Source organism: Dysidea avara, chromosome 14 (genome assembly GCF_963678975.1).
Source record: "Dysidea avara chromosome 14, odDysAvar1.4, whole genome shotgun sequence".
Classification (NCBI taxonomy): Eukaryota; Metazoa; Porifera; class Demospongiae; order Dictyoceratida; family Dysideidae; genus Dysidea; species Dysidea avara.
The window spans coordinates 7,163,239-7,293,945 of NC_089285.1; the positions used below are offsets into that span (position 1 = coordinate 7,163,239).

Here is a 130,707-nt window from a genome sequence, read left to right on the forward strand (position 1 = left end):
AAAGTTTTTTATTGTCACGTTATCCCAAGATAGTAGCAGAGAATGAAAAGCAAACTGAAACAAGCTGGGAATGTTCCATATGCAAGGGGATAGAAGAAATCGGCGATAGTCTCACCGCAGTCAGGATGGTGACCAGGCGGTTGGTGACTAGAGCAACACCATTAGAAATATGCTATAAACGAAAGGTATGTGTTATATGAGCATGCTTACAATGATTTTACACGGAAAAAAGTGTAAGGCAAAGGAGGTAACTTCGTAGCTTGCTTCATGGATTTCCTTTAATAAGCTAGAACTCTACGTGCACTGAAGTGGAAGCTTTTAGTTGCTATGTTTTTTTGGTTTTTTTTACAACACATTAAAGCTGATCGCTTATTTGATCGCTTAGTTTTCTTAGTTGAAATTTCCCTATAGAAACTTTTTTTTTCACACTACCAAATATTTTGTGGCATCATCGTATTGGTAATGCCGAATTGCTTGCCATGTGGTATGCAAAGTATTTACAGCACAGAGTTACCTCCATTTACCTTATGGATATAATAGACAATTGCAGTAATTAAATAGTTGCTAGTACAGCTAGCAATTGCTATCATACAAGTACAGTATATACATACATACACAATATTTCATGTAATTGCTGTCACTCTAACTGTGTATGCCTGTCTTTTTCAGCCGTTTGCAGCGCTGTCCGATGGCAGTGCAGCATGATGTCCACGTGTCTTCAAATGTTGTGGGGTCTGCCCAGTGCTGAGGGAATAGCTGGAAAATCTTCTCCTTCAGCCTATTCAGCTCGACAATGGGAAGTGCAGGATGACTTCGACAACCCATGACTGTACACCTTGCCAAAATCCGATCACCAAAATATGATTTTGCTGCTAACCTCTGTGCAAGAGTGGACACTCTACTTTCGGTACAATATGTTCTGTATTTGTTTATGATTCTATCTGGGTGAACTAGTGGGATATGGTCTATTTCAGATGAAGGTAGGATTACTGATTTTGATAGTGGCCTAATTGGTATACATCTCTGTAGAAATTTCTTCATAATCTCTGTCAAAGATATTTCATCACTGGTAGATATGTTATGGTGGTCCTCATTACCTATAATCATAATGTACAATGGAAGTGCACTCCTCTATTTTTATGTGGATACATACCGGAATCTAGTGACACCATTGTCAAAGATGTTTCATTGCTGGTAGATACGTTATTGCTATGGTGGTCCTCATTACCTATAATCATAATGTACAATGGAAGTGCGCTCCTATATTTTTATGTGGATACATACCGGAATCTAGTGACACCATTGTCAAAGGTGTTTCATTGCTGGTAGATACGTTATTGCTATGGTGGTTCTCATTACCTATAATTACAATGTGCGATGACAATTATATTCCTATATATTTCAGTGGGTACATACTGGCATCTAGTGACATCATTTCCTCATATTCTTGCAGGTCATCGTATCGATCCCAACCATCATCCCCTTGCTGGTCATCATGTTGATCCCATCCATACAAATCATCAAAGTTTTGTAATTCATCCAGCACCCTTTCAGCTTCAGTGGATGTAATCTGATGACTTCTAGGGTCTGGTGTACTACAGGGTGGTACAAAAGGGAATGTATTAACATCCAAGAGTAACGACTGGCTAGGGGTAGCTTGCAATTGGCTGCTAGGATGGCTCATGGTGGTTAGTATTGATGACTGGGTGGTGACAGTTGGGGATGATGACTGAGTGCTGACCAGGATGGATGACTGAGAGGTGACGGCTTGTGGCTGGCTGATATTTGGGCTGGCTCATGGTAGTCAGTACTGATGGCAGGGAATTAACAGCAGCTGATGGTGCCTGAGTGGTGATAGCTGGGGATAGTGACTGATTCATGACAGCTGAGGATGGTGACTGAGAGATGACAACCAGGGCCGGTGGTTCTCCTTCCGTTACAAATAAGATGTGGCCTAATAAAATACAGTATGTGAGCGTGTTATATTAATGTCATGCATACCACTCTGTTTCTCTTTTTTTGACTGTTTTGTCTGCCTTTGTTTTTTCTATGTTTTAGATTTTGTTGTTTGTTGTTATGCTTTCTTCTGTTTAGCTTTTGTTGCTTGTGTTTTATTCTGTGCTTTAGCTTTTCTCTTTTTCTTTGCAGGAGTGATTTGTAGCATTGGTGGAGTCCAGTTACCACACACAAACTCATCCTCAAGAACCTCCATTTCAGCTTTAGTCCCTATTAAATTTTAATGCTGTTTGAACAATACTTGTGTATAAATGATATGCGTACTTACCTCCTGCAACACACATTCCTTCATATGTCCCAACCTTGCATTCCGCACCCATAGCTTTGCCAGAGCTAATATCAGCTGACTCAATGGTTGTGACACTCCCCTCTTCAGGCCAGAATATTAAATAGTGGCTGTAGTTCTCTGTTAATTCATTACAGTCCCATGCTGGCTGATTAAAACGGCTAAAAAACAACTAGCGGTTTTGTGGTTTGGTACAAATTGAATCATATGGGCAGGTACGATGTAGTTAACTTAACAAACTGTTTAAGCTTATAGGGTTTCTTTGTAAACCGCTAATTGTTTAAGCTCACCTGTGGCTTCATTAACGAGTGCCATAGCACGTCGCATACCGACAGGCCTTTCGCTATTCATCTTCATTCACTTTCGTTGCATGGTATCTAAGGCTATTAAGTGGCACGCAAACTATCCAATCGTTATTATGAATGATGCAATATTGTTATTACGCAACGGTGCGTAATTACGCATTGTAATTCTTATCGTTTTACCATCGTCCTTTATAAACGAAACGTAAACTTTTTAAAGTCACGTACTGTAGGTATAGCATTATATTTTTGTATCTTTACATCCTTGAAGTAGGTTGTTGCATATGTCCTTGAAGTAGGTTGTTGCATATGTCATATTTGGTAGTAGGATGTTAGTCTTCGATGTTATATCCAATAAAATCCACCAGACTGCAGTGTTTTCCATAATCAATGGGTGTAGTCTCACAAGGCGTTTCCACGTAACTCAGGCTTCCTGCTGCAACTGTCTGACTTTTATTCATTTTTGGAACCAGTCTCTGTGGTCACATGTAACTGAGGATTTTCAAGTATATATTAAGTTCTCATGGTTCAAATCAAATCGTTGCAGGTATCTTACAACGCAGCTAACTACATGGCTTTCTAGGCCCACAGAGTTGGGGGTAGCTAGTTATTTGTAGCTAAGTCACGTAACTAGTAATATAACGAGTTACTTTTTAGCTATATGTAATTATGCTTTAAAGTTGAACAATTTGAGCAAAAACCAAACTAAAATTCTGAAAATCATTTGAGCAGAAGAGAGAGAGATTCAACAATATTGTATAGCAATTCCTTAATAGCTATATATACATGATAGAACAACATTCAACTGTAAATCATGAATAGGTAGTTAGATGAACTAAAAGTAGTATTACTTGGAAGTTGTCAAGGTCATCAAGGAGGAGTTCTCCACTGCTATGATCAAAACTTCTTTGTCGTTGTTTTTTGGCTTGGAATGAAGGCTCTTCAATTGTGGCAGATAAAGTTTTTTGATGATTTCCAACAGCACGTAGCATAGCAACACATTATCGTGATTGGGTAAGTGGAGACGTGCAAATCAAGACACACGGTAGTGTATCGTGCGGCCCAAGAAGCCGGCGCGTAGCACCCGTGAGTATATTGACAGGAAGAAAGAAAACGCAATTTTCGCACCTCCGTAGCTCTGTGCTTCCTTGATGAAACAAGACAATTTTTGCTGTGGACATGCCCTCCAACTGCAGCACTCCACATTCCAAATTTGAGCGAAATCGCTTCGCGCGTTCCCGAGATATGCGACTTCAAAAATTGGCTCAGTTTCTTCGTTTTTTTTTTCTTCTTATTTTTCTTTTTCTTGTCGCACACTTACAAAAACTGCTATAAAACTCGAACGTCATATCCGATTGCCTTGAAATTTGGCACACAGAAGGGGGATATAAAGGCGCATCTTGGTACCAACTTTGGCTGGAATACGATAAACAGGCAAATAGTTATGAGCAATTATTCACGAAAAATAACACCAATATGTTGTCACGCCTACAGGGTAAACCGCGTATGGGAAGAAGCTGAAAATCGGTGGGTGAATAGGTTAACTATTGAACCTCAAACCTTTTGTGGTTTGAAAGAAATCGAGCTAAAAAACAGGAAGATACAACGAAAAAACCAACAGTGTGTAACAATTATGCAATCGAGATTAGCTAATAAAAAAAAACGACTGCTTGCCACGCCTACCAGATAAACCACTTGGGGTAATGCTTTGGTAATCGTTGTACAGATGATTAGGAGTAATCATCTTAGAAAGGCTAATCAATGGTGTAGAAGAATCAGACTTAAAGCCACGGAGTTATAACACGAAATCCAACTTGGTGCAGCAAGTGCGAGATCGAGATACTCTAATAGAGCAGTCATCCTAATAGAACAGTCACCCTGAAGAGAATTCAAGAATCAGCTAGAAATAAGAAACCTTGTAGAGAGTTCAGTTACAAAGAAACCACCATGTAGAGAATTCAGCTACATGTAGAGAGGTCAGCTAGAAGAAATTACCTTGTACATAGTTCAGCTACAAAGAAACCACCAAGTAGAGAGTTCAGCTGCAAAGAAATCACCCTGTAGAAAATTCAGCCACAAACAAATTGCCCTGTAGAAAGATCAGTTAGAAGAAGTTACCTTTTAGAGAGTTCAGCTACGAAACCATTCTGTAAAGAGCTCAGCTGCAAACAAATCACCTGTACAGAATTCAGCTACAAACAAATCACCCTGTAGAGAGATCAGCTAGAAGAAATTACTTTGTAGAGAGTTCAGCTACAAAGAAACCACCATGTAGAGAGTTCAGTTGCAAAGAAATCACCCTGTATAAAATTCTGCCACAAACAAATTGCCCTGTAGAAAGATCAGTTAGAAGAAGTTACCTTGTAGATAGTTCAGCTACAAATAGATCTCCCTGAGAAGAAATTACCTTTTAGAGAGTTCAGCTACAAAGAAACCACCCTGTAGAGAGATCAGCTAGAAGAAGTTACCTTGTAGATCGTTCAGCTACAAACAAATCACCCTGTAGAGAGATCAGCTAGAAGAAGTTACCTTGTAGAGAGTTCAGCTACAAAGAAACCACCCTGTAGAGAGATCAGCTAGAAGAAGTTACCTTGTAGATCGTTCAGCTACAAACCAATCACCCTGTAGAGAGATCAGCTAGAAGAAGTTACCTTGTAGAGAGTTCAGCTACACCATGTAGAGAGTTCAGCTGCAAAGAAATCGCCCTGTAGAAAATTCTGCCACAAACAAATTGCCCTGTAGAAAGATCAGTTAGAAGAAGTTACCTTGTAGAGAGTTCAGCTACAAAGAATCCATTTTGTAAAGAGCTCAGCTGCAAACAAATCACCTGTACAGAATTCAGCTATGAACAAATCACCCTGTAGAGAGATCAGCTAGAAGAAATTACCCTGTAGATAGTTCAGCTACAAACAAATCTCCCTGTAGAGAGATCAGCTAGAAGAAATTACCTTGTAGAGAGTTCAGCTACAAAGAAACCACCATGTAGAGAGTTCAGCTACAAAGAAACCACCATGTAGAGAGTTCAGCTGCAAAGAAATCACCCTGTAGAAAATTCTGCCAGAAACAAATTGCCCTGTAGAAAGATCAGTTAGAAGAAGTTACTTTGTAGAGAGTTCAGCTACAAAGAAACCATTTTGTAAAGAGCTCAGCTGCAAACAAATCACCTGTACAGAATTCAGCTACGAACAAATCACCCTGTAGAGAGATCAGCTAGAAGAAGTTACCTTGTAGATAGTTCAACTACAAACAAATTTCCCTGTAGAGAGATCAGCTTGAAGAAATTACCTTGTAGAGAGTTCAGCTGCAAAGAAATCACCACTGCCCAAATTTCAAGGCAATAGCTCTTTCCAATCTGAAGTTATCAATTGTCAAAGTTGGCAAATTGGATGTGTGCGGAAGGCCCCTTTTCGCAAATCCGGTCACATATGTATTGTATATATAATATGTACATATTTAAAGTACATCTACTTCATCTTTTCTTCTTCCTGTAGTAAAGAAAAAAACATAGGTTAAAAAAAGTCCCAAAGCTGGCCATAGGCCGGCTTTGGGGTATACAAATACAAAAAAAATGAAATCTAATCCAAAACAGCCAAGCTGTAAAAAAAGTGTGCGGCCCTCAGAAAGGCTATGGTGAAAAAAGATGTGAAATCCAAGGTGGCGGCCAAGAAATGGCCGTGATGGTAGGTTAATGGTAAAAATTTTAATAACGACAATTCAGGTGAATTTTTGTGCCACTTGGTCTTGGCAAAAAATTCACCTAAATTGCCATTATTAAAATTTTTACCATTAACCTACCATCACAGCCATTTCTTGGCCGCCACCTTGGATTTCACATCTTTTTTCACCGTAGCCTTTCTGAGGGCCGCACACTTTTTTTACAGCTTGACTGTTTTGGATTAGATAGTCACTTTACTAGATACGATCAGATAAAAATATGTAGTGGCAGGTCACAGCATTGCCTATAATTTCTTGGCATTACTGCTTTCAACTCGCATGGCAGAGTAGCAGCTGTGATAAAATCTGATCCTGTAAAACAAATCAACATTACAAAATAGATCCAGTATGTTCCATGTTGTCTTCTGGGTTAGCTTCCATGTTGTTTTCCTGATCAGCTTCTGTGTTGTTTTCCTGATTAGCTTCTGTGTTGTTTTCCTGATGTGCCATTCTACATTGTCCGTGTGTGTATAGTGTGTACATGTGTGGGGAGAGAAAGAGAACACAGGGAGCATTTGGTGCTGTGTTTGATATTTTACATGTGTGTGTAGTGAGTGTATAGGGGTTGAGAAGAGAGGGATGAGAAAGAGTTATCAATGTGAATAGAATTTGCTGACAGTGTCAATTGTCCACTGCACAGTTGGTACTATTTTAATACATTACTAATATATGTACAATCTTTTGTTTGAAAGATATAAGGACAAGGAACTTCCAAACCCCCTTGGGGTAAGTCATTAGAATACTGCCTAGACTCCACGAAAAGATGCTTATCAGATTTACCCTGTAATCATACGTATGTACCTACACATCATTGTACCGGTCCAATTTTCCTAGCAGTTATCATCAAAACCTTTGTGATAATTTAGAAGCACTAGCTTAGTATGCCAGCATGTTCAATCTGTAGATGTACTGTCATGAGCCGAGTGGTTCTAGCTATGGGTGTACTCTGCAGATTTGTTGACTTCAGACCATCATAGTAGTAGAACTGCCTATGCCACATTACGAAGGAAACACAATGTCCTGCAGTATTGATATTACAGACAGTAGTCCTTATTATAAACAGTAAATGACAAGTCACTGATTTTCTTTGAGACTAATTGACTCTATGCACCCATAGGTTTTAGTTAGTAGATGCACATAACAAAATTATGGAATCACTTACATGGATAAAACTGATCCCTACTACTTGCTGCACTGCTATTAGCATCAGTGTGATCATTGATGGTATACTGGACCTTTCTGGATGGCTTGCTGAACGACAGTAGCTCATGACATGACCTGAATGCTCTTTGTATTAGATGTAAAAGAAAAATTAATGTTGTATGATGGCCATTGGTTCACTGAATTCTTATTTGAGCAATATGATGATGTACACTGCTGCTGTAGGAGAATTTGCTGTGTAGTGTACTGCCTGCAGTAAGAGTGGCTTTCCTTCATCAAAGCTATTTATACAGATGGTCAATAAGGTTAGCTAGTATTGTAGAATCGAGAGTGATTCCATTCAACAGTACCAGGTACATTACATTTGCTACAGCTTTGCAACTGGGCAAGCTTTGTGGAATCAGTTAGAACAGCACTAGTATGCTCTGTACTCTTTATTGCTTGCCATAGATTGCTTATAGATTGCTTGCAAAGAAGAACTTTCAATTCAAGGAGTTGAATAACGCAATAAAAATTTACCATCATCTATGTTTGGAGATCTATGCAAAATCATCGATGTGTTTAGACTGGTGCTGTAACATTGACAAATCTATGTTCTAGATCAATGCTGGAACCTCCATTACAAAACATCAATCACATCGACTAAAAATCATCGATGTGATGGTTTTTATTGAACTGAAAATAAATTTTAAAAATTGCTTGATTTTTGTTACATTTGGTGTTCCATAGTTTGAAGTGTTCTTTTAAAGTGTTCTAAAGTTGGAAAGGTGACTATTTGGCTGTTCCACCATCTCATAGCTGATGGGCAAAATGAGTATAAATGACCAGTGTTTATTCTAGGGCTGTTAGGGGGGGACTCCCCCCCCCTAAAATCTCGAGACTCACCCCCTAAAATTGTGAGTGACTACTACATGATACTTAGGTTAAGCTTGTTTTTAAAATGGCACACCAAAAATGCTCTCAGTCAATCTCAGAGTGGTTAATATGTACAAATTTCCCAGGTTAAAAATTGCAAATACAACCTTAAAATGCTCTCAGATTCAGTATCAGTTTTTAAAAATCTGCTTGTGTACATATACAACTAACAAAATGTAGTGATGGATATTCAATATCCGAGAGCTTAAGTCTACCCAGATTTTTCTAACTAGCATGCTTAACTCTCAAAATTGTCCAATCTCAGAAAGTGTATTAGGTTTCACAGGAGCCTTCTGGTCACCTAAAAACTCCATTGTAGTATTCAGGGCGACTTGATTCAGGGTACTTAACAGTAAGTATGATGAAAAAAAATGATGGCAATAGCAAGTCTAGCGGAAAACAGAATCTGAATGACAAAAAAAGCAAAAAAAAAGTCACCTTTATTAGGGATCCTCAACCTTTATCTCGAGATGCTCCACTGCTGTTGCGGCTAATATCCATAGGAATCAGGCTCGTAGTGTAGTCAAGAACCTAAATAAAAGGAATGATACACAAGGCAGAAAATGCACTAACTGTCTTCCTCTTCACCCTTCCCCCAAGATACACTTACAGCTGACCAGCCACTGGAGTCCAAGCTAGATTCGGTATCCCTGTCCAGCACTAGTATGCTCTGTACTCTTTGTTGCTTGCCGTAGATTGCTTGCAAAGAAGTGGTATGCATACGTATAGTACTATAACAGGACACAGATGATCATTGTTCAAAGTATCAGTCACTGTATTACTACCTGCATGTCACTACTACTTGCATGTGAAGGTGTTATTGGAAAAGGTTCAATGTTACAAGATCTTGTGGTAGTATTACTGACTTCTTGTGGTAGTATAGACTATTGATTGCCGATCTCAGAAATAAATAGTTTGTTGGTTGGAATTAGCTACTTTGGCATGCATGCACAGTGATTAAAACTGAAAAAAGGCACATTTTTTCTCCAGGGCTCCCCATACATTTTAAAGGGAAAAATGGCATAATTGAATTAGGAAACCATCTAGCAATCTGGACTGTCTTGAAACTGCAGTTGCGTCTAGCTGCAAGTTTGTACATGTAATAAGAGTAACTTTAGTTCTTATCGGATCTCAGCAATCTCTATATGCTTTGTGGTGAGCAAATATGTTTCACCTACTGCACACTTCTCAATACAATGGTGTATACCCATAGGCAAGTGGCTATCTCAAGTAGGCAAAAACATCAACGTAAAAGTTTTAAGGGTAAACAACTAAAGTGGAGGTGACTAAAGGGAGGTGTCACAATGATGCAACAATACCTAAGGTGGAATTGTGCTTTCAATTACAGCATTTCTATGCCGACTTTGAAGTGGTTTATATTTTTGATGCCATCACAAAATTGCTGTGGAGCTGAAAATCGCTAGCCCAAGCGAAGTAACTATGCCCTTTAAAGTAACCACTAGTGACTACCTTCCACCGTACAGTACGTTTTGAGTTTTAAAGCATTCTGTATACATTATATGGCTTGGAGAGCATAACAAAACAACACAAAACAACACAATATTTAACATGCACGATAAAACTAAGATTTTCATGATGATCAGCATGTACACAAACCCCATAGTGATTTTCAGTGTCATTGGAGCTCGGATGATGGAGCAATCCTAAGTTAAACACGAATTGTTATTTTATGCCAGGGTTCTATTTGGGATATAATTATGGAGAATTTGTTGTGGTAGTATCAACTTTGTTGTTTATTTTATTTAAATTTTACAGTGTAAACAACAATGATGTACAGGCATGTCGATGTAGATAACTTGAGTTTGTTACACTGATGGAATACTGGCCAGTACCCAAACTACATTACTTACAAATTACACCTAACGTTACATAATTTGCAGTTACAGGTTGAAAATTACTTGACTGTAGTGATCAGGGCTAGAGAGGTTCAAAGTTCATGAAGGAGTTGTTTATACAGGAACCACAGGAGCATAGATAATGCAGTTTGTGAGAATCAGTGGGATTGAAATTGGCAGTGAAGTGTTTCCAAAGAATGATTTTATTTGATTTTTGATGGTAAAAGTTGATAAATTCATGTTAATGATTGGTAAAGAGTTCCATTGTGCCTAAGCATCTTGTTCCGCTGTTTGAAAATGATACATAGGAGTTGATATTAAAACTTGAGGTGGGGTTCTTGATGCTGTTAATAAAAAAACATAATGTTGAGTATATCTGGTTTGATCTTAGTAATGTCCTTCATAAGGTGAGGACGCCAGACTGGTGAGCAATACATGATTTGAGATCTTACTAGTGAGATGTACAGTTTGACTTTCACTGAGGATGAAATTGATTGGCTAAAAGGACAAAATCTCAATTCTAGATTATTGCTAATTAAAACTCCAAAATCCTTGTACGTCGGAAGTGAATTGATAGTGGTTCCATTTATTGTGTAAGATGTTGGAAATTTCTGGTTGAATGACAGGTAGCAACTTTTAGAAGGATGAAATGACAGGTGGGTTGTTGAGCTCCAATTGAACAGACAGTTGATATCACTTTGCAAGAGATCCATATCATTTTGTACTATTATATGTTTGAAACATTTGGTGTCACCAGCAAATAAATAGATATTACTGTAGAACACTGAATCTGGAATGTTATTCATGTATACAATAAATAAAAACGGGACCCAATATACTGCCTTGAGGTACTCCAGATTCCACTGGAAGTAAACTGGAATGGCATTGAACTTGTAATGACTTGGAGACACCTTTGCAGGCTGCATGGACCCAAGAAAAACATAGATCATGTTGCAAAGCCTCACTGCTTTTTCCCGTTGTGCTACACCTCTTGCTACAATTAATGCAAACATCAACTGACTTACTATAGACGGCTTCTGACACCGTCTGTTTCCGTTGGAGTCCTGTACATATTGATGAAGACATGGGTAGAATTAGTTTGGATAATGTGCACTCAAGTGTTTATCAACGTTGAGGGAGCTTCTGAAAAAGATAACAGCATAACAGCAACTATGAATGATGATGGCAACCATGTAAGGTACCGTTTTCACGCTAAATAACCACGGTACTACAGTCTTTTCGCTTAGCATGAATCTTCTCTACAATCCTGGTCACGCGATTTAAAAAACAAAAAAACTATCATTACAGGCCTAGAACAAGTAAATTTTGTTAAGCAGTGCTATTTTAACAACAAAACATACATTCAGATTTCACATTTGGCAAGGTGATATGATGATAGACTCCATAATGGGAATGCACATCAAAGAAAATGACTCTTAAGCTGCCATTAAAAGTATCATAAAACGCTTTACAAATCATACAGTTTTAATGCAAAATATGATGTGTAGAGAATATATTGTAACAACCTCTCAGTACAAACTCTTGTAAAACAGAAACCCTCACAAAACTCTATATTGAACGAATGCTAGTCGTGAATGTGTATACCACATACAAGTATTCACAACAGTTTAAGGCATTAATTCTCAAATTGTTAAATTCTATTTTTAGAGCAGTACCCACATACTGAAACCATTTGCTAATGGAAGCGCATGCTGTTATATATTCTTATCAGGTAATCTATTCACGAAGCAGCATTTTCTAAGTATTTTCATACTTGTACACCCCCACAATTTCCAGTAATTGTATCCACCCAGATTGCACTCATAATGCAGAAGTTCTGAAAACCTTTCCAGGATGCCTATTCTGCTAATGAAAAGCAAGTGACCCCAGGTAGCTACAGTATTATGAGTACAAGCAAGTCATCAGGTTTACAATATGACATTACAAACAGTTTTCTGTTATGGATACCAGTGTGTGATTCAAAACAAAATTTCAAAATAAGCAGTTTCAAGTGCCTCACTGCCTCCAGTTAGATGAAGTGCCTGTGAAACCGAATTACTCTGTACCTGTAAAATTTAATAATAGCAATGAGTAATGAACACTGTATATATATATATTATTTACAAATTTTACTGACCTGAGCAGCAAAGTTGATTCTCATCTTCGAGTAACTTGTTAATTTCAAGTGTTCAAGCTTCAGTTTTTGACCATTGACACACCTTTTACAATTGCAAGCATACAATTCTTCAATGAAATGCCAACTGATTAATTGGATTGTTATAGTAGCTTAAATTCGCAGACTCCGCTTTATAGACTTTATAGATCTCTTTAAAATTCCAGCAGTTCACACACACAGTGATTTTGAGGGTGACAACTAGCCCACAGTCAATAGACTAACACTGTCACATGTGTCACTAACATAGTCCTGGGTATCAACTCTTGTAAAGGACCTTGAGAGTTGATGTCTGGCTAGCTATGTTGAGCTGTTGCTGAATAAAGCAACTTTACATATGGTTTGATATCGTTCTCACAAATCTGTAAGCCATTTTACTGGTTATGGTTTCTAAATGATGCGTCACACTCTATGACTGCTGTTCTTCAAGGGGTGCACACTGCTCCCATCTTATACCCATGCACCCATTGACACACTGACTAAATGCTATGCAACTGCAGGTATGGCTACTATTTTAATCAATTACCAACATATCTAGAGCCACAAGAAGACCATACAAACTGAAACAGTGAGGTAAATAATGCATACATATGCTTGCAGCGTATATGACAGCAGACTTTAAACCTAGTCAGACTTTTGGTGATGTGAGGGCCTATAGCTAACAAAAAGGTAACTGCTTCACTGGTTTCCTTTATGGATTCCATCAGTAATATACAACAAATACATAAAAAAGAGTCCAGCTCAGATTATGATACCACTAGCACATGGTAGTTGGTAGTGTCGACCAATAGTACTACCAGCTGGGTATATGCTTGTAACCAGGTGGCAAGGTCTGTGATACCTCCTATGGCATGAGAATCTTTGGTATTGCTTGGTTTCTTAAGCTTGATGGGAACCTTCTCACCACTGTTTTTTTTTTTTTCTGTTTAGCCAGAGCCAGTAATTCTTGACAGCGATTCTCTTTTGTCACTCCAATGCATTTGAATATCACTGTGAGAGTAATATTTGGAACAGGGTCCATGCAGTCACTGCTATCCTTGGATTCATCATGCTGAGCACAATCATCCTGTGGTATTGATTCTTCAAAGTGCACAGTCTTCCAAGTGACGACAATAAATTATTGTTTTAGGGACACTCAATCTATTTTTAAATGCCACTATGTTAACCTTCTGAGGAACTAGACTGCAAAATTCTCCAATTCGGGACATCACTTTTTTTCGAAATGTCTCACCCTTGTAGTTAGTTACACATTATTTTGGCCATGAAATTTGTTTACATACCATTGTTTGCAAATATGAGCTCGAATGCGAGATGAGTATGTCTCTGACGTAAGCATTACCCTCCAGCATTGGCTTATAAACAGCATTTCTGGGGATAACAACACTATCTGGAACATTACAGCAACCAGTTCATTCTTGTCATCAACACTGATATGCCCTTTTGCCGATATTCCGATAACCGATATTAACAAGAATTTATGTACCGATAATTGAAACCGATCCGATATATAGAACATTTATCATACTTTGTTACTTCACACCACACTTGGTAAACAGTTACATAACTAAAAAGTTGAATAAAATAAAATAACTATATTATGGCTAAATATCTGGAAGGACAGTCTGTAAAGAATATGTAGTGATAATGTTAAGTCAAGTTCTTCTGAGAGATGTGGTAACATTCTATTTCTTTTTTCGTCATACAGGTCTCCAGCAGCTGAAAAAAGCCTTTCAGAGGGAACTGAAGTAGCGGGAGCACATAAGAAACGTTTAGCTAATATTGCTAAATTAGGAAATTCAGTTTTGTGCTGACCCCACCATTTATATGGATCTCCTGTTTTGTAGTCAATCACTGGGTCACTGAGATATTTTTCAAGCTCTGAGGTGGCACTAGAATCTGGTGTATCTTCACTGGAATCTGCAATTATTTCACTAAACACATCTAGAAGAACGGGGTTTTTTAAAGGACAAAGTCTTTTAGGGGCTGTAGAGTCTGGCAGGGGTTGCATGTCAACTGTTACAGAGGCCATTTTCTCAAGTAATTTTTCTTTAGTTGCTGCTTTAATTATATTTCCACCAAAGAATTTGTCTTTGAATCGAGGGTCCAACATTGTTGCTAGAGCTAGCTGTTCCTTTTCCTCAATGCCAGCAAAACGGGACTTAAGGGAGTGTAAAATTTGTCCTTTCATAGTGCGTACTCCACCATCATCTTCGTTCTTTTCCAAGGTTCTTGTCAAAACACGGATGTAAGGAATAACAATTGAAATACTGGCTAATTTTGCAGAGATGAAATGAGTCACTTCCTCAATAGGGCTTAGTATATCCACACACTTTTTAACTAAACCCAATTGATGTGCTGAAAGTTGTTGAATGCTGCCATTCTCTGCAGAATATGCGGCTAAAGTCATTTTTTGCTCTAATACGGATTGATACATGTATAATGTTGAATTCCACCGAGTGGCTACTTCCTGTTTTAATTTGTGCTGAGGGATACCAAGACTCTGTTGAATTCTAGTAAGGTTGTGTGAAGCAATTGATGAATGATGGAAGTGGCCAACAATGCTCTTGCAAACTGCAGTTATATCAGCAATAGCCCTCTGTGATAACAAGCCATCTTTTACAACAAGTTGTAATGAATGGGCAAAACAGCCGAAGTGGGGTAAGGATGCATCCTGCATCGCCTTGACCATATTACTTGCATTATCGCTGAGGACTAAGTGTACACGATCACGAGAAATATCCCACTTATCCAGCATTGTGCTAATACAGCTAGCAATGTACTCACCAGTATGAGCCATCTCAAGTGATTGAGCATGTAGAACTGCAGATTGCTTCTCAAATGAAGTATTTATCCAGTGGGCTGTCAGACTTAACAGCGATGTGTCATTCACAGAACAACTCCATATGTCTGTAGTGAAGCTAATACTCCCTTCGCTATTAATGAGCTTGCCAACTTCATCCTTCATCCCACTAAATATCTTGGGAATAATGGTGTCAGTGTAATACTTACGACTGGGGCAACTATATCGTGGTTCTAGCGCGTTGAGGACGCGTCTGAAACCTACGTCTTCTACGACAGATAAAGGGTGGCAATCAATAGCTACCATTTCGCCAACCCTCCTTGTAATCCTCTGTGCCTTTGGGTCGTTGATGTCCCACAGCTTAGTGCGCATCTCTGTCGCTTCTAGTGAAAGTTGCTGTAACGAGCGTTTTCGCGTTTCTTTGGGAGCTGGAGCAACTTTACTTGACTTCTTTTCCAAGTATTCTGTATGTAGCTCCACGTGCTTTGATGAAAGGTGATGAACCAGGTTAGTCGGGGTATATCCTTTGGTTGAAGAACCGCCCCTCGGGACCTTTGTACCGCAGTCATTACAAACGGCGAACTTAGTGTCTTCATCCTCGGTGAAATACTCCCAGATAACAGATCTTTTTTTCGCCATATTGCGTGCGACTTGAAAACTAATTAAGATCACGTGTTCATATTGGTATCGGTTATTAATATTACATACGATCCGATACCGATACCGATAGACTAAAAACTCACCGATATACGGTATAACTGATAGCCGATCCGATTATCGGTGCAACACTACTATATATATAATGAATGGACAAACCTGGTCTCTCATAGTGGCATTTAAAGGTGTTAGGACTAGCACTATTGATGGGTTTACTTCTTTTGTCCAGGTTAATTTGTCAAAAACCAGGGGAAGACAGGCATAGCACAGAGTTTTGCCAAACCCAGTAATATTCTGCAAATAAATAATAAATATGTTATCTACATCCACACGATACATCATATCACAACTGACAATATAGTACACGATTAACAATATGTTCATCAATTCACACCATTGATTCTGTCATTCCACAAAACAAATATATCAACTGTGGTTAATTAAGTAATCATGTGTGTGACTTCAAGTACGTATATAGCATATATACTGGCCTCGAGATACTACGTAATGATATTACCTTACATCTGACAATATAGTACACAATTAACAATATACAATATGATAATAATATGAGTAAGATGAACAAAATGACATATTTCAGTTATTTTAAAAAGTATCTTTTTTGGTGCTTTTTGACTCCTTATTTACTATTGGACCTATACTTCTCTAAGGTGGTGAGCTGGTGAGTGTTCTATTAGGATTTTGACAAAAAAAAATTAGCAATCTCTTTTATGTGCAACAGCATTGCTGCTCTGGTATGAACTTATTATACAGTGGTTAAAGTATAGTAGTGAAAAATAAAATAAAGAAACAAGAGTCAAAGAAGCCAGCATATTAAGCACAGAGACCTTTATTTGGACTCAATGGATGTGGTAGAAACTAAATCCATTTATGGATAGCTAACATGATAATAGGAGGTGCTGGTTAGGCATGGCCTATGAAATAACATAACCCAGAAACCAGCCTCAATTTTCCCTGACAACAATGAGGCTGTATCGGTTAGGTAAAACTATGCCTGACAGTGAAGTGTCAATTTGGCAGTAGCATGTGATGGCTTCCCTTCGTATTAATGGGGAACTCCACTTCTCACTGAGCAAATGGGCAAGATGTTTATAAGTGATGGTATCTGCTAATACAATGTAACTAGCTGTGCATGCCACAACAAAAAGCTAAACAAACTAGTATTTTTAATTTTTTTAAATTTAAAAATGAAGTAGGGATCTATGCAATAAAAAGTAGTGAAACGAAAGAGATGAATGATGGTGTAACAGCATAGCTCAGTGGGAAATTCCCTACTTCGACACATTATTATTAGTATTTTGTTCAATGCCAAAAGTAAGGACTTCCCATTGAGCTATGCTGTAATACCATCATTCATCTCTTGTTTCACTACTTTGTATTACATAGATCCCTATTTCATTTTTAAATTGACAATTTTTAAAAATACTCGTATAATGACATGCACAGTAGATTTACTAGCAAAATATTGTGTACTTTGTGCAGAAAGTATGAAACTTTACACATAGAAACACAGGAAAACAGCGTCAGGTAAACGCTACCGTTTGCGCGACCGTGACTCGCCGTCAACTCCATTGAAACGGGCACATACACGGAAACCATGCATTCGATTCGTGTTGTGACCGTTTGCGCCGTCGTGGGACTAATTAACAACGGGCTGTAGCGTTTCACTGGCCGTTTGCTCATCATTCTACGTTCGCTCTGATCCGTAACTGCGTCCGCTACTCTCCGTCATAGCGCGACGGTCTGTGCTCTCGCCTGCTGTTGGCCCCGCCCCTTATATCCCTATCCTGTATGGTGGACGAACGAAATCCTAGTTTTACAAAATTAATTAATTTTAATGCAGTGTGAAACGGATTAATAGCTGGCTAGACAGTATATCATTTGTCAACTTGACTGTAGAATCTTGTCAGCCACCTGTTGAGGTCCTATCCGTCAGTACTTAAAAGTATCAACTTGACTAGGAACAGATAGAATACATTTATTGACTGGTTAACACAAATGTAAATAAAGCTCACCATTTGTCAGCCACCTGTTGAGGTCCCATCTGGAAGTACTTCAAAGTGTCATCAACTTGACTAGGTATTAAAAGATAGAATACATTTATTGACTGGTTAATACAAATGTAAATAATGCTCACCATTTGTCAGCTGCCATTTGAGGTGTCTTCACTCACTATTTCATAGAGTCAACTTGAAGAGGCATTAACAGAAAGATCACATTCTAGTACAGAACAACCTAAAAAATGCAACTTTACATTTGTAGCTGTAGCCAAGAAGCACACAAAATGAAGATTTTAAAAAATCTCAACAAAAGGAAAAGTGTGCAAACATTTTTTTAGAAATGATTCATTGCAGCTAGCTTGAAGTTTAATCCTAAAGATTTATGTCAGCAGTCATAAGTTAACAGTTCAGAAGGTGCTCCCATTCTTCCTCTTCTTCAGAACCAGACTGGAGACTACCATACTCTTGACTCAAAGTTGGAATATCACAAGCACTGTAAAGAGTGATAACACAAAACACATTAAAACTAATGTGGCCTACTTGTCCTGGTTAGCAGAATGGGTACTTCTTTGGGAAGGAGTACCGCTTGCACTAGGGTACTGTTCGTTGGATCTTTAAGCAATGCTCATTTATATAAGTTTATTCAGGGTACAATTACCTCATAGTTGTGGGTACACTTATAGGGGATGATGCATTTGCCACATTCCTTGAATTTGGCAAAGCTCTCCTGATAGGTTGCTGCTGACATGCAGATCTAAACATACAAAATTTAATGCCCAATTCTCACCCGAGTAGTCCTGGAAGATGTTGGGGTTGTCTGGCAACCCCTCTTTATGGCCCATGATGGAGCACCAGGCACAGGTGGTAAGGAAGAGGGTGCTCCATTAATTCTTGGTTTAGCCATGAACTTGCCACTAACAAAATCGACAGTTTTTAACCGGCTGTCCAGTAGTGCTTTCAGTGACCGTAGAGCTGTGTGTGTATTACACTGGTCATGTCGTTTGAGACTGTTTGTGTTTGTGATGTAATATCTCATTCTGGCGACCGTGTGTATTACACTGGTCATGTCGTTTGAGACTGTTTGTGTTTGTGATGTAATATCTCATTCTGGTGACCGTGTGTATTATACTGGTCATGTCGTTTGAGACTGTTTGTGTTTGTGATGTAATATCTCATTCTGGCGACCGTGTGTATTACACTGGTCATGTCGTTTGAGACTGTTTGTGATGTAATATCTCATTCTGGCGACCGTGTGTATTATACTGGTCATGTCGTTTGAGACTGTTTGTGTTTGTGATGTAATATCTCATTCTGGCGACCGTGTGTATTATACTGGTCATGTCGTTTGAGACTGTTTGTGTTTGTGATGTAATATCTCATTCTGGCGACTGTGTGTATTACACTGGTCATGCCATTTGAGACTGTTTGTGGTTTGAGACTGTTTGTGTTTGTGATGTAAGATCTCATTCTGGCAACCGTGTGTATTATACTGGTCATGTCGTTTGAGACTGTTTGTGTTTGTGATGTAATATCTCATTCTGGCGACCGTGTGTATTATACTGGTCATGTCATTTGAGATTGTTTGTGTTTGTGATGTAAGATCTCATTCTGGTGACTGTGTGTATTATACTGGTCATGTCGTTTGAGAGTAGAAATTAGGACATGTGCATGTAGCAATAAAAAGTTTGCTACATCAAAATGTTTTACGTGAACCTTAACTGAGGGAAGAGGTCGCCAGGGTGACATTCTACACTTTTTATTACGGTGTAAAATTTAGTGAGTATAGACAGTGTAATTAAAGAGAACTTCTGGTCCCCTGCCGGGTTGCTGAATGAACTGTGCAATCAACTCTGATAGCCAATAGTTTTATAATTTTTGCCTTGTAAACACTTTGTTCTTTTGTAAAGACACACAACTTCATACACCAACTATGTTTGCCCCCACTTAATCATTTTTTAGGAGTTAATAGGGTCATATACACATAATAATTGTGCACAGCATAAACTCTACACTACAGTATTATTTATATTGCATATATATTTACAACATAACATGACCATGTGATTACATACTATGTATGTCACATTGCAGAGAACCGTTGAGCAAAACAGTGCGAGGCGTAAGCAAAGAAGAATAACTAAAAGACTAGCTGCAAAACCTTCACAGACAGCTGATCATGTTATACCCAAGCTTCAGTTAGGTTCAGTCCCTGAGGATAGACATGCGAACAATGTACAGACTCAGCTACTGGCAAATAAGAAGTTCAAGACCACAGACACAAAAGAGATTGATGGTATGATACTAAAAGGATTACAAGAAGATAAGTATAAACAGCGACTGAAAGCTGCTGAAAAAGATAGAGCGACTGAAAGCTGCTGAAAAAGATAGTTTTGATTTTGAAGCCTATAAAGAATGTTCTGATTTTGATTCAAGCAGTAAGGTCAAAGAAGAGGAAAGGGAACGCCATGATTATAGGGAAGTTGACAAGGCATATGCTGCATTAGTCAATGAATCTGCAAATAGTAGCAATTATGGTCCACCCCTGCTACTTCCTGCTGTAATACAGCCAATGGATAAAGTAAATGTTAAACTTAGCAGTGCTGACAGTGACGTCAAAGGTCTGGTACAGGTGCAGCAGTATATTAAAGAAGTAGTAGATGAAAGAGATGCTGCATTTCACACAGTGAGATTATTAAGAAATAAAGTGGAAGAGCTACATAGTGAGAAAAGAAAAGTTTACTATGAAATGAATAACAAAATTGATACAGTTCACAAGTTTTGGAGAAACCGCCTTGTGGAAGGGGATACAAGGTTGGGATTGTGTGTTAAACTGGCAGTGCAAAAAAAAGTATAAATTATTGTTGTACACCAGTTAAAACAAATAATGTTGTGTTAATAACAAAATTTAAGTCTCTGAATGCAGTCCAAAATTGACAGTAATATTCCCACTAGCACACCTATGCATTATCCTTTGAATGGACATGTAACAACAAGCGCTTTCAACTTCATTTAGTGTATTTGTCAATACAGCTGAAGCACCAAACCAATTGGCATTTGGATGACGTTGCTTCCACTTAATGTAGCAAAATAGGTGCTGCTCAACGGTTTCACCGTTACTATCATTTAATGTTACTGAGTGGTTAACAAAATGTTGGATTAACCCAACATTGTATTGGGTATAGTCAATATTTGCTAAACTGGAACCAGTACTTGGCCAATAGGCAACTATCACTCCTTGGTGATCATCTTTCTATCATACTGATGACAATTTCATCACCAATCACAGCCCTCTTGCACTCCTGATAAATAAATGGAAAAAACTTCACAGTTTTATTGGGGTATATTTGTTGGTAGATTATTTTCAGTCTTTCCTGATTCTCTTGTGACAACACCCGTTTGTGAAATGGAGGTACTGCTCGTATAGCTGAATTTTGCAAATAAAAATTAGTGCTGCCAAAATCATTGATGCTTCTTAACAGTCTCAAGTTTTCAACCTTGGCAGTCTCTTTTAGAAAGCCTTTAGTTTTGGCAGACATTTTCTGGTAGATTGGTAAGAAATCTTCTCTCATCTCTGTTGGCAGGTCAAGGCGTGCAATGGTTTGCTCGTGCAATACCTTTTTTAGTATTTGACTTTCAACAGCTTTGTTGTTGGTGTGATAGGCTCCTAAAACCCCATTAAACCTTTCAAAAGGGAAACACCAAAATCCATGGACAGGACCATAATCTAGTAAGCAATCCTTTAAGTGAAGATGAAGGTGGCAATTTGCAGTGCAACGTTCTTGGCCGTACAATGTTTCAAATTTCTTACAAAATGCTACTAGGTAATGATCTGCTGAGAGCACATCACTTTCAGAAATGATACGTGAAAAAAGAAGTGTGCAAGCACGTACAAATAGTAGCCAGCATCTTAGATGTTCTTCAGGAATGATCCCTTTCAATGCGACAGCAGAGTACACAGTTGTCCAAATTCGCCACTGGTCAGCTGTGAAACCACTGAAACCACTTCCAATTTTTGTTGGTAATCTTCCTGTGCCATGTGGACACTTGATTGTGTCAACAATCTCCTCAATTATCTTTAACTTTGAGTCATTAAGTATTCCTTCGTTTATCCAGACAGACAGTACATGTTTGGATGTACTGAGCATCAAATTGTGCATGGGATCTATTACCACAAATTTGATGGGATCAAAATATGTTAGCTCTAAGAGATAGGAGTACCGAAATCCATGTGATGATTCCATCTTTTGTAATTGACTCTTAATTTAAATTCTTTACAACTATCTCGGTGCTTGGATTCAGTGCGTGGCTCCCATGTTTCACGATTAAAGCCACCATAACTGGGCTTATCTGCAAAAGTGGCATCCTTGCTCAGAAATTCTTTGTAACATTTATTACAACCTAGTCTTGCATTGTGGCCAAGAAAACCACAAACTTTACGTGAAGCTGGTATATCTGCACAACACAGGCCCTAACATGCCTTTGTGTTACAGCGCACCACCTGGACATGGTAGCACAACACCTTTGTACAATTCCTGCAATTCTTCCACAAATGGTTTCAGATAAGTGTTAATATTTAACTTAGGCTCTTGTGGACCTGGTATAATAGATATCACTATCATATTTTCAAATTTATAACGAAGTTCACGTGGCAAATTAAGTATAACACAGTAAATCACTCCAACAGAATATGTTTTATGTGTAAAAGGCTGGAAAAAATCCATGTTCATTAGTAGCAAAAAATTACTTTTTTAGTGAAAAATATGGATAAGACTTCTAGGTATCAACTTGACATTTTCACCAACTAACTGACTCCTTTTAAGGAGTATTTCTCCACATGCACTTCGGTACTGCTGATACCTATGATTGGAAAACTCAACAAATTCACAGCACTTTGACCACTGTTGACCTGCTGCCCTAGTTTCTAAGCAGTCATCATATGAGTACAGCGAACTACACTTTGGGCATACTACATACTCTTTGTATTCCTCTGTAATACCAATCAAACTGAGAGCTGACTTGTAGGACAAAACTAAACCTTGCAGTACATCACTTGCTGTTCTTCCAATTGATGTAAATACCTTGCACAAGAAAGAAAATAAGGTATCCATAGCAGAATCAGAAATCCGATATATGAATTGCCACGATAGTAAGAATATTATGATTAGTCTAGCCCAAGGTGTCAAGGCTGTTGTGGATGCCCAAGGTGTCAAGGCTGTTGTGGATGGTGGTGAAAGTTCTACATCTTCAGCATAAACATCGGTCCAAAGTTCTTCTGATTGCTAAAAATATACGACACATAAACTACCATGAAATTTAATTATGTGACAAAATATAATATACAGTTACACCCAATTGGGGATAATTGCATGCTACTGTGTGCTAAGAAGGTTGAGATTTCTTTAACATCGAACAAAATAGTAGCTGCTAGCCAACGTACAACAATAAACTACTTTATATATATAGTCAAGCACAAAGCATACGGCTTGAATTGTACATATGACTCTTAGTCTGAGTCTAGCTGAAAGCATGCTGCATAATATTTGTAAAGTCTCTGGGTCACATGTGGCAATACACATGTACACTGTTAAATATTGCTTATAGAACATAATACTCGTATCATATTAGCAGGTATACAGTATGGAAAAGCAATAAAAGTAAACTTTACACTGTACATTGAATTTAAGAGGGGTATTTCCACCTTATGCAAAACAAGAAAGAACCAGATTCATGCTATGCTATGGTGAATGACCTAGACTTCCCTGTGCTTACCATATCCTCAACAAGTTCATCTTCTGAAACCACTAAGTGTGTATCCGCACTATCCATGACATGATCATCTCCAGTCGATTCTATTGATTTCAATATGCAATAAAGTGATTAAGTTTATAATGATTTAGTTTCATTTGGATATTACACAATATCTGATGCTGTGCCGATGGTACTTCTTAAACCCAAATTCTAAATACTACCTCCCCACATGCATAAAAGTTAACAATTGATCCACATATTTCATAATTGTGAAGACCTGCTGAAAGGAAACCTGACTTGTTTGCATAACCGTGCATAAATTGCACTTTTTAAATTAAGTAAACAGTGAAGCAAGACTTAAAACTGAAATATCTGATATACTTGAAGCATATGCCTCTTCATGAAGAGTATAGTTTCATTTCTGTATCATAACGCAAACATGAGTTTTGTGTTTATTTTATGTTGCAGTAAAACACAACTTTATTTATCTTTCTTTCTTGAAATATATGACTGATTAAACAGTACCTGCATTTTTTTCTAACGTACAAATTGCTCTTCTTTTCATCCATCACTACAAAAGTACAACCCAGATGAGGCTGAAACTTTAACAACCCATTGTTTTATCCCTCTAGAACACAAAAGGCATAAAATGAAGTATGAGCAATTACAAACAAGTTGCTTTTACCATCAGCAGGTCACAATTTATAAATTGCAGAAGGTGTAGAACAAACCTAACCGCCAGCATAGGCATCTTCTCAGTGTATTCTTACACATACATACTTTCCAGATAGAAACCATTGAATTTACTATTCTGAAATATTTTGGATGCCTGATGTGAAAAGTTAGATATATTATGTCACCCATCTATTTTTATTATAGCTTGCAATGATCACATGATTGTTGAAGTAATCAAATCACCACCTGACATTCAGCATTTTTATGTGGGGTACTGCTAAAGCTGGAACAGAATGGGGCATGCGCCAAGTTGAAATTTTGTTTTTGCATATTGTACACCGTTTCGTACTGTCACATAGTAACTAGAATTGTGGTAAAGTTAGTTTTCTTCCACTTGTAGGCATAATAGAAATTGCTTGCTCAAAGTTTCTATTTAATTCCCACTGCAAGAATGCATTTTGCAATCACCTATGCTGAAAAACAATAATTTAACCTGCTAACTATTATTTTGTAAGCATTGTAAACATATACTTCACAGCCATTAACATATACTCTCATAAATCCTTGGCAGACTTCAGAATACCATCCTCGTGATCACTGTTGGATACAACTATAGCATGAAAATACTACAGTAGTTTACCTTTTAGAATGATAAGGAAGTAATTCTACATTAGGATTAAACAGAATTCGATGGATTGGTAAGAACACAATATGCCATGTGGCTGCTATTAAATAGAACTTTGAAGAGTGCGATTCTAACATGCATATAAGTAGAAGGAAACTAACTCTAGCACAATTCTAGTCACTGTGTGGCAGTTAGAAATGGTGCAAAATCTGTTCAAAATGATTTTTTGACTAGGAGCTTGCTCCAATTGATGCTGTTCCATTCCGTTCCAGCCTTTAGCACTATATTCGTATATCTACATTACTGTCATAGTGTTTTAGTGTGTTATAACATGAAAATGCTAAAAATAACAATGCAATGCCAATCTATACTTCTATACTGCAGCTTTTCCCTAAGATGTTTAAAAGATTACTTTTCAGCAAGGGGGGCCATTACCCCCCTTAGAATTGCCAATGATTATAATCATACTTCAAATACATAATTATTGTTTAGCAAGTGTAATATGGTACATCAGACTGTACTGAAAAATGATTTGGGATAACTATTTCACCAGACAGGGGCGCGCAGGTCCAGCCTAAGGGGTATATAGAATTAACAAATTAACCCCAGGTAGTGAGATTTTCACTCAGAATTTTAAAACGAGTGTACATCCATGTGAACAACACATACTTAGCCTGCATGTGTTGCCTGTCAATTGCAGAGGGAAATAGTCAGGGATTGGTACAACATGTAAAAGAACCAAATATTCCCTGGTGGTGGAGCTTTTCCTCTTGCAAATGGTCTAATACTCTTGTAGCCCTATACTGAGGGTGGCCAAAGAGCTTATAGGCGCATTCAATTGTACATAATTATTGAGTTTTTAACTAATCTTACCTGGAAAGCCACAATCAAATATATCAGCCTCATCTGGAAGGTTAACATCATTGTCCTCAGGATTCCAAGTCTCTTCAATCCTTTCCTCGCCTTGTTCATCATCTTCTAATTCGTTTATCCACTCTTCACTTATCTGGCCACGCGTGCTACTCCAACATTGCAATTCAACATCGTAATACAATCGCCGATGACGATAATAAGTAGACTTAGGTAGCCTAATATCACAGTGAGGGCAGTATTTATAATAATCCTGCGAGTTGCTCCTACTCTTGTTCATTGTTGTGGCATAATGCACACACTGATTAGATAGAAACCTGCAACACACACTGTTTACTGTGTATGCATAATTGGGTTGTAATTTACACATGTATTAACACACTATTTTATGGTTATCTTGTAATAGGTAAACACAGTGAGCACTCTGCTTTACTGTCTTGGGGAAGAAGCCGACGATGTGCTGACCTCAACGAACATTACCCAAGAAAGTCGGAAGAAATTTGCAGACGTCATACAGAAATTTGACAAATTCTTTAAAGTCCGGAAGAATGTGATCTTCGAAAGGGCCCGGTTCAACCAACGCTCTCAAGGAGAATCAGAAACTGCAGAACAGTTCATTACTTCCTTGTACAGCCTAGCAGCAGACTGTGAATTTGGCGTGCTCAAAGAACAGCTGATCCGTGACCGAATTGTCGTTGGCATCCGAGATTCCTCACTCTCAGCAAAGCTGCAGATGGACTCAGAGCTTACCCTTGAAAAGGCAAAAGGATTGGTTCGGCAACAAGAAGTTGTGAGAGGACAACCTCTCACAACAGGCGATCCTGAGCAAACCAGATGGGGAAACTTCCGTCCAAGCTTTCACGTCACGGAAGCCACTCAAGCGACCCGCAAATAGTCGAAGCCTTCACCACCAAACACCCAGGCCGCAGCCAGTCAACCGTGGTCAAAAGTGCTCCTACTGTGGAAAAGGGCCTCACCCTAAGCAGTCTTGCCCAGCCAGGGACGTGATCTGTCACAAATGCAAGAAGAAGGGTCACTACAGCTCAGTTTGTCGCAGCAAAGCAGTTGCTACACTTTCCGAAGAATCACCAGTGGACAATAGCTTACCCTTGAAAAGGCAAAAGGATTGGTTCGGCAACAAGAAGCTGTGAGAGGACAACCTCTCACAACAGGCGATCCTGAGCAAACCAGATGGGGAAACTTCCGTCCAAGCTTTCACGTCACGGAAGCCACTCAAGCGACCCGCAAATAGTCGAAGCCTTCACCACCAAACACCCAGGCCGCAGCCAGTCAACCGTGGTCAAAAGTGCTCCTACTGTGGAAAAGGGCCTCACCCTAAGCAGTCTTGCCCAGCCAGGGACGTGATCTGTCACAAATGCAAGAAGAAGGGTCACTACAGCTCAGTTTGTCGCAGCAAAGCAGTTGCTACACTTTCCAAAGAATCACCAGTGGACAATGGTTTTCTAGACACTATCCATGAAACAAAGGGCACTTCATGGACTGCTCCTATCAAAATAAATGGCCAGGAGATAGTGTTTAAGCTTGATACTGGAGCCGAGGCTACTGCAGTGTCGATGAAGACATTCAAAACCCTCAAAAGCATTCAGCTACAGCAGTCAGCTAAAGTTTTGTGTGGACCAAACAACCAACCACTGAAAGTATTGGGCCAAGCATCTGTCCAACTCACCTACAATGGGAGATCCTGCAACCAGTCTATCTATGTGATAAAGGACTTGAAAAACAATTTGCTTGGACTACCAGCAATCACAGCCTTACAACTCCTCATTAAGGTTGATAGCATACAGCCCGGGAATGTTCAGCAGAGCTTTCCTAAACTATTTCAAGGTCTGGGTACCCTCAAAGGAGACTACCAGATCCAATTGAAGCCAGATGCTAAGCCTTATGCTCTCTACACTGCACGAAATGTTCCAATACCACTCCGTGGCAAAGTCAAACAGGAGTTGGAACGCATGGAGAAGTTAGGGTTATATCCAAAATGGACAAACCAACCCTTTGGTGTGCTGGAATGGTGGTGGTTCCCAAGAAATCTGGTGATGTCAGAATTTGTGTTGACTTGAAACCACTCAATGAAAGAGTGCTCAGAGAAACACATCCACTACCTGGAGTAGATGAGACACTGGCACAGCTAACAGGAGCTACTGTGATGAGTAAACTAGATGCCAACAGTGGATTCTGGCAGATACCACTGGCTAAGGAGTCCCGTGAGTTGACCACATTTATTACGCCATTCGGGCGATACTGTTTTAATAAATTACCATTTGGTATTTCAAGTGCTCCAGAACATTTTCAGAAAAGAATGAGCACCATCCTTGATGGTCTAGTAGGTGTCCTGTGCTTGATGGACGACATTCTCATCTTTGGGAAAGACCAGAAGGAACATGATGTTAGACTGACAACAGCCTTGGAAAGAATCCAAGCAGCTGGTGTGACACTCAACAAGGACAAGTGTGAGTTCAATAAAACCTCATTAACTTTCCTAGGTCACACTATTGATGGAAAAGGAATCTCTCCTGATCCTCAGAAAACAGCAGCAATCAACAAGATGGCTTCACCCAAGTCTACCTCTGAGCTAAGATGTTTCATGGGGATGGTCAATCAACTGGGAAAATTTTCTCCCCGAATTGCTGAGCTTTCAAAGCCAATGAGAGAACTACTCAGCAGCAAACGAGCCTGGAACTGGGGGCCAGCTCAAGAAGAATCATTTGTCAAGGTGAAAGCTGAACTAACCGCACACACAGTTTTGGCGTTGTATGACCCACAGGCAGATACAAAAATTTCTGCTGATGCCTCTTCTCATGGACTTGGTGCTGTACTGCTACAAAATCAAAAGAAAGAATGGCGACCAGTTGCCTATGCTTCTAGATCTATGTCAGAGACAGAAACTAGATATGCTCAGATTGAGAAAGAAGCTCTTGCTATCACATGGGCATGTGAGAAATTCTCTACCTACATCCTTGGAAAACATATCAGTATCGAGACTGATCACAAACCTCTAGTTCCACTATTGGGTCACAAACCTCTAGTTCCACTATTGGGAAACAAGCATCTTGACAACCTCCCACCAAGAGTGTTGAGATTCCGTTTGAGACTGATGCGATTCAGCTACTCAATTCAACATGTTCCAGGGAAACTTCTGTATACTGCTGACACACTCTCCAGAGCTCCACTGAGAGAAGAGTATGATACTCAAACCTTACAGAGACAATCTGAGGTAGAGTCATTCATTAACACCATTACTTCCCAATTGCCAGCTAGCCAACAGTGACTTCAAGTGTACCAGAAGGCTCAAGCAGCAGATCCAGTTTGCTCCAGAGTTATCACTTACTGCAAGTCAGGATGGCCAAAAAGCTGCAATGATCCTGAAGTAAAGCCCTACTGGACTGTCAAAGGCAACCTTACCCTTCACGATGAGCTATTACTATATGGAGGAAGAATAGTGGTTCCAAAGCAGTTACAAAAAGAAACCGTTCAGAAGATACACACTGGTCATCAAGGAATTGTGCGATGTCGTCTTAGAGCAGTTTCTTCAGTTTGGTGGCCAGGTATTTCAAAGCAACTAGAACACTTTGTACAACAATGTCCTGAATGTGTTAAGTTGACTCCCAACCCCAGGGAACTGCTGATGCCTACTCCTTTACCAAAACATCCTTGGGAAAAAGTAGCAACCGATTTGTTTCAGCTGAATAACTCAACCTACCTTTTAGTTGTGGACTACTTCTCAAGGTACCCTGAAGTGATAAAGCTCAATTCTACCACATCTAAAGCTGTGATCTCTAGTCTGAAAGCAATCTTTTCTCGCCATGGTGTTCCCCCAGTGCTAATAAGTGATAATGGGCCACAATTTGATTCCAGTGATATGAAAGAGTTTGCCAACACTTATGCTTTCCAACATATCACAAGCAGCCCTCGCTATCCACAGAGCAATGGTCTGGCAGAAAGAACAGTGAAGACAATGAAAGGTTTGCTAAAACATACTGCTGATCCATATATGGCATTGCTTAGTTACCGATCTACACCACTGCCATGGTGCAATTACAGTCCTGCAGAGCTGTTGATGGGAAGAAAAGTCAAGACTGACATACCCCAGACAGCCAGCCAATTAACTCCACAATGGCACTTCATACCTGACTTTCAACAAAAAGACAGGGACTTTAAAGACAAACAGAAAAGGAACTATGACCGCCAGACCAGCTGACACATTACCTGACAATTTATCAGTGTGGGTGAGAACTGGTAACAATCAAACAACAGGAGGGGTTGTGTCCAATGCTGGCACTCCAAGATCTTATGTTGTATCTACCCCTTCTGGACAAGTGCGTAGAAACAGACAGCACCTTAACCGTAGACTGAACACAGCAAATGACAATGCCAAAGACATTCCTGATGATTCCATTACATCAACATCGCCTCATACTACAGAGCCTCCAAGAAACAGAATCATGACTAGAACTCAGGAGGTCTAATGTCAGTACCTGTTTGAGTTCTAGTCATGATTCTGTTTCTTGGAGGCTCTGTAGTATTGACATTAGACCTCCTAACAGATTGACGTATGACTAAGCTCAGGAGGGAGATGTGGCATAATGCACACACTGATTAGATAGAAACCTGCAACACACACTGTTTACTGTGTATGCATAATTGGGTTGTAATTTACATTATTTATTAATGCTTTACAGCACAAGTGCTGAAGGTCTGTAGGACACCTGGTCCTACAGCCTGCTCAAAGACTTTAGCTACTTAGACTTTAACTACTTAAGGTGTGTTTGAAAAGTTGGAGAAAGGAGAAAAAATCCATGACTGGACCTAGGTGGCCTCGAACCTGCAGCCATCCGATTTACGCTCGAACGCTTACAGGAGTCTACCAGGTGGTCAGGATGTTTTCTCCTTGTTATTTTCATGTAATTATATCCATAGGAATTCTAGAGAGTAACTCATTATCTCTAAGTACCCGAAGTAGAACCAAACACATGTATTAACACACTATTTTATGGTTATCTTGTAATAGGTAAACACAGTTGTTTTTGTAATATACACACTAGCACTTTTGTAAACATGTATACTCGTATGTATTCTTGTTGTAGTATAAATAGAGTTACGTTGTACCCTGCATTCATTGCCGTTGTTATATTGCTATAAAGACTTTTAACTATAATATATTCCGTGACACTACAATTGTCGCAAACCAGCTGACAGAACGTCAGAGTAATGGTTTACGTTTCCGAGCACGTGAGCGCAATCACGGGTGCTTTATGGAAACCGCCTGGTAGTTTTCCGTTAGCGTCCGTTCAGCCCCCCCCAACACGGTTTTCCGTGGATACCGTATCTTCGACCGCGTTTTCCTGTGAAAAATATTGTCAAAGCTTGATTGTTCAGCAAATCTTTCCATCCTAATGCTTGTCCAAACTTGCTAAATAGAGTTAGGTGGCTTCCATTTTCTTCATACATTCTACCGGCTTCATCAGCTGCTGTCTGATGAGGTAGTCCAGAAGGATTTCTTCTATAGGTGTTCCTGTGTATACAACATTAAGTACCATTCCTTTGCATGGTCAACCCTAATCTTATCCCACATGCCATACTGGAATATGGTCTGAATAATAATAAATGCAATGTGTAGACATGTATATGAGCTTAATCCGTTTTTTGTGTGTTTTTGTTTGCAGCTGAACTCTTTACATGGTGGTTTCTTTGTAGCTGAACTCTCTACAGGGTGATCTTTTCATAGCTGAACTCTCTACAGGGTGATTTGTTTGCAGCTGAATTCTCTACATGATACATGGTGGTTTCTTTGTAGCTGAACTCTCTACAGGGTGATCTTTTCATAGCTGAACTCTCTACAGGGTGATTTGTTTGCAGCTGAATTCTCTACATGATTTCTTTGTAGCTGAACTCTCTATGAGGTACTTTTTTCTAGCTGATCTCTCTACAAGGTGACTTCTTCTCCTCTTCCTCGAAATAAATGGAGGTGCTATAAAATGTTGATTTGAAAAGAAAAAACTTATATATTAGTTGCCTGACCAACCAAGACAAGTGTATGTATCAAAAACTTACTAATTTGTCATTAGCAGCTTGATCTTCAGCTGGATAAAGCGAATCCTCCTGAAATTGTACCGTCACGGGTTGCTCACTGGCCCCAGTCACAAGTAACAGGCCAGGATAAACATTTTCTTCGTCCTCTGATTCACTATGACCGTGGCGGAAAAGGAGTGAAAGAATACTGTCACTGGCCATTACAAAATAAAGATGGATGAACGTGTGCCTTTGTTTCTATAAAAAGCTCACAGCTTACACTAGGCTTTATAAGGAAATTGCTATTTTAGGCTATTCTATAGGGTTTTCCCGTGCTACTGACATGTATACTATCGCTAAGCTTGCGTTCAGTGCTATAAAAAAAAAACTACGACATTTATGTCAACAAATACATTGCGTGCATATGCGGTGGGAATTTAAGGGTTAAAAGAGGTTATCTCTTTAAGATCAGTGATGTAAAGAATTTCTGTTTCTTCAGTACAATGGATAAAATGACAAATATGCCTGGAAGGGATAAAACACCTGAAAAGCCTATAATCATTACATAATTATTAATGTGAGGGTTGAATTAACAGACTGTGATGTTGCTAAACAGAGGAAACTGATGACAAAGCAAGTATCAGATAGTTATTGGAATGGATCTTGGAATGGATCTCCCAGTGCTATTAATATTCAAATGCTGCATTTGTCAAGTGGTCCCCATAAGACCACCAGTATTAATATCCAAATGCTACAGCTCTATAGTAGGCTGGGAGCATTGCATTGAGCAGTTGGCAGCTAGTCTGGGAAAACCTCTGTAGAGATGGGGAATTCAGTATAATAAAGTTAAATGCGTGGATGGTTTCATATCTGTAGTCAGAAACTACATAGTGGAAAGTGAAACTGGAACTCGTATATTTGTATTATGTTTATATAGTTATATTTGTAAAGTGAACAGTAGTGATATGTACACAAGTTATAGATTAATCATAATGACATTGTCCATCCACTTTTATTATAGTTGTATCTTTATTGTTGTGTTTATGCATTGTTTAAATTCCATAAATCTTTTCAACTCAATTCAATTGAAATGGCCTATAGGCACTGCAGATCTGAGGCACTGTATATTTAGCACAATGGTGACTGGACATGGTGGTGGAAGTTTGGGAGGGAGAGGTCAGGGCTTTGTCACAGGACTAACCAGCAGCTACGGCTCAATATAGAGGAAACTACAATTTAAAAAAAATATTACATGATATTGTTTTATAATGACACAATCTAAGAATATTACACCCACATTATGTACATGATTCATTGTGGATGATTTGTATAATTAAAAATAAAATTAGCATACTTGATTGTTAAATAGAACAGATGCAGGTGCATTACTGTACCCGTCGGAGTCATGAACCGGCTGCCATCCTATGGTCATTCGCGACCAAGGTACATGGTGATCTTTTGTTGAAAGCAAATCAGCAAATCCACAAAATGTTCAGCACATCCTCCATATATGGAAAGGATAAAATTCTTAAATTCATATACATACACAAGTTGAAACAAGCTAAATACTAGCCTTTATACAACATAGCTAGCTAGACATCAACTCTCAAGGTCACACTATTCAGTGTCCTTTACAAGAGTTGATATCCAGGACTATGTTAGTGACATATGTGACAGTGTTAGTCTATTGACTGTGGGCTAGTTGTCACCCTCAAAATCACTCTGTGTGTGAATGACTCTGGTTCACCATCAGAGTCAAAGACTTCCCAAGTTTTTTTTTGGGAATATATACTTTGGTATTGGTGTACTCCAAGAAGCAAATGGTGAAGTTGTGTGCAATTGTCTTATAGTATCATCACCTAGCCATTCTATATGGTAGTCTGTACAAACACTACCATGACTGATTTTAACAAGAAATTTGAGGGGATTTCTACACCTGAAAAATTCAGAAGAAGATTTAATGAACTTGTATTTGAAGAGCCAACCATACATGAACCACCACCTAGTCGATCATCTAGTGAGGAACAGCTTAGATCACTCCAACTACCTGCAAAGCAGCAGAAACTGTCTTCGAAAAAAGGAAAACCAGCAATGGAGCATGTCGTATTAATGCCAGCAACAAGAAGAAAAGAACCAATATCTGATGATGATGCAGAAGATTTTGATGAAGATGAAATGGATAGTAAAATAGATGATCATTATATAGGTAACAAAAAGAGTTCCTTATACAGTAAAGCCTAGTCTTACTCTGGTGCCTTTTGGGTGGCCAGGCAAATTTGACTTCATTAAACAGTCTACTGTACTTGGAACTGACAGTCTTTACTGTATTAGGATTCGACAGCATTCAGTGCAAAAACACTTTATACTCCTTGTGTACTCAGAATTACAATGTTCTCCTTGCAAAACGTTCACTTCCCCATTTATGGTATTCTGGAGTGCACTGTGGTGTTTAAAGAGTAATTAATAATAACAATTACAACTACAGGGGATCATATACACAATCGTTGTCAAACACTATAGCAACTGTTGTTATGACAACTCATTCAAGTTTGTTGGCACATCATTGTCCTGTAAAATTGAGTGTCACATAGCTACAGAACCTTCAATCTAACCCCTTACATCTACATAGGACTGGGTGTGGCTCACATCTTGCCAGTCCTAGATCAGCTTCTCGCACGTTAGATCAGCTTCTCGCACGTTAGATCAGCCACCACGCTCACTTTTAAACCATTGAAATTTATATTGCTACTATAGTTGTAGCCTTACCATACCTTATAAAGTGATGGATAATGCATGGAAAACGTCCTTTTAGCATTTAGTTGGTGTTTACCTATGGATAATTGCAGTATAGCGAACACGCCCATTTGTGATCGATTGATCTTGTCATTCAGTACTGTTGCTATGCATTTTCCAAATGCTTACAAACTGATTTAATAGATAAAACTTGAGAAGGATGTGCACAAATGCAAGAAAACTGTAATTTAAAAGCTAACAGCGAAGCTTCGAAAGTTCGAACATTATATTAGCAAACGTTTGATGGTAAATTTCAATATTCGTCTCAGCCGTAACTGTAATAAACACTAGTACAGTGCAGGCTAGCATTTCCATGGAACGAAAGTCAGAGTTCCTCAAGGAATTACAAGTCTTACCACACTTACTCAAAACCATAAGAAACAGTTGGTCCAACAGCAAGAGGAATCTTTGGGTAAGTAATATATTTATTTATCACTGAGCACTCATGCTGTTATTTTTTAGTGTAACGGGAAAAGTATTTCATGGAGTCATCTTGTGAACTTGTATCTGCAAGACACTGCATCACTAACTGGCCCTAGATTAGTGCCAAAGTTGAAATATGAACATGTGTAGCTAACATCATTTTCTAAAATGAGAGTAGATCTTGCAGCACAGGTACACATTTAAGTAAGAGTATTACGTGTACTTACACTATGACACAACACATTTATTCTATTATTTGAATGTATTTTATTTTGAAGGTCCACAGTGAACAAGTGGCAAATGGTATTGAGCGTGTTGGCGGAGACGAAGTTAAAGAGACTGTTAAGTTTGTCCGGATGATGGACAAATTTTTTGACTGTTTGAATGTTACAAACCTTACCTTTGTTTATTGCACTGGATTTCTGTTGTATGTATTGTCATTTATTTCTATATCGTCATTGTGTAGCTACACATCACTGTGCCATTGACACTGAAGAACTGCATTTAACTACCGGTAACCTCTAGTGGATACTGTGCTGTATATTGGCTATGCAGCTGAATAATATCCATCTTTGGTGTTGCCAATAAGGTAATGCTACAATACTACAATGATGTATAGCTCTCTCCTGTATGTTTTGCATGCATATATATATATACACATCACTGTACCATTGCCACACCAATGATGTACTGCACTTAGCTGCTGGTGGCCTCTAGTTATGATGCTGATGCCACTATTGTGTTATATTTGTAATTATTGTCCCATATTGTAAATTAATTTTGAAACATTCCACAAGTAGGACGTACTATCAGCGGACGCCCTACATTTTGTTACACATGCACATCACTAGAAGATTGTTTTGAATTGGAGGATGCTTTCCAAGGTGGTATCTAGGCGTGTGTTCTATTAGAGTTTTTGCAAAAAAAACAAAAAAAAAACATGTGGCGATCCCTATTATGAACCAACTGTCATAGTTCGTGATATTGGATTAATGCTCATTACAAGCGCATATGCCAAGCGCTATGTTAAACTGGTGCTGTTTGATCACGAATGCAAGCTGTTTTTCGATATCACGGAACAAACTGGTGGAATCAACTTCAACATATCTTTTCTCAGCGAGACTTCATACCTTTTTTCGATAACATGAAGGCTTTATTGCCCAAATGTCTGCTATGATGATGTACGACATATATTTGTGATGAGACTTGCATTTTCGAAGACAACGACTGTTGGTCACTGCTTCAGAGTAACAAGAAGAACCACACAATTATACTGACCTGATTGTATTTTTCAGAAGATAAATTTCCAAATTTCATTGTAGAAATTGAAAGTAATGAATTTATGAAGGTTAGAATAGCAGGTACAGCAGCTTATGGCATGCAGAACTTATTTGGTACCTCAACAGGTCCAGGAGAAAAGCCTATCTATCTATCTAACCATTAAGCTTTAAGGAAAGGAGAGGTAAACAACATGTTACTACTGTAGGTAAGGCTAATGATACTAGCTATTACTGCATTTGGTCTGAACTGTTAATTTACATAGTCAACAGAAGAGAGTTCGCGTTTTATTTATATTATGTACATGGTGATCTTTTGTTGAAAGCAAATCAGCAAATCCACAAAATGTTCAGCATGTCACACCTCTATGGATTAATAAGATCAAATAAAATTATTGTGTCCATATATGGAAAGGATAAATTTTTAACATTCATATACATACACAAGCTGAAACAAGCTAAATACTAGCCTTTATACAACATAGCTAGCCAGACATCAACTCTCAAGGTCACACAATTCAGTGTCCTTTACAAGAGTTGATATCCAGGACTACGTTAGTGACACATGTGACAGTGTTAGTCTATTGACTGTGGTGGACTAGTTGTCACCCTCAAAATCACTCTATGTGTGAATGGCTCTGATGGTGAACATTAGGAACCATAGTCAGTTATCTTGGGATTATATATGATCAGGTGACAACAGAAGAGAGGACATATACTCTACACATGTATTATACGTTAGCTGTATGCACGACTAGTAAACTATTACTCCTGAAAATATAATTACTGCAAGTGACTTCTACTATAAATGATTGCTCAGAGTTGTCCAGATGTACATACACACTTACAGCTCATTCTTTTATGGTCAGCTGAAGGAAGTAGGTTACAAACAGCGGCATCTTCGTCAAGTTTTAGTGTCAAAAAGTTCCTGTTTGCAAAGTCAGAGCTCCATGAGCACGTTAGAAGAGTTAACACGAAGAATGAGTTGGAACCAAACATAATAATAGGCTGTAAAATGTAATGCTAGGTGTATTGAGGACTTTGATTGTAAACTATGTATAAACATGCATAGTTTACACAGCTCCATAGTAATGCAAATAGTTACCACAGAAAACAATTTAAATACTTTAGACAACATTTGCTTTTCTTTTACTTTAGTTCAAATGGCAACTGGAAGCAGCCAAAAGATGGCTGTGACCACCACAACACTGTTATTATACCTACAATATAAAACCGCAAGAAAAGACATGACAATGAAGAAGTGTTTGTAAAATCCCAAACGAATTGCACTTACTATTAAGAAACACAGATGTATTCCTGAATAATCTGATTGCCATAGCAATTGTAGCTCACAAAAGAACTATATATCTGATAGCCACAAGCATAAGTTGTCTACACGCAAATGCTTTGCCACAATATTGATGATGGTATGGTTTCTTTCCTGTATGAGTTCTTATATGTGTTGTAGATTACAACTATTTGCAAAAGCTTCACTGTAACAACTTTGTGTACTCATCGTGACGAGCAAAGGCTTCATCAAGGAAAATAATGTTTTACTGTCGCGTTGCACTGAGTTAGCTATTTCAGTAAGTCCAGAGTGAGCTTTTCTTTCAATAGGATTACCATCAAGCAACTTTGATGTTTACTTCTTTGATAAAATTATTACTGAGGTCCAAATGATGTAGAGTTTTATTAGATAATAAAGATTTAATAATGCAGTCTGCATGGCTTTTGACCAAGTTACCAAATTTTAATAGTAGAGTTTGGAGACAGGTGTTGACAGTAAGAGCATCAGAAATCATATTCACAACTTCGTGATCAGCAATATTATTATGACTGAAGTTTAGCCACTGCAGTGATGTGTTTGTCTTCAACATGTGAGCAAGGTATGTCCATGTTGGTTGAGTGATGTAGATACGTTCAGCATTCAAGTTAGTCAAGTACATGCAACTCATGATATCATCAATACATTCGGTATGCTTAGGTAACGAATTCATCCATTTCTTTATACAAAATTGTAACAAATTCGATAATTTCATCCTTTGGTAATCATATCCAGTTATGTCCAAAAAAATCCCTCCATTATGACATATGACAATGCCATCACAACACAATCATTTATTTTTGTACTGTATACATACACCTGAACTGGTCCTTTGTTTTGTAAGACAACATCATAAAGAATTCTTCTTTCTTCAGTTGACATTATTCTCTGATACAGTTTATTGTTACCCTGATTACCTTTGTTACTAATGTAACCTCTGTTTACCTTGTTGCCCATGTTCTCTCTGTTACCTCTTTTGCCCTTATTATCTTCGTTTCCCATGTTACAAAGGTAATAAGGGTAATAGAGGTAACATTAGTAACATCGGTTAAAATGGTAATAGAGATTATATGTGTAAAACGGGTAACAGAGGTAACATGAGTAATGAAGGTAACAAAGGTGATAAGGAGTAACAAGAAGTAGTTTATTTTGTAATATTGTGTGTTCTATTAGAAATCATCAAAGATGTGTGCTCTATTAGAGCACTACAAAAGTAATTTAACCAAACAAATAACTGTTCTGTTAGAGTGTCTCAATCTTTTGTAAACTAATATATCTAGTAGATTTTAATGTAAAAACTGATTGATAATCAACCATATATATATATATATTTACGTACATGTCACCAGTAACCTGGAAATTGTACCGTAGACAGTTAGCCTTATTACACAGTATATGAATTGTTATTTGTTAATCATTGTTAGCAATTGTTAGGTTTTACCCATTGTAAGACTCTACTTATTGTTATCACTATTTTAGACTTGCCAGTTGTTACTTCCTACTATCTTAAACAGTTGGAACTTTGATTCATTCCAAGTCACTTTAGTCGGGCGCACGAGACTAGTATAATATAAGATCCAATCAACATTATTCACAGCAAATATTTAATGTTGATAGCAGCAAAGCATCCCTTTTGAATATCATAAGAATGACAGTAGTGATAGTGGTGACAGTAGTGACAGCTGTGACAGTAGTAACAGTAGTGACGGCAGCAGTCAGCAGTGACAGTAGTAACAGCAGCGACAGTAGTGACAGACGTGTCTGACATTTTAACATATGGCATAGCCAAAGCCCACATATTGAGGTTGACAATTTTGTGTCATTGGAGTACAATGGACACCGTACAGCTCCTGTTTTTAACTTCTCCTCATGTAGATCTATAACTATTAATAACTATTCTCAAAAGTGACACTGAATGTATATTAATATAGTATACAGGTATACATATCTTATAGGCTAGCTGACATACCTAGAAAATAATGTATTAATGTTACTTACTGTTATACCGTAACTCTATATAGTTTATACTTTATTCAAATATAGTACAAAAAGAATTATGTTTGTATAGCAGTATAATATTATGTAGCTATAGCTAATTTACAAGTTTTAGCAGCACTGCCTGAGGGGCAGGGATATAAACAAGGGATCTACAGAAATTAGATCTCTGTAAACAGCCAATCAAATTTGAATATTTCATCTTGCTATAGTGTAAGTGTAGATTAGAAATACTATCAGTGAGATGCTTGCTTTGCAAACTAGTGGTGAGCTTAACCAGCATGAATCCGAAGCACTAGAAAGTCTGTTACAGTTGCATTCCATTGTTTGCAAAGTTGTTGAGTATCTAGAGATATTTGAATGGTCTCAACCATCCCAAGCTAATCTGTCAGTAGTTTCCCATGGTACTGCTGGTTGTCCGAAGGTTTAATATTAGTTTTTCCCTGTTAAAAATGTTACCTGAAGATGACTTTGCTGCCATTTTGGGTGTTTCCATTAGGTCATAGTCTAGAGGACTGGTATGTATGACCGTGCACATAGAGGATAGTAGAGGATGATCATGGTGTAGAGTGTGGATATGTATGACTTGCATGCTAGTCAAGGGTCTGGCTAGTCATACCTTGGGGACTGGCGGTTTTAATTGGGGTAGTCACTGAGTCAGTTGTAACAGTCCCAAAAGGCTGGACAAGTTATATGTCTGACAGTATATAGTTGTTAGGATGTTATTCTGTGCTATCCTTTTACAGAGGTAATGACTCAACCAGTATGGACAAGTTTTAAGGAGCTGGAGGACCTAGAGCCGCACAGATTGGCTGAGAGGTTACCCAGTACCATAGCACACAACAGAGCTGACTCCACTGTTAAGAAGTACCGGGGAGCCTTCAGGAGGTGGAAAACCTGGGCAGGGCGGCATAAGCTACCGGCCATGCCAGTAAAGGAACACCACTTGGTGATATATCTACAGCACCTGGGGGACACGGTTGGCTCAAAATCAGCACAGTGGAGGAAGCAGTCAATGCCCTGGCTTGAATGCATTCAATAGCAGGCCTGGCCTCCCCTATTACAATCATTGTCAAGGCTACTCTAGAAGGTCTGCAAAGGAAGCTCGCTAAACCAGTCCAGAAGAAGGCACCAGTGACTGTGGAAATGCTAGGAAGAATGGTGGAGAATGCCAAAATGAGTGGTTCCTTGTCAGATTTGCGCCTAACCACTGCATGTTTGTTGGCATTTGCAGGTTTTCTGAGATTCAACGAGGTGATCCAGATTAGACCTTGCAAGCTAGCAGAGCAAAAGGATTACCTGGTACTACATTTGCAGTCTAGCAAACTGACCATCTCCAGGACTGGCAAACCAACCTGCCCAGTGGCCATGAATGAAGCCCACATGCACAGAACTGTAATGTCATGCATTGATGAGAGGTTCCTACTCCAGCCAATTTGTAGATCAAAAAACGGTGAGACCTTGCGGGAGTCTGGTGGAATTAGTGACAACTGCCTGAGAGATCTCTTTAAGAAGTTAAAGAAACTTGGATACAGCCCCAAAGATTTTAGTCTCTACAGTTTTCGAGCTGGAGGTGCGACCAAGGCTGCAAATGCTGGGGTGCCAGACCGTCTATTCAAAAGGTATGGTTGATGGAAGTTGGAAAATGAAGGATGGCTATGTGGAAGACACAATAGAGAAGCGGTTGTCGGTCACCAGGCATCTGGGCTTATAATGTAAAGTTCTTGTGCTTATTGATGCTATCTTTGTTACTCTAGTGTATGTTGGAAATCAATAGCAATAGCCCATGCTCGGTGGCACATAACCCAATGTATGTGTGTTGTGGGCGGTAAGGATAGTGATAGTATGGTACGGGAGGTGTATTTTCTGTTGTTTGAATGTAACGAATTAAACAGAAAATAAGCTCCCGCATGAATACTATCAGGGACACATTCAGGGTCACGTGAGCCTTTCTCACGTGACATAGGGTTATATAAGGTTAAGTGAGGTGTGGTAATTCATTCTACGCCATGCGTTTCGTACAAGTGGGAGCGGAAAGAAAAGAGTTAGAAAGCAGATTTATAGAGTTATATGGATCATTGTCACCTCATGTCTCATCTCCCCCCTGACCTGGTGCTGAGTGTGATTTAGTCTCGGACGATTGACAGTTTTTTGGGCTCTAAATTATCCCCACAGAGAACATATCCTATGAAAATTAAGATCCCATGGTAGTTAGTTGATCATGTGATACAGGTTCTCTGTAGATATTGCTTAGGCTTGTTATAGAATATTAAACATCTGAGTCCAAGGCTTACCTCCACAATATATTATAGACTGTCGTAACTATAAATAATGAACATTACAATAGTATTACATAATACAGTAGCTATTAGCATAACATTACACTTATGGTGATGAAAGAGATTGGGAGGATTAAAAACCAGTGCTGGTTGACATTTATATACTACAATATAAACTTCAACCATGCCATCAAACACACATGTACAGTGACTGCATTGATGTGAGAGTTTATGGAGTCACAGGTGGAGGATAGCTTGAACTCATGTATGAGTAAACCATTTTGAGAGGTAAGACACTGGATGATGCAAACAATGATTCGACACAGAAATCCCCTTGCGTGAGCTACCATCCTCAAATTACAACAGACATGAGCCAACCTATTATGAAAGTGGTCAGCAAGACACAAGCAAATGTTGCCGAAGTGAGCATTTATACTGCTTGGAATCTATGTAGTTAAGGGATTACTGTTCTTTATGGAGATGAAGTTGCGTATAAATTTTGCATAACGCTTGTCAAGTACTCTTTTTGCAACTTTTATTTTGAAGATGAAGAATGGAATTCAGAATGTGTCCACCTTTAGGTGAGTCCTGAGAAAAGCACTTAAATCTACCCCCACAATAATTTTATTTTACAGAATGTATTAATCAACATATTTTGCATGTGTGTTTGGGCAATGTATGGTCGAGGCAGGTGATAGGACACTAACCCAGTAATCAAAAGGTTCCAGGTTTGATGTGACTTTTTAGTACCAATGATATCTTAAATGGCAGTATTGCCCAGCCCTCTCTAATATAGTGTTTAAGTTTGACTGAATTCCTTCTTTATGATTAACAAAACTACAAAATTGATTTTATGCAGACCACCTGTTTCAACATGCCTTGCTTGCTTTCTCACAATGTGTTACTGTAAACAAGGATGATAGTGGCTACAGGAACGCAGAGCAATTTTACACTGTGTATTTCAGCCAGTACTTCTGAGGTAGTTGCACTCCGTGTGTGTCTTACTTTGAGTGGTATATATTCTCTGGACATCCAATTTTGTAAAGGTGACAGAAAAAAGTGTAATAAAATTAATATTCAGATAGGGGCTTCTAGAACCCCAAGAAGCCTGCCAGACCATAGTTCACCAGACCACAGTGAACTATAGGTCACCAGACCTTTTTAAACAGTTAACTGATGAAAGTTGTTCTGTTGGTCTATGTTTTAAACCCATGATTAACACATCCAGTACAAATAGCTCATAGAAGGAAGTGTTGCAAACTAATACAGAACATAGCCTTGCTTAAGTGGGGTGGGAAAGTGTTAATTAACATGCATATAGAACAGGTAGAATAAAGCTACAAAAATGCAGCAGACGGTACCAAGAGTAAATAATGACCTGCTCATTTTTGATGCAGTATATGGCAGTTGGATACTCTCTCTTCCATTATTTACTCTTGACGGTACTAAACATAGGACAGCAAGACATGGGAGCTTTGCTCTTTGTTGCACAAAGGAAGACACAGCAATGCAGATACTGCTAGTGATTTAGTGTCTGAGTCAATATAGATCTTGTTGGAAATTATACAACATGTACTGTTCATAATGTTTTTTTTTTTTGCTCAAAAAGCATAATGTTGTTCATTTTAAAAAAAAAGAAGCTCAAGACTGTTGAGCTTAAGAATGCTACTTTGTACAAATGATTCTCCTATAGCAATTTGCTGGTAATTGATAACAGTCCCTACAGAAATGCATCACATGCAGCAGTAGAGTGTTTTGGTGAATTTTTTTTTCAAAAAAAAAATTACTAAGTTACAAAAGTGTAGGAATGTACTTATACAAACTCATGCAGATAGTTTTTATGAACTTCCTTGCTATATAGTTGGCTGGCAAGCACATGGGATGGCAGAATATTCGACTTTACTTGCCTTCCCTTTGGCCTTTGCAGTGCTCCACAGGTGTTCATGAAACTCCTGGGCCCGGCAATGGCCTACCTACCGTGCAAGAAACTTTACCCCCATTGCTAAAGCCACAAAGCTGTTAAACTCGATTTATATATATCAACTGATGTTATCATCCCTGTAAAAACAAACAAGAAAATACATGACTGCCCAAGGGGGGTCAAGAGAACAATAAAGGTTTGGGCCATACTTCAGTTAACAGGTGTTTGCAGTTAACAAGCAGCCATAAGAGGATAATATACAGGTGTATAACTAAAACAATGGTGAATTCAAATAATGTTCCCCTACATGGAGTTCATTAGCTGTGAAGTACACAATACAAAGACACAATAAACTAATTAGACAAATGTGTTAATTAACAACTTCCCGAGTCTTGCCAGACAATTGTTCAGTAGCTAGTTCACTAGGTTGTTAGGAGTTGCCTGTTTCTGTGAAAGTAGTCCTCACAGACAACAGGACCAACAATACAGAAAACATACATAAGCAACCATGCAACAATAACACTGAGGCATGGAGAACAAGGTCCTTTACTGAGGAACCATGTTTGTTGAGCAGCTCAGCTACATCCATTTCAAACTGCACATGGCAACATATAATATCGAAATATTGTTATTACTGTACGTTTGCAATTGTTAACACTCATGTATACAAGTACTGTAATACAAAATGTACCACTCTGCGTGGGCAGTTCAAAGGCACTGCCAGTGCCATAATTTGTATATTGCACTGCTGCAGACCGCAGCGAGAGTGCATTATAACTTATAACGCACTGGTTGCGGTTTTTTAGACCACAACGAGTGCATTATAAGTTATAATGCACCGACCACAGTGCAATACACAGATATTGCACTGGCTGCGGTTTTGTGCAGCATAGCACAAGTGCCGGTGGCGAAGACCACTACGACACCTCACCTAATAGGTGGAAAGACACTACACAGATCACTCGAATTCTTTTATAGCCTGACATGTAAAGGTCGATTGTGGGCCATAACGTCACCAATACGTATAATGTTTACAAGCAGCCAATGGCGATCAAAAAAGCCAACGCGGGTGGCCACAACTCTAGTCTACATATATATAAACGTACTTATACACCTTACTAGTCTGGTGCCATCTTAGCCCAGATTAAACTGTAGTCCACTTCGACAATGACTCAATAAAACAAATATATTCTAAATAATACTAACCTTTACGTTTGATTGTGGTAACCAGTTTTGTCATGCCACCAGATTCGAGTTTAGCCAGTGTGAATAGTAAGAATTAGACTAGTATCGCTTAGTAGTTAGGTTTTGTTTACTTAAACCGTCTATTTAGCTGATTTTTTCGCTCGAGAGAATCACTATGGCGATTAGTCTGGTGCTTAGTCTATATGGGACACTGAGCACTACATGATGAGAGTCGAACAGCGAATGCAGGTTAGTGATATAACCCATAGCGTACTAGCTTTCAATATCTCAGGTGACTGCAGTACTGCAAGGGGAACGTCATCGCAACGTCTGGCTTGGTTACCCACAATCGATGTTAGAAACCTGGCCTTTATAAGTGTTACAGCTGTCTTTTGAGACTCTCCCCACCTATTAGGTGAGTGGTACATAACAGTTATACAACGTGCACTCGTGCTCTGCCTGTATAAACGCACTTGTCTTCGGGCCTAACGGCCCTCAGGCTCGTGCGTTTATATCAGGCAGAGCACTCGTGGCCGTTGTATAACTATATAATATAGTCCCGCGCAATCAGGACCACTTTGTACCATAGATAATATATACCTTACCCGGGATTGGAAACGGAGGCAATCAACACCTATCAACAAGTTCACTCAGCATTGTAGTATCGCGAGTTTAGTGTAACGTAATTCCGTAATTCAGTCCGTGTTTTATAAAATGGCGAATGCTGGAACTCGTAAAAGAACTCGTGCTAGAAAGAAGAGCTCGAAGCGGAAGAGCGGAGAATCCGATGGAAATGACGATGCTGGTTCGTTGTCATTATAGCTAACAATAAACAACCAGCGCTGGTAGCAAAATTTGGGCATTTTTACAGCTTAAACATTCAATCACTGATGTGCCTAGCCTGGCCTTGTTTGTGTGCAAGTTATGTTGATGTAGCCATTCATTAGCTATACCCATAGATAATATATACCTTACTATGCTATACCATACCTGTCTTTTTCTTTCAATGCAGGTCCCAAAGCAAAAGATGCTTTTGTGGAAGCACTCAGAAGCGTATTGAATGATGATTCATTTAAAATAATGTCCTCAGAAGCAATTGAAGCAAGAAAAGCGGCACAGATTCTGTTGGACTGGTGTCTTGATGCTGCCAACAATAACTGTTTTACAACATTTGTTTTGAAATTGTCAAGACCTGAAACAGGCAATGAGCTCTTGTAAAAAGAAATCATGCAATCGTGAGAAACTTTGGAGAAACTTTTTTCTGTTTCGCTTTTCAGAGAAATTTCGAGAGGACTGGGTAAATTTTTTGGACTCCGCTAATGTAGCTGCTACACCTATCCTGTATCAGCATTTAACTGATATTTTGTTCAGGGGATACATTGGTGATCATGTGACAGGGTGTACAGCTGAAACCAAGGTTGATCCAGCACCAGCTGTAACAAAACGCGAAGGCAATGCTCTTCGTTATGCTGCCGGCTATGTTTGTAGACATTTACGTAAGAAAATCGAACGCAGTAAACATGAGCTTAAGGAAGAGATGGTATTGTGCCTGATGACTTTAACAAAGGACACACCCGAAGAACATAGTGAATGTGGCAGTTCTGAAGAATGGACATTAGCACTAGATAGAGGTGGGCTATGGTATGTTAAAGAAACAACATTTATATTGTTTATTGCAATAGAAGAAGTGAGAGAATGCCTAAAAATGTTACTTGGTAGCAACCCAGCAGCTGGAAAAAAAGAGGAGATTGTTGAAAAAGTTATCTCCAGTGATGATGTTGAATTTTATTGGTTGATTTCCACTGCAGATTTCGAGATTGGTGAGAAGGAGGTACATAGTGCACTTCTTAAGGAAATAGTGCAGCTTTATGTGACTATCCGTGGATTTTCATATGCGAGCTTTTGGATGGAGAAATTTAAGCAGTCAGCAAAAAAGAGTACACAGCGGTCAAAAAGCTTACGTAGAGACTTGTATGATAGCAGCTTATAGTATATTATATTATTAACATTTGCAATGCTATGCATAACACAACTTTATTTTGTGATTACCCAAAATAACCCAGTTGGAATATTCTCAATTCTGCATTTTGGATTGTATCAATCCACCCTGTAAAAGGAATGATTTAGCTAAGCATCTGCACACACTGTGTCACTATACCTGAAGGAATGCCATTACACTGTTTCAGTCTACTGTGCAAAATATCCAAAGACCTGACTGGTGCATCAACAAAGGCAGAGACACTTGAAATGACAGTGGCAGAGACACCTTCAGCACTGACACATCTCTCAAAGGAATTGAAACCGGTAGCCTCTTAGGTTTAGGCTGCCAGTGTTTGTTACTATGAAGTCTAAGCTTTCTGTGACCTCTCCTATCATTCATCTGCAAAAAAATCCAGTGCAAACTATAGCTATATGCATAATAATAAAGCAACAGTTCTGAAAAGGAAATACTTGCATTCACTTGAAGATTCAAGGATTTCGCCTACATCAGTACAAGTCAGCAGCCTTGAAACTATCCTATTTTGTTTGTATACATATGAATTACAGGAAATACTTAAGAAAGAAAGTTAGTAGCCTTTAGAAAATGACCTGTAGGCCTCAAAACTTAATACCTCAAAATCACTTGTTTCGCAGTTGCGCTGCAATTTGATGGCATAAACGGTAAAACTAAGGGTTTTAAGTTGCATGATTTTGTCCGCTAATGTCTCAGCTTTCAAACAGTGTAGTTTACATCGAAAAATGTCGCTCCCACACTGCTCTACGAACCCCAAAAGTCGAGGGTACGACTAAAAAGTCATTTTTTTGCGTAAACCGCGTCAAACGCTATTTGTTCAAAATTTTGACGATTGTATGCAAGTAATACAACAGTATTGTTCTTACCACCACGGTAAATCCTCTTCATGTTCACAACTAGTAGCTTATCTACCCGTTCTTTTCCTTTCTTCCATCGGCGAGGTGAAACCTTACATATCAAAGCGAAAGTGTTAATTATTACAATGCTGACGGCTCGCGATTTTTGTATTGAAGTGTGTCCGGTTTCCAATCCCGGGTAAGGTATATATTATCTATGTTTGTACTGACAAAAGAAAAAGTGGTCTGGCTGCGCGTGACTAGGCTACCCGTATCAAAATTGCTCTCTATAACAAAATTATACTATAGATATACTAACCCCAGGTACCCGGGGTTAGTATATAAAGTGGTCTGACCATTCTGCTGACGAAGTGCGACTACATCCTCTGTCACTCGAACACCTCGCACTGCCTCGGGGTCACATCACTTCTGTTAGTGCCGCTGCAGAATAGAAAATATATCAAAAAGTTACAGGACAAAGGTCATACCAGTGCCACTGTGAAACAGACTTCACAACCACCGACTTCGCACCCATGCCCCTCACGTATTTAGTGCGCATGCGCATAACTGAAAGGTGCATTAATAAGAGTTGGTCCTGCAAGGGGGTGATCAACTATTGAGTGAAATGTATCTACGAGACACTGTCACGTAAGTCCACTGTGTATTTATTGTCCGTTTGAACATTCAATGCGTGGGAAATACTCTTTTCACAACGTGACTTTTTAAAAAGGCAGTTGCTATTCGCACGGTCACGTGCAAATATCACGGAGCTATTCGTAGGTGACCGTGCTAATAGCACAGAGCCTCGCTCAGAACTATTCGCACGGTTACTAAAAGAAGACAGATGCAGTTGGTAGAGTAACTCACCTAAAATCGGACGGGCTCCAAAATCGGACGTAATTACTCGAGCTACAGCAGGGATTTTTGAACAACTCATATGTCTTTAGATAGTTCAAGGCTGTGGGACTTTGGACACCAAGTATCAGCTTCCTCGGCTTCTTTGTCTGGTGGCAGCAGCCCTGCAAAGTCATTTCCGATTAATACGTATAATCGGAAAAAACAGTCGATTCACGGACACTCACCGTCTACATATCAGACTTGCATTCAATCAACAGTTTTCTACCTTAAAGTAGTAGAGTAACTCATCTACTTTCTAAATATCCCTGGTTTATTAAATCAAATCCTTTTAATCACGAATTACAAATCAAATCAAATGAGACGTCACTGGAGTAATAATCGCCCTATGAATTTAAGTATACGGAAGTAAACGGTGTTTGTAAAAGTATACGGTGAACATTTCCCGTATACGTATCTCAAACAACGTATACTTAATCAAGTTTCCGTATACTTAAATTTATGGTGCGATTATTACTCCAGTGACGTCTCATTTTATTTGATTTGTAATTCGTGATTAAAAGGATTTGATTTAATAAACCAGGGATATTTAGAAAGAAGATGAGTTACTCTACTACTTTAAGGTAGAAAACTGTTGATTGAATGCAAGTCTGATATGTAGACGGTGAGTGTCCGTGAATCGACTGTTTTTTCCGATTATACGTATTAATCGGAAATGACTTTGCAGGGCTGCTGCCACCAGACAAAGAAGCCAAGAAAGCTGATACTTGGTGCCCAAAGTCCCACAGCCTTGAACTATCTAAAGACATATGAGTTGTTCAAAAATCCCTGTTGTAGCTCGAGTAATTGCGTCCGATTTTGGAGCCCGTCCGATATTAGGTGAGTTCCTCTATGTGTGTACACAAAGATCCTTACTATGGCATACATCTTTGGGGTGTGTACATGTATGTGGGAAGTATAATGGATACGTCACCAAATTTGGTCGTGTGAGTCCAAGGATACACCATGTATTATGCACAAGTATTAATGTGTTTTCTCTGCTATGGACTGCTAACTGTGGGTTGTGTACTTACATATTATAGCCATCGTAATGAAATATGCAAGCATGTCTCTGTTAGACTCAACTGCATGGATGGTAAAATGTACGCAGTCGTGAAGTTCATAATCAGTTAGTCATAGTTTATAAACTGATATGGTAAATTAATAAGTAGAGATTTACAAAATAGCACACATTGTAAAGTAGCAGATTAGATCAAAAATAATCTAATAGGAGTCATGCAGTCCGAGTTGAAAACATAGCCAAATGCATCCTCGCATCCCTTATAGTTACAAAAGTACATTTCTCCAATCTCTTGGCCTCTTCCAAAGTAATGCTAATGCAAAAGTGATGCCATCCTACAGTAAACAGAAATTTATCATTAGCATACAAGCATAGACAAGGCTGAATTTTACCTTAATTCCATCACATGCATCACTTTCATTGTTTCTCCAGTAGAACAAGTAGCATCCTCTTGTTTAGTTATTGAACTATGGCTAGGGGGTCTACAACTCCGAGGAATCATGACAATGGACAGAATTTGAATCTAAAATTGGAAAATTTTCTGTGATATCTGACAAGCAAGAGTCAGCACCAGGGGATTAATTGTCAAATCACAATGTCAAGACAATTGAGCCTATAATGTGATAGTAAAAGTGACACACACACCAGGGGCGAATCCATGCAGACTTTTGGAAAGGGGGTCAAAATGGCATGCTACATTGTCTGGTTTGGTAAGGTAAGACTTCTGAAAAAAGGTCACAGCCTGCTGACAATAGCTGCCCACCCTACCATGCAACTATGCATTATCACTGCCTGAAAAAGAACATAAAAATCCTTAAGAAGCTCGCTACACACTGTTATACCACTATGACAGCTTTATTAGAGCGACTGCTCTATTAGAGTATCACAATCTTTGTATACTAATTTGGCCCCTCCCTGTATCCCCCACGGCCGTTCCGGCACCCTTAAATGCAGTCCGAAGGTTTTCCTCCATGTGCGCAAACAACATCTATTTCTCTATACCTCAAATCTTCATTGTATACCTTCGATGGTGCACGTTTTGCTGCTGAGTCTACTGCCGGATCTTGATCGATGTTGATTGTTGAACGTTTAATTGGATGAATTCCGTTGTTTCAAAGCTCTTTAAGATCATCGTAACTCTCAAACTCGTCTCCTATACAAAACATCTGGCATGTGACGAAAGAACACAGAGAAAGATCCAGAAAGAAAAATCCCGCTCAAGGCCATGTGTAGTTTTCGGAGATGAATGAACTGTGTACTATCCATAAAATAATGACATCACGTGACTGCTGTTGCTATTAGTACGTGACCATGCGAATAGCCACTCCGTTTTTTAAAGCTAAGAATGTTCTTTCTAATAAAATGGTTTTGTCTATGCCTACACCTACAGAGCTAGAAAAACAGAACCTACAGAACAAAGGATAGACTTACTAGAGGAGTAAATTACGAAAAGTGGACACCCTGTACTCAGCAATACCGGGGATTTCAGTTCCGTTTGAAAATAAGGACAGTTTGCGTGATGACATCATAGCATTTAAATATTTTACTACACGTTATTGTCATGTCATCAGAGCCTAATAGAAAAGTGCCCTATACAGCTGACTTAAGATGGAAAGTGGTGTACCAGAAGCTGGCACGAGATTCGACACTAAGAATAGCACATAATTTTACTATTTCGATTGGAACTGTTCATAATGTTTTAAAGTGCTTCACATTAACCGGAGAAGTTGCTGCTAAAGCTCAAGGTACACGCTAAGGATCTAGAAAGTTAAGTGTCAGGGAAGAATTGCTTGTGATAAGCCTGGTGTTGGAGAGACTGTCTATTTATTTGTAAGAAGTGTGCGGAGAAGTTTCAGCTCAGATTGGAGTTATGGTTTCAGTACCTACTGTGTTCCGATTACTGAAACAACATGGTCTGACTCGTAAGAAAATTAGACAGATCACCCTTCAAAGAAATATGCTGTATCGTGCTGAGTTCATGGCAGAGATATTACAATACAAAAAGGAGCAGTTAGTGTGGGTAGATGAGATGGGGGGCTAACAGAAGGGATGGTATCAGGAAAAATGGGTATGCAATCATAGGGGAAACTCCTGCAGTTCACAGATTGCTGAAATGAGGGCAGAGGATTACTGCTATAGCAGCATTAACAGTTGATGGTGTCCTTACAGTTCAATGTACTAACAACACTGTAAATGCAAACACATTTTATGATTTTGCAAGGAGTTATCTCATACCAAACATGCACCAGTATGATGGAATAGCACCCAACTCAGTTGTGGTGCTTGATAACTGTTCTATTCACCATGGAAGTGAAGTGGTGGATCTTTTTGAACAGGCAGGAATAATGGTTATATTCTTACCGCCATACAGTCCTGATTTTAATCCTATTGAAAGTGCCTTTAGTTTTGTGAAGAGTTATCTTAAGAAGCACGATGGTATTATTGCAGGTATGAGTGATGTCATTCCTTCGATCAAAGATGCTTTTGACAACATTACCAGTGAACTAGCTTAATCAAGGGTTAAAGATTGTGGATATTAATTTTAACATGTAAATTGTACAGCACACAAAGCTGTATACAGTACATCACATCTTTAAAATCAAATTTTGTATTACTTGTCACTGTAAAGTCAGTAGTATCATTTGGTATCACGGATGTCCTTGAGAATGCATTGCTGTAACTCGTCGTACTCAGCTTGAGTTAGCCCACCTTTTTCACGAATTCCTACACATTTCTCCAGGTGTTCAATGAGGGTTGTACGAATATAGAGTCATTTCACAGGGGAGACATGACTTGCATTTGAAGATGTATCACTACCACTCTTTCCACCATCTACTTTCTTGTAGCCCCTGAAAAAAGGAAAATCTGGTGGTTCATCTAAAGAACTGTGCTTTTTCATCTGGATCAAATTAGCCCAAGTGTGCAGCTTTTCTTCAAAATATTTCCCTCCATGCCTTTTCCTCAACTCATCCACAGTTTCTTGTGGTTTTGCCATTTTCTCTTGGTGTGCACTATAACCCTTGGAAGCCTTTGCTTCTTTACCAGTATCTGCAGATGATTCTGCAGAACGTTTCCGGGTACCCGTCTTACCATAGCACCACAAAACAATTTCTTTTCTTCCTTTGTGTTCCTGGTACATTTCTTTCAAGCATTCATTTGAACATAATCACCTTTGTTTTTCTTTAAACCCATGGCCTGGTTGAATTAACCGCAGTTCAATTTCACCTTCTGGAAATTTATCTGAAAATTGTTTGCATATATCTGTCTTCAGCGTTTGAACATCCCTATAAACATCCTTCTCTTCTAGCTTTTGAACTGTATACTCTGATTTCCTGGACGCATATATTATCTTCACAGTGTAAATATACTGTTCCGCATCCTTTGTTAATTCAGGATCATCAGGAATGTTTATCTGTTCCTGAAGAATACCCTACATGGTGACACACATCATAAACACCCGCTGGCGTCTTATTTTTATTCAACCTACTTCGTCAGATGGTAGTGGGTAGAAAACATTATAACCATTTACACCGATGATGTTGTTTTTCTCTCCATTACACTACAGACTTAACCGGCTTCCACTGCTGCTACCAGTTTTGTCAGAATGGTCAGAACAAGGCACGTAAGGGTTCAACATTTTAACCGCCGAGTGCACACAAAAAAAAGTATTTTGGAGGGAATGTTAAATTATGTCATCACGCAAAGCTGTGCTTATTTTCAAACGGAATTGAAATCCCAGGTAGAGTGTTTTCATCGCGTGAGCAAACTTACGTAATTTACCGGAAGGCGCCATGTTGGTGCACAGGACGTCATGGTTACCTCGTGGTGATTTACCCCGATGATTTACCAAGCAATGACTGAAGGTGCAGTGGCTTTATCGTCGTACGCAGAGGGTTTACCTGACAAGGCAAAGTCCCACTACCTCGATAGAATTTCCGTTATTAGTGGAATAGATCCTTTCTGTGGCACATTTGGAGAGCAAATGGACCACTTTCCTTCGGTAGACACCTGTGATTTGCTGTCCTATTTGGTTCTTATTACTAGCTATAGCAGTTTAGAGCGCGGAAGGGATTGGAGACATACAACCAGTTTGTGTCTGGACGGGTAAAGGAGGTTGTTGTTTGTAAGATTGATACAAAATTCGTTATAACTGGAAGGGTAAAGAAAATATCACGATATAACCAGATTTATAGTGCTACTTTTTCTGGTGTTTCACTCCCAACGATTGAGCGACACTCCACTGAAATGCTGGTTAATGGTTAATCATATAACAGGATGGTGAAGTGTGTTGTGCCCACTGCAACTGCATGGCAGGGCTCGGTGAAGTATGCACACATGTAGCTGCTGTGCTGTTTTACTTGGAAACACTAAGCAGAATTAAGGGGAGAAGAGCCTGTACTGAGAGTCAGTGCACTTGGGTAATGCCATCATTATTGAAATCTGCCCAGTACTTGCCAATTAAGGATCAAGATTTTACCTCATCCAGAGGTAAAAAACGCAAGCTTGACAATGCCATCGATGGGTATGATGTTCCCCAAGAAATATGTGTTTCAAAAGAAGGTACTAAAATCCACTACAGATGAATTGGCCTTTTTTGCCACATTAAGTGTTATTGAGCCTAAAGTAGGAGTGTTATCAGTAGTCTCTGAATATTCAGATGCATACTGTACATGCCAAAAACATCAGTGCCATCTTTTCCCCAGCCTATTACATCGCTTCACAAGCCAAAGTATGTTGAGCTTGAATATCATGATTTGCTTGATGTGTGTCAAAGTATTATTAACCATAACAGAAGAAATGGCCAAACAAGTTGAATTACAAACAAGACAACAAGCCAAGTCAAGCCTTTGGTACAAGTGTCGAGCTGGAAGAATAATTGCATCTAACATGAAAGCTGTGTGCCGCACTGATAGTACCAATCCATCTAAAAGTCTGGTCAAAAGAATTTGTTACCCTGATTTATTTGCTTTTACCAGCAAACAAACTTATTGGGGGCAAAAACATGAGAAGCTTGCTCGAGACGAATATTTTAAAGCCGTGAAGGGAAATCACCAAAGCCTTCAATTAAAGGAGAATGGTCTGTTTATTAATCCAAATTGGCCATATATCGGTGCTTCTCCTGATGGAATTGTTGAATGTGACTGTTGTAGCAAAGGTACAGTTGAGATCAAATACCTCTGTAGTCACTGGGAGGATAGTATTGAACAAGCAGCAATCAGTGATACACAGTTTTGTCTGATTAAGCAAGGTGATTTACTGCACCTTGATCACTCTCACGCTTACTATTATCAAATACAAGCACAGCTTTTTGTTTGTAATGTGCAATACAGTGGTTTCTATATATTCACCTTTGGCTGCTCTGAAAGAGAAACAAATATCCATATTGAACACATACAAAAAGATGAAGAATTATGGAAAGATTGCATCACAAGATCTGAACACTTTTTTGTCACATGCTTACTGCCAGAGGTATTAGGCCATTGGTATACACGCCCACTTGTTTCAAGCATGGATGAAGGCCAACCATCCTAGTGGCTGATGCTTATGATGAGAATGAGCCTCAAGTGAATGAAGAAACGTGCTGCTACTGTAATGGCCCAGATGAAGGTAAAATGATATGCTGCGACGATGAAGAATGTGCAATCCAATGGTTTCATGTAGACTGCTTGAAAATTACTTCTATCCCAAAGGGAAAGTGGTATTGTCCTGATTGCAGAAAAACTACTAAAGGAAAAGCACACAAGACATTTTAATCTTATGTATGGTTTTCATGTTTGTGTCATGACATGCACAGTTAATACCCTGTATATGATACAGAAGTAATGTTGCCATAATTTCTGTTTAATAATAAAGTGCAGAACGTATAACCAGAATGCAAGTCTATTGTACTTTTCAAAAAATGCATTATTATGTACAAAACACTGTTACTAATCAAATGGTACAACAGACATACACATATTATTTAATGCACAGTATGCCCGCACTATACGGTCAATGACAGGTGTCTCTTCCCTTACTCTTTTGCGCACAAAATCAATTGGAAGTGTACCTTGCAATATTTTGTACTTTTGACGAACACACCCAATAACTCATTCTGCGTGGATTCTTACGTTAGCAATCTTCCTGGTATCCTCTACTTCCACTGCTGATAGTTGCTTCTTACCCCCTGTGAAGGCAGGAATGTAAAGTTGTGCCTGCATCATAGCAACAGACTCAGCAATGTCAAAGCCTCGATCTGCCAATACTACATCACCGGGGAGTAATTTCCTTAAAATACTGCAATGCTCTGTTAGGTGTTTGTCACTGACTTGACCGCCCCAGGATTCTGATACAAATGAAACTGTGCCCTATGGTGTAATTCCCAGCAATACTTTAGCCGTATTGTGATGCTTATAGTTGGACCAAGTACTTGCACATGCTGACAAATTGGAAGGTCGATCTATAAATATCTCAAGACAGTCAAAAATTACTGCCACCTTTTTCCAAAATGATGCCTGATAACACATAAGCATGATTTTCTGTAGGGCATCTCTGTCTGGCCATATTATCAGATCTTGCAATCATATGTCCATCTGCTTCAACCATTTCATAAAATTCTTGATGCAGTAGCTGTCGAGATTCTAAAATTACAGGCTAGATATTCAAGGGGAGGATCGATACGAAGTTTCACCAAAACGAACTCCTGAAAAGGAGAAAGCTTTGTGATCCCATCAGCTGGCAATGTTTTGTGAACGTGCTGGAAGATGGCCTTCAAAATATCAAAATTTGCCAAGGCAGTATGACACCTTACAAAATCATCACTTGCTTCTGGCAGACATTCTTCTGTAAAAGCACCTTGTAGCTCTGAGTCGTCAATTGTTCAGTCAAAACTTTGATGGTGTTTTGGCTTTTTGCCAACTCTTCTAAATTCTTCACTTCACCTGACCACTCACAAAAGGTGGCCTCTCTTGGTTTCAAATACTGCTTAGCAGTTTCAATCTGCTCTGCTGCAATTAACATTACCTCTTCTGCAACAATTCTATCCATTTCGTTAGCAGTTACAGTGGGTAGCAGCTCTTCAATTTCTTGTTGAACAGCCCTTCTTTGGTCTCTTTCACTAGCCCTCTCCCATCGCACTACTGCCGTTCTGGAACACGACTCACTGCTGGTCATTCTTTCATAGCCGAGATTTAAAGTTGGTAGCCAATCTGGATTGGTTTGATCATACAGTGAAGCGGGCTTTCCAGACATGAAATACTTTTCGCAGATTCTGTACTTGTGCAGCGCGTGGACATCGATGTCTTTCCTAGACATAGCAGCCAAAAACCTGTCTCTCCACCTCATTCTCAATTCATAACCTTCCTCTCCTTCCTTATCATAAACAGCGGGTATTCTATAAAAGGAAATGCCTTCGTCACAGTCAGAACGATTAGAACATCCGACCACTACGCACAACATGTCTAGGAAAGACATCAATGTCGGTGCGCTGCATTATAATAACCTGCTATATGGTATTACAATCACATATTTACACGTGCTTTGAGGTTATGTTATGATGTTAACACTTGTCAGCAGGGATAATTTATGGTTTACCAAGTGGGTGGGCAAAATCAGTTAAAGGTTTCTTAACTGGTTATTGGCTAGACAATACCAGTTGGTACCAGTTTTTTGCATACCTGTTCACAGCACTAATTTTGTTAACAGATGACTATTGCATTGATTGTCATAGCAGTAGCTACAGTGTATTCAGGTTCAAAAAATACAATTTTAGCCAATGAGAAACCAATAATTCTTTTTAAATTTGAAAATGCCATTGCCACTGTCTGAAGATCTCGGGTGGAGAATTGTAATTTATTAATGCTTTACAGCACAAGTGCTGAAGGTCTGTAGGACACCTGGTCCTAATGTTGTATCAGTACAGACAATACAGTATCAGTGAAATAGCCAGCTTACTGGTTGTAAGCGAAAAGCCTGTTCATCGCATTCTAACTAGATTCCGGAGTTACATAGCAATGTCATGGACCTAAAGCGATGCTGGGTTCATTTGAGATGATCCTTGTTCAGTTCTTAATGGAGCATCCAGGTGCATACCTCAACGAGCTACAAACTGAGCTTTACCAACGTGTTGGTATACAGTATGCTACAACGTTGTGTCAAACTTTTTCCAGATATGGACTAACTAGAAAAGGTTACACCATGTTGTTATGAAGCATTCAGAAGAAGTCCGTGGCAAGTTTAAAGAAGAAATGGCTAGTGTGCATACTGACATGATAGTCTGGATTGACAAAACAGGAACGGATAGCAGAGGCTGTCATCGTCACTGCGGTTACCATGTGTGACCGGATCTGCAAAAACCAGACACAATCGTGCAAGCCTAAATTTACAGTATAAAGCATTGAATACATTGGGTGAAATACTTGTGTATTATTGAAAAAATTCCATAAATTTCTTGAATGCCTCTTTTTTTAGTGAAGGCAGGGACTAATAATAAAAACCTGGGTATCATCTTATTCGCCTGCTCAAGAGGAATTGGAAAATCTTTGTTTCGTTGCAGTAGACCCAAGGATACAAAGGTTATGAGCATTTGTTTACGTCATATCAAAGTGATTGTACGCGATCAATTTTTTTTTCACAATCCTTTGTGTACAGTAAAAAAAGGCAAGTAAAGGACAAATTTACCCAGTAATTGATTCTCCTATTCATGGTGAACACGATGTTGAAATTTTCAGCTCCATACCTCAATTCATTGGTAAGTTACAACCGTTTTTATAAGTTTCTGCAATTTATTTTCCCTATACTTGCTGTACAAAGCGATTTTTCTGCTATTGCTACTTTGTAGGGCTGTGACTCCGAAAGTTATCGGCATATGTGGCTGAAACTTTGCCAGAGGGTACACTTGGCTAAGTACATTATTAATATTTAATAAACAGGAATTCAAAGAATGCGCGATTGTGTCTGGGTTTTCGCAGATCCGGTCATGTATGCAGGGAACAACACCTGTTAATCACATTCTCAATGTGAGAGGGTAAACATTCATGTGGTACAGAACACAGTTGATGGTAACGCTTTCTATTTATTAAGCCATTTGATGGGACCAACCTCGATCAGTTGTTGTAATGGATAATGCAGTATCCGTCACATCAACAGAGTCATTAAGGCCATCTATCAAACTGGAGCGATTATCAGATTTCTACTACCTTACAGTCCTGACTTACAACTCCTGGAAGAAGTCTTTAACAAAGTTAAGTCATTTTTGAAGAGAAATGAAATAGTTTATGATTCTTCTGATACCCCAAGCCTAATTGTGACTGTAGCTTTCACCACAGTAACTACCAGAGATTGTATCAATTACATTAAACATGTTGAGTACAACTTTAACTGTAAAGAACACAAACATTTAGTAATATAGTGCACACATCTTACAGTACAACATTCGATTATCCAAACTAATTGGGGGGAAGGGTGTTCGGATAATCAACAGTACGTAAGATGGAGCATCCATACATTTATATACTGAGCTTTGCTCAACTACTCTAATAAAGCATACAGTTTTTGACAAAATACCCTAATTGAGCAGTCAGTTTGGTGTTCGGATAATCAAGAATTCAGATAATCAAGAGTTCGGATAATCGAGGTTCCACTGTATCACAAAATCATCATATGGTGGAGTTCACAAGTGGCACTAAAGCAATAACGCTCATTCTTGACAACAATTTGCTATATCTCCACATGGTCTCAATTTTAAGACATATTGAAAGCTAGTACTTAATTTTGCATATAAATAAACTATACATACAGGAATCTATCATTCGTAGAGAGTATAAAGCGTAGAACTGCTCTCTAACTAAGAAATCGGTGGTACTTAGTGGACCACAGAAGATGCGTTATCTCTCAATATCCTCAAGTTTTAGCTCCAATACTTCACTTGATGAAAGCATTCTATTACAAGAATCATTCTACGTATCAATAAGTGGAAGCGATTTACAAGTTAAAATATATGGCGTTTACAAGCAGATGAGAGCCTTGTTCTACCGTTCGCACCAAGCAAAGAAGCCATTGAATGGACATACAAGCGAAGAAGCTGATATACGGATACATAGAATTATTCAGACACTATTGCTTACCATTCCTATCTACAAAGAAAAGACTATGTTTGTAACAGGCTGTAAGGTGAGTTGAAACGAATAATAATTATTACTGGCACTTGTTCATGTTATCAAGGTTGTTAATTTGTTGTAAAGGGAGGGAGGTTGTTAATTTGTTGTAAAGGCCAGTTACATTCCACCTAAACTGTGTAACAGCAGCTGCTTGTTGTTTTCACTGGTTGTTTTACCACAAATTGCGTAGTATGTTATGTCATATGTATTTGCTATGACTTATCGCCACCTTAATTATCTAACTTCTCCATCTGCTTCATAATAGATACCCTGTGTATCACTCTGTAGTAATTACTCCTCATTCAAACATATTATGCATGAGCTCTAACTATTGAAATTTACTTTACGTGTCAATCTTTTGTCCTGGTGAGATACCAACTACGGAACTCACTCACTTCTGAGGTATTGAAGGTGCATTAGAAGTAGACTTCATGGATGTGGCAATTTAAACAGCCATTTCACTAACAGACTTAATCACTTTATCTGTTAATTCTGTTTTGGTACCTTTGGGTTTTCCCCAGCAGGAGGAGTATCCAAACTCTGGTGCCAGAGGAGATTGGACAAAGGGGTGGCACTCCAATATATCCGATCTTCGTCCTCAGTCAAACCATTTGACCAGGTCAGTATTGACTTTGACCTTTGACCAGAGGGGAAATACCGATTGACCTTTGACTTTGAAGAATTATCACTGCTGAAGGCCATCCGAGCTTAGCTAGGTTATGTAGAAAATAGGCATATTATAGTGATTCTAAAGTTTAATGACACTGTTTTACTATTCATACTGCTACATTTAGGACCTGTTACATGAGTTATCACTATAGTAACATAAAGAATAATTATTGGCTCAGTTAATGCAGCTGCATTCTCACCAGATTCTTTCTACCCTAGCTAATAATGAAATGATTACAGGCAGCTATCATGTTAATAGTTCAGGCGCTAGCTACTGTAGCTACGAAATAGAAGAGACACGAATTGAAGTCTGTTGGAATGAAGAGTTGCTGCAGTTTTGAAACAGAAGTGAAAGGAGTTATGTTTTATGAATGAAAAGATTATTTGAAACCGGAGGCAATGAATTCTGACATTACAAATTGTACAAGTCTTACTTGTCACCGTGGTGATTCCGTCATCACAGTGTTGTACAGTCACATCACTAGTAGAGTCACCAGCCTTCCATGACTGGTCTACGATATGATAATAGTATTGAATTCTGACATTACAAATTGTACAAGTCTTACTTGTCACCGTGGTGATTCCGTCATCACAATGTTGGACAGTCACATCACTAGTAGAGTCACCAGCCTTCCATGACTGGTCTACGACTATAGGAGAGTTATGATTGTGAATATTTATTGAAATGAATTATTATAATATATGTGTTTGATTTATTTAATAAAAGTGGCTAGTGCTAAATGTTCTTACAACTAGGTGATTATAATTAGTCCTTCTTGTTATCTTTATTGTTCTTTCTGAACTTTTTGTTTGGTGGACCTGATCCATCATTGGATCTTTCTCTCTTCCTTTTGCGAATCTCTTTGTTAACTTTCTCTCTGTGTTGATTAGCATCAGTTAGAGTGACCTTGATAGATTCCATTGGGTTGCTCACTTGCAGTTTGTCCAGTATTTCATTAATCTTTGTACAAATGATTTGATCAATTTGTTCGATCAGTTGTCTAAGGTGTTGTTCGAGGCTGTACAGTCACATCTCTAGTAGAGTCACCAGCCTTCCATTACTGGTCTACGATATGATAATAATATTGAATTCTGACAATGGTGACTCCGTCATCATAGTACTGGACAGTCACATCACTAGTACAGTCACCAGCCTTCCATGACTAGTCTACGATATGATAATAATATTGAATTCTGACATTACAAATTGTACAATGCTGCTTTTTTTTTTCGGGGATTCAGCTAATGTATACCATGATATAGCTTTTGCAGTGAAGCTTTGCTGCAACAACATAGGGTAAATAGCTTTTAAAAGTTTGTTGATATTTAGAGTTAGCTATATAGCATAGTATTTTTTTTTCGGGGATTCAGCTAATGTATACCATGATATAGCTTTTGCAGTGAAGCTTTGCTGCAACAACATAGGGTAAATAGCTTTTAAAAGTTTGTTGATATTTAGAGTTAGCTAGCATAGTTTTACATATTTAGCTACAGTACAGGGGTATGTGTCAGTTGTAGAACAAACACCAGCTGACTGCAGTTACAGCTAAAGTTTTTGCTGCAGAAATCTACATAATTTTATAGCTTTAGTTGATATGTAGCTAGCTAGCAATACTATTTAGCTGGAATATACACTACACTGTTGTCATTTCATAGGATGTGTGAGTGGACAAATAGTTTCCATAAAGGAGTCACGGTCATATAGGTACAGAGTAACCGATGTGTTAATCACAGTCAAGGCTGGTACTGTCCACCATCCAATTATTTGCCAGCTGTTGAAAAAGCACAAAATTAGTTTTGATGTTAGAATGTTATTGATCACACAATATGTTACATATAGTTTCATTGTCTATAGCTTTATATGCACAAAGGCTATTGCTGAAGTGATCAAACTATTACAAGTCAGCAATACCATAGCTACAGTACATAGTGCATGCAGACGATTACTTATGCACTGATGTAATATTTATTGACTTGCATTTTGGGTTTATTATTTGACTATATTGCTGTATAGAAAGCTCTCTGACAATGCAGCTACATGATTACCAGTATATGTAACATGACATATGCAATATGATAGTTCTATAAAAAAATATAGTTTTATTTGTAGTTCTAGCAATACAATAGTCACAAAGAGTCTAGAAAGTTTGCATGTAACCTTCCCTTGTTGTGGGTTTCTTGATTCTGCCACTATGCAATGTAGTTTGGCCCAAACTTAATTCATACTCGGACACCTTATCTAGGGGAACGTTTTCTGCAGTTTTCCCATGTAGTGTCCGTGTAGCTGACCCATGACACTAAGAATTCATACTGGTTTCTTTGTGGGTGAAACCTCTTTTGCAGCACCTTTTCTACTATGTATGGGTCATTATCATCATTATGGTCTTCATCATCCGAACATTCTACAGGAACATTCTCACTGTCAAGCTCTTCTAGTCGCTGATAAATGTCAGCTTCATCATGATATGGTAGATAGTTTGTCAGTGCTGTAACTTCTTTGCAATCAAACCTTACAACACTATTGTCATTATGAAATTACTTTTCTGTGCTAATACAAGTTATAAGTGTTTTGAGCCCACTTAACAATCCAGTATGCCCCTCCGGTGTATAAGACATGGCTCAGAAACTGACAAGGTATCTGTATGCTGGCAAGAATCAACTGGTGTAGACTCAGAAACAAAAGAGGTGCTTGTATGCAGCTTAACCACTGTAGAATCAGAACTGAATAGCCTGAGGTACCTGTATGCCTGTGAGAATCAACAACTGTAACTGCATGACTCAGAGTCACATTGCCAAGAGGTTTCCTCATGACCATTAGCTAAAGATGTACTTTATCATAGTCACTGATTTCTTTTTCTTCACAATATGTACCAGTATCTGACCCTGTTCTGTTATTCTTATCAAGGTGTAAGCAAATTATGTCATCAAATATATTCTGAAGAGATTTTGCCCCTTTGAAATCTTGCTCACGTGATATTAGATTGAAATTTTCATCTGGTATTGATAAACAATGACGTGGATAATTCCACTGTTTCACCTGCTTAAGGTGGCGGTAAGGCAATAAACCCACGCATATAATTAAAACATAATAACACTATTCAAGAGCAAAAGAGGAACGGTAATGCAACCCGGGCGATACCAAGGCTATTTAACTACTGGTACAAAGGATCTATGGCACAAACAAGGATTTTGTAGCATTTGAAAGGAATTATAAGCAATTATTGCAATGCCACTACGATCTGGTACTACTTCCAGCAACCCCATGCTATCGTGGCAAAACTTTTCACAACGATTGGGTACAACAGGCTAAACATAGCTAGGTATACTTACTGTAATACGTTTCTTCTCCAGGGAGTTACGGCAAATTTTGATCTTCAATGGCTGCATGCTTGGTCCTGGCAACGAAGTTTACTCTCTGGATACGTAGATCTTCTAAGGAGCCATTGCCCAAGCAGATCAGTAATTTTGAGTGCTTTCCGATCAGTATTTTTGAAAATTTTTACGGTGAAAGCTCAGCTTGTAAGGAAACCGCAAAGGGATACAGAGAAGAGGCACGCGACATTCACATGATATTATTGTTTTATTGTTCGATGTTGAATTCTAATAATAGTGCAGTGATTTAGAAAATCATTGTTACTTGTTGAGTGTGAAGCATGGTTTCTTTTCAGTAACAAGTGTTTGTCGAGGAAAAAGCTGGAACAAACTTCCTTCTTAGTGGCAAGATCTAACATCAAAGTTGACTCGGCTCTAGCTGGACACTATCTCCACTAGGCCATAGGGGTCATCAGCTACTGGGATCTACCGCTAATCCATCTGGTGATGCAACCATCCAGTTTTTCTGTGAAGATAATTAAAGGTAAGCATACACATATTATTGAACTACACTATTGCTTTCCATGTCTCCGTATAACCATACCTCAACATCTATATGAAAACCTGTCTTCTCCACAGATGCATTTGGGTGACACTTGGTTCTCAGCTGCTCTTCGCTTGACAATGTCACCAAAACAGGAAGCAGTCACACATCCTCAATGCTGCAAGACCCATTCTCCTGATTGGTCATCTCCCTGGTCTACTGTAGCAGCAATGATCTCCTCTCTTCTCTCAGCAGACACCTATAGGAATATCAGCAGTGTGAATGTGTACAATATGTTTACACGTGCACATTGATTTATTAGCAAAAGGTTAGATGATCGTAAGTACCTAGTGTTACAACACAGATTTCATTACACATGCACTGTATCCTATAATAATTGACTCTCTTTTTTTTGTGGTTACCTGTAGATGTCCTAAGAATTCCCTAAAGAGCCTCGTCAATTCGTCTTTGCTCTGCTGGTGTATTACAATACGTGAAGTCTGGTGAGGAATTGACAGTCTGTTGACCATACTTGGCTGTCAGTTGACGCTTCTTATATTTCAGGAGAACTTTCCTTGCATTGTCTAGTTCGTGCTCCTGTTCCTCTTTCTAGTACATTCATCTGTGAGCTCAAAATGTATTCCAAAGTGACCAAGGGCAGTTGTTATCCAGCCTGGACCATGTTGTATCCAAAGTGCAGCAGCCACTGACCTGTGCTGGAAAGATTCTAACTGAATCCTGTTGAAATACTTATGCCCATCCATTTTGCATCAGATGCTCATGAAGTTTTCTGTGATGTCAGTGGTCTTGTTTTGTATAAGTTGCTTAGCCTTAACCACCGACCGATCTCCAGCTGCTTCAACATCATGCAGAAAGTTCAGTGGAAGCTTGCTGAGTACTGATGTATCTACAAAGTAACAAGTAACTTTTTTATATATACTATACAATTGTATTACCTGTTGTGTTATCAGGTAATGATTTATAATGACAAAATGAAGTGCTGCATTCTTCATGAAGTCCAAAATAATGCCGAAGACCATTTCTTAGATCATGGCGAAGAGCACCGACATCACCAGTTCTACTGTGCAGTTTGATTGCACGCCGTGCTCCATGCGTGAGACGCTTCATCATCGCTGGTGATAAGCCAAATTTCCCACGATATTGTGGTTTGTCATTGCAAAGACCTTCCAACCTATTGCGATAACATTTCACTGCATGGTTTGCACATTCTACTTTCACCACATCTCTCCCATAGGTTGTGCAACGGGTTACTACACTGTTGTACACAGAGCTGCCCCCATCTCTTATCATCCAACAGTATCTGACACTATGCATGGATTCCAATTGGAGAAACCCTGATGTTAGCCTCCATGCTACAGGAGCTGCCAGACCAGCTGCGGTAGCAATTGCGTTCTGGTGCAGTATGTCTTTCCCTTTACTAACTGCACACATTAAGCAGTACTTGTTCCTTACTCCTATGTAGAGTAGCCTTGTAGTGGCTGCACCAAAGATTACCCCCACACCAGAGTTGGCGTTGTAGGAGTGTCTGTGGCTCCTCTTGTTCCAACCAGCATCTACTACTACAGTGATGGCTGGTGCACAATTATCACCACCGCCATGGTAGCTGTTGTTTGCTATGGCCAGTTCTTTTTCCACTTGTCCAGCTACCAGTAACTCCTTACTGACCATATCTTCAAATGCTGTACCAATAAGCTCCTCCATTTCTATAAAGCATGGACCACTCAGTGAAGGGATATGGACACAAGCCATTTGTTCTTCCAAGTGATCAGCTCTTCCTCCTGTGGCAATTTGTCCCAGTACAGCACCAAAGTTCACTGCATGATGATTAGTTGTCCCATAAGTTATCATGTATGAAGTATGAAACCGAAATATGGCATTACATTTAGGGCAGTGACTGACTAGTATTGATGCCAAACCATACGGACACGACTCACCCAAGAAATTCAGTGGTAATGTACAAGACACAGCATGTTCTGTGATTGTTCTCACATACAGACCTGACAACTCCAAGGAAACTATTCGATTTCCACTGAGACTACAAGTTGGGAGTTTGGTGTACTACATAAATGGTTTATGTTATATACTGTACATTAGTAACTTACTTTGTACCTGACTCTGGACCATCTTGTGGTGTATCAGTGCTTTGTTGTACAGCTATTTCTGTGTAGAATTATTAGTTCTAAGTTATACTTATTTTGCTCTTTACCTCTCTGTTTAGTCCATCTTGCATTAACAGCATTAGCAGCTTGCACTTTTCTAGACTGTTCAGTAATCCTTTCACCATCACTCAACACGTGTTAAAATACATTTCCCGCTACTATTAGAAGCCTTAAAAACCACGTGTCAGTTGTTAGGTAGCCGCATGTGGTTGTTAAGACGTTTCATCAAATCAGGTACTAATTTTCCATCACACGCTTAGAATCATTATCTCCTTCGTTGCATGCTAACATCAACTATTTAAGGAATTCTTGGTATGTTCCTGGCTTCTGGTACACTGGTGAAGAAGTAGATGGTGATGATTCATTGGCTGAAGAACCATATGTTAGTCTTCGCTTCTTGCTACTCTGCAATGAGTTGCTGGGATCTTTTGCAATATGTTTTCAGCATCTGTCACCTGCATGACCTTATTCGTGCGACACAGAAATTCTTGAAAAGTTAAATTTGCTGATGTGATAGGCAAATTGCTTGCTCCTTCTCGAAAAATTGAGTGAATGGCCTCAATGTTCCTATTTCCAGTCCTACGAAGATTATAATCTTTAACATCCAGGTCTGGAAAGGATAAATAGAGAGTCAGTTGATGTAGAATCCCTGCATGGGCCATTAGCTCAAGAGTAAGATAGTGGGCCCTACTTATAAAGTTGTCAGTGACTGTTATACCTTCAGTGATCTCAATATATCTTCTCCATCTCCTCCAGGTCATTATACTTGCCCACAAACTCTTCACCACTTCTGGAGGACTGCCAAACTTTTCATTTCGAAATGGTTCCAGAATCCAATTAGACACTTGCAAATATAATTGGGTGCCTTTGCTGATGGTAAATGTGTCTCAATTTCCTGTAAGGCTTTCCAAGATAAAAGTCTAATACCTCTGCTCCATCCACAATCACTCGCACAAGTTTGTTTGTGTACACTTCGTAATGAATTGGTATTTTTGCTATCTCCTTCGATTTCTGTGCATCTTCTGGATGCTTTTTTACCCATTTACAGCATGTACCAATTGATGTTTGTAACATCTGTATTACCACAGCTTCCACTTCTCTCCTTACAGCTATCTTCCCAAATCTTTTTGGCAGTTGTGCATCCACTATTACCATCATCATAGAACTCGTATACTTTCTATCATATACTCCAGCACATTCCACTAAAAGGATACAACATATGCTAATGTAATAGTGACTCTTCATAAAAAATGATTTATAAATTATTGTTATAGTTAGTGAAATACACAGACATGCATGCCTCAACTGTGTGAATACAACGTGATGATACAATTATATTTTTGTGCGTGGGGTGCATGTAACTACATAATGCATGCCTCAACTGTGTGAATACAACGTGATGATGCAATTATATTTTTGTGCGTGGGGTGCATGTAACTACATAATGCTACCCTAGGATGTCTTTCACCTATACTGTCATAACTTCTTGGTCTAAATACAGGGGCTGATTATGCAAAGTTGATCACTTGTGCAAATGGCCACTAAGCCAGGGTTGAGCTCTACATGTGGTCTGCATGGATATGCAGTGATACTACTTCGTTGTTTCCAATCAAATGACTACAATAATCTTAACAATGGAGCAGGCCACTAGACTGCATGCCATGTTAATAGTTTGCACATCTATTATATGCAGTCATCAGTGATATAAAGCCATGGTCTGTAGGCATGATGCAGTCTCTATACATACATCATATACATCATGCTCATATCAATGAATGATATCATGCCAACATTGATGCCATTATTCTGTGTAGATATTTCATCTTCAACAATAACTGTTTCATAGTCATTACAGTGTGCTTCTGTATCCAATTCCCTCTCTAGTGAACTAAGACTTCTATACTGAATATTTAGTCTTATTGGTAGCCTTAAACAATAACAGCAAATAACATAAGATCCTTGTGCCATCACCTTCCCTAATTGTATCAAAATACTCCATGAAAAAGTTTCAGTGAAAATATTTCTTTTGCGTGTAATTTGACAGTATCTTTACTCATTTTCTGCATTCTTTGGCTTGCCAAAATTGAAGTGCTTATCCACAATATCTGTCATCTTTTCATCAAACAAACTATGACGGTGTTCTTTAGTTTCAGTGGAGAAATTCTTAAATACATCACCAGGTGGATCTACAGATGACATTTGAAATTCTGACATTACAGCATGCAAAACAAATGCTTTCAGTACAAGAAGAACAAGATCTTGCGAAGATGTAGAGTCACTATTGACCTTCTTAGTTACAGACCTGTGTTGTAGTAAATTCCTAAAATAATACAGAGTGCTCCAGTCTATCCCTGATGATGTATTGTAGAGTCTCTTCCAAATCACCTAAACATTTCCAATAATTATCATAAATATAATAAAGCACATAATGATTATTCCATGCTTGCATAAACATAATTTTATATATGATACATACAACCCTGTACTGTTACACATGCATGCAAACTTAATGCCACCCTTAGATGCCAGTCTTCTACAACTCCTTTAAAACTCTAGTGACTCTAGTTCCTCATTTGCATTATCCCTGGTTCTTTGGGCTCTGCAGATCCTTTCTAAGCAGTATAATTAGTTATATGATCATATCAGGACAAATTTTATGCTTGAGATACACAGCACCACAGTGAATCATCTACTTCTGTCCTCTGAGGGTTTCTCTTTGTGTGACTGAAGATCCCTGAGAGGCAAGCTTACATTAGCTGAGTGCTGATCAATTATGTCCATGTTTACATAGGATATTAAATTACAAACTGCTTCTATTGTATTTCCCTGCACAGCTTCATGTGGCTCTTACAAGACATGTCCATTTTCTAGTAATTCTGGCTCTTCACTAATGTCTTTCATAGCATTGTCCGGGTGAGCTGAAACTAAGGTATCAAATACATTTTCAGAAATAGACACTTCATCAAAATCTGCTTCACTCGAAACTAATTTATTGATTCAATTGAATTCAAAAGACAATGACTTGGCTTTTCCCATTGTTTACTCTTCCTTAGCTTGTGAGCCAAGTGAGGCACTACCACTTGTATCAACTTTTTGGATTTGTTATCACCACTCTTACATGCAAAAATTAACTCAGCTACAAAATCTTCATACTTGCTGGGCTTCTGGTATGTGCATGTCTGTTGTGGTTAAATGGAACAGCACATCTGCCTATCACCTCTGCTAATTTGACATTGAGAGATTTCTTGTGTCTAATGAATAAGGCAATGTTTAAAATACAGAAAACACTTGAAAATTTCCTACACCATGCAGCATAGAATAGAATAAAAGGCTTTGATTTGTCTATTGCCAATTTTCCTTAGACTGTAATCCTCAATTTGAAAGGACAAGCTGGTGCACTATTCCAGCATGTCCCATTCTAATGACAGATGATGAATTCTGCTAACCCTATTTGCTGTCAGACTAAGACTTCAGTTATTTCTACTCATTTTCTGCAGCACCTCCAAGTCTGCCCAAAGGCTTTGGACAGATTTAGATGGTGACCCTAACTTGTTGTTCTGAAAGAGTTCAATAATCCAAATTGTTGCATGTAGATATAAGTATGTGGCTTTGGTAAATGGGATAGATAGTACAGAAGTTCAGAAAGGATGTCATTCCTGGTTGGTAGGTGAGACAAGTCAATTGGGCTACCCCAAGGTAAATAAATTGTTGGAAGGTTGAATGGAGGATGGGGTCTGCCATGCAGGGATGTGATCTTGATTCCTGTGAGCTGCTGGTGCCAGTTTCTGGAATCTGCTGGTCTGGAAACAAGATAAGGCATCAGCAATAGGATTAATACCAATGATATGGGTAACAACAACATTAATGTGGTGATATGCTGCTCTTAAGTACAGCATGCACACTAATGCGATGGTCTCTGGGTCACGTGTTGAACCTTTTCGCCAGATGTCAACCATGGCTGGAATGAAATATTATTTTCTGTTTAGTCCAGAGGTGTCCCCAGGAGTTAACAGCACAGACTATGGCATAAAGTTCTTTCCATACAATAGGTATGGTAGATTGTGGTTGTGACCAGCGTGCCTGCAGCCAGCATCCATTCCAGAAGGCACCCCATCCTTCTGTTCCAGGCGCATTGTTAAAGAGTTCCATGTTGGAACTTGGTGTCCACTGAGTATCAGAATAAGTGAAGTGCCAGACCAGCTGGGGAGGAATTCTAGCCACCAGGTCTTGCTGGGCTTCCAGTGTGATTGGTAATCAGTGGTGCAGGTGCTGTACTGACATGTTGAGATCAATTAGATGACAAAGAAAGATCTGCTCAGCGGGGACAACTTTGCATACAAATGATAATTTCCCTATGAGCGATAGCACTTGGCGTTTGCGGTTTTTTGATGCTCTGAAGCAACTCATCTAGGATGGAAGCGCTCTTCAGAGATGCTGGCAGTCATGGTCATGGTGACTATCGAGTATGTTATGTGGGTTGTGGGTTTTACTTTTTCAGACTTGATTGGGACATTGATAAGGTTGCAGATATGGTTGCAAACCACATTTGCAAACCTGGATCACGGAGTCCAAGTTGTGTTGGCTTTCGGATGATCCTGCAGGTCCTGCTGTAAGAAAATCATCAAGGTAATGGAGAAGATGATTGACATTGTAATTGTTTTACAAAATCCAATGGATTGCAGATGCTAGATGGTTGAATATTGATGGAGCAGAGCACAAGCCAAATGGCAAGCAAGTGTCAACATAGTAGTTGCCACGCCAGCGTATTCCTAGTAAGTTCCAGTCCTCTGGCCTGACTCAGTCTAAAAGCATTTTTCAGGTCAATTTTTTGCTTAGCAATATTCCAGGTCCAAGTGTGTTTTAACAATAAAATATGCGTCATCTACTGTGCAATAATTATAAGTATGTAAACTAAGGGGTCTATTGAATCATTAATACTTGAACCTAAAAGTGCGGAGAGGTGGTAGATGATTCTCCATCCACTGAAGATGATTAATATGCTGTGGACTTATGCGATTCTTCATGTGACTGGCTCAGTTGAAACTTAAATAGTTTGCTAACAAACATCATGCATTACGTGTATAGCATGGTGACCAAGGGGTATTGTATAGTTGTCTAGCTATTTGGATGAATAATTTTGTTTAGTTCATTGTTATTATAAACAATTTTAACCATTTTTTCACATAGCTAGGTGTTGATGATTTTATAGCCATGTCATCTCTTTATCATAATTTATGTGTTAAAGCTAACTATACTATATCTAACACAAAACCCAGCATTTTTGGTGCATGGATTCAGTCACTTAAAAGTGTAAAACGTTTGTTAACCTAATAGCCTGTAACCTCTGAGTCTCCAATTTAAACATTTGCAGTGTACCAAGGCATATCCAGGTTCACAAACTTACATAATAGCTTTAAGACATGTTTTGATTTCCTAATTTCACTGCCTAATTTTGCCATAGCTAATAATATTGCACCATTTTATCCACATGTTTGAACTATAATGAACTACCTGCCCATGCATGCAAATGCATGCCATTATAGTCACTGGACAAACAATATTATATCAAAGAGTCTGATATCCTCTGATGTGCTTTTCAAACACATGATATTTTAATACTTCTACACTGGCTCTCTAGCACTTAAAGGTGTTAGTTATCACAAAGTAGGCATATGTAGGCTAATTCAAGCACAAAATGATCTGCCTGGCCTGCCTCTTGCTGAGAATGGTCTTGCTTGTTGCATCAATACATAGCTAATGTCGTGACACTGGCTTAGAGAAACATTATTATATAGTAAATGCAACATATAGCTATTGTCAATGATCTCGTGCATGCATGTGACCAAGATCACACTCATCATGCACAGAAAAAAATCTTGTAGGAGTGTGCCAGTATAGCTAAACCTCATATCAGTCAGCTAGCTAAATTGCAGTATTACATACATATCCATGTATTGTGTTGCTCTAATAGTATTATAGATGCATTTATAAAGTTGGCTATGTGGCCAGGCCATGTCGACGTACAGGCATTGACAGCCACGCGGCATGATACTGAGCTACATTGCACACATGTTGTGTATGACTGCTTGCTTACTTGACATCTTCTCCAGAAATGATTATCCGATATATAGCTCCACTTCCTCTTGCTCTACCCAGCATTACTTTGAAATAAGTTCAAAGTTGAAATTTAACAGAGTCTCGAAGACGGGTTCAAGGTTCTGAGAACCATCAGTTTTTCTCCTTTTCCAGATCCCCAGTTCGTCCTGATGCAAGCAGAGCATATCTGCTGTGATTATTGCAGCCATGGATTTGCTCCTATGTAATAAATCCTGCTTGGGGTGTATGAAACTGCTATCCTCTGAGACTATACTGGAACTCAGCACACACAAGTTTGAGATTCGCGCATTCGTATTCGCATTCAAATTACTTGTTTTGTTGGACTGTCAACGACTTAGCCATCATCTATAGCTGTCATCAGCAATCAATAGAGATCCAATGCCATCTAAGAAAAAAAGACATCTAAATCTAGAGGAACTTGAGGTGGAAATTGATACAGTGTAGCTTTTAACTTCTGCATTAAAAGAGTTGGCCGAACAATGGTTTAACAGTGAAATATGTTAAATGCTTTGCCAGAAAATGTATTAATTGCTGCAACCGTCCTTAAGTACGTATTCCAGTTAGTACAAAACATTCTGCTAATATAATAAGAGCAATGCTCTTAGGGTATCTGGCATAATAAATAATTCTAATTATTAGTAGCGGTATACTTATTTCTAGTAGCAGAGGAGGGTGAACACGCGTGAACGCATACATTTGTATTAAAAGTATAACTAAGCCTTCAGCGAAGTTTAAATAAGTACCAATTGAAAGTGTGCTGGATGTTTAGTATATTTCGCCGGTCTTCCCCGCTATTCCCGGCACGTAAATCGCTCTTGAATTTATAGAGGATCACGTGTGCAGTAAATTTGTCGGTGGAATCGATGCGTTGCACTCTAGAGACATCTTATAAGTTTGTATTCGAGCCCAAAAATCGTCGAAGAAGGTATTATGTGCCTCCTATGCTCGCTCCCATGGAATTAAAGAAAGGAAAGCGGACGCCGCTAGCGTGTCCTCATGGAGAATCAAGCAGGAAATAAGACACCTTCGTACTCATTTTCTTCCGTTTGTCACAAGAAGCACAAGATAAATTAGTGTGGCTGTTGCTAAACAGTTTTAATCACTTCATTTTAGTCTTGGTATTAGAAACATTCAATTAACGGTAATGGTTTTTAGTAGCGCTTATATCGTGTCCACCCTCCTCTGTTCTAGTACAGTGCTCTTGGTCTCTTGTCATGTGTCCCCATCCCCTTATGTCCCTGGGTGTCCATCTGATCACACTTTGGAATGCATGTAACTACAGGAATGTTAAGAACATTTAACAGTATTTTTGGTATGAGATAATAACTTACAGTACTTGCATCTGTTCTTACTAAATTCTGTTACCAAAATATATAAGAAACCTATAACAAGCAGCATTAGGTTTCATTGTGGGTTTCGGTTTATATTAAAGTTTTGCCGTAATAATTCAGTGACATTCACATTGCATTAAAGTATACTAAGCACATCACAAGAATCATTGACATCCTTAAAAGTTGGCACCCTGTAGGATGGTTTATATCCCATAGGTGGACTCATTGCTGTATGGGGCAGTGCCACCCAAAAATGACAAATTAGCCATGTACTTTTTTTGTCTAAATACATCTCACAATAGATATTAAAGCTTATTGGGAGAGATGGCCCAGATAATATACTCAGTGCTACATAGCTAGCAAAGTCTCTTTCAAAGAGTGGAGGACAGGGGTGCATATGGGATTGTCTCACAGACATTTGAGGCATAAGTCATTCTATACTATCATTTAGATGAATTGTTCTAATTTTTAGAATGTATGTTAAGATAAGATACTAATAGCTTTTCCACAAACAAGTCTAGCTTCTATAAAGCTAAGGCTATGAAAGCTTATTTTTATACTTATCAACTCCTTATGTTAATCATATTTTAAAACTTAAATTAGGTGTTTCAACTTATGGTAAACATAACATACTAAATTTTTGGAAAGTCCATAATCTTGTTTAAACCTTATACCATTTAAAATGAGAAGTTATGTTTGCACTTAAGAGCACATTCACTGTTAATAAGCATACTATCTCTGATTATGAGAAAGCATTTTTTGCTGTGAAGGGAGGGATAGTTTTAATTCTGAGCAAATTTCAATAGTTCGCAGTTTCATGCAAGTATTTAGAAAGCGTACAAGTGGATGTCTTATTAGGCCAACTGCAGTTTTTACCAAGGTGTTACATAACATTGGAAGTCTTAGTGAAGTTGACTCAGCTCAGAGTCATTGTGTGCTGCAAATGCAAACTGGGTACCGGTATAGCCAATGTCACATCACACACATGGTGGAATGTGCAGTTGGGCCGTGGGAGTTGTTGAAGTCCTGACAAATAAGTGGCAAGGATTGTTGGTGCAGGGTGTTAGCGGTGGCTGTATGAGGGAAGCTGGGTGCATTTGCAACAGCTCCAAAGGTGGGTTGCTGTCTATTATGAGGTTTTGAAGATGTACTAATTCGAAAGGAACAGTGTTCTGGAAAATGGTACATGCTGTCACAGTGTGGGCAAGGCCATCGTTTTGGTTGGGCTTTAGGCATAGGTATGCAGTCTATCTATGTGTCCAGGTGGCGTGTATCCCATTCCCAGCGTAGGGAGAGGTGGCTGGGTGCAAGAGTGTGAAACTTTGTCATATGTCATCCAAGCATTCAAGGGGAGGGAAAGATTCAGTGAAGTGATGATGTGCTGATAGCCAAAACACTCGAATGCCTGTGATGGCTTAGCCGAAAGAATGGTAGCATAAACGTTCCAATTTTCCATCCACAGGGCAAATGAATTTATTTTTTTAGTCTGAGTAGGTGTTGATGCAAATTGGACTTCGCCACTTTGGGGGGTAGTGAAAGTCTGTGTATGTGGCTGGGGATCATGTGTGGAGAACATGGCATAGGCGAGCAAGCTGTTAAAATCTAAATATTCACCTGCCAGAATTCTGGTACATAGACGGGCAGGTATCGGATGCGTTAAAGGAGAAATGTAAGAACTGTTTTGTGTACGTGGCTTCAAATTGGTATTTTTCACAAATTTAATACTTCCTTCACCAGAGTAATAGTAGCTCTGAACAAACAACAATGAGATGACACAGTTACCATAATGATAAGTCAAGCCAGAACTGTTATTATATTTTTGTTGAGGTTGTGAAATTTAATTGTGATGTGGCACATGAGAAAACATAACCCAGTCACCAATATCTGTCCTTGTATGACAATTGTAAGCCTGGCCCATGGGCTGTCTATCACTGCAACAAAAGTGATACATTGTAATATACTTTATGGCAACACCATCACTGGTATAAGCCGCCTGGTTGTGATACCTAGACGCAAGTTGTTTCGTATTGCCAATTACTCCCCAGCTGCTTGTTTATTCTTTTTACAGCCAAGAATAAAATCTGTAGATAGTTTTTAAAATCGTTTTCTCTCACCCACTGAGACACATGATTTTATTGTACACAAAATAATCACCTGCTTATGTAATCTTGAATGGCCTTGCAACAAATTCTTTATTTATTTATTAAATAATTAGTTTGAGGGTAACTGCACATACATTACATTACGTACATTACACTTACAGTAACTAAGCTATATGTTACTTGATCACTTGCTCAATAACAGTTCAATATTTGTTTACAGAAATGAACGATTACTTATTCACAGTTTTTAAAAATAATATTAGTACAACACAATATATAAGCATTTGGTATTGAGTGGTTGTATGTCCTATATAGCAAGACTAAATTTTGACTTTTACTTCGTCATAAAATCAACACTCCATCAGCCATAGGCATTAGCTTTCCTGAAGTTTGCACGCTGACTTATACTGCTAAAACTGCTCCACTTGCTTAAAAATACTTTTCCATGATGCACCACTGTGATGCAGAAAGCAACCAGTGTATTCCTGGAGAGTTCTTCTTCCGAGCAACTGAAGAATATCAAAGGTTTTCAAAGCTCCATAGACTGCTGGACTTCTGATGAACACAGCAGAGCTTTAGGAGAGAAAAATTATTGAATTTTTCACATACTGATAGGTATTGAATGTATTACCAATTCAAATAGTAACTAAGTTTAGAGGGTAGGCGTGTCGGTGCTATTGGATGTGTGACCATGCTAGCAGTAGCCGAAGGCTATGCTGTTCCTTTGTTTGTTTGTTTGTGAGTATTTATGTCTCATGCTCACACAATGTGTGTAGTGTGTACATATGTGTGTAGAGTTCCCATGTGTCGAGTTCAGTTGGAATGGAATAATGAGATTGTTTGTCTATATGCCTCAGTAAAGTTGCACTATGACTTATTTTTGAAAAAGGGAATTTTGTTTTTCCTCACATGAATATTGTAAATACAAGTCTACACAAAAACACATACAGGTGGCACTCCTTCTAAACTTCCGCTGGAAGTCATGTGCAGAGGAGGGCAGGGCTTAAGAAAAATATAGGAAGATATGTCATATGTTCATTTCATGTTGTCTACTTACTATTAGCTTTGTTTCACGAAATAGATCAGTGTCAGATGAATCATAGATCTGTGGATGTTGATTTCAACACAGTGTCCTAGAAGCTACATTTAGAAAGTACGTAATACTAACAGAAAAGGGGCTATACTTTTCCCAAAGTAAGTATTAGTAAAAGTATACTGGAACAACACTATTGCATAAAACAACCCTTTCTCCTTGGAGTTCACCAACACCATCTATATATATATTCAAAAGCTTTGACTATGGTTCCTAGTGTTCACCATCGGAGTCATTCACACACAGAGTGATTTTGAGGGTGACAACTAGCCCACCACAGTCAATAGACTAACACTGTCACATGTGTCACTAACATAGTCCTGGGTATCAACTCTTGTAAAGGTCACTGAATTGTGTGACTTTGAGAGTTGATGTCTGGTTAACTATGCTGAACTGTTACTATACATCTTTACACATTGGTTTATTTTTCTAACGAACAAAGTGGCTTTAGCTAGTATGTATGTACGTGTCTCACTGGTGGTTTCATTCTCACAAATCTGTAAACCATTTTACTACTTATGGTTTCTAAGTGATGTGTCACATTTAATAACTCTGCTGTTCTTCAAGGAGGGAAGTACTGAAATGATCATGGTAATTATAAGATTTACTGCTACCACCTCATACACGTGCACCGATTAACACACTGACTAAACACTAAACAGGTGTGCAGCTGCAGACACGGTTACTGTTTTAACCGATTACCAACATTTCTAGAGCCACAAAAAGAGTTGTGATGTCCACACAAACAGTAAAATTATTACAACCTTATTTGTGAGAGCCACCATTTTTGTTCATGAGACTCTCCCACACAGTCAACAAAAAGATACTTAGCAGATTCCTAGCTATTGCTTGTAAATCACCACAAGGTATTATTTTGACAACAACTGCTGGACCAGTGCAATTATGTGTGGGTAAGTATTGCAAACACATGCTTACAGGGTATATGCCAGCATGTTCAGTCCTGTCACAAGCCAAATGGTTCTAGCTATCAATCGCTTCAGAACTCAGTTTAGCACACTCAATTGTGGACTAAATTTTGCACACAGGTACAAGGTATTATATTTAAGTTCAGCAAAAGGTCAACTATACAAGCTTACAAAGAAAGTTGATTAACTAGTACAAAATGAAGAGACAGAGATATATCAATACAACCTAATGATAACATATAAAAAAGTAGCAACAGAACTGGAAACATTTGACAATGTATACTAATAAGCTACAATAAGTAATAGTGTGTGCATACAAAGAGATGATTAATGTGAAATTGTTACTATTTTACAGGCTGCTTCTTCACAGGAAGCCACTACCATTTGAGATCGTCACTTTTTCTTTTTGTATGCTGGTTTCCTTTAATGATTTCTTTCTAAATTTTGATGGCTATAGTAACTGTAATTCTTGACAGGCAGTGTAGAATTACAACCCTAGGTCTTCCTCTTAAATATTCAAGTACACGATCATTGTACATACAATCGGTAAATCCTGACATTGCGAAGTTTTGCTTTTAGTATCTGAAATATCTCCAGTAGAAATTCCAAAAGGTTTATTCATAGCTTCTATTCCATTGTTGGTATCAACAGCAGCATGATATTTGTCATCATGATATGTTCAAGCCCATCTCTAAAAATACATATCTGTACATAACTACAATGTATAACTAGTAAATGCAGTATCAATTAACTGGTACAAAAAGATGTATGCATGCACTGCTAAACTCAGAGCAATACAGCATACAGTCAACCCTACTATAGGACAACTGTGAACCACTCAGATATTAAAAGTCGGCAAAATGCTCCACAGTACAACAACTAGCTAGCATGTCTCACAGGTTGGGCACCCCAACTTATTTGTTTCCCCAGTTACTACCAGAGGAAGTTAATGCTGCTAAATCAAATGCCAACGCACACACATGCACACCTTATCTATTTGTAGCCACTCTTTATCAAACTATTATTTTATTTTTAGATTTCTAAACATAGACTACTAAAATTCTTGTGCTTGCTGCTAGGATCAGCAAAAAGTGGAGCATTAGCACAGCTCTGAAATTACAGAAGATGGTCTTTAGAATCCCTGAGCTTATGACTTAGTCCATTGTTCCCATGACTGTTCATGATGAAAGTCACATAAATAAATGTCAAGCAATTCTGTTCTGGCTTGCTGGCGGAATTCAGAGCCACAGTAGCTCATATTACATGACCTGGATGTCTGATAGCCAGTGGCTCACTGAATTCTTGTTTGGACAATATGCAGGTACATCACCTATTTCCATACATGTGCAATTAAACACGAAAGTGTACTTTATTCAGTCCCTCAACAATTTAGTTTTCCATTAGCAGCTCTAGGAAATTCACTGCTTCCTTCAATAAGAGTGATTTTACATATTTTCCAAGGAATGGTTAGTCTTACTATTGCCCAAGTGTGACAGAAATTCTGGATGCTGTTGGCAGTAAAGCATATAGATAGTCAAAAAAGTTTTCAAGTGTGTGTAATTCACGGTGGTTCCATTCAACACAGTACTAGGTATGTTGCATGGCTATAGCGGGCAATGATATATTGAGTAGAGCTAGCATCACACATAATAATATGTATTTGCATGATGGACCACAACCTGCAGTAAAGTACACTTGGAGGTTAAAATGAGTGAGATTTGCCTACTTATGAGTAAGGTCTCCTCTTAGTAGAAAATTTCCTGTAAAAATAGCAAAATTTGCCACTTTTTTGGCTATTTTCAGTTATAGCTCTCCATTTTTGGCCATTAGACAAGGATCTGAAGCAAAATTAAATTTCGTGTAAGCTTATTTTTTTAGTAATTGCAACGTGTGAGATGGAAAACAATGTGCGAGACAGCAGTTGTTTGATGCATGCGTCTGTACGTGATGCGTGAGAGTTGCATTTTGTGGCATGTTCAGAAGTTACGTAGATAATTATTGTAAAAGAAATTAATAGTTGAAAATCACAACAACTTATAACTATTAACGTATTGTCTATTCTACTCTGCAAAGGGTACTCTTGCTGTCATTGAAGGTGAATTTAGCTGTGTGGAATGTAATGCAGATATATCCGTCTTCACATGGTGAACCCAGCATGATGATATCTATATAATTACATTTTGTGGCTCTCATAAGATAAGTGTTTTGTATGTTAGCAGGCCAACTTGATTTAATTCCATGAAACAGAGCTGTGTTACATTTAGACAGGACTGTATTTGTAAACTGGTAATGAGTAAATGTTTAAGTGTTGTGGCAGGCCTGTGGAGATTTATTTATTCTGGGGTGTAAATGTTTAGGTCTAAATGTTTAGAACTTATAGTGTTGTAGTGATTGTGTAGTAAAATGTACTAGAAAGTAGTTTAGCTTAGTGGTTAGTTTTGTGCTCACCTATTCTATTTAAAGGTTGCCCTGAGGATCTGCCATTGCAATTGCACTCTCGGTGGAATTGCTATGAGGTGAGTATTGTAAAATTGCAGTAGAGGGTATAAATGATACTGAGTAAAATGTTAAGAATGTATTTTCGTTTATTCTGCAGTTCTGTTATTCCGTATTCCGGGTTTTACTGCTTCCCTTACGCAGGCAATACCATACAGTTCCAAAGAAGTATGGCTTCACTGAGAAATAAGTAAGACATTATGTAGCCCGAGTAATCCAGTATGTAGTATACTTGTGATTGGCTGTTTTTATCTCAAAATCATCTGTACAGAGATATTGGGAAAATCGACACTTTTTGTAATATCTTGGTAAAAATTTTCAATAGGGCTCACCCATCACACCCACTGAAATATGAAACACAGTGACTCAAAAATTAATAAAATGACTCAAAAAATGAAATATTTATTTCAATAACTTGAGTATTTATAAGATATATACATTGGTCAATAATGAAGTATTTATATAGATGACTCACAAACTTCACTGAATTTAATTGAAGTTTGTGAGTTATCTAGATGCATGGCGCCTGGTTTTTAGAAGTAGCACAACATCAACTTGTTTTATTTTGTCTGCTTTTATCTTTATTTCTCTCCCTTATGGTGCCCACAACATGGTCCTGTTTGTGGTTGCATGTTAACCGAGGACTCACATGTTTATGTAAGTGTTGTTGTTGCCGGTGCATTTTTAATTCATGCCGGATGGTTTTCTCCCTTAGTACATAAACTGAACTGGAAAATGAGGACACTTATGATATTCAGGACACCTTGATGAGTTGATTATTCAGATGTATGGATGTATTTACTGGGTGCCCAGTTTCAGAAGTAGCACAGCATCAGCCAATGTGCCAGGTGGCCTATTGCTGATAGACTGCTGCCCATTAGTGATGAGGCGGCGGTGGACCCGGCTGGAACCACTCAAAGATGTTCATAAATATTCTGGAAATCACCCTATTGCGTTAAAGAGACAAATATTTGTACACAAAATAATACACTTGTCTATTTACATACCTTCTAGTGTTTGGAAGGTACTTGTAATTAACAGCATAATATTATGTGATGCCACAGCGAGATTGCTGTTTTCCATGGGTTAGAGTACCCCTAGCTAAGTTGTTGAATTATCTAATGGTCATGTTGCTCACAGATTTACTAGATGATGAATCATCTCTTATAAGCTCTAAATATGCAAATTAAGGAAATGTTTCCGAGTGGTGCTTATATCATGTCCATCCTCCTCTGTACATACATACACACACATTCTAATAGCTATAATATTCTGCAAATAAATAATAAATATGTAACTAACTACATCCACACAATACATCATAATGACATTTCTTTACAACTGACAATATAGTACACAATTAACAATACACAATTTGTTCATCAATTCACACCATTGATTCTGTCATTCTACAAAACAAATATATCAACTGGTTAATTAAGTGATGATGTGTGTGACTTCCAAGTATATAGCATACATACTGACCTCAATATACTACGTAATGACATTACCTTACATCTGACAACATAGTACACAAATAACAATACAGAATATGATAGTAAGATGAGTAAGATGAACAAAATGGCATATTTTAAAAGGTATCTTTATCAGTGCCTTTGACTCCTTATTTACTATTGGACCTATACTTCTTCCAAATTAACTTTTGTAGTTGGGAAGCTTTCTAAGGTGGTGATCTGGTGGGTGTTCTATTAGGATTTTGGCAACTGTAGCCTGAGACAAAATTTGTGCATTACACTGTATTAACTAGTCCAAATTCCTGTTGATGCATTGATCACAGTGCGGTTGTGAACATGCATCCTAAACATTGGCCACTAACTGGTCTAAAACGACTACTCAAATTGCACACATTCGAAATTGCAGTGTCATTTGACTTTGTTAGCTTTCGTCTTCCAAAAGGGTTTATCAGGTGCACAGTCATATGAACTATGTTTCTTCATTTGAATCAAGTGTGCCCAACACCTGATTTATTCCTCTGTATAGACCCCTTTGTGTTTTTTTCTTAACTTTTCTTCTATTTCTTCAATAGCCGCCATTTTGTCAATGTGACTATAATGTCCCCCTTTAGGATGCTTACAGGGTGTACCTACCTTATCCGGCACACAAGAACACTTATCATCAGTTGTACACCATAACAAAACTTCTTTCTTTCCTCCATAGGCCACATACATTTCCTTGAGATCTGCTTCACATGTAATCCAACGTTTTTTACCTTTTGTCCCATGACCTGGCTCAATATACCCATATGCAGTAGGTGAAATATCTTTAAACACGTTGTTGGCCAACTCTTTAAGGGTTTTAAAGGTACCACTCACTCCATGAACTTTATGAACCACGTAATCTTGTTTCTTCTTTGGTATCACCATCAGTGAGTACACATAGGGGAAAATTGATGCCGTATAATTAGGCACAGTAGCACTCTGAATTGATCCAGTGCCGAGTGTGTTCTAAAACATGGAATATTCTAATTAAAACACATTAACCATTTGACTTCTTACCTGAACTGTTGTTGTAGGAAGTAGTATGTAATGGCTTAATTATAACAGTCTGGTTCAAGTGTGGCTGTTCTTCACCGTGTTGCACTTTAGAGTCCGCCATTGCCCTGGCATGCATGCGCAAGAAGTAGCGGACGCAATTTTTAAACAGAAACGAAATCTGCTGTAGCACTTGTATGGCTTGGTGTCTGTCCCTTTAAATTGTGGGGTGCAATCTTTCCCAATTGTGGGGTGCAATCTTTCCCAATTGTGGAGTGCAATCTTTCCCAATTGTGGGGTGCAATCTTTCCCAATTGTGGGATGCAATCTAAACTGTCACCAAGGTATATTTTATCAGACCTAATGTGATCTGCCTGTAAAAACAGAGCATCTAGACACTAACTATACCCCATCACTCAACATCACATATCTCAGTACTGGAATACAATATTTACATTCAGTAACTATTATCATATAGCTAATTTGTAAATGCTAAAAAGTGCAAAACCAAAGCTTGCTGGCAGAAAGTTATGAACGTGAAGGCAACCCAGAAGGAAAGAAAGCAACCTATGGCGATTTACTTGAAGAAATTGAGGATGATGGTAAAGAAGACGATGAATATGCAGAAAGCTCTGGTGAAGAAAGTTTTTATGAAATTACTACTAGTGAACCTGAGTCACTGTCATCATCTGATGAAAACAATGCAGAAAACCTTGAAATGGTTCTTCACTCAGCATATACTTGTTCACTGCACAAATATAGATGCAACCCAGTGATAAGAAATTCATTACTACTGAGGGACAAAGATTTGCTAGATTCCAATGAAGGTATGTATCCTGTTCTTCGACGGTATTTACATAATTACATTCTTTAGATATGAAAAGTTCTGATGGTAGTTCTCAACTTTCTGCCTCTCTTGATAGCTCTGGTAGAGATACAGATGAAGATGATGCTACAATTGTAGGTGAAATCAAGATTTATAATATTTGTATGGGGGTTATATCAAGGGCGGATCCAGGAGCTGGCAAAGGGACTAAGTTGGGAGAGCAAACAGACAGACAGACTAAGTTGGGAAAGCATATTCTCGTTATTTTTGAGGCAGCAATAATCACCTCTTAGCCTCACTGTTAAAATTATCACTTTGGCTTTTGCAGATGGTTGTGAAGCAACTATAAAAGTATTAAACACCAGCAACGCGATAATTAATTTTAGAGCATACAAAGGTGCTGGGTGACGATTTGATAGCTGCTTTGGTAGTTTGACTTTGGAGTTTGCATGTAATAATATGCATATTTTTGATGAGTTAAATAAATTTTAGGCCATTCCTCGAAAAAATATTGGTGATTTATGGAACATCACTGAAACTAATGATTATCTCATTTCACCAATCCCCGATGTACACATGCAATACTCAGATGACAAAGTTAAGTTTTTGGTCATTGCCAGTGATGGGCTGTGGGATGTAATGAATTCACAAGCAGTAGTGGATGAGATTACCAAGGGCATTGAAATAAACATCAGCCATGAATATGTTGATTAAGAAAGCTCTGAACAAATGGAATGAAAAGAAATGCATTGCTGACAACATTTCTGTGTTATTCATTTATTGATACAGAGAAACCTGCTATATTAACACATGTTTTTAATGTTAATTTGGTTGAAACTGGGATGCTTTCAATGCAAGGTTTTTTACATGTACTGCTACAACCTTGTGGGTCTGTCTGTCGTTTCCATACAACTCTTGTGGTGCCACTTTTTTGCTTTACCAAGGTCCCTCCCAATGCTTCAATGCGTCTAGCCTCCTCCATGTCTTCTGGTTTGTGGTTTTTAGTTATCACCTCTGCTGTTCGTTTGGTCTCATCACAGCTTGCTTTGTCCATTACTACTTGGGAGTCACCGACATTAGCAATATATATCAACTTGCTGTCTAAACTTCGAAGTATAACACACGAAGTTGTAGTTCCAGATGTACTGGGATATCCTTCATATTTTGAAATCCAGTTACTTACAACCTTACGCATTCCATCATGAGTTTGAACAAATCCAGTCTTGATGCCTTACAAAATATCTTCTGGTTCGCTACTTTTGTATCCATGTATGGACTTAATATTGTCCCAAAGATGGTCACGAGCATATTCGGCGGTTTTCTCCTGCCATGGCTATCAAAAATGGCTAAGAAGCAGGCTTGCTCTCTAGCGTTTATTTCACCTTTAACAGTATCTTCCATTGTTGGGTGACCTCTTTGATTACAAGCACCCACGATACAATATCTTGTGTCTACTGTTGATACATCAAACTGCATGTGATAGGCGCTGAAACAAACAGTTGTGGCATTTCAATCATGATCCTGTGTTTTGTGCAGTTGTGCTATGACAATGAGAAAGAATCGGTGTTAATTTCACTTCAAAATACTAAAGATAAGTAATGTGGTATAATAAAACAGCAATGGTAACCGTTATGAAAATTTTGCTAGCAGTTCACATGCAACTCACAAGCTGCATGTGAGCGTGGCTTGATTTAAAGTGCAAATCAAGAGTAATTTGAAAGCACAGTGTTGCATGTATTCAGCATGTTTTCTAAATGCTTACAAGTAGTGAGCCAATTGCTCTGTGGTTGAATTGCTACTGAAACACATGTATGCAAAATGATAGCATAAGCAAGTATTTAGATGCTATTGTTGTGCACGTAAAATGCTTGTATGTAAAATGATTGCACAAGCAAGCATTTAGTTGCTATTTTTGTGCACATAAAATGCATGTATGCAAAATGACAGCATAAGCAAGCATTTAATTGCTATTGTTGTGCACGTAAAATGCTTGTATGCAAAATAATAGCATAAGCAAGCATTTAGTTGCTATTTTTGTGCACATAAAATGCATGTATGGAAAATTATGGTAGCATTTTGCATGCACAACAATAGCAACTAAATGGTTACTTATGGTATCATTTTGCATACAAGCATTTTACGTGCACAACAATAGCAACTATATAGTTGCTATTAAATTATGCATATGAAATAGCTTTTTTTTAAATTTACAGTGCAAATGCTGAAGGTCTGTAGGGATCGAACCTACTCCTACAGTCTGTTTATAAGTAGATGTTGTATACTATGTATGTTTGAAATGCATGTGTGCGAATTGCTACGATTTGAGAGCATTGTATTATTGTAGCTATATACAGAAGATATATATTATGCAAAATCATGTACATCAGTACGTATATATATATATAGGTACAATAAGTATGTATATCTTAATCTTTTTCATACAGGTTTACAGTTATAGCTAAATAAATACATTCTTTAATGTCACTAAAAGAAATGCACACACATGAGCTCCGTACACAACTGAGAGGAATGGCTATAGTTGGACAGGATGAAGAAGGTGGTACGCAAACACCAATATGAGGAACTTCCCAGTGGGGATGGCTCTGCATTTTTAATGAAACAGTGTCATGCTTTCGTAATTTCTTGATGGTGATATACACTATGGAACCACTTTCAAGAAAGAATCCTTGAGCTATACCATACTCAATAGTTCCATGATTTTCACTGTAATATGCAATTGCTGAATTATTGCGTTACTGTTTGCCATCTTTCCATGAACAACTGTGGATTTGACAAAGCTAGCATTTCTGTATCCGCAATTGAGACATTTGGCTTCCCAATCATGTATACGTCATCATTAACCTTTAGATAATTGTGTTGTGGCATGCTGTTTTTGAAATAAAGGTGCTTAAAAGCTTCTAGGTACTGTTCACAAGATCTTTCTGTGAAACTGTTTGCAACTAATGGAAGGTTCCGAATGTATGAATATGTAGATATTATTTGTTTATCAACCTGGCGAGTACCATTAATCATACTCTTGAGTAACCCATTTTGACCTTCAAATTGAAAGCAAGAATATACCCATAATGGGCCTAATAGCTTGACAGTGTCTGGGAGATGAAGCAACAAGTGTAAATTTGCTGTCATGTATCGCTCACTATACAAGGAAGAGAACTGGTAGCAGTACTGATTTAACATCATTTGACAAACTTCTACCTGATGAGATGATATGGACTGCTGCAACAACCAGTAAATTGCAATTACCAGTAGTGCATGATGGTCCCAATATTTTTGTGGCAACAACCCAGCTAAAGCTGGTAAAGAATAGTACAATAAAAAAGCTCTATACTCTGAAGCTTTAAAATATTTCATGTGCTTGGATATTGAACAGGATTTACGGGTAATGCATGATGGTGGTTGAATTTCCAGTAGACGCTGATCAAGTGTGCCCACACACCTTCCAATGTAATACTGTTCTCTGGAATGTTCTGAACCAAATCATAGAGACAGTAAAAGCTTTGTGATACCAAGCAGCACACAATGCATATAATCTATGGCAGTACTATCCACTACATTGTAATTCTGCAAAAGCATTAACCAAGAAGGTCCCTTGATTCCATTAGTGATAGATCCATTTGACATAGCATTTCTTGCATCTAAGTGGTGCTGCCTTTTACTATGTTTTGGTCCATTTGGATCATTACAGCAGAATGGATAAACATGTGTGTGTCTCCTTGCAGCGATGTGAAAAGTGACCCCAGGTTGTAAACACTTTAGACAGCCAAACTTTCCATTAAATTGAATCGAGTTTAACACCAAACATTTAGCTGGAAGATCACACGTTCCTGCTAAAACAACAACTTTAGATATAAATGGATAAATATACAATTGGCTCTTAACTTCAATTCCATGTTGCTCTAATTTCATCAGTTCGTTGAAAACTGGTTTTAGGAAGATACTCATGTTTGGTTTTAGCTCTCCAAACCATAGACCAGCCAGTATTACATTTTCCATTACATGGCGTAACTTGAAAGGCAGCTCGTTGATAACAAAGTATAATGGCCAAAGACTAAATTTTGACAATTTAAATATTGGAACTCCGTCTACATTCCAAGTAAGTGAAAGATTACTTGGATTGCTTAGTAAAGCTCCAGGGGCCATCAGCTTTCTGTACAGTAAGCCATCATAGATGTCCTCGTAATTATCCGGATTGGATTTTGTACGTTTAAATCTATACAGAATGTTACTTGTGAATGTCTCCTTTGTAAATAATTGTTTAATTCGATCAGATATTGATAAATGAACAAAATAATTAGGTAACTTTGCTGAGCTGAATGCCATGTTACATATTTCACAGACTTTTATTGCCGGATAGTTGATGGAAACGATGCAAGTAGGACAATAGTAGTGAAAGGTAGTAGGAAATTGTAGAGAAGAGAACAGTTTCGGCTTTGGGCACACGAGATTAACAATGTAAAGCAAGTCATTAGTGGCTTCCTTGCTTAACTTGTGACGAATTACAAAAGACAGCAATAACAACAACAGGACCTTGGTAGTTACAGTTGCTTCGGGATACAGTGGTACATTTGCGTTGCTGTCGGTGTTTTCTTGTTCAATCCCTTCATCAGATTCTCCTGGAATAGGGTACGCAATTGAAATGAATGTTATACAGTATACATATTAATTATGCATGCTTTCTAATATTAACATTGTAGTTATGTACATGCAGTGGAACCCCTCTACAACATACGCTTCATGGAATGGGAATATTTTAGTTTTTACTGTAGAGTAATTTAATTACCTAAAAGGTTCCTATTTTAAGGTAAAAACGTATAAGATACTGGTCCTTAATCAGTTTGTTAAGAGAAGTTCCATTGTGTATATAGTATAACTAAAGCTGATCATGAAGTTTCATGGTCTCATACTCTAGAACCATTTCTGGTGCCATGCAATAGGAAATTAAGCCTTAAAACATTAACATATAACAATGTAGGGTATTTTCTTGAATAGTGACCTAAGTGGACATTTTCTTCTTTCAAGCAACTTTCACCCAGACCTGGTGGCCTGGGTGAAAAGCTACTTCAGCGAAATAAGTGTATAGGCAAATTTTGAGACCATGCAACCACTATTCAAGGAAATATGGTAATTATGAAATCCCATTAATGTATGAACTTGATTGGCTACTACTATAGGCATAATGCTATATAACAGAAACATTGAAAACTGTTGAACATAAATAATGTCAGATATGCCCTCAGATCTGATTGGAAGCCAAAATTTAGGTAAGACCAAACTTTTTCATTGAAAGACACCATATAGTTAGATCCTTATGATCCAGGTATGAGATCAGGAGGTTGTGTTGCATGGTTTCATGTATAATGCATATTTTAATTACTAACCATGCACTTCATCACAACGTTCCTGGTCACCCAGGGTTGCCCCCTCAAATGATGCGGTATGATACTCATATTCTTCACCAGGGTTTACATGATTATGTTCTACACTAGGAGTTCCTTCTTCACTGTGATTGAATGCCTCGCTAGAATTCACTTCTTCATTACAATTGAATTCTTGACAGGGAGTTAACTCTTCAAAATGTACATCATCACAAGGCATTACCCCTACATTTAATTCAGCCTCAGTAGTTTCCAAGTATTCCTGGAATGCCTCATTTCCCTGGATATCGTCTATTTGGTGCTGTTCATCTTCATCAATATCAAAATTCTCTGCTATGCTATCTTGAGGCTGCTGCTTGTTGGCTTGCTGGACAGTGTTAGTAACGTTTGCTGTCACATCATCATGCTGGCAATCATCAGATTCATCTTCATAGCTGTGTTCAGGGTGCATCTCTGCGTGTTCCTTATTATCTAAAATACCCTATATATACAGAAACACACTCTGCCTAAAGACCAGAACGTAGTTGCATGTAATGCAGCACGTTATTGGCTAGCTACAGTAGCATGCAGATAGTAATAGACTTGTTTGTGCTACCATAGATTATATTTCGAAAATCTATGGTGCTACATACTACCAATGCATGGCTACTTACCTTTAACAAGGCGGTGACGAGTCCTTCGTGGAATGTTGTTCAATGGGTTTTCCATTTCTAAGTAAGTAGAATACCGGCCGCGTTTCTTCCATTGCACTCTCTCCGAAGATGCCATTCCTGTGCTTGTGAGTTCGACTTTGCGATTAACGCGGTTTGCTGCGACAAATCTTATCACGGCGATGCACCGAATGGCGTTGCAGAGTTGAAGCGCAATAATTTATACGTATAGTTACTATTTTTAAAATAAGCGCAAAACGATTAACTGTACACCTGGCATTATATTCGACGAACGAAGAAGCTAGAAGAGCGCTCTCCTCTGTACGGTAGGTTTCAGTAATTAGCTGGACTGTGGCTTCTGGCGGTATTGTCATTATGTAAACAATGTACTTGTTACACTACCGTAGGTATGTTCAAGTTCGCCTACGTAATTTGGAGTGGTACACTTCAAAGGAGTGTGGTTTCAACGAAGACCATTACTGGAGAGAAAGAAGTAGGAGAAAATGTGACAGTTACATGGAAAGGACAAAGCTTTGAGGCCACAATCCTAAAACTTGGTGAGGGTAAAAATGTAGCTAACTTGGGTGGCAACATACAATGAATGTATACAGGTGATGAAAAACCTGCTTTGAACGAACAGATGAAGAAAGACACATCTACAAAGAAGAAGAGGTCAAGACCAGCCAGTGAAATCACTGCAAAGAGAAGACAACAAGAATTAGAGAAGGAGATAATTAACAACACTTTTGATATTGAAGATGATGATTTCTCCCAGTTTGACGTACCACCCCTTCCACCACCACTGTCTGTTGTTCATCCACAGTTACCAGTTAGATCTACTCAGCCACAGTTGCCCAGTGTACCTACTCAGCCACAGTTGTCCTCTCAACCACAGTTGCCGGTTAGATCTATTCAGCCACAGTTGCCCTCTCAACCACAGTTGCCCTCTCAACCACAGTTGCCAGTTAGATCTACTCAGCCACAGTTGCCGGTTAGACCTACTCAGCCACAATTGCCCTCTCATCCACAGTTGCCGGTTAGATCTACTCAGCCACAGTTACCCAATGGACTAACTCAGCCACAGTTGCCCAGTGGACCTACTCAGCCGCAGTTTCCCATGACTCAGCAGCAGTTGCCTTTACTGTCCACCCAAGATCAGTCTGAAAGTGAAGCAAATCTGGTCCAGAATTATTTATTCGATTTATGCCTGGCTGAGGCAGATCCAGTGGTAAACAAAGCTATGTCTACCATAGAAGAAATGCAAGGGAACTTCAGCGATTAACTGCCTGGGTGAAAAAACTAGAAGACCACTTTATGCAGGGTCCTTCAACCAGTTCAGCTGCTCAGGCCACAGTTAATGAAAACAAGTCTGCCGTAATCAGAATGATTTTAGAAGATAAGACAGGAGGATGGAGGATTGCACTGCGCAAGTTGCTAGCTGTAATGTTTGGTGCTAGTACCTCGGCAACATCATGTGCTGTTGGTAGGAAGAATTCCAGAATCAATCCTTGGATCCAGTCAAATTGAACATTGTAAAAGGTATGTAATAGACATAATAATATACATACTATATTACATGATTATTATATAATTTTAGAGATGATATATGAACACTTCTCAGGCTGTTCCGATGATCTCAAGGCTGAAAACATCAACTCCACAATAAACAGTGCTTGTGGAGGTGCAAGACGATCATTGAAGGTCAAGGAAGATGATGAACACACGATAGAGCCGACCGGCCAGCCTTCCATATAGTAACTATAACTTGAGTGTACAGCACTATAATTATAACATGTACACATTTCAAATACAATATTTAAATATATAAATACATTAAATATACAAATGCGATTAAAGAGCAATTGCAAGCATGCAGTTTACAAGCTACCGCATGCGTGCATATTACACACATGCAGTATGCATGCAAGTTATCAGTACACACAAATAAGCAGTTTACAAGCAAACGCACACAAGCATTGACATGCATGCAATTGATATCTAACTGCATATTTGCAATTGGGCCAAATACTAACATGCACACACATGCATTTGATTACATGCATTTGCATGCAAATATATATGTGTTTGCATGCGCATGTGTGCAAATTTTCATAAGGGAAGTGTTAATATTACACAGTTAGTAGTTGCATAATCCACACTGTTGTGTGCTAAAACAACTTGCCACTTTTAACAGTGCATAGTGATTTTGAGTACATTGTTGTCAGTCTCTATGTAGAGGTGCAAAATGGAAAATATTTGTCCTAAACCAATAACATAAAAAGGTGGCCATGTGGCTTTATCCACAAGTAATACATTTTCCAACTACCTATTGTAGGAGTTCTAATGATCTGGAATGGACAGTTGGCAGTTTCCTTTCATCTGTAAATGATCAACCATCACCACTTGAGCTGCCAGAGTTCAGCTATCCATCTGGGCCATCTGCCCCAACCAAAGACCTGAACAGTCCATTGAGTATATTTCAGCTTTTTTTCACAACAGAAATCGCAGAAGCCATCATTCAGCAGTCTAAGTGGTTTGCTTCACAGAAGGGAGTAGCTCTGCAACTGTGCGTTGAAGAGTTGTTAGCATTTATAGCATTGAACATTGCTATGGGAATGTTACGGCTTCCTCAAGTCCGTGACTACTGGACAACTAGTGAGGTGCTGTCAACTCCATGGTTTCCAACCATTATGTCTAGGGATAGGTTTTTTACAATTCTGAGGTTCTTACATTTAGCGGATTCAAAAAGCAAAAAAAGAAAGGAGAACAGGGTTATGATGTTCTCTTCAAAGTGAGAGCCATAGTTGACCATTTGTCAGCAGTTTTCTCAAAGTATTACCAACCCTCACATCAACTAAGCATTGACGAGATGATAATTGGTACCCGATGTAGAATATTGTTTTTACAATATATACCTAAGTAACCAACCTGTTTTGGTATAAAAGTATGGGTTATAGCAGAAGCAAATACTGGCGATGTTTTAGACTTTACAATTTATACAGGTGCCATGGATAATGACAAGAAAACCCCTCTGGATCATAAAGTTGTTTTGGCGCTTATGGAGCAGTGTCAAGGTAAAGGGCATTGCTCCTTTATTGATAACTTCTATACTAGTCCAGCCCTTTTACTTCAATTACTTGAATAAGGAACATACTGTACAGGTACTTGACGGAAAACAGAAAAAGCTTTTCCGTGGTTCTGCTACCAGACAAAACCTATCCTAGTGGAACTTATCGTTATGTGGTATGCAAAAGCAATGAACAGCTCTTTGGTGTTTGGTGGAGAGATAGAAAAGATGTTGATGTGCTCACCACAATGCACAACAAATCACCATCAAATGTTATGAAACGTCCAAAAGGTGGAAAAGAAAAAAAAAAGAAACCTCTTGTCCTACAGCTATTGTTGACTACAATAATTACATGGATGGCGTCTTGCAGATCAAATGTTGAGCATTACTCCATGACTTCACGACATACACTTAAGTGGTGGAAAAAGTAAATCTGCATGACTGTTCCAGTAGGAACTGCACCTGTGGAGTGATCCTTAAAGTGATCCTTAAAGTGATAAAAACCCACCTAAGGAATTGCTTGGAAGAAAATCTGATGAAACTTGCAATTGAGTCACCAGAAAGTCTTTAAGATGAATAGCTAGAACAAATCACAGATATATGCCTGAAGTGAGAGATATCAAGGGAGAGATTTTGAAACGTGGAATTACCCAAGTGAACATGAATGATACCACAGCTAACAACTTAGCTTGTCAAAAAGACAGTTCCAATACACAAGTACACAACTCTTTGATGCATACATAAATTCAAATATCAGGTAAGCATAACTTTAGTCCTTTAAGAATTGAGCGAGTAAGGAATTACTATAGGAAACATGTGGAGTCTTTCTTTTCAAAAAATACAATACATCTTGTGATGAAGTGAAAGCAACATTGCAACTTGATAGCTACTCCTTTTTCTACTTTAGTTTGATACTATTGCAAGTTTGGAGTACTTCTAAATGTATGTGGAAGCACATTGCAAGGCACATAAGCGAAAATCCTTAAACTTCTAAAAGACCATAGCATAGCAGAAGTTTTGCAGTCTATATTCAAAATTCAATATAGTGTTGGCACACTTCATGAGACTATCCACAAAAGGTTCAGCATGTGACACCTCGTAATCTAACCATGGAATAATAAAATCAAATAAAATGATTCTGTCCATACATGGAAAATATATACAAGCTGAAACAAGCCAATCAAGCTAAATACAACATAGCTGGCCAGACATCAACTCTCAAGGTCACACAATTCAGTGACCTTTACAAGAGTTGATATCCAGGACTATGTTAGTGACACATGTGACAGTGTTAGTCTATTGACTGTGGTGGGCTAGTTGTCACCCTCAAAATCACTCTTGTGTGTGAATGACTCTGATGGTGAACACTAGGAGGACCGTAGTCAGTTTTCTTTGGGAATATATATAATCAGGTGACAACAGAAGAGAGAAGGATACCATTCATATACTCGACACATGTATTAGATGTTAGCTGTATGCACCACTAATAAACTATTACTACCATTTTAAACTTGAAAATATTATTACTGTAAGTGACTTCTGCTATAAATGATTGCACAGAGTTGTCCAGATGTATACACACACTTACTAGTGAACAATTCCCAGTTAGCTGTTCTTGACAAGTTGAATTCATCAGTGTTGAAAGATCAAGCTAATAAAAAGATCAAGCTAATAAAAAGATCAAGATATATTTAGTTGTGATAAGTTTTGGTGGTGATGGAATTCATGTATAATGAGTGCTATGAAGCAATCTGTGTTTTTGCTGTGTGCATCCAAGGAGCTACTCTTACAAAACGTTCCTTCATCTTCTCTGGTACCAAGAATACCAACAACATGGAAAGAATGTGGTCTTGGATGCACCCAAGATCAGCAGTACCTTATGTACAGGATATTGTACACGTTAGTGTAAGGTCGAAATCAAGACTACTGAAGCTTTCAGTTCTTCTACCAATTGGTCCTAATTTCTGTGCCAGTGGAAATATCTCCAAATGATTCACAGCATACAGTAAAGATCATCACAATCTTCAACAGTGTGACAGTGATCATAAAGACAAACAAATTTCAATTCTATCACACACATTATGGGTTCAGCCCACTTGATAAGTACTATTCCAGAGGGGGGACCTTTGTTTATGTAAAAATGATGGCATCCTTAGTTACTAGCTACAGTACCTCGATAAGATCCTAAGTCCCCTAGGAAGAGTGGAAATAGCATGCTATTGGAGGCAATGGATACTGCTCAATGAGAAATAGACTTTGAAGCAGAACTTACCAGCAATGCATACCTATGCATTGCTCATACTTTATAAACGTTCCTAATGAACGCTTGTGAATAAGAAAGATATTGTACTTTTTCTTGGCTCTAGAATCACAATCCTGCGAGAAGACATTTGAGAGTGCCCGCAGCCAGAGTACTGTGTTCTCCTCAGTGTTGGATTTCAGTATTTTAGGACTACTTCAAAGATTACACTCAGATGCTGAGAAATCTGGAATCAAGTTCCCTCATGCAGAGAAGCATCTTGAGAGGTCTGGCATGAAATCCTAAGTTACTCCAACAGTTACAGATATCAGTAATCAAACAATTCAGAAATCAGCTGAGAATCCATCGAATAGAGCAAAAGAAACTTTAACAAGTCTTGAAATGGACAAACTCTTGAAGAAATATTCCAAATGGAACAACGTGAAGTGGGGTGAAGAAGATGAATGTAATGTCCAGCAAAACGTGGATGGTGAAAGTGACGATGATGATAGAATGCTGAATCTGCAGCTAAAGAAGTGGTGGCATCTACAACAATACAAGAAATACGTAAAGATGACCCAGTGGAAGTAGAACTACAATCTTTCAGCAAAGAATTTGTCAATAGTAAAAGTAGGTACAATAGCACAGTAGGACCTCCATTATCTGAACACCTGTGTGCCAGTTAAATCATAAAAGTGTTCAGATAAGTGAATTTGTTTGGGTAAATGAAGCCCATTCATTTATATAGGAAGTTCTGTTTAACTACTCTAATAGGACATACACTACTCTAATAGAACGTTCACCTTATGACGAAATACTCTAATAGAGCAGTCACTTATACTGTTAGGATAATCGAGGTTCTACTGTATAGCCATAGGGCTGGATGGTATTGGAACTTTAGTGCCAGGGTATATCATGTAGAAAAATATTATTTATTGAGATGACTGTTATATTAGAGTGGCTGACTGTTTTACTAGGGTTCCTTGATACTTTTGGACTTGCTTGTCTGTTTGACTATGATACAATATAATAATCAAAAGAGCTGTTACAAACACTTATTATTGGTTAAAGCCGCAATATTGCACATTATCATTTCACTGAATCGAGTCATTGGACTACTGTGGTCTTACTATGATACTGAGATAGCTGCCAACGTAGATGACCTCCTCTATTTAAAGTTTTTCTATATCATGGTAGCACTACGCCTAGTGCCACACTTTGCATTATGTTGAGTCATTACTATTTAAAGGGACATTATGATGTTATTGTTTACAATGTGAAGCCGTTTAAGTTTATGATGCAATATTACTAAATTGGTGACGTAAAACTATTAAACATATCAAAACTTGTGTAAGATATTCCAGATTTCGAATAGCTTACACTCATTTTGTATAAAATAACAGTCTTCTAAAGAAAGCGCCATAACTTCCGTGTGCTCTGCTTGACAGACATGAAGTTTGGTTTATCAGTTCCTCAATGAAAGGCAAATCAATTCATGTGTAAGTTCTTTGTGTAGTAACAAAGGGGAAACAAAAAGGAACCTTGTATTGTGAAATTTACGTGTTCAGAATTCCCATAAAAACATGTGTTTTTTTTATATATCTCTGTAAACTAACCTAAGTATCCTTCGCTGCGTAGAATGATGCCAACTTTAGCGAATTTAGTTGAGGATAACAACTTGTAAATTGGGATTTTCCTGCCAAGATAATTAAATTTTCCAATAGGTTAATGTATGGAGTGCGTATTATGTCATCATCAGCAGTAAATAACTGTCGCTATGGCACTTTTTCCCATTTGTACAGTTGGCATTGGATAGAGAAATTCAAGGGCTTTCTTTTATTGTATGGTGTGCTGTAGAGAATTTGTGAACTAAAGGTTGTAATTTAGTGTTTTTGTATGTAGTGTAAAATACATGTATTTTGCATTGGACAATGAATGACAAGGAATGATGAGATTTTATATCAGCCTGTTTTACCAAGCTGATGTTTCAAAAATGATAAAATTTATTTAATGTATAATTCTTAGAGGTTAAGGGTTTAACCCAGTGTTTTGAAAACTTTTAATGTTGATCACCTGAAAATGCTTGATTTGACAAATTCCATTCATATGTTTTGAATGAACAGTGGGTGAAGTTTCTAAAACATGCTTCATTCTTGTACTCGTACAGCTATGAAAGGATAGCGAAATACAGCTGCATCACAACCAGGTGGATGGTGGAGCATTACCATTGTCATACGAAGCGCTACACAACAAATGTCACTAGGCACCTACTACACTGTTGTGCACCTGCAAACACCTGTTGCACTATATCTCATCTGGTGATGTATTGATTTACAAGCCTTTCTTTATTCACTGGTAGTAAAAGTGTGTATAATTATAGTTATGCAGTGATTTCACAGGCAGTGAAATAACATGAAATTGAATGGCTTCAATACAGTCACAGTGTCCCTTTAATGATGAGATGCTCCAACCTTTATCTAGTGCTCATGCAACTTCCTTCTGTACAAGTTGGTAAGTAATGTAATAATATTATGCGTTGTGGCTAATAATAGGGATACCACCTGTTAGTTTTGTTCAACCAGTTAGACCTGTACTACCACCTGTTGTGGATGATAATGCATCTGTTTATGTTCTAACTTATGGTAATGCTATGTGATGTCATAACACGCTGGGAAGCTAATACACTTGCACGAGACTACTGTGCACTGGAATCCATAAAATGACACGTGCATCCTCCTTAGTTTGATGTATTGCTATGCGTAAATAATTATCTAAACCAAGCTGTAAGATAGGTGTTAATGGAAAAAATTATAATTCAGGTGAATTTTGTGCTAAAAATCCTAGTGAAACTGTTGATTAAAAATTTTTTGCATTAATGCATTATCATTGAGATTTGAAGATCATTATCTTTGCGATCAATCTTTGAAGTGAAGTGAAGATTAACAAGCAGATTATTGCTTGCCTAATGAACACCGAAGAAGAAACAATCACTGTGAATAATAATGAATGTTGGTAAACAATCAGGTGCTACAGACTGTGGACTTTATACAGTTGCCATGATGTCCAACTTGGTTCATCTATTCAAAGGTGCAAAGTGAAATCATGAATTCTACGCTCAGAAACTTTTGATGTACACGACACCTGCAGAATTCCGGACGATGGAACAAAGATGGTGTGTTTCGATACACACAATAGATGGTACCATACTACTTGTGTAGGCTATTCATCTAATAGAAAGAAATGGTACTGCACTGTGTGTAATGGCACAAAGGTATGACTGACTGTTATTGGTGTATGTACACTTATCTACTTGTCATCACATAAAGATAATTGGTCTCAATAGCACCTGTATGAATTATGGCACAATAAAGTTGTATGGTAAATATCTACATTTTTTGAAACCATCAAATGATAAATATTACATCCAATTCCTTGGTCACATGTGACCACAAAGACCAAACTCAAAGTAGGCATGGCAAGGATGGATACAAAACAAACACACAAAAAATTAAAATAAGTTAATTAGTCCAAGTCGGGTTGCTGCGAGCAAAGAATAGTCTCTGGGACACAGCGTGATAGTAATTGCTGCTGCTCTATCAAGTGCCGTTTTGGAAAAACTTTAATTTGAAATGTTTTTCATTGCTATAATTGTCTTATTAAGGTAATTGTTAATATTTTTGTGTAGCTAGCTATGTGGTTCCAAGTATAATACCATACCTGTTTCACTGCCCGTACAAAAGTCTCAATAGTAGCAGTGAAATTTATCCCGTATTTCACTGACAGCAGTGAAAAAGTTGTAATTCAATTTCATTGGCTAGAATTTATGTTAACAATGTAGCGCCAATTAGTGTCGACGCGTGTTTAGTACATAGTGATAGTGACAAATTGCGTACATAGCAACGCTAATGCACAGCATGCGCATATGCAGCGAGTATGATAGTAACTGGGAATAGCATGGGTAGCAGTGAAATTTGGGATAAATACCACTCTTGTGGTATTGGAAATGGTAAATTTCACTCGGCTTCGCCTCGTGAAATTTATCCCCATTTCCAATACAACACTCGTGATATTTATCCCAAATTTCACTGCTACCCATGCTATTACTAGTACAAATCCTAGGTGGGATCTTAATTTGAAATCTAGAATCTTGCCTTGGAATTCAAAATCTTTTGTGAAAATTGGAATCTTACGTGTGATTTTTGAGTGGTGTCAGACACCTCGTGATCAGCAAGCACTTGAATGCAAGGGCTCAGATGAATGCAAACAGAATAGCCAATCAGATGCAAAGGGAAAAGAAAATATAATTTAGTCCCTTACAAACACAACACAAGATGTTGTCAGTGATCAACCTGCTCAAGAGACAAGTATCTAAATCACAGTAATGAAGTAGTATAAGCATCCAAAATGGTGGTCATTAAATGTGGGAAAGTTGCAATTAAAGCCAAAAGTTTCTACAATGCTACCTGCTTTTAGATCAAAATATAGGTCTTGGCACATGCCTCAGTTTTATTAACCTGGATCAGTGGGCTATCAGTAGTGACTTAGTTTTAGTACTGACTCATTGTGCTACTTCTTCATAATAACATTTTTGACATCCACATAATGCCTATCACTCTTGAATACATAATTTGTCACCTAGATAGTCTGATTGGTTCAGCTCCAAGAAATACCCTGTGGTGTCTGTTTAACAATCCTCAGTAACAATACAGGTTCATTGCAATCATAAGATATATATCACGAACCACAATAGTAGGTTATTTATTACATGCATGTATCAGCATGTTGTACTATATGATAAATAAGTCTGTCAAGATTGTCTTTGCACTAATAAATTTACATATAAAACAGTCTCCATAGCACTACTAATGACATCACACAACAACAGTAAGTTACCTGAATAAAAAGACAACATAGAATAGTTACATATAAATTTCAAACATTTTAATTCCATTAAAGCACCATGTAATCTCACAAGACAGACTCCAGGTCTTATTATTTCAGTGCCCACATGAAAACGCAGCACAGTAATGCTAATATAAACCATTAATAAAAGTTAACAAACTAGTTTAATCAAAATTTAAAAAGGGAATAAGGATCATTAAAAAAGTAGCTACACAAGAAGGGATCATTGGGATGGTAATGTAAACTCCTATCCCATTTCTTAAATTTCTTCTTTTTTTAAAATCTAGTAGGTAATTGGTATTTATACAAAGGTCGATAATAGATAACAATAATCAATGAATGCATGCCCTTAGCTATAATCACAACTGTACTTATATAACTTCTGATTGTGGAATTGATTTTTAGTACCCAAATTGGGAGATATTTTGTCTAGGTGTGTTGAAAATTTCACTGTTCTACAACATTGTACTACTATTTTACAATGCACAAAACAGTGCAGATTGGTACTATTTGATACTGAGAAGGCGGAAGCATGAGACTGTGTGGCTATCTAACTAAGAATGCTTACTGGCTCATCACTGAAGCCTTAACAGTAGTGCTAAGTACTGGTATACGAGCAACATTAGCCTCTACCACTACTACTGCACACATACACATGTTTCATAATAACCATGCACACGTGACCTTCCATATCAAAAATAGCCTATGAAATTGCGAACATTAGCAAATTTACCAATCATCCGTATATTTTCTCATAATCCTTGACTGAGCACCTGGAGTCGTACGAATATGCCATGACAGAGCGTCCTCGCTGTTCTGCTTCTCACCCAAATTATGCTGAGCTTGCCGATGTTAGGGTCCCAAAGAGAAGAAGAATAGCTAACAATGGCATACACGCCGTTCGTGATGTTGTGGATGACCCTCTCCAGTATAGACTAGAAATTATAGAAGATGCTGAAAACTTGGACAGGGTAAAGGTTAGATACATTGGTTACAGCAGCAAATACAATGAATGGAGAACAAGGAATGAGATAGTTGAATTGAGTGAGAATGACACAGATGATGATGATGATGAACAGCCTTCCATGGCTAGTAGTAGCCGAGGTAGTAGCACGACCGTGACAGCGGCACCTCCCTATTCTTTAGTATTGTTAGTTGCTCAGACAATTAAAGATTTGCTAATCTCAAGCAGAAGAGGAAATCCTATGTGCAGTTTTGTTATGCCATTTGACAAGGTTGTGTTTGACTCATTGGCCATTAGAGGTGTCCCGGCCCAGAGACGCAGAGTGCACAGGCAAATATATACCATTCCACGCCTTAGCAGGTTTGATGAATTGTTTGGGGAAAGATGGTACATTCGTGGGTTAAATGTAGCAGGGGACTTTTACTACGTAATACCAGGCTCAGTAGAATTCTACTTGAAGCAATGGAAAGGTAGAGCTGATTACCAAGTACAGGCTGATGGTACACTGTTAAAGAATATTTATGGCCAATGTTACCAGCTAGCTTTTCCATTTATTAGAGGCATGACTTGAGTATGTATATTTGTATCACCGTTTGAGCACATACAAGTCATGTTACAACTCATTATAATTTTAGGTAAGCTTGAGTATGTATATTTGTATCACTGCTTGAACACATACAAGTCATGTTACAACTCATTATTTAGGTATAGGTGAACATGGTCACTATCTAAATTATGTACATCAAGGAGGTCATACTGGTTACAATGATCACGGCTCATCGTCACCTGTTTCCACAACTCATTTTTTGTTCAAAGTAAATTATTCTTTAGCCTTACAGCACCTTGCATTGTGGCCTATCTGTTTACAAGTTTCACACACGTGTTGTAGCTTTTGGCGAGCATAACCACTATCCTCCAATTTCTCTAGCCTATTGAGTTTCAGCAGGATTTGTTGTAGGCTGTCTTTGTCGTGATGATTTGTACTTCGGAAATAATATTTGGTAATTTCATCATTCAGTTTTTCTAACCCTTGTTGGGAAAAAGGAGCAATTGTCTTGTATTTCTCAAGAAACTCTGAAATATGGGAAGAAAGTAGGTGTGTATATGGGTAACACTCTTAGATTGGTAAACACTGATAAACAGCCTGTGCCATTTTGCTGCATCTTTTTGAAATTCTGTGTGATTTACTGGTGTGGTAGATGTAAGTGATTTATATAGTTGTAAAAAGTCAGCCAAAAGCTTCTGAACATTTGCACTATTTGGAATGGTTGGAAAAGGACTGAAATATTAATTTTTGCAAAAAGTCTCAGTTTCTCAGGTCCTGTAAGATCTGTCCATTTAGGCTGTTTAGAAGCTGATAGAAATGAAAACATATTTTACGTTCTTTCAAGAAGTTTTTGTAAACTGTCAAAAGTGGTACAGAATCGGATCTAGTTTCCTTTGATCTAGATTCCCTTTTGTTTAAATCGTCTTGTCTTTGTAATTCAACTAGGAGCAAATTAATTAGAACATCACAAGAAATAGATGTAGTATATCTGGTATGACGTGGTCAATAGCAATTGAAGAAAAAAGTGGTGGTCGTATACAACCAAAAGTTTCAACGTTCCTTTTCTTCGCCAACTTTGACAGATTCTGAATTTCCTCGATTGTCCTTGCATCCTTGCTTACATCACTTATTGACCATTGCTTATTTTAAGTCATACCTGTCAGTACTCGGGAATTTGCACCATATACACGAGTAGCATGCATTTGCTGCTTTAATTCCTAGGCATATGGCTAAGAATTTCCAGTCAGCTCCTAAAAAATATTCTATTTCAAATGTGGTATTATTTATTTTGATAGCATTAGTTTTTTGAACTTCTGCTGCTAATTCTGACACAGCAACTTCCAAGTGCTCATAATCTTCTGTGGTATTTATGAGAGCTAAAATGTGATTTCCTCTGGGAGAATTTGGGAATTCTTCACCCTTTACATTCACTATAGTGAAAGCAATCACTAGTATGTGCATGCTACGAGATACATACATACCGTCACCGGTTATTTTAACTTGAATTTTTCTGATTCCTTGCAAATTAGCATCGCATGAAAGTAAATGCTGAAGTCTCTCTTTTCAAGGAACTGCTGAACACCTATAGCATTTCCAGGTACGGCCTCAATGACATACTTTGAATTCATCTGTTTAGCTTCCTTCTATAGACAGTACGCACTAGGTAAGTGCAAATTAGTCATTGAAATTTCATGGTATGCTTCATTTGATATGTTGTATTTTTCTTTGATATACAAATTTTTCCTCACCAAAGAATCTTTGCCATCTTTTGGAGCTGGTTTGAAATCTATTACTGGTTTAGGACCTATATTATCAAGAAACACAGTTTGTCCTGTATCACCATCACACAATTCAATATGCTTGCATGTAAATTCACTGTCAGCTAATACTCCGTCAATGCTCTTAGATATAATTTTGATTTTTTTTCGCTTGTGTTGAATGGAGTATTCTGGCCAAGACTTCACTCGTTTCCTTTTTATTGATGCTCCTGATCTGTAAGCTAACAGTTGTTTGTTAGATGCGTCTAAATCAGAACACTTATTTGTCATATCCTTTAGTTTCTTACTGGCATCTCAACTCTTCCTTTAATTCATCACATTTTGACTTTACTGTTAAAACTATTGCTGAATCTTTTTTGCAGCTAGGAACAATTTCATTTTCATTTAAGGTTAGTAGCCAATTCATATCTTTCCACTTATCAAGAATTTCAGATCTTTTTCTGCCACCACACAAGCTAAGGTGCTTTCCCATCCTTGATAGCTTAGACATGAAAACTGATCGCAAACGATTCGTCACTATGACATTGGAGCGTAATTTAACAAACACTTTGGTGATTACTTTCTCAACAGCTAATTCCTTCAGGGTTAACAACGTATTCGCTACAGTAGCTTCACTATCACCTGACAAGTCAAACAATGGATATCCAACCTTATTTGGATGACTGATTGAATACAACCAATAGCTAAATAGAAGTAAAGCAACATTTGTAAAGCAGCATACATACCAGTACCTACACAGAGTGTAACTAGTATGAATAAGTTGTTGTATTATGATATATCAGCTATACCAATTTCAGCATCAAGACCCCAGCATTACAGTTAGTGTGAATTGAATGGCAGTATACTTTCCAAAATTAGGTGAGACACACTTTGACCAAGTGTTCAAGCACTACTTTTTATCAGAGACTGGACTATGTTGGCGGCTTAACACTGTACATGGCCAGCCCACTGGCTTAGCCAGGCGTCATAACGAGCCAAACGTTATAGATACTCACTTATTGATCTCAAACGAGCAAATTTCAACCATAGAGGCTCCCAATGATACCACTAATAGCCAGAACAGACACAAAACGGTGAAAAGGCGGTATTCCAATGTAGACATTTGGCTTTTTCCTAACAATAATAAGATAATAGTGGCTATATATGGTACAATTTCAGGTGTTTATTCTAATTAAACAGGGTAAAACTGAGGGTAACACCCATAGTCTTGGTAACTCTAAATCCCACAATACATTACACATTGAGAAGAATGGTGGACCGGCGGAAGAAATCGCAAAAAGGCGGATACAACCACTGCTGCTACAGTCATGAAAATGAAGTAGAGTATTCCTTAAAGGTATATGAATAATTAACAGGCCGATTTTTCTGTAGTTACCACTTCGTGATGTTGGTGGTATCGAAAAAATCACCTAAATCAGCTCAATTTACACGGGCCATTTTACGCACTTTATAGTATGTATGTAAGTCACCATGTAATAGTACAGTTTGAAATCCAGAGTCTTCTTAGCAAACAACATCGACCTTGTTCTCCAAGCCTCAATGTGTTTGTGCTGTTGTATGGTTACTTATGTATGTTAGTGCTGCTCTGTGTGTGTGTGTGTATGCTTTAGTGGTGAAGAACTACTTTCACAGCAGTCACGAGCAAATGGTATAATGTATCTAGACTCACAGACTGGATTCATGGACTGAGCTCAAAACAGCTTCTTGTCGATAATCCAGGCATTATCTATTTCTTAATATGCTGGAGACACCATTATCAAGCTACAACTACCGGTACTGCTCTTTCTTACAAGTCACGCATGTTGAAAACGTTTAAATATTAGCAGTACATTACCATTAAACAGGACACGCCCCCTAAAATGCATTTACACCCCTAACACATATTAATATTATTTACATGAGTGTGGTGGTTCACTTGTCAATCTAACACCGATGACCAACACACGATTACTTATCATGTACCACGGTAGTGGTACATAATAGGGATCAGGCAGAAATTTTTCAAAACACTCTAATAGAACGCACGCCAAAAGCAGCCTTCCGGGCTTTAGATTTTATTTCTAAAACATTCTAGACCTTTCTTTTGTGTTTACAACACTAGCCAACAAGTATTAAAAGTAAGGGAAATGGTTTTAGGTGTTTTTTAAAATTTTGAAAATGGTTAGATTCTCCATCTTCTTCTTTCTTTCTTTCTTGTTTCGCGCGCCTACAGCTCGTAGGAAGTAGATATCAGCCCTAAAAACGTATGGCGTATTTAAAAAACATTCGTACCCAGGTCTGTGTGGTATTAAAATCTTCCCTCTCTAATGCGATTGCGAGATATAGAGCAAGAATCACTCTTCGAGACGCCATTCGATCGAGAAGCCATACAGATGATAATATAGAATTGTTTAAAATTTCATTGCTTTAGCTCACAGGACTAAAATGCATCAAGTTGTATCACACTAAACATTAAACATAACTATTGTTCACTGAAACTCGGGTTTTAGACTTCCTTCATTACGAGACAGTGAAGGGGGTGTGGCCCGCACCTCGTCACTTAAACTATTACTGTACGCCTTTCGTGTATACTTTCTATTATATTCTTCAGCTGTTTACCAGCTAAGAGTCGACATAACAAGGCTTGTAAGCTATTGGAACACACTGGTAAATTTCAAATTGAAAAGGGGTGTGTCCCTTCTGTACGCGATTGAAAAATAAAAAGCGGGATACTCCGTATACTCAGCACTTTAATTGGAGTCGACCACGTTTTGTCAAGCATGTGTTTTACTCGTGTTGAGATTTCGCACCGCTTCGTTGCAGTAAACGGTCACACTAGTGGATTTATCTACTCGTCAAAGGAAAGTGGTATTGTTTACTGTATTGTTAACTGTATTGTTAACTAATTGTTTATTAAACTTATTTATGTAATTGTTTATTGCCAGTTGATATTACAATGGGTTTCTTTATTAAACAATCATGTACTGTTGAACGTATATTTAAGAAGTAGTCCATGTGCATGGACATGAAAAAAATCATGAAACTAGTGGGGCAAAAAAATTATTAATTTTCAACAAGTAGAATAGGGATCAAAGATTTGATTTTGAAAAAAACTGCGTAAACAAGAAGTAATAGGGATGATAATCCACAAAATTCTATGCATCATCAGTTCAAAGCAAGTTATTTGAATAGTGTACACTCAATTTGCGATTCCTATTTCAACTTGTGGTTAAATTTTGTTAAAATGTTGAAATAGGAATCGCAAATTGAGTGTACACTATTCAAATAAATTGCTTTGAACTGATGATGCATAGAATTTTGTGGATTATCATCCCTATTACTTCTTGTTTACGCAGTTTTTTTCAAAATCAAATCTTTGATCCCTATTGTACTTGTTGAAAATTAATAATTTTTTTGCCCCACTAGTATCAATATATATTCATTTCATTATATTTGTACATTGTCAGAACGTCAGTGCACAGAAGTCAACGGTAGCATAATTGGTTCTAATTAAGTTTAAACAAGTAGAAGGAAAATTAGGAATTTTAAGCTGGATCCCTAATATACAGTATTACTGTACTGTATGATAAAAATGAAGCAATAACTTTTTATAGATAACTGTACAAGTGCATTAATTGAAAGTACCAACAAGCAGAAAAATGACAATGAAGTTACAGTGTTGTCATCAGGGGATGAAAATGACAACTCCTAATACAGTGGAACCTCTCTTAACAAACTCCCCGAATTAAGGACATAATAGAAAAATGCCTCCTAAAGAGGAAACCTCTATATTACAGCAAAAAGTGCCAAAAATTCTGTGTCCCAAATGTCCGTAATAGAGAGGTTCCACTGTAGCGTGTTCCTAAGTTGATAATTCAATTAGGCATTTCATAAGTTGACTGGAAACCTCCAAATTGTGGAAATTGCTTTCCTGAGTAACCCACAAGCAAAATTAACAAATAAATCTGTTAATTGCTTTCCACCCTCAATAAAATGTTATCTTTTATGGATGACCAGAGTACTTGATGTTCATACATCTTGAAGCTGAGAAACACTGGGTTGCTATTTCCATGATAGCCTGTCACAGTTTATTGCTACAATTCCTCTTAACTATTGTTCCATTATCTGTTGAGCAAACCATGGTAGCTTTGCTGAAGCCAACACGTCCTGTCACAGTAAAGTTAAAAATTTTATCAAGCAAATTGTCTCTGCAGACTATGTTGTCTATGCTTTGGCCTATTGCACTTCACTTGCTCTTGGGAATAACCCCAGTTTTATTTATTTATTGAAATCAGGATATATTGCATGTTACCATTTCTCTACCTTTCCTGTAGCCAGAAAGTGCTAATTGAGTTGTGACAGTTGCTTTGTTCAAATAAATGAAATATGTCCAATTTGTCTATTGTCAGATAATAGTGGTACTTAGTGAACAGCGGTATCACAAAGAGTGTGATCCAAGTTTTAGTGAAGATTATGAGTGGACCTAAGTTAGTTAATTCGTGTAGAGAAAAGTGGCTGGCACTTCATACAAACCTTAAAACCTCACAATTTACTTAGGGATTGGCATGTTACCACCACTAAACCATCAACACATAACTTGATTAAATGCCAAGTATCATGTCTGGCCGCCCCCACATCATTATACTATATCATGATACATCGATATAACTGATTGGCTATATCACCACCTTGTTACATCAATACTATCGATATAACGATATATTGTGGCAGCACTAAAACTGACTAGCTTGTGGAGTAGTTTGTATGATTATGAACATGAATTTTGCACTATAATAAAAAGTGTTGTCATGTAGAATAGCTTATTTTAGTTGCTGTTTCATTTCAGTTTTAAGACAGCAGTGTTCTGAAGTGAGTAGCTGCAGAAATGAGATGGGTTGTGGGACAAGTGAAGGCGATTCTACTACTGATGAAAGTGTGCCTTAGAGAAAAAAAAAGCAAGGAGTGAAGCTACCACCTCAAGTAAACATGGATTGAAAAATAATGATGTCCAGGAAGAATTTTCCAAACAGTTGTAACAATGTAACACTTATTGTAATTGCACATTATAATGGTACTTATAAATGCATGTGCACTATTAATTGTCTGTATGCATGCGTAGTAACACATGTTATCACTGGTTGTACCACACTGTTGTTGTACTTGACGCCTGTACACGGACCCAATGTTACATTGGTGTCAGAAGTGGGATTCCTCCAAATGGAAGAATTTTTCAAGACTAGAATACCAGCTGTTGTACCGTGGCAATCGTTGAACGGTACCTGAAAAGGTTAGTTGTGCAATAATTAGAACTTCTGTTGTTGTTGTCTTCTGATTTACTAGATTTCACCTGCGATGGCTCAGTTGGACTTGCCACTACCTGAAATCACCGTGTCTGAATTTGAACGCACGTTTGAACTAGTTGCTAGTGCAAAAGAATGGACTGAAACGAAAAAGAAATTGATTCTCCCAATTGATACTATGGTTGGCACCCTGCCACATCAACAGACGAAGAAACCACCTGCATTTGTTAATGATCTGCACCGCTCACTTGCCTCTGCTTACCACACAGTGAGAATTCGCATCCAGTTAGCCTACAAGCGTAACAAACAGCGATATGATAAGGAAAAACCATTCACCCTCTTTACGGTTGGAGACCAAGTGTGGTTAAATGTTCCTGTTGTTAAACCTGGCTGTACTAAGAAGTTTACATCTCAATGGAGGGGTCCTTACACAGTAATGGACAAGGTAAATACATCTGATTACCGCATCCGGCTGATTGGTTCTCCTTCTAAGGACCTTGTAGTTCATCATAATTGACTGAAATTGTGTTATGGGACACCACAGACGGTTTCTTCAAGCAACACTTCTGCTACAGCCCGCCTCTATCCAGATGTGGTACGCCAATCTCCTACAGAGCAAGTCAGAGGGTACACCTCTTCAGTTAACAACCCCCAACCAGACTTAGCTACCCCCACTACTCGACCGTCATGGAACTGTGTACCTCCTGGATGCTACAATGACTTTGTACGCACTGATGATTTGTGAGGACACAAAAACTTGGAGGGGAAGTAATGTAACAATGTAACACTTATTGTAATTGCACATTATAATGTAATTGTACTTGTAAATGCACGTGCACTATTAATTGTCTGTACGCATGCGTAGTAACACATGTTATCACTGGTTGTGCTACGCTGTTGTTGTGCTCGATGCCTGTATGCGAACCCAACATCCTGTACGCGAACCCAACGTTACACGGTCTGGAATTCCACTTGGGAGAGGTATTTGTAGTTCTACTTTGGAAGAATCTCAGTTCTTCCTAATGACTATTACTGTAACCTACATCGAATAGTACAGCAAACAATCCACTTTGCTGATCAAAAGAGGATGCCATTTCAATTTTCTGTTGAAGAGCTTATGACAATATTGTCATGGGATTACTACAAACATGCAACTACTGAAAAGTTCTCTCTACATCATTTCCCCCTCTATTATGTCTTGAGACCAGTTTTACAATATACTTCAACATTTGCATTTAAAGGACAGAAAAAAGGAGAAATTGGTTTTTACACATTACATAAAGTCAAACCATTGTTGGATCATTTGACTGTGGTTTTCCCATCTTATTATCAGCCATAAAAACAGGTATCATTGATGAAATGATGGTAGGAAAACTAGATGTAGGATCTCTTTCTTACAATACATGCCGAAACCCACCCTAGTTTGGCATTAAAGTTTGGGTTCTTTCAGAGACTAAGACAGGCTATGTCTAGGGTTTACAGATATACACAGTTGCTTCTAAAGGTAACAAAGAAAAACAAAATTGGGTAGCGAGCTAATGTCCATGTACTAATGAAAAAATCATCTTTATATGTACACAAATTCTCATGATTTGCTGTCTAACAGAGGCAAAACATGTTCAAATTGAAAAGGATTCCTAAAGACTTGATACCAACTGACAAGTCTTTACAAATAGCTCACACAGGTTTGCTGCCATCCCAAAAGACAACTTAACAACTGTGTGGTGGAAGTAGTGCTGTGAAACTTAACCGGTAAACTGGTTAACTTACCGGATATTTTAATTTTGCGGTTAGTGATTAAATATTACATAACTGGTTGCAATAAGAGCCCACCTTCGTCTCAACCATTCACCCGAGTATTCTAATCTGTTTCCTGATGAAAAGACCAATGAAAACAAGCAGCCTAGAATTGAAGAATTCACACGTTTAGCAGCTACTGTGGCAAGACTATCAGCCAGTTCCATTGTGCGAAGGTGTTGACAGAGGAGGTAACTGATTTTATTGTTAGAGACATGTGTCCTATAAGTACTGTAGGGATTTGTGAACTTGATGCAAGCAGTGGAACCACGCTATACTGTTCCATGTAGGAAACTATCAAGGGCTTAGTTGTCAAGAAATTTATATCAATGAAAAACCAGACAAATGTTCAACTTGCAAAGCAAAGTTATTTATCTCTTACCACTGATATGTGGACCTCTCATTCTGGCCATGGGTATATTTCACTTATTGCACACTACATTGCAGCAGACTTTGAAATGAATCATAATTATCTTACCACTTGCCACTTACCTGGAACACATGATCACACTAACATCGCGACTGCTCTTAGAAACCTGGCTGATGAGTGGGAAATTGATTTGGATGACCAGGTAACTTGTTTTACGACGGACAATGGTTCCAACATTGTTAAAATGTTGAAGGAGGATTTAGAGAAGATGCATATTCCTTGTATTGGGCATGCCCTCAACTTGTCTGTTGAAGCAGCATCAAAGGAAAGATCCCTTGTTACTGCTATAGCTCGTTGCCGAAAAGCAGTTACCCATTTTCATCAGACCATGAAGCATTGACATCAAAGCAAAACCTACTGGAATTGCCTGAACACTCTCTGATCCAAGATGTGTTCACTAGGTGGAACTCCATGTATGACATGATCAAGAGAGCATGTGAACAACAACTAGCTGTATTTCAGAGAAGAAGAGACCTGACTCACTTAGAGCTCAGTTCTAGTGAATTGAGGCTTTTAGAAGATGTGGTGGATAGTGTTGGAACCAAACAAAGATGTCACAACTTACCTCAGTTCCGAGTCTTATCCTACTATACCCTCCCTAGGGCCACTTTACAGTGCCGTTCAAGATTTTACATCTGAAGAAGCAAAACTTAACAAAACTATATTCATCTCATTTGTCTTTCACATCAATTGATAGTATTTTCCATGATTTTGCATCTCAGTTTTTTCATCAGAATAAGTTCAAGTAAAGGATTGAATGAATCGCTCAATGGAAGCTCACATAAATCCTTCAGCCACTTTTCCAGTCACAATGAGTTTGAAGCTGTTGCTAAACCAGCTGAATTAACTTTAGAAGACTTGACTAACTTTATGCCTTCAAATCAGGTTAAAGAATGAACAGATGTGGAAAAACAACAAGATTGGCTGTCATGTCAGGCAGATGTGATACGTAGTTTCTGTTGAAGCTATAAAGCCTACCATTGCAGGAATATGTACATCACAATAGATGCTACAATATCAACAGAAAATGATCACAAAAGTGTGCTAATAACAAAACTAATGACTTTCGGCCCACTGAGTTACAATGTGTATGAGGAAGGGAGTGTATATTGAACTTTAAAAATTTCCATTCCACCATTCCAGTAGTCCATTCCACTGTTTATACACTCCCATGAGGAAGTAGGAGTTGAGGCTGCTGAAGGCAATCTACCCTCAGGTATTACAACATAATAGCATGTGAAGAATGCAATGGTAACCCCACAAGTATGGTTGGTATTCCATGTGATTTTCTTACACCTTATCAAGAATTGTTTAATGTGGTTTCCACATCTGTAAAAAAGATGGGACATTTAGCAATTCAGGAAGTGACAGACAAGTCATTGTTGAAGTTCTAGCACTGTCCGAAATTACAAAACAGGTACAAGAAAATATTCATTATGTAATCATGCTCAAAACAGCAAAAAGTTATTTTAAATCATACATTTACTTTCCTAAGAGTGATTTCTTAATAAGGACTAAACATCATACACTAATTGAAGCAGATATGAAAGATGATACTCCAGATCACAAAGAGCCATGATGGGAGCTTTCATCCATTTTTACTCCTGCATAATGCGATAAATTCTAAGTTTGAAGGATACATTCAGAAAATGTTTGGTGTGACAAAGAGTGCTGTCACTGCTGCGGGTGAAAAAAAATTATGACAGAGTCAAAGGCATCGTATAAGTTGTATTTAAAATTCAAGTCATAAAAGAGATGCTCAAGATATGGCAGTACTCCAAGCAAACAATGAAAATTGATTCCATTACAATCCATTTCTATTAGTTGATGTTATGTACTGTTATCGTAAATAATTTTCATGTAAAAGCTTCTCTAATTTATTTGATGTTTATTGTTCTAACATATTGAAAGGTTCAAACGTTTATCAGCCATTGACATGGACACTACATACCAGGATCCAACTGTCTCCCCGTGTTTGAATAAAGCGAGCCCTTTGGATCCTACATTCAAGACTTCAGCACATATGTCAAGGAAGAAGTTAAAGATATATCTGATGAGTTAGTAGCATATGTTTCTAGTGGTGAAGAGTGTGAAGATGTTGTAGTCACTGAAGTCAGCGAAGTAGAAACAGATGTCACAGAAGAAAGTGCTCCCCGCAAGAAACCAAGACTAGAAAAATTGCTCAATAAGCGATTTGAAGATTAATCTGCTACTAGTGGAGCAGCTGCTGTATCAAGAAGTGAGATTGTGCAGGCTGAGATAAGTCATTACAAGGGAAAGCCAGTCATAGTTCTGAGGGAAAAGCCACTACAGTGGTGGAATTTGAATAAGCATATCCTGCCAAACCTAGCTAAACTGGCCCAGAAATACTTGCAGGTATTGTGGCTACATCTGTATCCCTAAGAACGTCCATTTAGTATTGCAGGGAACATTGTGAGTACCAAAAGAACAGCTCTACTTCCAGAAAATGTAAAAAAAGCTTGTTTTTCTACATGAAAATATCCCTCTACGTTTAAAGCAATTTCTATTTACTTAGTCTCAAGGACAAGGATAGTATACTGTTTGATTATGTGTACTAACACTAAATCTTTTATAAATTTTTGACATTTTGTATGCCGCATTGTTACTGCACGGTTTTAGTTTTGTGTACTAATGTGGTTCAGTGTGTCTATATTATGATAAAATAACATAACATTTGGTGTATGGCTGGTTTTCTTAGCAAATTCTGTCATTAATCAGGAGAGTGAGGAAACCAGGCAGTTAACCGGATAACCGGCAGTCATAGTGTATCCAGTAACTGATTATGACTTCTCTAACAGTTTCACAGCTTTAGGTGGAAAGATAGAAGAGATGCGTATTTGATGAACACTTTATATCAAAAGGCAGTCCAAATAGCCATGAGAACACAGAAAGGAGCAAAAGATAAAACGCAGATGTCTTGTTTTGCCATGATCAGAGATTACAACCAGAAAATGGAAGATGTTGACCTAACCGAACAACACCTTAGTTACTATGCAAGGAGCCATCTGACTTTGGCAAAACACCACAGGCTTTACTCTGTCTCTTGACATTAACTCACTTAAAATATGCCAAAAGTGCCATTTCCGACAAAAATCTTTTGTACTTTTCAAAATTTTCATACATTAAACTTTTTGTAAAATTCTCATTATACAGTACTGGTAGTGACCACCCCTCGTTAGTAAATGAGAACTATATTTGTGAGTGCCATAATTGTTTGACCATATTGTGTAAACAATATGGCTTCATTATGCTTATAAGGCTACTCCAAATTATTTCCTGTCCACCACCCGCATCTGGTTATTGTGAGCTCTAAATATTCCATTATTCCGTATTCTTTCATTATTTTCTGGTTATTCCTGCACAATGTACTGGTTCAGTAAAAAGCCAGTGTCACTTCACGTGTCATCAGTGCTATCAAGTCTGCAAATTCATGTTTGTGTTATTTTTGGAACTTAAAAAGGAAGGTACAAGCCTAAACATGCTTTTATGCAGCTTTTATGGTTGTGTCAGGCAAACAATGGCTTGAATAAGTTACCAATCTTATAATAATGGAAATGGACAGCCTGCCTGCATGCAAATATGCCCAAGTCCAGTGAATTTACTTGGAGTGGCCTAACCCATGGTCTACAATAGACATTGCAGCTGTGAATGATGTGTGTGTGTGTGCAGATTAGCTACTCTACACTAACTGCATATAATGTGGTACATGAAACAATTTATTTCAGTTTATAGAACTTTGCGTGGGCGAGATCAAAGGAAAAAGTTTACTTTAAATTTCATAAAGTACACTCTCAGCTAGCCAACTGCTTCATCGACCACAAAGAGTGCTTTATTGCACCGCAAAGAGTGCTTTATTCGTTCAATAAAGCACTCTTTGCGGTGCAATAAAGCACTCTTTGTGGGCAATAAAGCACAGTTGCTCACGTGCCTTAGTGTAGGCTAATAGCCTATGGGGCTCGCGCCAGTACAACTAATCATCCAAGCAGGTGAAGGCTGATAGCCTCGCCGCGCTGAGTGATCAATCACCCCAGCCAATACGAGTTCCACCACTGGATTGCTTTTATAGACATACCTCAATGCTTTGATGATGGGTGGGAGAAGGTAACGTTGCTGTTACGTTTGTTAATGTAAACGGACAAGTCCTGGAGATATCACGGAAATACTTCACCGTGTGACTCACAATAGAATCGATTGTGGGTTGCGAACAAAACCTGCCAAAAGACGCGATGAACGTCTACTATGCCAAACTATGGTGAAATACGCGTGAGTTACTTTATTAAACTACTTTGTGTGCGTTCAGGCTGCTAATAGTTCGTGCAACGCTTGTTAATTACAAGTCCTAGTGTATGGTGAAGCTACACGACTAGAAAGTTCCATAAATCATTTAAAGCATAGCCTTGCTCGTGCTATATTTCGCCTTGTGCTTTATTAGCATCTCGGCCGCGCGTCTCGTACTTTATTTTTCATATAGCACTCGCGGCTGTGCTTTAACATATACGTAAATGCAATATTATTGTTTGTGGGAAGCCATATACATTAATACATGTCCACAACAGATTTTAATCACCGTGGTATACCCAATGGATACAATATTCACATGAACAAACTGCACAAACTATATTACCTATCTTATAGTGTATGGTCTTGGCTGAAATGCACAACCACTGACTATTTAACTTGTAATTATATACTTGTCAGAGTTCCATGTCTTATGATAGGTAGCTAGCTCAACCATCTGGTGTGTATTCATGAACACTATATGAGGATGCTAATGTGATGACAATGACTAGAGTTCTGACACATGTAGTAATACAAGTTAGACTACAGCTGCTTAATATAGTAGGACTGTATAGTCTCATCCACAACCATAAATACTCACAGTCAAGTATGTCTGATAACAACAATTAAGCTTACACTGAAATTGATACCCACTAACATATATTGCTCTACATATCTACAGCAAATATCTTTACCAATAAAACAAATCCATTACTGGATTAATAAAAAGTACACAAAAGAGATGAATATAAATTTTTAAAAGGGGAATAGGGATAGCTGAAAAAAAAAGCCATGAAACAAGAAGGGATCGCTGGGGTGGTAATGCAATCCACAAATCCCTATTTTGACTCTCTCAAAGTGACGGAGCGTGTAACTAAAATTTATGACATGTAGAGAGTCAAATAGGGAGTTGTGGTTTACATTACCACCCCAGAAACCCCTTCTTGTTTGGTGGCTTTTTTCAGTGATCCCTATTCCTCTTTTATTCATCTAGTTATATTCCAGTATGAAACAACTGGTGACGGCAATCTACAAGTTAGCTACTCACTTTTTGACTGTCTTCTCAGCATCTGTTTGTCGATTCCAGGCCAAGAAATCACTTTAACATCCCAACATCCTGTTGAAATGTACACAGAAATAAATAGAAAAAATTTACATAAAATTTGTGAAATTTTGTCTAAAATATGAATTTTAATTAGAAATATGAAATTAATGGCAAAATCAGGAGATATCATTGTGAGTTTTCAAGTGACTAACCCCTGCTAGAGGGAAAAAATCATGTGTAATCTCTAGTCTGGTAAATCAGGCATTGAACTCACGAAACATACATGGATACCAGAAAACGCTATGGCGATCAATGCAATAGTCCAGACACCTCAACTGTCACACATTACACGTGAGTCACACGCATTGGATTGTTGTCCCACGCACGGCTTTCCATCTCACGCATTGTAATTGCTGGAAAATTAAGATCTAATGCAGGGGCAGATCCAGACTAGGGGGGTTCCATTTTTGGAATTGCAACTTCAGCCTAGCTGTAAGTTGAAGACCAAAAAAAAAAAAAAGATCATCACCTGCTGACAACAGCTACCCCTCACCATAGATACCCTTACCAACTATATTTCCTTATTTATATCTAGATACATAACTTGCTACACAGCTCCACAAAGGACTACTGTGACTGCTCTATTAGAGTATATCGATTTGACTGCTCTATTAGAGTATCTCGAGTAAGAGAGGCTCTTTCAAAAGGGGGGTTCCATGAAACCCTTGGAACCCCCCCCCCCTGTAATGTAAGCTAATTTCATTTCAGATCTCTTGGCAAAGCACTAAACAGTGCTCTAATGGCTAAAAATGGAGAGGTATAACTGAAAATAGCCAAAGAAAGTGGCCATTTTTACAGGAATATTTCTACTGAGGAGATTCACGCACAAGTAAGCAAGTCTCACTCACTCATTTTAACCTCAGGTCTCACTGCAAGTGCACTTTCTAATTTGCGGTTTCTGGTAGTTACGTCACAGAAGCCCTACGGGCTTATGAACTCCTGTACAGATATACTAACCCCAGACAGTATATCACTGCATATCTATGGTCACGTGGTGAAAAGAATATTTCCCACGCATTTAATGTTCAAGCGGACGGTACGGACGGTAATTCCACAGTACTTACGTGACTCGTGACTCGTGACTGCACTCGTAGATACTTTTCACTCTGGCTGATTATCAGGACCAACTCTTATTAATGCACTATAATGCACTTTGCAGGTTTGCGCATGCGTATTGAATGTTGTCGCTGATTCAGCTGACTGACGTGACTGTAGATTTTGTGTGAAGTCTGTCTCACAATGACACTGGTATGACCTTTAATCCTGTAACTTTTGTTATGTTTTCTATTTTGCAGTGGCACCAACGGAAGCGATGTGATCCCGAGGTGTTAGAGCGACAGATGATATAGTCTCGCTTCGTCAGAATGGTCAGATCACTTTATATACTAACCCCGGGTACTTGGGGTTAGTATATTTGTAGTTTGTTACGGGTAAATACAAGGTCTGGCTGTACCCTTTGTTATCTCTCAATACTTGTATACATGAGCGTTAACAATTGTAAATATACAATGCAACTAATAATATAAGTCGCCATGTAATGGTGTGGTGTGAAATGGATAGCTGACCAGAGTCTGCTCAACAAACAAGATTTTCCTCCAGTAAAGGACCTTGTTCTCCAAGCCTAAATGTGTTTGTGTTGTTTTATGTATTGCTATAATGCTGTTGTTTGTCAGAACTGCTTACAATGAACAGTAGCTACCATATTTGGAGGTAAACAAGACAAGACTCAGCACAAACCACACCTTCACTTATTCCAGTTGTTAATTCACACATTTGTGTAATTAGTTTATTGTGTTTCATCATCTTTGTATCATGTACATAACATCTACATGGGTCAAACCAACTAGTTACTCTCAAGGTAATTAAGAGGTCCATGTGTCCTGGGTAACTGCTTGTTCATCCAGGAGGTGGATAATGAACTCCATATCATCATTATTTTAATTACACACCTGCATATTAATTTAACACTCTAGTGGCTGCTAATTAACTACAACCACCTGTTAACTGTAGTACAGTCCAAACCTTTTTTGTTCTCTTGACCCCTTGTGTTGTATTTTTTTTCTTTGTTTCAACAGGGATAACAGCCTTGGTTGATATTATATGGCTGTGTGACTGGAGCAATGAGCCAGGGGTAAAGTTTGGGCTACTATTGCCTCAATATAGCTGTAGAATTGACCATACCATCACCATTTTGTTTAAGCACACATGCTAAAGAGGTTGGAAGATGGCTCTCTGTAGCTGACTTATAATAAATCTGTTCAGGTACATACCTACATGAATATTGATCATTGTCCCCATTAGTTTTTGTTGGGCTTTGGTGGACAGTGATTTGTTGGTTTTGGTTGTTGGCTGTTGATATCCACCTGTTAGCTTTTGAAAGTGAAAAAAAAAATTTCTTACTCTGTTGATATTAGAGGTGTACCAATATGCGTTTTTGGCATGTACCGATATTCGATATTGGTGCCACCAAAAGAGGCCGATAACTGATAGTCGATCTGATATTTGCATTATAGTTAAAAGTGTACATTTACCTACCCTACAACAACATGTGCATGTATTCATTGCTATACTCTGCCTGTGGTGGTGGTATACAGCTTGGGTTTCTATTGTGCAATCCAGACAATTAGGCACCCACAAACATTTTTATGTATACTCCCATGAAGCCTTATACAGATATTTCTGCATTCTAATGTGAGAAAGCTGGTACAGCAAGTTTCCTTGGTTATCCTGTGACCCTTCTTTTTATTACAAGGTAGCTACTCTATAACTGCTTCATTTATAAACACTGTGTCTGTGATAGCTTTCCAGCAAGACAGTAGAATCGCGTGTATTTATATGGCTTCTCGTAGCGTAGCGCTTGTTTCAGAGTGAACAATAAGCCACTGGCACTAAAGAGCCACATGAATAATGTAGAAAAGCAATGCACAATCCAAACTATTGCTGCTGTATAAATATCAGTAGCGATATCGGTCCTCCTGCTGTTCTGTACCGATACCGATATTGGCCATATTGGTGGCCGATATTATATCGTACACCTCTAGTTGATATATTCGAATTGTCGTATGAGGCTATCTGAATTAACCAAAAAATGAAGTGTTTGACTTGATCATTATAATGATGTGCACATAGTAAAATGAATTGTTGTGGGTAGATTTAAAAGACTTCAACTTTCTCATGACTCTCACCTAAAGGTGGTCTCAGGTTTACTGAACTAATTGACCAACAACAGTCTTAAGGTTTCCAAGGTGGGACTGTGGTGCCACCACAAGTGGAGATTCAGGCTTCTGTGGATTCCATTCTTCAAAGTAAAAGTTCCACAGAGCTCTTTTGAGAAGTGGGTAAATCATTGAATCATTGTCTGCATCATCCAGTGTCTTAGCTCTCAAAATGGTTTACTCATACATGAGTTCAAGCTATCCTTAATATAATGCACCAGTGACTCCATAAACTCTCACATCAATGCAGTCACTGTACATGTGTGTTTGATGGCATGGTTGAGGTTATAGTATAGTATTAAACAACTGGCACTGGCTTTTGATTCTCTGAATCTTTCATCACCATAAGTGTAATGTTATGCTAGTAGCTACTGTATATATGTGTAATACTATTTTATACAGCTACTTACCATTAATGCTCTCGGTAATTTTTGGTGACTCCAGTGTGTGGGTTGGTACATTTCCAATTCTCTCCAAGATTCCCTCACCCAACATTTGAAATATTAGTATGTATGTTAACGTATTATTTCTTTATAGCATGCGTTATTTACTTTTCTAAAAGTCATTCTATGAGGGGTTTTGCTACATAGGCGTATAATAACTGTGTAATAACTTGCAAGCTGTGACAGCTGCTCATATTAGTCAATAGCAACAATAATGACATGGGTGCACAAGGAAAAAATCTACTTGGCTTTTGCATTACTTTCCCTCATTGTATCATTCACCAGGTCTACGGTGATGCACTGTTTCTATCCACTGTAAACCATGTGTGCCTTGCACGTCTTTATGTAATCATCTGATAGCTGTTATGGACTTTTTGCTATATCTAATACCACCAACTTAACATATGTAACATTGGTGGTCATTTTAAAGAAGTTTACATAATAGCTACAAACTAGCTAATCAGGGGATTGTACTCTGTATATCGACTAGATCTTAAGGCTTCCTTACAAAGCACCTGGTATGCATGGCTGTTCTTTGAATAAAGTATGTTGAAAATTAATTTCATCATCATCATCAAAGTTTGTACTCATTACATTTCTCAGCCTGTGGTAGCAATGCTGCCTTTATACAGTAAGACTATGATAATTGTGGCCAATATCACCAAGCATATGTGAATTTGGCACATAACTCACTTACCTCAAATGTGACATCAATTGTTCTTCTTTCAAGAGAAATACATAGTCCCTTTTTTTTCAAATACCTCCTATAACCTACATACAACTGCCAAGATCTGGATGTGTTATCTTCATGTGTGTATCATAAGCGAATAAATGCACATTGTTTGGTGCATCTCAAGATATGCACTTAAGACTGCCTTAAATAAAGGTCAATTGAAATGGAAATTTTACTTCCTATTTTGTTATATGGATGTGTTGTTTATAACGTGCAGTGCACAAAAACACCATTTCATTGTAATAATATACTGAGATGTTTACCCGCAAAGCTCGGTCATGTCACAAATAATTGAACCTGTGATGTATGATCGGGAACTGCCAGAGTTTTACAAGTGTTACAATGGCAGAAAGTGGCAGCTCACGCAATTCATCAACCAGCAATGATTCAGACATCTTCATTCACATACTTAGCAGCAGAGGCGAGCAAAGAGTTGTACTTGTCTCTACCATCCAAAGTATCGCCATATTGCTTTGAGCCAGTGTACATGACAAGGAGCCCAGTCCTTGTACTAGTGTGAGTTCTAGCCTACCCACTGGAACTAAAGATTCTGAAGTTAGCCACATGTAGAATACCATAGATTATATATTCCCTACCCGGGATTGGAAACCAGAGGAATTCCTGTACAAAAACCACGAGCCGTCAGCGTTGAAATATTCAACACCTTTCCTTTGATTACTATGGTTTCATCTTACCGATGAAGAAGAGGAGAGGAAAAGCAATTTGGCATCTTGGCTGTTGTATTTGAAGGATTTAAGTTGAATACAGTTGTGTAACTGACAAACGATCGTCGAAAATCCGAGAGCGATGCGTACCACTATCCGTTTTGTTTACTGAATCGCCATTTATCATGCCCTGAAAGTTTGGAGGTTTTGGAGCTCTGAAGAAGTGTCCAAATCTGCTGTAAATTATCCCAAGTAACAGATAAATCAATTTCGTGTCTTTCTGACTAGGTTGAGTCCCTACAAAATTAGTTTTCAGGCGAAAATACAACAAAAGACTCTTTCAGTTTTCGATTTGCAATGGTGAACTTTGGAGGTTTTTAAACATTGTCTGAGTAGTTATTGCGGACTTATCATGTATTTCTAGGAATTCAATCCTATAGAAATGGTTCACATGGAGTTTTCTGTCTGTTACCCATAAGCAATACTGCGAAATATTCTTGTTTGTAAACTTTATAATATAAATTATTTTTTATATTCACTTTAATTGTCTACACATTTTACTGTTGTATATCCTAGATTTAATGACAGGAAAGGTTATAAGAGTCAGCAAGCTGAATCTTCAAGTCCAAACCAAAGTGACACTGTATGTCCATATTAGAAATCTCAGTGGTCACCAATACTGATAGTGTCCATGCCGGCATTGTCTCATCAATGCACCGATTAAAGTAATCTTCACAAATATCTCATGGGACAGCAGTCTTATATGTGAATTAGTTGTACACTTTCTTTGTAAGCATATAAGCATATATATTTGAGAAAAGGGTGATTGTTGCAGGAACCACCACCCTATAGACTATGACTGCGGCTATTTTGTGTAAATAAATTAAAATAATATAAGGTCACTGAATTGTGGTATGGGTTTGCTGCTGGCAGCTTGTAACTGTTGGTGTGTAGATGGCAGATAGTTACTGGGCAGTGTTATGCATGTATAAGGAATACAGTTGTTTGATGTAAAAATGTCGTAATTTATGATTGAGATGTGATTTTATGTGTGACATTTCTAGTAATGACTTGATGCTAGCTACTTCTTGTCATATATATGCATAGCTATAAATCATTTGCCACGTGATCTCTTCAGCCATTGTGTATTGTTTGCTATGGCTATCCGAACACTTGCAAACCAAAATAATTTTCAACTGTTGCATATGCCGGAGACACACTGCATATTGTATCTTTAAAATGGGTCTGGTGTCCATTGTCTAGTCTATCTGTCCCTAACTATACCTTTTTTTTCTCCTGTTTGTACATACAGGTAGCTATAGTGGCACTGCTTTTCTATAGACACTTGGCAGCTCTCTAACATTCAACTGCTATAGCAGCCATGCAGGCTCTGACTGTCACTGCAGCAGGTACAACTCACGTCGATCAATTGATGCTTCAAAACTGTACCAAATCATCATGAGTCGTGGCTACATTTTAGAAAATGCCAACAAATGCTGAGAGTCAAGTCTTCAGTCTAGGAAAACCTACATAATTCATGTTTATTATGTTCAATCATTCTCTATGCAGTATTTTATACACATATTAGCAGCATAACTGACATACACGGCATACAGAGTGCTATCATATTATCTCAGTGATCATTCCAAGCTGCAAAAGAATGTCGGTACCTCAATAAAATGTTGTTAGTAATTAGTAAAAGTTGCAAAGTTAATTGCAGTGATGTGTCATGCTGTACAGCGCAATCCACTACAAATTGCTCTTTCACCTACAAGCTGTTGTTGCTGATGATGTCACTAACCTTCTTGCATGCCTTACTACCTCAGTGTATATTAATAATATTTGAAATATTGCATGTAAAATATACCTGGTATTGGTGACTATAGCAACAGCGTGGTCATTACAGTGACGGTCAATTAAAGATTTTCATCTCTTCACCATTTCATCACCATCTGGGGAAGATGCTGCAAACCAATACATGTGGTTGGTGATGCTCTTGGTCCACTCCCCAACCACACAGCACAATCCTTGTATTTAGCAGCTTTTTACAAATTTTCCTTCAGCTCTAAATAGGCACAAGATAAGTCATATGCAAGCACACAATTTATTTACCTTTAGCAACATGCCAGACATCATATCTGTTCTATATCAGTATAATTCTGCCTCATAAATTTGTATATGTGACTGAATCTGCAAAAACCGTTCTTGTCACTCAAGACAGGAAGTTACACAAACACAAAGCTTAAGGAATGTACTATCAAGTTTCACTGTCACAGTCAACCAGAGTAAAGTGGTCTGCTTTTGCTGGCTGCTTCTTTCAAGCACAGTGGCGAGCCGTACGAGTAGTCTGGAGTCTTGATGGAACCCTGGCCAACCAGGAGATGGCTGTGTGTGGCTGTACAGATCCATGGTGTTGGACAATGACCTGTGCTGTAAATTTCCTTTCATTTTAGCCTGTTCTGAGCCCTGAATGGCCCATGAGTTGGCCTAATTCATCCCAACACGTTCCTTTTCAATTTTTGAACACCATCTTGCCCGTCTTCCAGAGCCCCCGTTTAAAAACTATCTAAAATGACGGGAAACTTGGCTGTTGGCTACTTCATCAGTGGATGATTTGGAAGATAAGAAATTGCTGTGAAACATGTGAAATGTTTATGACCTCCTGGATTAGTCTCACCGGCAACTGTGACACCCAACCAGCTGCAGGGCCTCGCAGATGGACAGTTGGCAAACAGTATAAGGCCTGTAAATGATTAGCAAATATTTTAGTGTCAAACAAATTACATAAGACTGCAACAAATATTTGTTTTGTTGTTTTTTTCAAATATCCATTAGAATTTTGGTATCTGGGTACTAAATTACCATTCTTTACTAGTAACTTACAAGTCAGTACAACAGAATGGCTTTGGATACTAGCTACATTTCTACAAAATGGCTTGTTCTGCTTTTTTATAATAAACTACCATTAAATTTATTAGGACAGGGGCGTAGGAAGATTTTGAGGGCAAGGGTGCTGAGGCTGGAGGCGACTCACCCGCAGGGGGTCTGGGGGGCTGTGCCCCCCAGACGCTGACGACATTATAGCAAAAATACTGCATAAAATTCATGTAATTAGATTAAACTGAACATGTTACAACATAAAATCAATGGAATTAATACTGACTTGATATATATATGTAGTATAGCTACTGGTATAATGGCATTATGTACATGAGCATTGAGAATGCATGCTGTAAAGGAAAGTTAATACACACAATAAAACTAAGTAGCTACATATTATGAATAGAGTGTTACATTGTTTTACCAAAATAGTTTGTTACATTGTTTTGCCAAAATAGTTCATTCTTCTGGAGTTGACAGATATAAATTCCCTCGCAATTGAAACTAAATCTAATTTATCAGTTCTATGCTGGTGAACATGCATAAGCAACAGGTTGTTCAATTTACAGGCACTAATCGTATTCCGCAAGTAAGTTTTAATTCTACGGAGACTTGAAAATGATCTTTCAGCAGTGGAAGTAGTCACAGGAAATGTGAAATATAGCAAAAGAACTTTATTAACTTCACAGAGCATATTTTGATAAATTTCTGATTGCATCATGGCATCTGCTATAGTTCTAACATTGGTGACTCTTTTGATGGTACCATTGAGTGCAGTTTTTATCGCATCAGGCAGCATGCGCAACTGAACTTTCAAATGCTCGACATCTACATCTCCTTCAAGAAACCTAACTAAAGCCTGAGACAACGAGTCTGTACCAGTACCATTAGCACATGTTAGCAACAGGGTCTCTATATCTCGGATCAATTGGATATCTGATTGATCAAATCGCCTTTTAACTTCTTCTGATACTGTATCAATGGCCTCATAGTAAGTTTGTCGATACATGTCTCTTGTACACGAGTGTTGATGAGGTGCAGAAGACCCATGGTCCAGCCTTCTAGGCAATTTGTGGATTCTAGGCAACTTGGGTTCTGCAGTCAGAGACTGTGACTCATGGATGACACGTTCATAAAAACAATTAAATGTGCTTTCATTTCGTATTGAACGAAGATGAGAAATAAGCACATTGGCAGCCTTCATTGCTTCTTGAACAGTAATGTTAACTGCTTGAATATTGGTGGAGCACTGCTCAGCTGGAGCAAATATCTGGTGAGCCAGTTTTAAGCCAAAAAAAGTATCAAACTGCTCCATCCGATTTAACAGCCCGCTTGCCTTTGCAGCATATTCATCATGCCCTTCCTGTATGGTATCAAGAGCAGTTAACAATACTTTGTAATTCTTTAAAACACTCGCTATAGCCCCATGTCTCACAGTCCATCGAGTTGGACAGAGAGTCCTCAATGAAGGCAGTGTTTCACCTGTGTTCACTGTCACATCGCTTTTTAAAGTTTCAAAAAGGTTTAGCCTTTTAGGAGAAAATTTTATAAGCTGGACCAAGTTATAAATAAAATCCAGGGTGTTTCGGAGAAGCTTGCACTTTTTAGAAACATCTTGTACACATAGATTTAAACTGTGTGCTAAGCAATGAACATAAAGAGCTTTAGGTTCTTCTTGTTTGAATAGTGCCTGGGCCCCATTCCTTATGCCGCTCATGTTGCTAGCTCCATCGTAAGCCTGCCCTCTACACTGAGAAATAGACAACGAACATCTCATCAGCACATCTTTGATTTCATGGTGGATGGTCACGGCTTTAGTATTAGGGAGTTCTTTCAAGCCCAAGAGGTCTTCATGAACTTCATAGCAATTATTAACCCAACGAACTGATACAGATACTTGCTCAGTACCTGAAACATCAGTGGCTTCGTCAGCAATTATAGCATACCATGGGGCACTACTGACTTCACTTATGATGTCTCTGAGAATGCTTTTCCCCATTGATTTTATTAGCTCATCTACAATTGTTGGTGAAATGTACTCACGTTGTCTCAGCCATTCGTTCATGCCTGGGCAATCTTCTGCTTGTAACAGGAGAAGTTGGTACAGATTACCTTGAAAAGCCTCTGCATTTTCATTGTGACCCCTAATAGCCAAACCCTGTTTTCCTAAAAATTTGATTGCCCGTAACAACTTTAGAAGCATGCTCCTGTGAAATTCTTGCTCAGGAGCAGCTCTGGTGTCTAGTATACAGCCAATGTGGATACTAGACTCCCTCAACTGAAGCCGCTCTACTGCTTCACGATGCATATCACTATTTTCATGCATGTGAAATCTTTCAAGGGCTTTGTTCCAATTACCAAATCCATCACCGATAAATGATGAATTTTTAAGCACTGAAGTTGACAATAGTCCGTGTTGCTTTGCTAAGCAACAGATCCTACAGTATATTTTATACCGACCGGTGCAGACAGTAATCCAAGGGTATTTATTATACCAGGATGTTTGTATGGATCTATTGTATTGTTTCTTCTGCCCTAGCTGCCTTTCTTTGCTAAGATGTGATTGCATACATTTTGATTTGGACACATCCAATGGCTGGTTTGGCCTAGTTAAATCACTACAACCAACACAACCACAGCCATCTGATGTGCTACAAACAGTGGCACTGTCAGAAGCTGTGTTCCTTGCTACACTAATACTAATTTCCGGCGTGCCTACAAGATTACTACTTGGAGAGTCCACTTGAGACACCGTTTCTTCACTTAATTGTTCGCGTGATTGTTGTGTAACAGCACTAACCTGTGGGATCAGCTGTATTTCCTCTTCATTTTCAACGTCTTCATCCGAATCTTCGTCTAACTGTCGAACCGGAACATCAGCGGAAACGGATGAAAACGTGGTCGCTTCAATTGTATCCATTTCTTGACTATCGGAATCTCGATCGGAATCATCGATGATTATAACTTGGGTTGTGCTGTTCGGCCTAGCACCTGTGCTAGCAGCTTTCTTCTTGCTTGCCACAAACTCGACGATACGTCTCTGACACTTGTCCATTACTCGGGTACAATACAAAAAGAATCACGTGATGTACGATCACGTGATATGTGCTAAAATCAAAGGGGTGCGCCAGCACCCGGCGCACCTGTGGCTCCTACGCCCCTGTAGGAAGTCATAACTACATACTATATATGGCAATATGTAGCTGAATTTTAGTGCTTTTGCATCACCCAACATTTTACCAATGTCCAGATACTAAATGTTTGATATTTATTGTAGCCCTACTGAAAACAAACACTGATTATAGTTACAATATAAATGTTGATACAATTGTAGCTATTATAAAGTCTTACTTTGTGCCAAAGCAGAAGCATCTGGCGGTGATGTTACCAGATTGACACTTGGCATGGCCAAGCTATTGTGCACAGTGTCAGTGTCTAATATTGAAATAGTGATGACTATTGATATCTAGGCAAAATGAAACTGCTTTAGGATCACCACTGCTTTATATGGTGTTGAGCCATAGTGATGATGAAAATATAACTTGCAGTACACACGAGGCCGTTTCAGTAGGTTACCAGCAGAATCTTTTTTTTGTATCCAAAATGTTTCCATACCGGAGAAATTCTTCCAGACAGGGTAAATATTTGATTTTGAGAATTCCAATACAGCACTACTTCCACCACACAGTTGTTAGGTTGTCTTTTGGGATGGCAGCAAACCTGTGTGAGCTATTTGTAAAGACTTGTCAGTTGGTATCAAGCCTTTAGGAATCCTTTTCAATTTGAACATGTTTTGTCACTGTTAGACAGCAAATCATGACTACATATAAAAATGATTTTTTCATTAGTACATAGACATTAGCTTGCTTACCCAATTTTGTTTTTCTTTGTCACCTTTAGAAGCAACTGTGTATATAACTGTGTATATCTGTAAACCCTAGACATAGCCTGTCTTAGCCTCTGAAAGAACCCAAAATTAATGCCAAACTGGGGGGGGGGGTTGACCATGTATTATAAGAAAGAAATCCTACACCTAGTTTTGCCACCATCATTTCATCAATGGATACCTGTTGTTATGGCTGATAGTGAGATGGGAAAACCACAGTCAAATGATCCAACAATGGTGTGACTTTAATACAGTATGTAAAAAACAATTTTGCTTTTTTAATGTACTTTAAATGCAAATATCGAAGTATATTGTAAAACTGGTCTCAAGACATAATAGAGGGAGAAATGATGTAGAAAGAACTTTTCAGTAGTTGCATTTTTGTAGTAATTCATAGCAATATTGTCAGGAGCTCTTCAACAGAAAATTGAAATGGCATCTTCTTTTGATCAGCAAAGTGGATTGTTTGCTGTACTACTGAATGTAGATTACAGTAACAGTCGTTAGGAAGAACTGAGATTCTTCCAAAGTAGAACTACAACTTTTTGTCCTTGGCAAAGGGCCAATTGAAATATAGTACCTCTCCAAAGTGGAATTCCAGACTGTTTGGAAAATTCTCCCTGGACATCATTTTTTCAATCCATGTTTACTTGAGGTGGTAGCTTCACTCCTTGCATTTTTTTTTCTCTAAGGCACACTTTCATCAGTAGTAGAATTGCCTTCACTTGTTCCACAACCAATCTCATTTCTGCAGCTACTCGCTTCAGAACACTGCTGTCATAAAACTGAAGCATAGCAAAACAGCAATTAAATAAGCTATTCTACACGACAACACTTTTTATTATTATAGTGAAAAAATTATGTTCATATCCGTACAAGCTACTCCATGAGCTAATCAGTTTAGTACATGAATTCGCTAACTTAGATCCACTGATCATCTTCACTATGACTTGGATCACACCCTTTGTGTTACCACATGCTACACTGTTCACTAAGTACCATCGTGGTGCTGTTATCTGACAATAGACAAATTGGACATATTTCAATTATGTGAGCAGAGCTGAATTTCCATTAAGTAATTTAATATCCTTGTTGTTTTTAAATACTCTTCGTCATCTATCAGGCGGTTCTACTTGTATCCATTTAACACTATCAGATTTTCCATGCAAATGTTCTCCCAACTAAAGATCTGCTGCTTCATACATACCACATTCTCGGTTATGCTTAGACTGCACACCAAAACTAAAAAGGTTGCTGAAAATAGATTGCGTTTCATCAGTACATTCAAATATTTCTTATAAATGGTTTTTTTTCAGTCTTTGTCACATAACCAGTTACATAATTAGCAAGTGCAAGGGAAATCTCTGATACAAACTGTATATCTACATTGACTTTCCATAATAGTAAAAGCAAAGGATTGTAATCATCAAGTCTCACTTTTCAAACACTCCTTGAAAGGGTATAGATTTTATTAAACTTTTTTAATGCTTCTATTGAATTTAAAAAAGCCTCTTCTGCCTCAGGACGAAAAAAATTAAACATGCAGTTTTAGTTTCTGGTGTTTTACTGTGGAGGGATCTAGTATGATGGCGTTATTGCTAATTCTTCTTTCATCATAATCAGAATGTTTTCTTTCATCATAATATATAGCTTCTGCATGAGGTGTTTTGAACAGCTTTTTGAGACAGCCTACAACTTTGTATCAACAAACATTACATGCAATGAATTGTCATACATACATCTGAATGATCTGACCAATCACTTGCATACCATGTCTGCATGTATCACTTCTGATCTTGTCTTAACAAACTCTACAGCATTTGTCAGTGTTGATGGTGTTGGATCAGGGCTGGTGACCAATGGAGTGGTTGGTGGTAGTGGTGGAACTTGGTCACCAGCAGGACGGGATGTTGGTATTGGTGTTGGCGATTGATCTGGTTCATCAGTAAGGAGGCTTAAAATTGTGTCGTGTCTTGGCAGGCCCACCAACTCTGCCTGATGTTCTTCAAAAAGATGTAGTACGATGTCATTCTCATTGGTTGTGCGGTTGATGCAGAGACCACACAGATACAGCCAATCACAAGATCCCTCGGGGTGTGCTTCAATATGACTGGTGAATTGTTGTATCTGTTGACTGGGATAGTGTGTTCCACAGATTAGGTAACCCAGTGGGGTTGCGACCCAGTTTGGGTTGCCAGGGATAGGAAATGGTGGTGGTTTGTTGGGCACCTTCTTGTTGTGATTCACTGCTGGTGACCAATGGTGTGATTGATGGTGGTGGTGGTGCTACTTGGTCACCAGATGTTGATGGTGTTGGCGGTTGATTGGTAGGAATGGTGCTGGTGACCAATGGTGGTGGCTGTTCTTGCTCACCAGCTTGAGAATCATGGCTGGTGACTG

General features: G+C 38.3%; 6 protein-coding genes and 3 long non-coding RNA genes across 11 annotated transcripts; 2 read left to right on the plus strand and 7 right to left on the minus strand.

Annotated features, from left to right (window-relative positions):
• Positions 1-590: 590 nt before the first annotated feature.
• LOC136244597 (uncharacterized) lies at positions 591-1,772 on the minus strand. Its single transcript, XM_066036158.1, has 4 exons — positions 1,417-1,772; positions 1,285-1,359; positions 1,154-1,228; positions 591-1,097 (listed from the first exon to the last, which is right to left on the minus strand). The coding sequence occupies exons 1-4, from the start codon at positions 1,682-1,684 to the stop codon at positions 643-645; spliced, it is 873 nt and encodes a 290-aa protein (XP_065892230.1). The 5' UTR covers positions 1,685-1,772; the 3' UTR covers positions 591-642.
• Positions 1,773-13,987: 12,215 nt separating this feature from the next.
• LOC136244005 (zinc finger BED domain-containing protein 4-like) lies at positions 13,988-15,862 on the minus strand. The gene has a single exon (XM_066035534.1). The coding sequence runs from the start codon at positions 15,860-15,862 to the stop codon at positions 13,988-13,990; it is 1,875 nt and encodes a 624-aa protein (XP_065891606.1).
• Positions 15,863-17,717: 1,855 nt separating this feature from the next.
• LOC136244837 (uncharacterized) lies at positions 17,718-18,854 on the minus strand. Of its 2 annotated transcripts, none has more exons than XM_066036385.1 (6): positions 18,689-18,854; positions 18,560-18,639; positions 18,442-18,513; positions 18,039-18,394; positions 17,917-17,976; positions 17,718-17,858 (listed from the first exon to the last, which is right to left on the minus strand). In XM_066036385.1, the coding sequence occupies exons 1-4, from the start codon at positions 18,803-18,805 to the stop codon at positions 18,301-18,303; spliced, it is 363 nt and encodes a 120-aa protein (XP_065892457.1). In that variant the 5' UTR covers positions 18,806-18,854; the 3' UTR covers positions 17,718-17,858; positions 17,917-17,976; positions 18,039-18,300. The 2 variants fall into 2 exon arrangements, with proteins under 2 accessions (XP_065892457.1, XP_065892456.1); XM_066036384.1 differs by having other exon boundaries at positions 18,560-18,642.
• A 3,848-nt stretch (positions 18,855-22,702) lies between these two features.
• Positions 22,703-26,229, minus strand: LOC136244007 (uncharacterized). The gene is made up of 4 exons (XM_066035535.1): positions 25,823-26,229; positions 23,671-23,750; positions 22,808-23,180; positions 22,703-22,758 (listed from the first exon to the last, which is right to left on the minus strand). Exons 1-4 carry the CDS (start codon positions 26,187-26,189, stop codon positions 22,703-22,705), a joined length of 876 nt encoding a protein of 291 aa, XP_065891607.1. The 5' UTR covers positions 26,190-26,229.
• Positions 26,230-46,387: 20,158 nt separating this feature from the next.
• LOC136244638 (uncharacterized) lies at positions 46,388-48,062 on the minus strand. Its single transcript, XR_010695485.1, has 3 exons — positions 47,924-48,062; positions 47,202-47,423; positions 46,388-47,150 (listed from the first exon to the last, which is right to left on the minus strand). It is a non-coding gene; the product is annotated as an uncharacterized lncRNA (long non-coding RNA).
• Positions 48,063-48,460: 398 nt separating this feature from the next.
• Positions 48,461-81,799, plus strand: LOC136244499 (uncharacterized). Of its 2 annotated transcripts, XR_010695353.1 has the most exons (4): positions 48,461-48,541; positions 80,682-80,734; positions 80,815-80,904; positions 81,430-81,799. It is a non-coding gene; the product is annotated as an uncharacterized lncRNA (long non-coding RNA). The 2 variants fall into 2 exon arrangements; XR_010695354.1 differs by lacking the exons at positions 48,461-48,541; positions 80,682-80,734; positions 80,815-80,904 and adding an exon at positions 80,917-81,371.
• A 1,728-nt stretch (positions 81,800-83,527) lies between these two features.
• Positions 83,528-84,746, plus strand: LOC136244008 (protein phosphatase 1G-like). Its single transcript, XM_066035536.1, has 4 exons — positions 83,528-83,550; positions 83,720-84,033; positions 84,081-84,166; positions 84,525-84,746. Exons 1-4 carry the CDS (start codon positions 83,528-83,530, stop codon positions 84,744-84,746), a joined length of 645 nt encoding a protein of 214 aa, XP_065891608.1.
• Positions 84,747-114,431: 29,685 nt separating this feature from the next.
• LOC136244644 (uncharacterized) lies at positions 114,432-117,653 on the minus strand. The gene is made up of 3 exons (XR_010695489.1): positions 117,550-117,653; positions 116,429-116,497; positions 114,432-114,522 (listed from the first exon to the last, which is right to left on the minus strand). It is a non-coding gene; the product is annotated as an uncharacterized lncRNA (long non-coding RNA).
• A 6,978-nt stretch (positions 117,654-124,631) lies between these two features.
• On the minus strand, positions 124,632-127,562 carry LOC136244561 (zinc finger MYM-type protein 1-like). Its single transcript, XM_066036131.1, has one exon. It carries the CDS (start codon positions 127,474-127,476, stop codon positions 124,858-124,860), a length of 2,619 nt encoding a protein of 872 aa, XP_065892203.1. The 5' UTR covers positions 127,477-127,562; the 3' UTR covers positions 124,632-124,857.
• Between the last annotated feature and the right edge of the window lie 3,145 nt (positions 127,563-130,707).

Coding starts and splice junctions, on each gene's coding strand:
- LOC136244008 (XM_066035536.1), top strand. CDS start 83,528: ATGCAATCTAAACTGTCACCAAG. Junction 83,551..83,719: donor CAATCTAAACTGTCACCAAG/GTATATTTTATC, acceptor GCAAAACCAAAG/CTTGCTGGCAGAAAGTTATG. Junction 84,034..84,080: donor TTTGCTAGATTCCAATGAAG/GTATGTATCCTG, acceptor TACATTCTTTAG/ATATGAAAAGTTCTGATGGT.
- LOC136244007 (XM_066035535.1), bottom strand. CDS start 26,189: ATGTGTAAATTACAACCCAATTATGCATACACAGTAAACAGTGTGTGT. Junction 23,751..25,822: donor ATTTGATTGTGGCTTTCCAG/GTAAGATTAGTT, acceptor TGAAATCAATAG/AATCGACTGGAGATGATCAT. Junction 22,759..22,807: donor CTTAGAAACTAGGGCAGCAG/GTCAACAGTGGT, acceptor TTCCAATCATAG/GTATCAGCAGTACCGAAGTG.
- LOC136244561 (XM_066036131.1), bottom strand. CDS start 127,476: ATGGACAAGTGTCAGAGACGTATCGTCGAGTTTGTGGCAAGCAAGAAG.
- LOC136244005 (XM_066035534.1), bottom strand. CDS start 15,862: ATGGCGAAAAAAAGATCTGTTATCTGGGAGTATTTCACCGAGGATGAA.
- LOC136244837 (XM_066036384.1), bottom strand. CDS start 18,805: ATGGCTAAACCAAGAATTAATGGAGCACCCTCTTCCTTACCACCTGTG. Junction 18,643..18,688: donor CATCTTCCAGGACTACTCGG/GTGAGAATTGGG, acceptor TCTGCATGTCAG/CAGCAACCTATCAGGAGAGC. Junction 18,514..18,559: donor AGTGTACCCACAACTATGAG/GTAATTGTACCC, acceptor CATTGCTTAAAG/ATCCAACGAACAGTACCCTA.
- LOC136244597 (XM_066036158.1), bottom strand. CDS start 1,684: ATGAGCCATCCTAGCAGCCAATTGCAAGCTACCCCTAGCCAGTCGTTA. Junction 1,229..1,284: donor AATGGTGTCACTAGATTCCG/GTATGTATCCAC, acceptor TTATGATTATAG/GTAATGAGGACCACCATAGC. Junction 1,098..1,153: donor AATGGTGTCACTAGATTCCG/GTATGTATCCAC, acceptor TTATGATTATAG/GTAATGAGGACCACCATAAC.